The sequence below is a fragment of the Prionailurus bengalensis genome, chromosome C1 (genome assembly GCF_016509475.1).
Source record: "Prionailurus bengalensis isolate Pbe53 chromosome C1, Fcat_Pben_1.1_paternal_pri, whole genome shotgun sequence".
Taxonomy (NCBI): Eukaryota; Metazoa; Chordata; class Mammalia; order Carnivora; family Felidae; genus Prionailurus; species Prionailurus bengalensis.
In genome coordinates, this window is record NC_057345.1 from 221,684,775 (window position 1) to 221,819,735 (window position 134,961).

A 134,961-nucleotide genomic window follows, 5' to 3' on the forward strand; every position below is an offset into this window, starting at 1 on the left:
CGAGAGGGAGAGCAGGCAGCCGAGCAGGAACGCACCGAGCTCGCGGGGCTCCGGCGCCCAAGGGGGCTGCGCACGCGTTTCCGCGCACTGGGCCCTGGGAGCGCTTGGTCCCGACATGTCAGACTGCGCCTGGTGCCCTGTGTCTGGGCTTCCCCTTCCTCCAGGAGCCGGGCCAAGGAGCCAGAGAGAGCAAGGCAGCCCAGGGAAAACCACTCCCGGCCCCAGGCCAGAGCTGAGTGTGTGGGCCCCGTCCTCCAGCTGGGTGTGTGCTCAGACCTGGGAAAGCGCCCCCAGCAGCATCTCCTGGAGGTGCGGCCCGCAGCCCCGAGTGGGTGACCGAGCCTCGCACGGCTGCCCCGCCCCTGGCCTCGGATAAGAGAGGCATGCCCAGACCTCTGGCTGATCAAAGGGCTTGCTGAGCCGAGCACACTGCCAAGGAGCTTCTCCTTGAAGTCCACTGCCCCCAGCAGGGGTTTGGGGAGAGGCAGGGCTGGGCACGGCTGGGACCACCTTTGCAGAATAATGGCACCCACGTTTTCTGTGTCCTGCGAACTCCACCCGGCTCCGGCCCCGAGGGGCAGCCTGCCAGGCGTGGGAGCAAGGGCACCCTGTAGCTGAGACTCAGAGCCCAGCTGCTCTGGATTGGGAACCAGGCCTAGGCTGGTGGGGGGGAAGCTTCCAGAATCCCACTGAGCGTGCCGCAGAGCCAGACTGAGGTTGCGTTTCAGACACTCCATACTAGAGCAATCCCCGGGGGTGGTCTTGGGCCCAGGTTCTTTGTAGGACGAGAGAACAAACAGCTTATTGAGCTGACGTGAGAGACTCAAAGCGACTTCCCCAAGTGTCACCATCAAGAGGCGGGGAGCCATTGTAAGTGGGTGCATCCTCAAGGCAGCAAAGGTCAGAGGGCAGCTCCCTTCCTGTCTCCATGGTTCTGCACAGCCACTCAGAGTCCACCAGCCGAGCTGCTGTCCATTGGAGACCCCGACTGCCGCTGAAGAGAGCCCAGCCTCGCTAAGCCCCTGCCTGGCCCGTGTCACACCCTCTCCGTCAGCCACACCCTGTGGTGCCCACTTCCTCCACCAGGCTGCTGCCCAGGGGTCCCTAGTGCCCTCTGCTCTGCCCAGGGGTCCCTAGCACCCTCTGCTCTCCCCGGGGCATCGTGACACTTCCCAGGGTCCCAGTAGGTCAGGGTGTCACAGCCCAGCCATCCCCGCCCAGTGGTCTCTGACTGCCAGCAGGACTGAGCCCTTATCGGGGGACACAGCTGGCGGTGACATTCTGAGCAGGCACACGTGAATGGAAGTGACTTTAATTGTTCAGTCTACTTGGAAACTCGCTTTTGGGGGTTGTCAAAAGTCATCACGAGATCCAACAGAAAAAGACCCCCGTTGCTCCCCGGTAGTCGGGGAGCTTCCATCTCTCCAGAGGAAGTGCAGGCCAGCAGCCCGTGGCCCTGAGTCCGAGGTCTGTCCTCTTCTGGGCCATCAGGGCCCCACATGCCGGGACTCCTCCTGGCCAGGGGCGGGAGGCAGGGGGGCAGTGGGAGCCCGAGAAGCAGTGCCCTCCAGGACTCAGGTCTCTCTTCAAGAAGAGGAAATGGGGGGGGGGGGCCCACACACTCCCCCCCAGCTGACTCTAAATGGTCCCTTTCTTCCCAGCTCCTCACTTGGTGCCCGGTGACTGTCACACACCACTGGCTCAGGACCATTTCCCTTCCCACGAGCGCATGAACACCTTCTTCACTCCTGCCTTCCTTCCTGCCGTCATGTTTGTGGTCGGGCCAGCTCCCCAAGTCAGGAGGGGCCGGTCCCATCCCAGGGGCTGGGACAAGGGGCACAAACGGAGGACTCTGTCAGCCCCACACCCTCACCCCCGGAGCGCCCTGCGATGACCCCACCCAGCCCCCCTGCTGCTCCCACGCGACCGATGGCTGTCCCACGCGTGGGTGACAGCACGTAGGGGCGCGCAGGGTGAGGCTGGCCTGGCAGGCTCACGTGGTCCTCCCCAGCGTAACCCGGCCCTGCTCCTGCCCCTCCAGGCTGCTGGTGCCACGCTGTGCCCTGTCCTGGCCAACCGGCGTCCCTCATCCTGGGCTGTCCAGGCCCACGGCGGGAAGCAGGGCGGGCTCAGCAGAGGCAGCCTGTGTCTCAGGAGCAGGAGGTCTCGGCCGGCACCTGGAGCAGCTGCTCTGGGGCCTATGGCCCGGGTCGGAGTGCTCGTCCGCACCCAGTACCCGTGTACACAGCCTGTAAAACGTAAGCACGCCCCGTGGCTGGGGGAGCAAGGAAGGCCCCGGGAACCAGACGACGCGAGAGAGAAGACGGAAAGGGAGGTGCAGCTGGCCCCCACATCTGGCAGCCTTCAGCAGAGCCACCTCCAGCGGCCACCATCTAGCCGTCCCAGGTCTGCTGCTGCCTCGCCAGCTGCCCTCTGCACGTGCCCTCCCGGCCCCTCGTCATCAAGGCTCTCCGGCAGGTACAGCCCCATCCAGAGGCACGAGGACCATCCCACTTGCTGACCCCCCGCCCTTGGCCATGTGCCGACCCCAAGGAGGGGCCCTCATCACAGCTCTTCTTGCCCCTGCGGGATGCTGGGGTGATTCGTTGACCTTGCAGGTGGTGGGACTGACCTTGCAGGTGGTGGGAAGGATTTCCCTATGGGATGGAGGAGCCAGGGCAGGGCGGCCCTGGAGACCTGAGCTGTGCGCGCGGTGCGCGGACATTCCGGCCACACTGTTGTCTGAAGGCCCGGAAATGCACTGGACACTGACCCCACCCTGAGGAATTTCCCAGCGGTCGGATTAAGAGGTGGCAACAGCGATCACCATAACAACAAGACAGAGAGAGAGCCTCGGCGAGTTTAGGCCCGGGTCCAGGCTCTTGCCTGACCTGGAGGCCAGAGGTGAGCTCCTACAGTGCCCAGTGCCCGGGCCGGTGTTCCTAACCCTATCGGGGGCTGCCTGCCAAGCCGGGCGGGCATGTGGTGTGGAGGGGGAGGGGTCCGGGCAGCTGTGCCAGGGGGAGACAAGAAGGAACAGGCCCGTGTGTCTGTGTGTGCCGTGCGGGGGTCCGTGAGTCACCGACATGATGAGGCAGCAGGTGCGTGGGGAGGGCAGGAGGTCTGCACCCTCGGGTTGGGTCCCCGAAGCCTCCCTCTGGTACGATGACTCAGTGTCTCCGGGTGAAGGGAGCAGCCTTCTCTGGGAGGCAGGGCAGGAGACCCCAGGCCCCTTCTGGGGCTGCAGAGCCAACTGCTCCCGAGAGTCCCAAGGGAGGGAGGGCCCCCCACCCCCGCTCACAGCCCACACGGCTGACACCCTGCACACGCGGGCTTCCGTTCCCTGCAGTGACGGGAGGCCACAGCCCTGAGGCTCTTGTTGCCACGTGGCAGTTACCTCGGGGCCTCTGCCAAGGTCGCCGTCCTCCCACTTCGGCCAGTTAGGTAGGTGGGTTCATGGCCTGGGGGCCGGGGGCCTTGGTGGTCTTTGAGGCCTTTGCCCCAGGGCAGCGGGGAGAGTGGAGGCCAGGGGAGGGGCGCAGCAGCTGGGTCGGAAAGGAAGCGGAAGGCCTCCAGATACCAGCGCCCTCAGCTTCCTACCTCCCCTAACACTGACCCTCATCCCCACTCCCCTCTGCAGCTAGGGGCACTGCCGGCCCACCCGCTCTGACCACCTCGCGTGCTGCCCCACCGGCCTCTCCCATCAAGCTCTCTGGCCTGCACGGCCCTGCTCACCCCCCAGCTACCCGACCTGTCGTTGGCCCCGAACTCATCCCTGCTCCGAGGTTACCCGCCACCGCCCAGTGACCCCAGCCTACAGAGACGTTCTGCTTGGGTCACATTGGATTCTCCAGGACCCACGCGGAGGAGACCAAAACCCGGCTGAGCATGTCCAATAACTAAGTCGTTGGCTGCCTCTCTACAGGGCTGGGAAAGGGTGGGGTCGGGCGTCCCAGCTAGTTTCCGGCGTACAGCCCCCCGCCCCGCCCCTCCCCACCAAACTCTCAGGTGCGAGCCGGAGCCGTGGGACAGGCCACTGAGGTGGACGTGGGGGGCGAGGGGCCGGGACGGCGGTGCAGGCCAGGAGGGGGACGGCGCGCAGAGGGGAAGGCGGCGCTGCGGGAGCGGACACGCGGGCGCGCCGCCAGGGTGCAGGGAGGCAGGGCGGGAGCGAGGGAGGCGAAGGTGGGAGGGATGCCGATTTCGGCTGGGGGGCGGGGAAGCCCCTGATAGGCGCACGGGAGGCGTGACGTCACGTCCGGCGGGGGAAGCCCTGCCTCAGCACCCCCGCCCCCGCCCCCACAGGTGGTGCCGCCGCGGCCGCCGCCGCCCCGGGCGCTGGGCGTGGGGGACCCGCCCTCGGGGACCCCGACGCGGCCCCGGCGCTCCCCGGTAGCCCCGCCCTCCCCCCCCCTCCCCCCGCGAGCGCCCCGCAGCGCGGCGCGAGCCGGCGGCCCCAGGCCTCGGGGAGCCGGAGGAGCGCCCGGTGCGCCCCGCGCCGCGCCGCTCCCCGCCCCTGCTCGCCCCGCCCGCCCCGCGCGCCCCGCCCCTGCTCGCCCCGCCCCGCCCCGCCCCGCCCCCGCCCCGGCAGCCGAGGGGCCGGGCCGCCGGCAGGGGAGGCGCCGAGCCGGGACTGCGCGCTCGCCCGCCGCGCTCTGTGCCGCCCGACCGAGCGGCCGGACCTCGCGCCCCGCGCGCCCCGCGCCGCCGGCTTTTGTTGTCGCCGCCTTCTCGGCCGCCGCTGCCTGCGGACCGCGAGCCGCACGCGCCGGGACCTTGGCTCTGCCCTTCGCGGGTGGGGGCTGCGCGGCCCAGGCCGGGATCCGAGAGAGGCGCGGGCGGGCGGCCGGGCGGGCGGCCGGGGCGCCCCGGCCCCGCCATGGAGCTGCGGGCCCGAGGCTGGTGGCTGCTTTGCGCGGCCGCCGCGCTGGCCGCCTGCGCCCGCGGGGACCCTGCCAGCAAGAGCCGGAGCTGCAGCGAAGTCCGCCAGATCTACGGGGCCAAGGGCTTCAGCCTCAGCGACGTGCCCCAGGCGGAGATCTCGGGTAAGTGAGGGCGCGGCACCCGGGGCCCCGGACCCCGGCGCGCCCGGGTCCCTACTGCGCGCTCCTGCTCTCCCCTGCGTGCCCTGAGCCCGGAGCCGGCCGCCTGCGCCCCCGCCCGTCTGCACCCCCTCGGGCCCTCGCCCCCGAGTGCCGCCCGGGTCTCGTGCGCTCCTCTCGGCCGCCCCCCAGCCGCGAGCACGCACGCCGGCCCCTTCCCCGCGGAGCTGTGCTCGTGGGGCTGTGGCCCGGGCCGTCCCCGGCGGGGAGTCCTGCAGGGCCAGAGCTAGGGCTGGGCGTCTTCGGCCATCGGCTCGGCCCAGCGCGGTGGCGGGGCGGGGGGTCCGAGCCCGGGGGCGCGCAGGGCTGACTGCGGGGCCGGCTGTCGGGGCGCAGCTGACGGCCGCCGCCGGCAAGGGACTCCCATTTGTCTGGTCGGGCCTCTCCGGGAGGCGCCGCGGGTCGGGCCTGGGGATTCCTTTGGGGTCCCCAGCAGCGGCAGCCTGGGTGGGTTCAATTACAAGTCCCCCATTCTTGGCGGGAGTGGGCCCCCGCGAGGTAGGGAGTCAGCCGTGCGCCTGGGGTGGGGGCGAGGCGCTGACCTCTGCCACCTGGAGCCCGAAGCAAGGGCTCCTGCCTGGCGAACTTGGACTCGTGGCTCGCCGGCCTGGCACTCGGGGCCGCCTCTGGCGGGGAGTCGAGCTGCAGGTGGTCGGCGCTTTGGATCCCGCCCAGGGGCCGTTTCTTTTCTTTGTAAGAGCATCGACCCTCCCAGGCATCCTCAGCCCTGCAGCTGCCTGCAGTCCTGCCCACCCCCTCCCTGCCGGCCTCTGAGGAGCTTTGGAGGGTGGGGGGTGGAGTACAATGTCCTAAGAACCACCCAGACCCCCAGGCTCTTCACACTGCAACTGTGTGGGGAACCACACTAGGTCTGTGCAGGGCGCCTGGGACGCGGTGGGCAAGCTCAGAGCGGACTAGTTTCTTTTAGGGAAGGGATTTCTCCCAAACTAGGCGGAGAGCTGTTTGTAAGGGTTCTGCTCAGACGGTGACATGGGGGACAGGGAATGACCACAAATACAGAAATTCTGAGTGACAGAGGAGCGTATCCGTGTGCAGTCCATGGCCCTGCCTTGCTGGGGACTGGGAGGGAGGCAGCCGGGTTCTGGCCCCCTGGGCCCCGGGACGGTCAGACACACACAGGGCTGCCTTGAGAGACCCTTGGACGTACCTGCCCACCCGGCCACCAAGGCTCTGGAGAGGCCCCCTCTCAATACCCCAGAGCGGGCCTTCTGGCATCTCCCTCGGCTGAGAGTTCCTGTCTGTGTCAGGCCTGCCTCTCCGGCGGGCCGGGTTGGCCGGGCTCCCTGGCTACACAGGGCCCTCTGCAGTTGGGCTCACCCTCTGCTCCACCACTGCCCCTCCTCCCACACAAACAGGAGAACTTTGGCCTGGGTGTCCCCAGCCTTCCCTCTGGATCCCACCCCAGACGCCCCCACTCAGCCCCCCGATGTCGGCTGGAAGCCTGTGCCTGTGCCTCTTCTCCGTGTACCCACTCCCACTCGGCCACTGTGTCCTTAGGGGCCATCCTAAACTTGCTCAAACCCACAGGCCTCTGTCTTGGTGAGGCCAAGAGGCCAGGAGGCCGAGTTTGGGCAGTTGCCAAGGGGTGGGAGAGAATGGGGCAAACTGGGGAAGCTGGGGAAGGGCGGAGGCTGGGCTGGGGCCCAGCTCCTGTTCCCCTCGGGTTGGGGGAGGCAGTCGATCAGGGGCCCCGGACGATCAAAGTGCATTGCAGTCTCTGTGTGTGATGGGTGGAGACGGGGTGCTGGCTGTCCGGCTGGGGGACAGTGGCTACCCAGCAGCTGTCCCAGCGTCGTGCTGGCCAGGGCTTGGGTGCCGCCCTCCTCCGGGCCTGGAATGCCAGGGGCCGCGCTCTCTGCCGGCGCCCCCTCTGCGGGCGCCCCTCAGCTCCTCCGTCCTAGCGCGAGGGCTTCTTCAGAGGGGCCACCTCCCTTCAGCCTGTGGCTGAAGCCCCCATGAGCGCTGGGACGTCGGAGGGCCCTGCAGGGCCCAGGCGCCCAGACGGTGCCAGCGCCACGTGGAGCAGAGGATACAGGGTGACCTCCCAGGGCAGCGGCGGGCCCGTCCCCTCCTGTTGCCGCGGGGCCTGGCCTCCGTGGACCAGGCGCCCCCTGGCGGCCTCACACGGCACGCGCCTCTGGGGAAACCCTGTCTGCTCTCCTGCAGGCCTGGCGGCCAGACTTCTCTAGCGTGGGGACCTGGGGTCCCCGCCTGTGGAGAGCCTCCCCCCCCCCCCCCTCAGCCGGCCCTGACTGGGTGGAGTGGTTGGAAAGCAGGGAGGTGTTTACGGCCTCTGCCCAAGGGACCTTAGAAATGACGGTGAGCTCGTGAGAGTGGGGAGCGTCAGGCCACATGAGGTTCCGGTTCGTGACTTCGTGTGATTCTTTTGGATGGCCGTGCCCGGCAGTTGGTGATGACTGTTGTCATTTTACAGGTGAGGAAGCGGGCCTGGGGAGGCAGCAGCCGGGTAAGGCCGTGGGGGCCACAAAGCCCAGGGAACCCTCCCGAAGGCCAGAAGGCCAGAGAAAGTGAGGGATCCCTCTGCCGGGAGCCAGTGCCGGGACGTGCAGTGCCCCGTGCTGAATCACACATGCCCGCTGGAGCCCGCAGGCTTTCTGCCTCTGCCTGTGAGGTCGCTCCTGGCCCCCAGCTGTCTTCCCAGCACCTGCCTGGCTTCCTGGCACTCCAGTGACATGCCTTGTACTGCTCTGACCCTTTGCTGGGGTGCTGGGGACAGGGGCCACTCCTGTCACATCCGTGTTGTAGCCACAGAAGCTGGCCCCGTTCCCGGCACCAAGTAGGTCCTCGGTCCTCATTGCTGGGGACGCACCTGTGTCCTGCTCCGTGCCAGGCCATGGAGGGTGGGCAGGGAGAGACGAAGGGCCTGGGCAGAGGAGGAGGGGTCTAGAGGTCCAGCGCTGGGGGTTGGAGGTCAGAGGGGGCCGTCAGTGCGGTGAGAACCGGTTGATGTCCCCTCTGGCCTGGGGTTGAGCCTACCTGCCGGCAAGGGGGGGGCCAGCGTACCCTGGAGCTCACACCAAGGACCACCCCCCGGGCCCATCGGCAGAAACCGTTGCTTCCGTGTGCCAGCTCTGACCCCCGACGCCTGTTGGGTGGTGAGAGACTCTGGGGGAGGGTCCTCAGAAGCCCGCATCCCAGAAAGGGCTGTCCTGGCTGGACCCAGTATCTGTCCGTCACCTGTGGCCTATAGGGCTCTCACAGGCCACAGGGCACACGGCCTGGCCCCAGACCACGGGGTTCTGTGTACCCTGCCCTGTTCAGAAGGCCAAAACACCCCGTGTGCCTGGCCCGGGTCCCCAAGTGGTCCTCAGCCCCTGGTTGTGCTGCGGCTCCGTCCCTCTGCCATTTGAGGACCTAGGGTTTCATCATCCCCAGCCTGAGACGACGGGGGGGAGGCGTGTGACGGGGAGGCCCGAGGGAGCCAGGACTCAACCGGGCCACCTGCATGATGCAACGGCCTGAGCCCCCTGCTGGACACGCTGAGGTGTTCCTGCGAGAGGAGCAACATCCTCCCTGGGCCTTACTTCAAATGTCAGTCCTGCTGCGCAAGCCTCCCGCGCCACGCGGCCCCTGGTTTTCACACACAACACTGGGAATGGTCACGACTGCCCCTGAAGGTGCCCGGGAAGGGATGTGCTGGCACCGTGACCGTGTGGCCGGCCCCGGCCCACGTTCTCCCCCTGCCCCTGCCCTGGGGTCTTTGCAGGCCCACGCAGACCCCTCGGGCAGTAGCGCCTTGAGAGCCCTTAACGTGACCCCGACTCGGTGCACATCTTTTCACGTTACTGTCTGTTTGATGCCTCGGGTGAGGAAGGGTTTTTGTAGACCTGCTTCACAGATGAGTAAACCGAGGCCCAGGGGAGCCACGTAACTTTGCCCAGCACGCGTAGCCCACGTGCAGCTCAAGCCGTGGACCCCAAAGCCTATGGCATTCGCTGCTGCCCAGTCCTGGGCTCCGAGTTTTCTGGAAGGCTTGGAGCCATCGCGGCCTGGAGGCCTGAGATAGGAACCCGAGGCCCAGGCCCTGGTGGTCCCCCCCCCCCCCACCTCCGCCGCCTTCTCCTGTGGGCTCTCCTGCGCCTGGCTTCCTTTCTAGGCCGGCTTAGAACATCTCTTAATTGGAACTCTTCCCGAGCCTTTGACCTGGCCTCCCTCCCTCCGTTGGGACAGGGCCGTGTATACACTGGCCTTCCTCATAGCTGGGCCTTGCCCTCTGCCTGCCCGCCCCCCCCCCCCATACCTATCTGGTGGCGGCCAGCTCTTCCACAGGCCTTGAGGGCTGTTGCTCCTGCCCGAGGAGGGCTGTTCCCAGGCACCAGGGGCATGAATCAGATGAGCCCCGGGTGTACGCAGGATGGCCTGGCTGTGTGTTCCTGGCCATTGCAAGAAACCCCCGGCGTGTCCCCAGCACCGTGCTGGGCCAAGTCCCCCAGGACTCACGGACAAATGGTCCTCCAGGGGTGAGAGCCTAGGGGACGAGGCAGGTCGGCCTGGCTCTGTGCAGGCACTAATTAAGTCTGAGGTTGACAGACGGTGGCCCAGCCTCTTGGGAGAGGGACTGGGGACACATCGGCCAGGCAGCAGGCTGGGTTCGGAACCAGGAGGAGAGCCCAGTTGTGTGGGGGTGCCCATGCTCGTGTCAGGCCATCCACACCCACAGGCACGGGTGTCAGCCTGGCTGGCCCTGGACAGGAGAGGGCCTGCCCCGAGGCCGTTGGGAGTCGGGTCGGGCGTGGGACCGGCCTCTGCCGTGCCCAGGCCTGGACGTGCCCAGGCAGCAGGAGCACCTCCCTTGTAAGCCAGACTCTTCTTTCCAAGACCTGCTTAGTTCAGGGTGATTTCAGACCAAGGCTCAGGGCCCCTGTCAGGCGCCTGGAGGACACTGGGCCCCGCTGTCCAGTGCAGCCCCTGCCTATCCAGCGTCTCTGCTGGGGGCCATCCCCGATCACATCTGACCATTAGCAGAGCCCTGTGGGCCCAGGTCACTGCCCACACTGGGGAGAAGACGAGAAGACTCCAGAGCGTGAGGCCTCCAGCCGGAGGCCACCCACCCCGGAGCCCGACTCCTCACTGCTAGGGCGGCTGGCAGTCTTTCTTGCTGGCGTTTGTCTAGGAACAGGCCCGGGCAGGTGCCCCTCGCTGCTGGAAGTCTCCTGGGGGCGGGGGTGGCACGGATGGGGATGCTTCCTCCCGCCCCAGGCCTCTCCCCACCTTCCCAGGTCGGGGCACATGGCGGCCAGGTGTGAGGTGAGGGCAGGCGTGGCCTCCCTGCTGGGGGGCAGGACCCAGGCCAAGCCTCCTCGACTGGCTTCAGACACTGACTTCAGACGGGCTGTGGATGCCGGGGAGGCTCTGGGTGGGGGGAGTGCAGGGGGAGTGCACACCTGCTCTCCCAGCAGGAGCCCTAGAATCCTGGGTGGGTTTAGGAGCCGCTGGGGGGGGGGGGGGGGCGGGCAGGCCGGCCTCGTCCCGTGCCCTCCTCTGCCTGTGGCCTCAGCGTCCTCTCCCGCCAGCTCCTAGCCGGGTCGTCTTTTGGTACACACACCCCCTCCTGCCAGGTGGGTCCTCCCCGTGCCCGCCCCTGGCACACGGCTGGCACCGGCCTGGCCGGGCGTCCCCCAAGCACCCACGCTCTGGGGCTTGCCCTGCTTCCCAGGGTTCTCCCCAAGTCTGGGCGGGCCTCGGCAGTAAATACTCCAAGCACCTCCCGTGTGCCAGGCCTGGGCCGGGTGCCGGGGGCGTGTCAGACGCACCCGCTGGGCAGCTTATGCAACAGAAGGTTACCCTGTGGCAGTTCTAAGGCCGAAAGTTCGGGATCAAGGTGTGCGGGGCTGGCTCCCTTGGGATCTGGGGGGCAGGACCCGTTCCAGGCCCTGCCGGCTTCCGGCAGCCGCTGGGGGTCCTTGGCCTTTTGGGCCTGAATGTCTCTGGCTTCATGTGGGTTGTCCACATGGGCTCATCTGCCTCCAGGTTTCACCTTAAAAAAGTAAGGACACCTATCAGATTAGGGGCCACCCAACTCCCGTGTGACCTCACCTTCACAGACCCCCTTCTCCAGTAAGGGCACCTCTGACCTCCTGGGGCCAGGACTGCAGCGTATGAATCAGGTGGCCCAGCCCATCTGCTCCCTGAGATGCTTTCCGTCTGGCCGCGGTGGTCCCGAGCCCTGCTGTTTCGCGACCGTGGCTCCTCGGGACAGGGTCATGCCTCCGCGTGTCCGCCACAGGCTCAGGAGCCCGGCACAGATGCGTACCGAGGCCCTGGTGACAGTGTGGAGGGGTCAGGCCCCTTCCCACCCACAAGCTTCTCCGGGCACGGCCCTGGTGTGGGTGGGCTCAGAGGTCGAGGCCCTGACCCCCGCCGGGTCCTTGAGTAGTCTCCAGGCCCCGGTGAGCCTCAACTTCCCCATCCCTGTCAGGGTGGGAGGGTCAGGGGCCACTCCTTCAGCGTTCGGGGCCTGCTGACTGCTGACCCGCCAACACATCCGGCTTGTGTCACGTCCCAGAAGCGGGGCGGGCGGTGAGGCGGCCTTAAGTCCTTCGTGGGGTTGGGGGGCACCTGGCTGGGATGGTACTCAGTGACACCAGTGTTCTTTCGACAGGCTCAAGGTCCCCACCTGAGGGGAGGGGGCCCAGCATTCGGGGCAGGTGCTGGAATATGCCTGGGGGAGGGAGGGGGGCCCAGAGGCCAGGAGGGGGCACGTGGTTTGGAGACGGGGAGGCAGAAGGTGGCAGACGGGCCACCGTGTGGCAGCTGTCCCCTGGTACGGTGGCCCAGCTGAGGAAGCTTGCTGCTCACTTGTGCTAAGTGCTCCCTGGGTCCTGGAGGCTTGGCTGGGTGACAGGGCAGCCCCGAGGGGCTCCATCAATCCCGCTCCCTTGCCATCTGTCCTGACCTCAGCCCCCGGAGGCCCAGGGCCCCGCCCACCGCCCCTGCTGCGTCTCACAGGGGAGACTGGCCGGTCCGAGCTGGGGACTGGCCCTGTCGGGTGGTGCTGGGTGAGGGCCAGCAGAGCACAGCACGGGGGCCTGCGCCGTGAGCCCCAGGGCCCCGCAGTGGACGCGAGGACCAGAAGAGAGGAGGAGAGCTGGCCGGCAGGGGGGCCTGCGGGAACCCCGCTCTGGGCCTCTCCCCGCCCCCCACTAGCACCTGCTGGGGACCGAGGCCCTGCTTCCTTTAGCCCCTCGCCCCGGCTGCCTCCAGTCTCTGGCTTGGAGGTGCTTCCATGGGTGTCTGCAGGGTGGGTCCGGCCACGTAGCGTGTGGATGAGGAAGCCGGGTCCCAGAAAGGGGTCCCCCGTGCTCAGAGGCCTGTCCCTTGAGGGGTTTCTCCAAATTGCCTCATTGCCTCGGTGTCCGGTGTGGGTACTGGGTAACAGTGCCCACCCTGGGAGGGGGCACTAGGGGGACGTTGTGTGTCCCTGTCCCATAGGCGCTGGGCATGTGGTCCAGAGTGCAAGGGGGAGGTCGGCGGCAGGACGGAGAGCTGGGGCTCGAGGCCCCGGAGCACCCACAGGCACGAGGAGAGCGGGGCCCGGGAAGGGGCCAGGAAACTCTCAGGCCCATGTGAGGCCCAGTTGAGGCCCTCGTGACACTCGACTGCAGGAGCGCCTGGCCAGCCGCCCCCGGGAGGGCCTCCTGAGGTCAGAGCCGGTGCTCCTGACGGCAGCAGATGTCCGAGCCCCACCGCCCTGCCCCTTGTGATGAGGAAGGGCTGGCCAGGCCGGGGCGAGGGTCTCCACCTCTCATCCACTGTGTGCTCACCCTCTGCCAGTTTCTGGAACACAGAGGTGAAAAGCCACGGTCTCCGTCTCCCAGAAGATCAAGGTCTAGTGAGGAACTCCCTTGGGGCCTTCAGACCGTCCTGGACTCAGCGGGCCAGAGCCTGCCTACACTGACTGTCCAAGCCTCGTCTGCACCCCAGCTGGTCGGTCCTAGGACGGTGGCAGTGCCACCAACACCTGGAGGGTGGACAGCCAGGCCCTGGACAGGTGCACCTGTCCTCTCTGGGGCTCCCTCCCCATCGGCACTGGAATCAGGGGGTTGGTGGCCCGTGCATACCTTCAGACAGTATCCCCAACACCGAGGACCCACTTTCTGAGCCTGCGAGTCCCATCCAGGCCCATCCCTGTGTCTAACGGCATCCTGCGTGCCTGGTGCCACATCGAACCATGTGGGCCCCCGTGGTGAGCCACGGGTGACAGCTGAGTGTGTCCTTAGGCTCCGGGGCCCCCGACTGCCTGTCCCTGGCTCTGGGGGCCAAGGGAGTATATCCCACCCACCTGTGACCATCTCCAGGCCCTGGGGACAGAGATGATGCCACCCACTGCCTGGGTTGGCTCATGATCACTCACATCTCGTTGTCATGGAGTGTGGGACACAGTGGACCGACAGAGTTATTTTAAAAGGATGAGGCTCTTAATTCCGCTCCGCCGTCCTGACCTCCTCCCCCGGCGTGGCACGGGCTGCCCGCACCACGGAGAGTCCTGGCATCTTGGCATCCTGCCCTCAAGTGACCCAGGGACTGGCACGTCCCCATCACTGCACATTTGGGGGGTTGGGGGACAGGTCAGACACACACAGCTAAAGCCCCATCCCCAGGGTCCGGTGTGGTTCCCAAGTAGGAGCTGTGCGCTGGGGGCATTTTCGGTCAGGGCCAGGGACCCTGTGAAGTGCTGGGCACTCTTGAACAGCCAGGAGGTGGCTTCCAGAAATGCCGGTAGCGCCTCATGCGAAGCACCTTGAACCAAAGCTCTGGGCGGGGTGGGACCAGCGGCTGGGAGCACGGGGGAGGGGCCCCCTTCTGCGTTGGGGCCAGGATGGCCTCGCAGGGGTGGGTGGCGGAGTCGTCTCTGGAGGAGGGCGAACTGTGGCGGACCGACAGGTGTGAAGGCAGGGCGCGGGAGGCCGGGGTCCTCAGCTGGGGTGCATGGCGAGGCCCGGGGAAGGAATTCGGGCAATTGGCGAGCACGGCCGAGGAAGAAATCGCGTTTCTGTTTTTGCTAACCTCTAAGCGGACTTGAGCGTCTCCTGTTACTACGAACGAGGCAGCGGTGGCGTATCTGGGGCGTGGTTGCCGTGGACGCCGCCGGTGCACTCTGTCCCCTTTCGTTTGCAGTGGGTGGCCGGCAATCCCTCTCACACTCTCCACGACCTTGACGTCTGGGCTGGTTCTAGACCTGCCGTCAGCTCACGCAGAGCGCGCTCCTAGGAGAGCGGGTGAGGCACCACGTCGCGCGTTCGCTGTGTGGGTTTCTGAGGACCGTTGCGCCTCGCCTGGCGTCCTTCGTGGTCCTCCGCGTGATTCCTCGACTCGTCAGCGCCCCGGGAAGGGGTCAGCGGGCCTCAGCAGACGGTCCAGTGGGGCCAGTGCTCCGGCCAGTGTGTGCACCCAGGAGGGCCTGCAGGGGCTGGGGGTGGGGCCGGGCCGCGGAGCAGGGGTGTCTACGGGCACCCGGAGGTGACGGGGACATTCAGAGGTGACAGTCTCTCCGCATCACTCAGTGGGTGTTACCTGAGCTCCTCCCGCCTGCTGGGGCTGTTCTCACGCTGAAACGCAGCCACCAGCAGAGCCAGTGGCACGAGGACAGGACGAGCGTCGGTCGTGTCCTGTGAGCTGTGGCTCTGCTGGCCACGGTGACCACGTGTTATGTAGGAAGTCGGAAGTAAAGAGAGCTAACACGTGAATCCAGACATGCGCGTGTTGAGGTGACGTTTGCAGTCACACCGCCGCCCCCCCCCCCCCCCCCGCCAGGGCTGTAGAGCAAAGACCCTTCCCGACTGGGGTTCAAGTGCCAGCTCCACATTCACTCGCTGTGTGACCTTGGGCCAATTACTGAACCTCTCTGAGCCTCAGAGGGCTGTTCCATTAAATGGGGTGGTAGCAGTGCCTGCTGCATGGAGTGTCCGTGGTCATCAGTGGGCCCGCGTGCACAGCCAGAGTCCATGCCGCGGGGCCTGCTGGGGACACGGGCCCTCCGTCTCCAGGTCCTGCCTTCCGGAGGCGCCGTGGGGGAGGGCCCCTGGTGGGAGGCCGAGCAGCCACACGGCCGGGGGTCAGAGATCTAGGCTGGAGGGGAGGATTCTCCCCTTGGTCAGTCACCCACTTCTGCTTACCGGCCAGTGCTGGGTGTGGCCTCCATGCTCCCGCCCGCTGGCCCTGGTCTCTGGTAGTTGAGCACTGCGGGAAGAGCTGGTCCTGGAGGACAGCCCTCGGTGAGGGAGCACGGCCCCAGCCCTGCGGGAACAGCTGGTCCGGGAGGACAGCCCTGAAGAGGGAGCACACCCCCAGCGCTGCGGAAAGAGCTGGTCCTGGAGGACAGCCCTCGGTGAGGGAGCACGGCCCCAGCCCTGCGGGAAGAGCTGGTCCTGGAGGACAGCCCTCGGTGAGGGAGCACTCCCCCAGCGCTGCGGGAAGAGCTGGTCCTGGAGGACAGCCCTCGGTGAGGGAGCACTCCCCCAGCGCTGCGGGAAGAGATGGCTTAGACCTGTCCTCGAGGACAGCCCTCGATGAGGGAGCACTGCCCCAGCGCTGCGGGAAGAGCTGGTCCGGGAGGACAGCCCTGAAGAGGGAGCACTCCCCCAGCGCTGTGGGAAGAGCTGGTCCTGGAGGACAGCCCATGACGAGGGAGCACTCCCGCAGCGCTGCGGAAAGAGCTGGCTTAGACCTGTCCTGGAGGACAGCCCTCGGTGAGGGAGCACTACCCAAACACTGCAGGAAGAGCTGGTCCTGGAGGACAGCCCATGATGAGGGAGCACTCCCCTAGCACTGCGGGAAGAGCTGGCTTAGACCTGTCCTGGAGGACAGCCCTCAGTGAGGGAGCACTCCCCCAGCCCTGCGGGAAGAGCTGGTCCTGGAGGACAGCCCTCAGTGAGGGAGCACTCCCCCAGCGCTGCGGGATGAGCTGGTCCTGGAGGACAGCCCTCGTTGAGGGAGCACTCCCCCAGCGCTGCGGGAAGAGCTGGTCCTGGAGGACAGCCCTCGGTGAGGGAGCACTCCCCCAGCGCTGCGGGAAGAGCTGGTCCTGGAGGACAGCCCTCGGTGAGGGAGCACTCCCCCAGCGCTGCGGGAAGAGCTGGTCCTGGAGGACAGCCCTCGGTGAGGGAGCACTCCCCCAGTGCTGCGGGAAGAGCTGATCCTGGAGGACAGCCCTCAGTGAGGGAGCACTCCCCCAGCGCTGCGGGAAGAGCTGATCCTGGAGGACAGCTCTCAGTGAGGGAGCACTGCCCCAGCATAGGGCCATGCCCACACCTAGGAAGGACTCCATGTGGCCTTGGAGGGTGGCAGCTGGTGTTTACAAGACAGCCACAGATGGAGGCACCAGGAGTAACCACAGATCCCGTGTAGAGGTTGGAGGGGGACAGGAGATGGTGCCGGAAGGACCCCCACACACCCTCAATCCGTAGCCGGGCCTGGGGTCTGGCAGCCTGCATCGGGGGGGGGGGGGGGCCTCTCCTCGCCCGGGTCACGTGGGGCCTTATCAGCGTCCCCGTGGCCCCTCTCTGGGGACGGGGCTGGTTCCGTCCCCTTGACCATCTGCTCCAGGATTTCCCTGAGCGGGACCATGCCACCCCCCATCCAGAGCTGTGTGCCTGTGTGCCCTTCTGCCTGCTGGGCATGGCTGGACAAGGCCGGGGTTGAGACACTGGGTGCCTAGGGGAGCGGAATTCCCCACCTCCTGAGGGGCCTGGCCCTTCCCTGACCTGCTCCAGCTTCACCGGACCCTGAGAAACTGATCTGGAGAAGCCAGGGAATAGGATGGTCCCCAACATCCCCACCTGCTCCGCGAACCCAAACAAGATCAGGGCTCCACCTCTGGGGAGCCGGGCAGGCGGGCAGACGCTGAGCTCACGTGACCCTCTGTGTGCCCAGCGGGGCCTGGTGGGCGCTGCCTCCGGTGGAGGGGTGGCTGCTGGCAGGAGCGTCTAGGCAGGTGTCCCACCCCCCAGGTGGAGGTGGCCTGCTGGCCCTGGGGCTCCTGGCCACGGAGAGGAAGGCGCAGGCCAACGCAAGTGGCCAGGCCTGGCTCAGCTTCCAGGAGAGGGGTCTCCTCTCCATACGCGGGGCTTCCAAGCGGCTGGTGGGCCCCAGGTGCCACTGTGCTCTTATTTCCTCCCCTTCAGCGAAGACAGGGAGGCACACAAGCCAGTGGCGTTGGGCAGCAGACCCGAGACATTGAGCGAGTCACGGAACGTCTCCCAGCCTCAGTCTGCCCGTCCGTAAGATGGGCACGATTCTATGTTCCTGTTACTCAGCCTGCTCTGAGGGGGTTGGGGCTGTGGGTCTGAGGACCTCAGCTGGGGTTGTGCCTCAGTGTTGCAGGGAGGGAGCCTGTGTGACTTCATTCGGGCTTCTGTCCACACCCCACGAAGGGCTGGAAATAAAACCGCAGTGTATCTTCTTAAATTGGTAATCCAGATGGCGAAAAAGTTTGCAGTTTAGGTATGTCCTGAATATTTTAATTTAAAGTAAACCGGTGTAAGTTTTTGGTGAAAGTACGTGCTAGATGTTTAGCGTACGTACGTAGCAGATAGTGGGGGGCGGGGGGTCTTGCTTTTTTGGTGATAAAATACACATAAAAAGATTTAGCATTTTAGCCATTTTTGTGTACAGGTCAGGGTCATTAAGCACATACGCACCGTCCACACCATCCGTCTCCAGAATTTTCTCATCTTCCCCCACTGGACCTCTCTCCGCAGCGGACACGGACTCCCCAGCCCCGCCCTGGCCCCGGCGCCCACCTTCCGCTCTGTCACTGTGACTCTGACGACCGTGGGGGCCTCCGCGTACAGGGAGTCACACGGTATTTGTTGCCTCAAGTCTGGTTTCTTTCACTCCGCACGGCGTTGGCAAGGTCGGGTGCCTCCGCGTCGTAGCAGGTGTCACACTTCGTTACTGGTTGAGGCTGCATAATATTCCGTCCTGTGGCTCTGCCACGTTTTGTGACCCACTTCTCGGTGGACGGACACGGGTGGTTTTCACCTTCGGCTGTTGTGAGGCAGCCGCTGTGCACAGGGGCGTGCGAGATTCTGTTCCAGTCCTTGCTTCCATTTCAGTTCCTTTGGGCCGGATACTCTTACGCTGAGAAATAATGCCGTTTTGCGGTCACTCACGGTGAGCTGTGTCCCGTCCAGATCTGCAGCCCCCTCCCCAGCTGTGCCTGCCAGCTGGGCTGGTGAGCCGGGTGGAGGTGCCTGGGCGGTAGGCGGCCCCTGAGTCAGCCGGTGGGGGGCGGGGGGCGGGGGGGGGGGCCGGCCGTCTGCAGCTTGCTGGGCGGCCGGGCGTGCCTGCCCCTGCCCTTGCTTCCGCGTCCCCGTCCTGCTCAGGACGCCCCCACCCCCACCCCGGGGCTGCCGTGGGGGGAGGTCTCGCAGTGGGAGAGGCGGGGGGAGTGGGAGGCCAGCACTGCTCAGCCACTTCCCGCCGAGTGACCGCGGGCGTTCATGTCAGCGCCTGCACCGCCCGCCGCGGTGAGGGAAAGAGGGGCTGCTGTGCAGGTCGCGTCTAACACCTTGCACAGCGAGCAGCGAGTACTCCCATCTCCCGCGGAGGCCGCCGGGCCTCTGTGAGAACAAGGGCGCCCTTGTGGGGCGCAGACTCGCCCCGAAAACCCCCTCGTGGACGCTGCCCGCTGTCCTGCTGCCTGTGGGAGGGGTCGGGTCAGGAAGGTCTGAGGCCGCCACTCTGGGGCCGTGATGGCACGAAGCTGCGTTTCCTTGAATGCCGACACCAGACAAAGAGTCTCTCTGTGCGGTGTCTTCAGGCATATTTGTCTACTGACCCGGGTCCGGCTTGGGTGCTGGGCAGGGAGACAAGAGAAGGGAAGTGGAGTCCCCACCAGCAGGCAGAGTGGCCTTCCTGCTGCCAGGGAGGGTGGGCTGCCTGTGCTGAGTGGGTGTTGTGCCCCCGGGGGGGCCTGGGAACGCTTCCTGGAGGGAGGCCTGAGTTGGCCTTGAAAGAGGGTGGGGCCAGGGGGAAGGGCGCTGGGACCCAGAGTTACTGCAAGTGGCAGGCCACAAGCTGGAGGGGGACTGAGGAGCTGGGATGCCAGGCCGATGGCGCCCGTGACTTTGGACATGGCTACCAGGCGTGGCGGGAAGTGGCTGGGTCAGGGGGGCATCAGCCGAGCCCTCTGCCCCTTCCCATTCTGTCTTTTCAGCCCCAGGATTTATGGGGCCTGAGCTGAGACTGGGCCCGGGTCACCGTGAGCCCCCGTGGGCTCCCTCAGTTGGAGGGTCCTGCCCGATGTTCCAGCCCAGCTAGGAGTTGGTGCCCCCTTTGCCTGTGGGGGGGTCCCAGGGGGGAGGATGGGCAGACCTGAGGCGTGTCTTTGCGGGGAACACAGCAGAGAGGGTCCCTGAGCTGTACCCCCTCCTGCTGTTCCAGGTCGTTCCCTGTGGACACTGGAGAGGCCCCCTCAGCTGCCCCAGGCCCCAGGGGAGGGTGGATGGGAGGGCTGTGCAGAGCCTCAGGCATTCACGCCCCACCGATGCCCAGCCGGCTGGCATGCGGATGAGCCCAAGGGGGTGCTCTCCTCAGCTCAGCTTGGGCCAAGCTCGGCCTGATGGGAGAGATTCTGGGGAGCACTTACCCCTGGGCCCCAAGAGAGTGCTCCCTGCCCTGCAGCCGAGACCTGAGGTCTCAGGTGCAGCAGGCACAAACCCAGGGTCCTCTTTATCCCTGACTTGTTCTGAGGTCATGGAGTGAGCTGTGAACCCTGAAGCAACCCAGGGGAGGCCCGTTGGAGAGGGCTCGGTCTCTTGGCCGGAGCTGTGGCCAGACTGATGAGGCCAGGCCCACTGCCTCACCGAGGCGCCCCCAAACCTGGTGCTCACTGGCAGGGTGGCCTGCCCAGGGGGTCCCGAACAGGAACAGGGCGGCACAGAGAGCAGCCTTGTGGTTACCTGGTGAAACCCCCTTCTTCAGGAGTCTTAGGTGTTGTGGCCTTGGTGAGGGGTCTTTGATCAAGCGCTGCCTGCCAGGTAGGTCTCTCCAAGTGCAGGCTGGCCGCGAGGAGGGTGGCCTGAGTGGGTGGTTTTCTCCTGTGGGGTGGCAGCCAGGTGAGGCCAGGGCCAGGGCTCCAGGGAGTACAAGGTATTGGTGAGGGCTGTCCCGGTGTCCTGGGAGGGAAGGGAGAGACACCAGTGTGGGAGGGTGCCTGGGGAGCCTGTGGCCAGGTGGGGTTGGCTGATTCCCAGGGGAAGGAGATCAGCAGTTGGCACGCAGGCCCAGGTCGCCTAGCTGAGAGGCTGGAGGCCTGGAGGGGACAGGTAGCGGCTGTGGTGGCTTTGAGGGCCCCAGACAGCAGTGGGGGTCTGGTCGTGGTCAGCAGGAGAGGGGGTTCCCAGGTGGGGAGCTGCCATTCTCCGTCCCCAAGAGAAACCCGACACCCCTATCCCCTCCCTGCCACCCCCGCCCCCCCAGCCTCAGGTCAGCATCCGGGATGGGCCCCCGCCCCCGGCTCCCGGCTCCCGAGCGCGCTCCGGGCCTGCGCCTCGGGGCTGTGCTGCGGGGGGAGAGCGGAGGAGGGCCTGGGTCCCCGCCGGGAGAGGGGCCGGGCCGGAGGGGGCGCGGGGAGGCCGCCCGCGGGTTCCTGGGAGACGGGGCGGTGCCAGCGCGGCGGGGCGGGGGCTGCGGGAGGAGGCGCGTCCCCGCTGCCGGGAGCCGCGCCCTCGCCGTGCGCGCCAGTGCGGCCGCGGGGCTGCCGGGGCGGCGGTGGCCGCTGCTCCTCCCCGGCTCCTGGCCGCCTGCGCCGCCTCCGAGCCCTCCGGCCCCGTCCTGCTCCTCCGCCGGCCCCCGGCCGGGTCCCCAGGCGCCCCCCCTCCCACGCGCCCGCAGCCGGAGTCGCGCGCCACCCGGAGCGTCACCGCCACCGCAGCCTGGGACGCCGCCGCTGGAGCCGCCGCCGCCGCCGCCGCCGCGCAGGGTTCTCGGGGCCACGGCGCGGGTGGCGTCTGCGGGGCCGGGATCCAAGCTGGGCGACCCCGCCTGGGATCCAGCCAGCCGTCCACCCCAAGCCATCTCCATCTCCCCGGTCCCCCAGCGCCCCCGTCCCCAGGCTTGCCACCCCTCCCTTCACTCCCTCCGCCTCGCCTCCTCATCCCCACCCCTGTCCCCCCGTCACCTCCGCCTCGGCCCCATGTTCTGTCCGCCCTGCCCTGCGCTGCCCTCGCCCCCCACAGGCGCATCTTCGCTCCGCTTCTGCACCGCTTCGCAGCAGGTGCCCCAGCGTCCACCCCGTGGATCGTGGGTCCCCGTTCCCGCCGCACCCCATCGCCACCCCACCCCGTCCCCTCCTGCCGTTCCCCACCTCTCCCCTTCCCCGGGCCCCTCTCCGCCGGCAATCCCGCAGCGTCCAGCCACCCTCCCCACCCCCCACCCCCACCCCCTTCAGTGCCTCCCACCGCCTGCCGCAGCCCCCTTCCTGCAGCGAGCCCCCCTTCCTCTTCCGTCAGACCCGTCCCCTCCCCTTCGCCTGCCGCAGCCCCCGCGAGTCCCCGCTGCTGCCACCCCCTCCCCATGCCTGCCGCGCCCACTGCGGCAAGCCCCTTCCCCGCCAATCGCGTGGCCCTCCTCCCCCACGCCCGCCCCGCCTGCCGCAGCCCCCCGCGCGGCCCCCCTGCTCGCCGCCTCCCCGCCCGCCTGCCGCAGCCCCCGCAGCCCCTGGGCGCCCGCCGCGCCCACTGCACCAGCGCCCGGTCCCCTCCGCGCCAGGAGCACCGCCGCCGCATCTCCAGACCGCGCGCTGGCTCCCCGGCTCCCGCCCCGCGGCGCGCGTCCTGGCCCGCAGCGACTGGCGAGGGCACCGGGGCGCCCAGCCTTTGTTCCGCGGCCCCGGCGACGCAGCCCCTCACAGGCCTGGGGGGCCCACCCCTCCCACCCACCGAGCGAGGAGTTGTCCGCACCGATGCCCCTCGGTTTCGGGTCCCAGTGCCCGGCGGAGGCTCTGCGGCAGCACTGGCAGAGGGCCGCTTGGTGACGCTGTCATTTGCCTGAAACGGTGGGGGTGGGGTGGGAGGGGGCTTTGGGTGGTCGGTGAGGGGTAGGGAAGCAGGTTGGGTCGGAGGCAGGAGGGGTTATGGGTGGTGTTGGTGTGTACGGGGGAGTAGGAGGTCGTGGTTGAAATGTCCTTTGCAAGGTGCATCCGAGGCCACCCTTCCGGACGGACTCTAGGTGATCAAGTGTGACCCTCCAACAGGGGCTAGTCAGGGGCAGATGCTTCTGGGGGATGGGGGGCTGTTGAGAAAGGAAGGTCTGGAGCTCCGCTGTGGCCAGTGGCCAGGGAAGCTCCCTCTGTTGGCTCTGTGTCTCCCACCCCCAGTCGGCTGGTAGACTGGAGCTACAGAGGGTCCAGGAGCAGGAGTGGGTGGGGGCACTTGTCCAGGGGAAGGCCTTGGACAGCCGCTCACCCCCAGTCTGCCGGCAAAGCCCCGGGTGGGGTCCAGAATTGAGTAAAGGAGAGGGGTGGGGAAGCCGCCCCCTTCCTGCCCTTCCAGACCCGGGCCTCTCCCTTGCTGGGTTTTGGTGCCTGGAGCTGGGCACACGGCCCCGCTTCAGCCCATCCAGGGAGGCTAGCGCAGGCTGATTGTCGACAGTGACTTAGAGTGATCTAGGGGTCGCTGGGCCAGGTGGTGCAGAGCATCGGGGCTGTGGCTTTAAAGACAGGTCAGGCAGATAGTCTGCATACTCCCGTGTGAGCACTAGAAGCTTCTGGAGACGTGGGCTTGGCATGGCGCCATCTTCCCTCTGCAGTCTCCTTGGGAGGGCTCTAGCGCCACCAGACACAGGTGGCTGCTGGGCTGGGCCTGGACACATGAGGTCCGTGTCCGGCATTGGAGCCGGTGACCACTGTTGGGAAGGGGGTCTTGGGCTAAAGCAGCAGGGTGATAGTGCTGGTGGGGGTGGCTGCTGGGTGGGGAACACCATCCGGAGGCTGCTAAGACGGGACAGCTGGGACCAGCGCTCAGCAGGTGGCAAAAGGGTGTGAGCCTTAAAGATGTTGAAGTCCTAGACTGGTACGGGCTCAGTGAAGAGAAACCGGGGGTCTGGGGTGACCCGAGAGATCTGAATCTGGAGGGAAAAGGTGGACCTCTGGTCTGCCACCCAGAAAGAGAAGCAGCTGCTGATGGGGTGAGGGGAGTGGGTGCAGTACTTTAACCTGAGGAGCAGGAAGGGAGGGAATCTGGGAATTCGGGGGCGGGGCCTAAGGGAAGGAGCCGCAGGGATGCAGGATGGGCGTACATCCCACCGTGAATCGGTGAACCGGACCTCCCTCCCGTTTCCCCAGAACCCCCGGGGATCACCACAGGGAGGAAGTGTCCCACAGGCCAAGGGAAGTCCTGGATGTGGCCGGCCCGCTGTTGCAAAAACCGCAAAGGGACCGAGGGAGGAAGGAGGGACGGTCACCAGCCGGCCGGTGGAAGCGTCCTTGGGAAGAGGGGCCGGCGCCTGCCGGCGCGGGCGAGTCTTCGTTTCTCGGCAGGTGTTGAGGGGTGGGGGGGGTTCAGGGCCGGAGAGGTTCGAAGCGACAGGGTGCGATTCCATCAGTCTGACGTGCACACTGCCCGGGGTGGGGGGTCCCCTTCTCTCCCGCAGACCCCCGCCCGGCGCTTTGGCTCCGACCGGGAGGGGCAGGCCCGCTCTCCCGGAGGCGCGGGGGTGCGCTGCTGAGCCCGCCTCCGGCCGGCCGGCGTCCAGGGCCGTCGGACGATGTGCGGACCGGGCCGGGCCGGGCCAGGGTGGGCGGAGGGCGAGCGCCAGGCGCTGCAGCCCCTGCGTCTGCCCCGCGGCCGACTCGCGGCTGCCTCGGCCCAGCCTGCCCGGGGCCTCAGGCCGGCGCCCGGGCTCTGGCTCCGTGTCTTCACTCCCGTGTGTCCGCGGAGGGAGGGAGGGCCGGGGGCTGTGCCGGGGCAGCCGGAACAGCGCAGGCCACCGGGCGGCTGGACGAGGTGGCCAGGCAGGGCTGGGGAGGCTGTGGGGACAGTGCCAGGGAGCCCACGCAGCAGCTGCCCACGGCGGAGCTCCCTGCATCTCTCGGCATCCCCCTCCTCTGCCCAGCCTCTCTGCTGTCTGCGTGAATGGCAGGCTCGGGGAGGGGGTCTGGGCCACCGGGAGACCGGGAGGGTTCAGGAGGGAGGGCAGCCGGCCAGGGATGCCGTCCACCCCCACAGCCTGCAGATACTCAGGATTGGGCGGCCCCAGGCCCACCTGAAGCCCGGCTGGCACCTGCCCCCTGCCCCAGGCCACACCCCCGGTTCGCCCTCCCCACCCCCACCCCCCAGCACCACTGGGACCCCGGTGTGCAGAGGGCGCTTTCCGGGCCCCCACTGAGGAGGGGAACTCAGGTTTCTCCTGGTTGGGGCCCGGGGACCCCATGGAGAGGACCCTCATGTTGCTCAGCGTCCTGCCTCCTGCTGGCAAAGGCACCCGAGAGGGAAGCATGGTAGCTGTTGTCTGGCCCAGCCCTCCCTGCCTGGAGGCACCTGGGCATGCCACCCCTCAGGAGAAGGGGCACAGGGATGTTGGCGGGTGCCCCTCCCCCCCCCAGGCCCGGGCTCCGACACTCAGCCCCAGCTGGTCCCCACAAGGCCCGGAAAGGTCTGGCTCACCCAGAGGGTCAGGCCTCAGGTCCCCAACGGCCACACACCCCCGCAGACCTGGGGCTCGCCTGGGGGTGGTCACAAGTGGTCCCCAGATCCAGTCTGTTACCCCGAGGTCAGCCCTGCCCCAAGATGGGGGCCCCAGCCCCCCTCAGACGGACATGCTAGCATCACCTCCAGGCCCTGGGAGAAGGGGCGGCGGTCCTCCAGGCATGCAGCCCCTGGGGGGAGCAGGTGTCTGAGACCAGACACTGTGTCTGAGTGCCCCCCCCCAGGCACCTGCGGCCCCTCCCACCGCACCTGCAGGCCTCGGCGGCGCCTGTCCCGCCAATGGGCACGGAGGCCAGACACAGCAGCAGATAAACACAGTCCAACGTGGTGTGACCCGGTGGTCCCCGGAGGCAATTCGGGGCAATTCAGCCTCAGGATAATAACTTCTCTCTCCCCTCCACCCGAGGCCTCTACTAGAGGCTGCCTGCACCCAGGGCTGCTGATTCTCCCCCGCGGGTCACCTTGGAGCCACCCCCCAGCCCTCGGGACCCAGAGAACTCTGCCCAGGCCGCCGCACCCCCACCCCACAACTGTGCACAGGATGACCCCGCCCCCACACAGCCCCACACAGCCCCTGCCCCCCTCCCCCGTCAGACCCTTGCTGCCCAGGGGGCCCCAGGAGGGACCGCTCCCACAGCTTAGAGGCACGAGGTATGGCCTGCAGGGTGGGGTAGGGACGGGTGGGGAGGGCGGGGAGGTGGCCCGGTGGGCGTGGAGGCCTGAAAGTGGGTAGCCTTGGCTTCTCACTGTGCAGCATGGACTGGACGGGAAACTAGTCTCTTTGAGCTCGGTGTCTCTGGTCTGTAAGGTGGGGTCACGGCACCCACCTCCGAACTGCTGTGATCGTAATACTGGGACCTGCGGCCGGCGCAGCATGCACAGCGGTATAACCACAGGGCTGTGTGACTTAGCACCTGTCCTTGACCCCAAGGTGGGAACACGGATAGTGGTGCTGCCCTGGAGCCAAGGGCCAAGGCCGTGGCGTGAGGAGTGATGGGGGCTTTGGGGACGCAGCGGAAGGGACATCCGGAGACACCCGTGTGTCCTCTTGCCCCGCCCGCCCCCGGCAGATCTGTGTCCAGGCCGTGTCCTGGCTGGGTTAGGCTGCCCCCCACGTGCTCTGGCATGGTGCGGGGGGGGGGGGGGCGGGGGGGTAAGGAGGCTCTGGTTGTCGGGTCCTGCCCGTCAGCGACCCCTTCCTCCCTGCCCCTTCTCAGCCAGAGCCCAGGCAGGGGGCACCATGCAGGCCTGGAGGCTTACCCTGGGGAGCCTTGAGTCTGGGAGCCCACCCCTCCGCGCATACACAGGGCCCTGAGGCAGTTCCTTGCTGGGTCACATTTGTGACCTGAGCTGCTCCAGAGCCCCTGGGATGGCCCTCCTCACCTGCATGGTGGCAGCAGGGGGACTGAGGGGCCGGGGGGACCTCCGACATCCCTGCACCCTCACTTTATGACCAGCCCGGCTGCGTTTGTCCCAGACGGCCTGGAGGGTGGCCTGCAGAGGAAGCCCTGCTCCTGTGTCCCACGCTGGGGACTGCACCGCCTACCCCGGGACCCCCACTGGAGCTGTGCCCCTCCCAGGGTCCGCTGTTCATGCCCACCCTGCCCAGGAGACTCCGCCAAGCCCCAGGGCCAGTTCTCCTGGTCCCCAAAGCTGTGCCTGCCCCCGGACCCATGCCCCAGCAGCCTCCCCGCCCCTCCTCCCCTCACGCCGGCCCCTCCCCACAGGTGAGCACCTGCGGATCTGCCCCCAGGGCTACACCTGCTGCACCAGCCACATGGAGGAGAACCTGGCCAACCGCAGCCGGGCTGAACTGGAGACAGCCCTCCTGGACAGCGGCCGCGCCCTGCAGGCCACACTCACCACCCAGCTGCAGAACTTTGATGGTGAGCAGGCCACTGGGGTTTGGGGACCACCAGACGCTGACACGGTGGGGAGCTGGGCACGAGGGCACCTCTGCTGGTGAGGCAGGGTCACAGGATGGGTGGGGTTATTAGCGCTCTGAGGCTGGGAGCTGAGATTTGGGGTGTCCCGGTAGCAGAAAGCTGCCCACATGCAGGGGCCCAAGCAGGGGACCCGTGAGCGTGGGGTGGTCTGCAGGCGACTTTGTCCACCCCGTGGTGTGCACGGCAATACACGTGCACGTTTGGGGAGATCAGGCCCATCCCTCTGTCGGCCCTTCAGAGGGTCCCTCTTGCTCTCAAGGTGGCTCCTTATCACTAGAGGCAGGAACAGGCCTTGCACTGGCCACCAGGTGGCCCGGAGCCAGGAACCGCAGCGTGAGGGCCGAGCTCGGGGCGGGGCACTGAGGATGGGGCTTCGGAGGGCCGGGTCTGCGCTGCTGCGGGGGCAGGAGGAGTTTGGGGCCCCGGGTGTGGCCCTCACATCTCCGGGGCAGCTGCTGTGTGTGGCATTCATGGGTCTCACACCGGGAGTCTCACGCCGTGTCTGGGCAGAGAGCGAACGGCCTGGACAGTGAAGAGTGGGCTGGCGTGACGTCGTCCACGGTGGCCACCCCAGGGGGACGGTGTGGGCGCTGGGGTGGGGGGCCCCCAGGAAGTGACCTCTGAGCTGAGATTGAAGCCTGAGGTCTGACTGGAGGGAGGAGGTGCCCCGGCAGAGCCCGAGCTGAGACAGGAGGGAGAGTGTGAGCCTGCAGCTGGCAGACAGCCCTGAGTGGCTTTGGGGCCCAGCCTGGAAACACCTGCAGCAGTGGCTGTCCTTGGGGGCCTGTGACCTCAGCCCCCCGCCTCCTTCCCACCATCCGACAGCCTGGCCAGGAGCTGCCCGGCTCCCACCTGGGGTGCTGCACAGGGTGTCCTGAGCTCTACAGCCCAGGGCCTTGGGTGGGGTAGATGTGGAGGAGTCTGAAAACCCCTGGGGGCCCAGGGTCCAGGGGCCTGTGCGGGGAGGGTGGCCACGGCTCTGGGGGCCGAGTCCGAGTGCAGGGGCCGTGTGGTTACAGACTGCACTCTTGCTGCTAAAGGGGGTGGGTGCTGTCCGGGACCCCGTTCTGGGCATACGGGGTGCAGGGTATCTCCCCCGAACCACGCCCACGCCCTGCCTCCCGGAAGGCTGCAGCACATCTGTCTGGGGCTCTGGGCAGGTCCCAAGGGCTACAGGAGATCCAACCCGGACCCTCAGGCAGGCCAGCTTCTGGCAGGCATGAGAGGGAGGGCCGGACATGGGGCTGGGGGGTGGGGGGGGGGGTGGGGGCAACCAGGGAGGAAAGAGCAGGAAGGAGGCGGCCCCACCTCCTGACTCAGAGGACCCTCCTGCCCCCCTTGCAGGTGATCCCAATGAGTCCCTGAGGGCACCCTGAGCCTGCCCCCAGCTCAGAAGTGTCCATTGGAGGCCCTGAGACCCGAGAGGGGACCCCCACCCAGGCTTTTGCACCCCAGGCCACGGGGGTGGGGGGGGAGGTCTTAGAAGTCCTAGGGGCATCGGGGGTCTGGGCCAGAGCCCCCTGAATCCCGGCCTGGCCTCCACAGCGAAGGGGGTGTGCGGGGGTGGGGTGGGGACAGGAGGCCCCGGGAGGCCTCACCACCCCCCCACCCCCAGGAGGCCTCACCGCACCCCCCCCCTCCCCCCACTGGCCCAGATCACTTCCAGCACCTGCTGAACGAGTCGGAGCGGGCGCTGCAGGACACCTTCCCCGGCGCCTTCGGGGAGCTGTACACGCAGAGCGCCAGGGCCTTCCGGGACCTGTACTCGGAGCTGCGCCTCTACTACCGCGGCGCAAACCTGCACCTGGAGGAGACGCTGGCCGAGTTCTGGGCCCGCCTGCTGGAGCGCCTCTTCAGGCAGCTGCACCCGCAGCTGCTGCTGCCCGACGACTACCTGGACTGTCTGGGCAAGCAGGCCGAGGCGCTGCGGCCCTTCGGGGAGGCCCCGCGCGAGCTGCGCCTGCGCGCCACCCGCGCCTTCGTGGCAGCTCGCGCCTTCGTGCAGGGCCTGGGCGTGGCCAGTGACGTGATCCGGAAGGTGGCCCAGGTGCGCTTGGCGGCCCACCCCCCCCCACCCTTCGGCCCCGCCCCCCGCTGCTTTGCATCTCGGCCCCGCCCCGTGCCCCCGGGGTCTCCTGGCCCGGCTCCCTGCCCCGCCTACAGCACGTCCCAATGTCCCGCGACTGAGATCCTGAGCTCCGGTGGGGGCAGCCGGGCGGTCCCATCCTCAGCCAGCCTGGGTCCCATGCGGGACCAGAAGGGAGAAGGTGTGGGGCTAGATGCCGAGTCGACGGCGGGGTCAGGGGCCGGGAGTCGAAAGGGCAACTGGCTCGGAGGCCAGAGCAGGCCGGGGCCTGAGGCCTCGAGGGCCAGCAGGCCCGTCCCCAAAGAGGCAGCTGGAGTCAGACCCCCTGGTGGCAAACCGGGGAGGGGGAGGGCATCGGCCTCCGAGCCACACAGCCCTGGGTGTGAGCCGCCTCTCTGCCTCCAGCTGGCGTCCTTTAGCGGGTCCTCCTCCCAGCCCTGAGCCTCAGTCCCCTCGTGCGCGTGGCACACAGACCTATTCACGCTCCCCCGTGAGGCTTGGTGACGGCAGTGTTCCAGGGAGTCGCTCACTAGGACGGTAGCAGTCATTAGGATGAGTGGTCCCACGACCCGTGGCCTGCTTGATCATCTGAGAAGAGAGGGGCTCCCCAAGAAGGGCCGGGGCCAGGCGGAGGTCCCACTGTGGGTGGGGCAGAACTGAGGCCTCCTGACTTCTGTCCAGAGCCTTCCAGCCCGGGGCCCCTTGGGGGGCTGGGCACGCCCAGCTGCGGGGCTGGGCTCAGGCTGCCTTGGCTCCGCAGGTGCCCCTGGGCCCGGAGTGCTCGAGGGCCGTCATGAAGCTGGTCTACTGCGCGCACTGCCTGGGGGTCCCCGGCGCCCGGCCCTGCCCTGATTACTGCCGCAATGTGCTCAAAGGCTGCCTGGCCAACCAGGCCGACCTCGACGCCGAGTGGAGGAACCTTCTGGGTGAGCCCTCGCTGCCACCACGCGCCAGAGCAGAGCAGGGACAAAGCCAGTCCTGTCCTCGGGAGTGCCTGGCCAGAGGCCCTGGGAGGAGGGTGACCCGGGGTCAAGAGACAGGGAGGCCATTCTGAGTGCAGGCTGCTGCCTGGGATGGAGCCCTGCGGGGTCCTAGTTCCTCGCCCTTCCCCGCTGAGCAAGGGCCCCCTCACGCATACGTGCCCACATGAACGTGACCTAAGGCGGGCCACCGCATGCGGTGGGCCAGCCGGCCTGTGCACGTGCCGACACGTGGGGGGCCCACACGCATCCACATCAATACATGTGAGCTGACGCTGCTGACGTCAGGTGGGCCAGCGTGCCCGCGCTCCGGCACCGGTAAGTCCTAACTGTGCTGACCCCGCAGGCTGACCCGTGTACACGCTCACATGTGCTGATGCGTGAGACTCACCCACACGTGTGAACTAGCACCCGCCCACGGTGGGCCAGTTCAGTATGTGCCAGCACACGTGAGCTTCCACACGCGTGTGCCCAACACGCGTGCATGCCGACACACAGGAACTAACACGTTCACCCACGGACCCCTGGCCGGCCGGCACGCGTGCGTATCAGCACACGCGTGAGCTCACGTGTGGACACGGCCTGGCTGGCGTGCATACTTACCAAATGCCCTCTGTGCGTGTGCCCACGCCTGTCCCAGACTCCATGGTGCTCATCACCGACAAGTTCTGGGGCCCGTCGGGTGCGGAAAGCGTCATCGGCAGTGTGCATTTGTGGCTCGCAGAAGCCATCAACGCCCTCCAGGACAACAGGGATACGCTCACAGCCAAGGTGCGGGCAGGAGGGTGCGGTGGGCGTGGAGTGGCATCCCGGATGTGGCCTCGTGCCCCCGCAGGACCCCTACGGTCTTCCCCCAGGTCATCCAGGGCTGTGGGAACCCCAAGGTGAACCCCCAGAGCTCTGGGCCTGAGCAGAAGCAGCGCCGGGGCAAGCTGGTGCTACAGGAGAGGCCCCCCACGGGCTCACTGGAGAAGCTGGTGAGCGGTCCTCAGCCCGCCGGGCCCTGGGTGGACAGGGGAGGGGAGGGGAGGGCAGGCCGAGCAGGGCGCCCCGTGGTCTGACTCCCGCCCTGCAGGTCTCCGAGGCCAAGGCACAGCTCCGAGATGCCCAGGACTTCTGGATCAGCCTCCCGGGGATGCTGTGCAGCGAGAAGATGGCCATGAGCACCGCCAGTGACGACCGCTGCTGGAACGGCATGGCCAAGGGCCGGTAGGTGCTGCCGCCTGGCTGGCCACAGGCCGGCCCCCCTTCGCGCCCTCACCTGGGCCTGTGTGGCCTGCGGCACCAAGTGCTGTGTGCGCAGGGCCGTGCCCGACCCCAGACACGCAGTAGGACACAGGAAACCCTCACCCGGGCCAGCTCCCGGCAGCGTGTACCGTGCTCTGTGTGCCCGCGCCCCGCGACTGTGGGCTCCCATCGGCCCCTGAGAGGCCACTGGGGGTCTCGAGCTTGCCAGCACCTGGACAGGAGAAGAGGGGTGTGGGAGGGCGTGCCAGGGTATTGCCCCTTGGCAGGGACCAGGCCGTGACCCAGGGCCTGCCCTTGGCCCGCAGGTACCTCCCGGAAGTGATGGGTGATGGCCTGGCCAATCAGATCAACAACCCTGAGGTGGAGGTGGACATCACCAAGCCCGACATGACGGTCCGCCAACAGATCATGCAGCTGAAGGTCATGACCAACCGGCTTCGCAGCGCCTACAACGGCAACGACGTGGACTTCCAGGACGCCAGTGCGGGCGGGGCCCTGGGGGCGGGGCTGGGGACGGGGGCGGGGCCCTGGGGGCGGGGCGGGGGGGCGGGGGCGGGGCCGGGCCAGGGTGCCCTGGAGAGACCCTTCCAGCCCCCAGGCCCCCACGGTGGCAGGGAGATGCTGCTGCTGTCTGGACACAGACACCAAGCAGGCCCCACCCGTGTGTCCCCAAGCACAGCTGGGCCTGGCCAGGATGTCCATACGGACCCGGCAGGCCCCGGGCAGGTCGGGGAGCTCAGGGCCGAGCTGGCACTGGCACAGCCGACCGCGGGAGGCCCGTGTGGACGGTTGCTGTGCCCGGGGTCCCCTCACGGTGGGGCGGGCCTGCTGGAGCCTCCTCTCCTCCCCAGGTGACGACAGCAGTGGCTCGGGCAGCGGGGATAGCTGCCCCGACGACCTCTGTGGCCGGAGAGTCAGCAAGAAAAGCTCCAGCCCACGGACGACCCTGACCCACGCCCTCCCGGGCCTGTCAGAGCGGGAGGGCCAGAAGACCTCCGCCTCCGGCTGCCCCCGGCCCTGCGTGTCCCTAATGCTGCTCCTCTCCCTGGTCCTCTCGGCCGCCAGGCCCACGTGGCGGTAACCGCCGCAGGCCCCAGGGACCGAGGCCAAGAACTGACTTTGCCAAAACGCAAAACAGACGATATTTAATTCTGCTGGGCCTAGAGGCCCGGGGGCAGGACAGGGAGGGACAGTGAGGGGCCCCGGCTCTGGGACTGTGCTGGGGTGGGGCAGGGGGCCCTGGTCCTGCCGGCCACCCTGGCTTTTAATTTTGTATGAGGGCCTCAGGTCAGCCGGGAACAATGTCCCCAAAAGCCATGTATTTCAGGGACCTGGGGGATGCCGGTGGCCACCTCCCGCCTGCCTGCCCGCACCTCTCCCCCAGCTCCCCGAGCAGCGTCCCGCTGGAGAGTGCGAGCCTGTGCCTTCCTCTCCTGCCTCCTCCTGCCCAGAACTTCCGGGCTCCGTGTGTCAGAAAGCAAAGCCCACCCCTGGATGCCTAAGAATCCCTGGGAGGGCATCAGGGTTTCTGCCATCCGGGGTCTAGCAGGGGCTTTGAGATTATGCATGAACCCTTCTGACTCAGCCAGGCCCCCGTGATGCCGTGCCCCCCCCCCCCCAACCCCGCCTCCCGAGGCCCTCAGCGTCAGGGCGACTTCTGACTGGGAAGGCACCCTTGCCGATGAGTCTGTCTGGACAAGGACTGGCTACGAGGGTCTGGGGCACACAGGTGGGCCTTATGGGCACGGCCTCGCCACTTCCAGGCCCCGCCCTTGGTTGACCTTCACGTGAGGCTGGGGGTGCCGGTCCTGGCCATCCCGGGAGAGCAGGCTGGGTGCCCCCTTCAAACACGGGCCCCACGCCTGCACGGGGACTTGTGGCCGCCTGCAGGAGCTGCCTGCCCGTGCTCTGCCTCTCACCGCCCCCAGGCCTGCGGCCCCCAGCTCGAGGTGGGGCAGGCAGGGCTGGAGGGGACACATGGCCACAGGATGCAGGGAGGCCAGTGAAACTTGAGCCCGGCCAGGAGGCCTGGCCCTTCCTGAGCCCACCAGCTGCAGGGGGCCCGGGAGGGGGCTTTGACAGTTAAGGGCTTTTCCAAACTTACATACATTCACAGACGCTTTCCACCTGTTCACTCAGAGCTGCTTTTCAGCTACTCCCAGAGCTTGGAGGCACCTGGGCTTCCCGGACCTGGGTGCACCCCTGCTCACTCAGGCTGTCCGGCCCCGGCCCCGGCCCCTGCCATCCTCCCTCCCTCCTGGGCCCTAGCTGCTGTGGGTCCTGGGGAGGGGGCTGGACCCTGCCAGAGAGGGGCTCAGGCAAGGGGACCCTCACGGGTCTGTCGGATGCTGAGCCCCGTGGCCGGGCACAGCAGTCCTAGCCAGCACCGGGACCCGACAAGGCCATTTCGAGCTGCTTTGCCTTGCGTCCTGCGCTGGTCAGGGCCCCCAGCCTGTGCCCCGCCGGGCAGCGCTCCCCCACGGGCACCCCCACCTCGTGATAACTCTGCTCCTGCCACCCCAGAGGGCTGGGCTTGGGGCCTCCTTCCCAGCAGGCAAAGGCCAGCTGGACTCTCGGGGGCTCTGGGGCAGCGGCCGCCCACGTGCCCGTATGGCAGCCTTGGCCGCGCGTGGGCGTCCCCACCCTGTGTGCCTCTCTGGAGGGGGCGGCCCCAGCACAGTTGCTGGCCGGGCCGTAGCCAGGCCTGCTGTGTCCCCCTGCACGGTGTCACCTGGCGTCACATGCTCTTGAGTCCTTGTACGAATAAAAGGTTGGAGAGCTCGTGTGGCTGTGGTGGCCCCATCCTGCCCAGCTCGGGGGTGAGCATGTGTCCGTGGGCTGTGCACAGCAGACGTGACTCGGGGCGGCGTCTTGGGGGGTGGGGGAGGGCTTGGACACAGACCGCGCCAGGCGGCATAGCCCCCGGGCTGCAGGGTCCGCGTCTCGGAGGCCCGCCCTGTGCCCGCTCAGTGCCAGCCAGACGGAAGAGGCCTGGACCCACCTGCTGTCTGCTCCTTCCCTGCCCTGGACACGCATCCTGATGCGTGTCCCAGGAAGGTTCCAGCTCCCGCCAAGTGGGGACCAGCTCTGTGAGGCCGGGCCTGGCTGGACATCCTGACGGTCCAGTCTGTTGCCACCTCACCAGACCGCACCAAGCGGAGTCCTGCATCATCGCTGGAGCACAGCTGCCGGGCCCCATCACCACCCCCACGGGGTGCCCTGCGACCCGGTACCACAGGCAGCGCGGGACCTCGTGACCAGCTCCTCGGCCAGAGCCTGGAGGCCAACACGGAAGCTGGAGCTGCCTTAAAGGGCCACTTTATTTGGGAACTGCGGCCACACTGGTGGGCCTGGCAGGCATTCAGCACAGCCTCTCTGTCCCCACGGGCCTGGAGTGCTGAGGAACCAGCGGCCCCCCCGGCCCAGGACTCTTAGCCGGGCAGTGCGTCCTGGGAGGGAAGACGCGGCCCCGGCGCGGAGTGGGGGGGGGGGGGGCCTCTCCAGGGCCTGCGGCTCCTCCATGGCCCCTGGGCCATACGCCGGCCTCCCCTACAGAGCAGAGGCTGTGGGCTCAGTCGCCGGCCTCCCAGGGTTCCCGGGGTGGCCCCTGGTCTAGCTCCTCCCAGGAGGTGAGGGTGGGGGCGAAGGCCTCCCTCCCTGAGGGGGCAGATGGGTCTCTCTAGACAGTCATTCGTGGCTGTACGTGGAATAGAAGCCTTTTAACTGGCGTGGTGGCTTCGGAGCCTCCGGCTTCTGGCTCGCCTCCTTGCCCAGATGCTTCGAGGTCTTCTGGAAGTTGGGTGTGCGCCCAGCCGGATGCGTTTTCCTTGCTGGGGAGAGAGGACCCAAGTGAGGTGGACGTCAGCACAGGACAGCTGACGGCGGGGGGGGCAGGTGGGGAGGGTCCACCCCGCCCACAGCCGGCCAGGTGATGGTCGAGGAGAGCCCCCTCCCTGGCTCTTGGTCCCAATTCATTCCTCCGGGGAATCCAGGAAGCCACCGGCATCCAGACCACCCCCCACCCCCACCGCTGGCAGAGAGCGGCCAGCTGCTGCGTAGCCCCTCGTGGCGGCCCAGGCAGGCCAGAGTGGGGCTCTGCAGGGGACACACGGGGCACACGCTCTGCTCCCGTCCAGGTGACACCAGCCTTCCTTCACCTGGAGACAGAAGTCACATTTATAATCAAAGTGCTAGCTCTCTCGTTCAGAATAGAGAACAGATTCTCTCACCCCATACCCTAGTGAAAGTGGAAAGACAAACCAGGGGCTAGGTTCCTTCTGGAAACAAGCCAGGTGGCAAGTCACAAGTCGGAGCCGTCGAGGGTGCGGGCCGAGGCCGGGGCAGGTGCCGCGGCCTGTGAAGGGCGGCAGTGGTGGCTCTAAGCACATCCCTCCACCCCTCACGCGGCCCTGAGGCTGGGAGACATTTCTAGCTTGCGCGCACTGCAGGGCCCCACCTGGGAAAGCAGAGAAACCAGCCAGCCAGGACCCTCTCGGGAACCTCAAAATACACAGCCACGTCGACCACTGTCCCAAGCGGGAGAAAATACTGGGAAATGTCTGGCGTTGAAATGTCACAGCCGCACGGTGGCTCGACTGCAATGACCCCCCCACCCCCACCCCCCACTCCGCAGACACCTCAGGATGCGGGACGAGTCAAGGACATTTACAGAGTCAGGAGCCGTCTGAGGTCACCTGAGTGAGGGTCCCTGTAGGCCACGCGGAGTGTGGGGGTGGGGCAGACACAAATGCCCCTGGGGGGTGGGGGGGGGTGCTGGAGCCAACCCAGGGCAGCCTGGACACAGGAGCAGCAGCTCTCTGCTGGCCAGACGGGCTGAGAGAGCTGTGTTGCCAGGGCTCCGCCCAGAAACGGGGCTCCCTCTGATCACGGGAGAGGGAGCGACAAATGCCCCGTGATGGGAACTCAAATGAAAACCTGCAACATGCCAAGAACACCCAGCGCCCAGAGCCATAGCCTGAGAACACGGGTAAGAGGACAACCAGTCTACAAATTCGGTGTTGTGTGGCATCCCAGAGAAAGAGATGGAAATCGTCAGGTTAGAACGCGTCCGTTGTTTAAAAGAAAACAAAAGACGGGAAAGCACCAACAGAAGCTGAGGTGGGGACCCCCCACAGCAGGCAGGACCCCACAGGAGGCTAGGGACCCCCCACAGGACCCCTGCGAAAGCAGGGAACCACCCACAAGAGGTAGGGACGCCCACAGGAGGTGAGGACCCCCTCCCCCAGAAGGCAAGACTCTACAGGAGGCTAGGAACCCCCTACAGGAGGTAGAGACCTCCCCACAGGAGGCGGGCACCCCCCAGGAGGCGGGTTGGCAGTAATTCCAGGCCTCGGGGGGGGGGGGGGGGGGGGGCTGAGCCCCCCCCCACCATAGAGATAAAGCCCCACTGCACCGGCCCCCTGGCTGTCAGCCTGAATGCAGCCCCCAGGCTACGGAAGACCTTGCGGTTTGAGTCCCTCAGGATGAAATTGTGGAAAAGGCGAGTCTGTAGGGAGGGAGCACACGAGCAGCTGCCAGGGGCTGGGGGAGAAGAGGGCACGAAATAAATGGTGCTGGGCCACGGACCAGCCACAAGGGGAAAGAGAAAACAGGGCCCCTACGTCACACTGGCAACAACAAATCTATCGGGAAGGAACACGGACAAAAATGTGGAAAGCGACGCTTCGGAACACGGGCAAGACAACAGGACAGCGTGAGCTAAGGGTGAAGCGACCTTTCCCAGACACGCAAAGATGAGGTGGCCGGCCGCGGCCGGGTCAGCCTTCGGTCCTGCGCCAGAAAGACCAGACGCGGAAATGCAGGCCGTGGAATATGTAAGAAGCTTCTACCATCAAGGGAAAAGGCAATCGCGTAGAAAACGGTGGGCAAAGACACACACACACACACACACACACAGAGCTAAATCACAGACAGGGGACTCCAAATGGCCAATAAATAATAATTGATAAATTGATAATAATAATAAATAAATAAAATAAAATAATTCAATAAATAAAAATTGAATACATGTGAAAAGTCTCACAGTGGAAAGCAATCCCATGAGTCTGTTAGGGACAGGAATGAAAAGAGAACCTCACGAGGGAGGAGACGGAAGGCCTCACTGCACCTCGGTTCCCTTCTGGAAAAACCAGCCATCAGAGGAGCAGAGCTCCGTGTGGACGTCTGGGCCGGGGGGGGGGTGTGTGTGTGTGTGTCAGGGGCTCCTCTTGTTATTTTGTTGATTTTTTAAGATGTGCAGTGTTGAGCCAGGTCAGAGCCAGGTTTTGCAGAGCCTTGACACTTTGGGAAGGAGGGGCGGCTCTTTAAAATAAAAGGGCCCAAACCACAAACAAAACGAAGCTGGCCACCCTGGCCTGTGGTCAGTCTGTGGACACGGCCAGAGGAAGGGGACAGGGGCAGGTGCTGGCTCGCCAGGCTCCAAGGGACGGGGGGAGCGGTGCCTCCGCTCTGTGGCTGGGAAGGAACCCAGGCTCCCGGCCCTGGGTTTTCGGTGTCCTTCCCAGGATGCACCTGGCCACCCCAACACCATCTCTGCAGCAGTCACAGAACGCTGGGTTCCGGGCGGAACCCTGACAAACACGGGTTCCAGGCCTTCTGTGTCCATCGCCAACATTCCGGACCGACCGTCCCTCTCCGTCCCAAGCTCATCTCTGGCCGCTCCCCTCTCAGGCTCCCCGAACCACCCCCGTTCCCGGCTTCCTGGGGGTCTCCTCCCAAGGCTCCCTTGACCTTACCCGGCCGCCCCTCGGGGCTCTGCCCGCTCTCCCAAGAGCCCAGGTATGGAAGGCCTGGGGAGGGGGCGGTGGCGACGGGGCTGGTCCCTCCACCTCCCCAGCACTGGCCCTCCCACTGCACCTCTGCCCCTCCCCGCACCCTGAAGACCATCATCTTTGCCCGGCTCCATCGGCTCCCTTGATAAGTGAGGCCCAGCACCCCCCTGCACCCGTCCCCTGGTGCAGGGTCCCCTCCTGGACCCTACCTCCCCCAGAGCGCACCTGCTGCAGCCACCGTTCGCCCCCCGTCCTGCTGGCCAGCTCCCCAGCCTGAGCCTCCCTCCCTCACCCACTGTCCTCCTGACCGTCTCTTAAACCTGCTCTGGGCTCTGCCACAGCCCAACTCCGTCTAGAGCCACAGGCGCCTCCAAGCTCGCCCTGAGGCCGCCATCTGGTCACCCTGTGACAACCCGCACCTCTGCTGTCCTGCCCCCACCTGCCCCACCTCGACTCCCAGTGCGGCCCGCCGGGGCTGGGGCAGGCCACCTGTTTCCCAGCCTGCGAGAGGACCCCAAGGGCCCAGGGGGGTGGCTGAGTAGAGCCTGGAGGGGCGGGAAGACGGGAGCAAGGGGCGGGACGGGTGAGCACACACAAGCTGGAGGACCGGAGGGCGGGGCAGGTGGGCTAGCCCCGGACCGCTCTCAGCAAACTGGCCCCTCGAGAGCTGCCTGAGTCAGCTGCCTGTCAAGTCCAGCACTCTGCCTACTCAGCAAGCAGCCGTCTACGCACATCCACGCACAGAGACACGCACCCTCCATGGTCCAGCAGGGCAGGAGAAAGTCCCACGCTCCGGGCTCCCCCTCCCCAGTCCTGGGGGCAAGCCCTCTTCCCACGGCAGAGCCCTGAGACCACTCCCCGCCCCCAGCGCAAGCTCGTGTCCCGGTCATCGTCCATCACGGGCCACGTCCACCCCAAGGGCTCTGCCACATCTCCCGTGAGCCACCGTGGGCACTCTCTGTGGCCCGGTTCCCGCGGGTGCCCCCCACGTGCCGGGCATTTCTGTGCCGAGCTCTGCCCGTCCCACCAGGCCCTTCCCCTGAGCACCCGTCCCTCCCACGCCCACCGCCCGCTGGCCTCCACTCCTGCCCTCACGGCCCTGACGCTCAGCGGAGCCCCCAGACGGACTCCAGCCGGGCCTTCCAAGGCCGCCTCCTCCACGGTGTCTAGGTCCTCGCGAGTCACCAGGCCCCGCACGCTGTCCCCGCTGACCGCACACCCCCACCACGTTCCTCCCACGCCCAGCAGCGCCCTGAAGCACAGAAGACCTGAGTGTTCCTCCCCTGTGTGACTTGGGCACGTGCACCTCTTCTCCGCCTTGAGCATGTGACTGACAGTCCCAGGGGTGCCAGACCCCCAATGACAAGAGGAGCCCACAAAGCAGGGGCCTCAAAGGTCCTCGGGCGCAGGCCAGCAGGGAGACAGGTGGTGGCTCAGCACAGGGCCTGGCCTGGGTACAGGCCTCCTCCTCCTCCTGGGACGTGCACGCTGCAGCAGGGCCTGAGTGACCAGAACTCCCACGTTCGCAGAGAGCCAAAGGGCGTGCACACTGCAGCCAGAGGAGAGGGGAGGCGGGTCCACCCACGGCAGCTGGGCCTCCGGGGCACCTCGTGCTCAGAGGGAAGCAGGTAGAGGGGCTCAGCGACATCACAGAACCTTCTGAGGAGGGAGCTGAACTCTGCAGGACCCTCCAGGACAGGCAACCAGGGGGGCCCCCTCCTCGCTCCACACTCTGGCAGTGTCCAGCTTCTACTTGAGGTGGAGCAGAAACAGCTCGGCCGATAGTGGGGAAAGCCGACCGCAGGGACAGCGAAGGTCCGAGCTGTCCCTGAGAGTCAGAAGACCAGCCCGGCGGCCCCCGGCACTCAGGACGTGACGGGCGGCTGCTGGCTGGGACGCACCTGCTCTGGGAGGGGTCAGAGGACGCACTGCATGTCCACCGGGGCCAGTGTCTCCACAGCCCCCACACGGAACTGGTACAGAGCCGGGGCTGAGCAGGCATGCCCCCGCCCCGCCCTGCCCCGCCCATGCCTCGGTGCCCAGCAAAGAAGGGCGAGGTGAGAGGCGGCTGCTTCAGCATTTTCTGAAGACGGAAGGCACCGGATTCCTGATGAGCAGGATGTCTGGGTGACAGAGGCAGGCCTGAGCGTCGCCGGCGGTGGGGAGACCGGGCGAGGCGGGGGCGCCTCACACATACGTGAAAACACACGCAGGCAGCACGGGGACTGGACAGACAGATGAATGGGTTAAGTGACGTCCGGAGGCAAAGACTCAAGCTGGAGTAACTAACTTCGGTGTACCTTTCCGTAAGACGCATCTCCATCCTTTTAAGAAACTGGTGGTGGCAAACCTTTCCCGTCGACACAAGGCCGCCACGCTGCCAGCTCACGTGGGCCCCGGAGGGGATAAAGAGCGAGCCGCGGACACGAGAAAGGAACGAGATCCCCCGCTGGACCCTCCATTGGCACCCGCAGACCCTGCCACCAGCCCAGAGGCTGTTCCCGACAGGACGGGAAGCGGGAAAGCCCCAGTGCCAAGGGAGGTGGGCCTGTGCAGCGGCCGGCTGGGCCCGCCATCAGTGCGGCCGGGGTCCCCACCGGCTGGTGGCCTCACAGCGGCTGAGGTTCTCCCGGGAACACCGTTCCTGTCCCGGGGTCTGGCAGACACGGCGTATCTCCCACACGAGAGCTCTCCCTTCTAGAACAGACTCCCGGGGGCCAGGGATCCGGTTATCTTGTCCCCTACTATATTGAGGTGCCCATGGCCATCAGAGAGGAAGTGCTCAAGGCACAAGTCGACCCAGAAGCAGAGAGGACTCCACTGGGCAGCTGTCTGAGAACGGGAAAGGAGGAGCCACAGGGATGCTTGAAAGAGGGCAGGGCACTGGCAGGGGCGGGGAGGGGTCTCCGGAGCAGACGTAAGGGGGACTGTGAGCGACGGGCGCAGGGAGCAAGCCAAGCAAAGGACTCTGACAGACGCCAAGTGGATGCGGGAGCAACGCGGGGGGCCCTGTGGCTGCGCGGAGCCTCGGTGGCTGCAGGGACAGAGAGGAGGGAAGGGTCAGTGGGGGCAGGAGGTTCCGGAAGTGGCCTGATTGGGGCCAACTTTGAAGGCAGAGCTGAGCAGACTTGCCACAGGAGTGGGTGGGGAGAGAAAGGTCCGAGAGCAGCCGGGGTGACTCCTCTGCACAGGAAACTATGAAGCTGGGCCCGGAGGGCACATCCCCGCCTGGAGGCCCCCCCAGCACAGACGCCGCGCCCTCCCAGTCACACCGGACCGCCAGAACAGTTACACGAGGACAACAAGGCGCCTTCTGACCCGGCAGACCCCGTCTGCGTGCAGTTACGGCCGGCACCCGTCACAGGTAAACAGAAATGCCGCAGGGGCCTCAGCCTGGACAGTCCGGGACTCAGCACCCTGGGCACGCATGGCTGGCAAGCGAAGGGTTCCCGGGGTCCCGTCATCACTCGGCCTCCGGGACAGTTCTTGCCGGGCGGCTCGCAGATCTTACACGACAATTCACTCTCGGCTGACTGGAAAATTACAGGTGAAACAGTAACGCGTGAAGATCGCTTGTCAAATCTGGGCCCTGTAACCTCTCCATGTGGGGACGGCTTCCTAGACCTGCCACCAAACCCGACCCGGAAGGACCGGATTTGATGACAGAGTGAGAAACCCCGTGCAGCTAAACTCGAACTGGGAGAAGGTCGTCCGCACAAGAGGCCTCTCCCGAGGCAGGAAGGGCGAGCATCTCCAGTAACACGAGGAAAAGCCCAAACACAGGATCACGTGTGCAGAGGACTTCCCCGCGTACACGCGCTCCCTGGGAGGTGGGACATCGAACTTACTGCCGACGCTTGCCAGGCACCGGGCGACCGGGCGTAGACTCGCTCACCAGCCTCAAAGCAGGCTAAGAGGAGGAGGCGGAAGACGAGAGCGCTCCGAAAACCCGAAAACACCACCTCTGTGAACCGAGGCGGAGGGTGTGCGCGCAGCACTGCGCCACCGCTGAGCCCTGAAGCCACCGGGCGCCACAACTGCCTCCGCTCCCTCGCCGAAATGGTGCGACGCGCCTGGCGCATCAGAAAGGCAGGTCGAGGTCACAAAATGGGCCGTTTAATTAAAAACAAATGGAAGGACGCGTGAAAAAACCCGTGTGCGCACACGCGCAATGACAGATTAGAACCTGCTATGTGCAGGGTATCCCCGAGTAGTAAGACCAGGACGATTTCCAACGGTTTATTTTACTGTCGTTTCACGTTTGTTTTGTATTTGCTCCCTAAGGGGCAGAGAGAGAGGGAGACCGAATCCGAAGCAGGCTCCGGGCTCAAGCCGTCAGCACAGAGCCCCACGCGGGGCTCAAACTCAGGAGCCGTGAGATCAAGACCTGAGCGGAAGTCGGAAGCTTAACCGACTGAGCCCCCCAAGCGCCCCTGTTGCGTTCTTTTTTAAACAATAGGTGTATAAACACATGTATCATCACAATAAAAATCATCTTCATTTGGGGAAAATTATGTTGCAGAAAAACTTTTAATAGCTTAGAAAGATGTCTGTGGCTACGTTTAGAACCTATCGACCGAGCCCCCACTTTCAGATACGTGGGGGGGGGGGTCGTGTGCCTCTCCGGCCCTTTCTCCTCCTGCCCAGGCGCCTTCCTCACCCCCTTACGGGAGCATCGCCTGGGAGCCCCCCGGCCAGCTTGCCACCAAGGAGCCCCAGCTCTGACAAGAGACCAAGGAAATCAGGCAAAACAACAGCCCCAGGCAGGGCTGCCTTGACCAGCCAAAAGCCGGCCTTGTTGGGGCCCCCACGCGGGCTCAGTGCCCCCCCTTTCCCAACCATTCCTCCCACCTGCCCGCCCCCTGCACACGCCCACCACCTAGTGCTCTGAGCGGTCACCCCCCAGTCCTCAGACCTCACTGCCCCTTTCCCCCCACCCCTCCAGGAAGGCAGACCCACCACCCACGGCCCAGCATCGCTGCAACCACGCCGACGACCCACAGGCGCCCCCACGGTCACCTCCATCTCAGTCACAGGTGAATTCCGCATGCACCGTGCCCTCTAGAGCGTGCCTGACCCACACAGACACTCAGCAAATGCACATGGAAGAAATGAACGCCCCAGACACCAGTAGGGAGCAGGGAGCCTGGAGTCTCTGAGCGGGAACCGAACCGATGGAGACCCAGGGCTGGGAGCCCCTGGAAAGGGGCCCCAAACATCCCCCCGGGCGCAGGAGCGACCTCCCCACAGTCATGTCTGGACTGCGCTCCAGCCGTGACCCTCATCCACCCAGCGTGCCCGTCTCCTGACAGACGCCGGGCAGGAACGGCCAGGGAGACCCTAGGGTAGGGGCGGAGCAAGGCAGAAGGGGTTAAAAACATCCCCAGTGGGGCCACTTTATTGCGAGGCCAGGAGGGACACATTGCCACGCACAGCCCCATGGGTGCAGACCGCCTGCCCCCCCCCCACCCCCCCGCCAGCCGCCGCACAGGGCCCTCCCGGGCCTTGGGCATCACGCCATTACTGAGATTCTTCCAGCAGGTGCGTTTCCTCCAGGTGGGCCTCTGGACCGGGAACTGGCAGGGAGCACGGAGGTGAGGGCCCGGGCCGCCCCCGGGAGGCAGGGGCGCAGAAGGGCCACCCCCGGTGGGCCCTGCCAGCTGGCTATACCACCTGCGACACGGCGCTCCCCGCCGCACACGGGGTGACGAGAGCCCCCCCACCCCACCGTGCCACGCCTGGCTTCACGCTCACACACGTGTGGCACGCGTGGCAAGGACTGAGCGTGAGCCGTGATAGCTCTTCAGAGGGGGGCTTCCCAGCCCGGAGTCTGCACGCCTTGCCCAATCCAGGCGCACTCCACGGGAGCCCACCAGTAAAATCCCCACTCTACCGCGGGTGAACGTGGAGGACGGAGAGTCAGAGCTCAGAGAGCCACGGACCCAAGGGCGGGGATCAGCCCGGCCTCTCTGTCCGACCACACCAAAGACAGGCTCCGAGAAAGGGCAGCCAACACCTGGCCCTCCCTCCGCCTGGTCAAGTGCCAGGGGACAACTCTGCACACAGCCGTGCTCGGCACTGGCACCCTCGGGGCCGTGGAGCCCCGGTGTGGCGTCGCCACCCACGAGCCCGTAGCTCCTCCTCAGGTCATCCCAAAGGAGGGGAGGCGGGGAGGGTGGGCTAGCAGGAAGCTTCCAGAAGCAGCGCCAAGGCCAAGTGCCCTGTGATCCAGGGAAACCAGTGCCCACCAGGGCCCCCACGTGTCCAGTGGAGCCCCCGTGTGGCCGGCAGAGCCCCCCGTGTGTCCAGAAGGATCCCCCGCCGTCCACAAGAGCCCTCACGTGTCCAGCGGAGCCCCCACGTGCCCAGCAGAGCCCCACGCGTCCAGCAACGCCCCTCACGTGTCCCATGGAGCCCCCGGATCACGTGCCAGTTCTGTGGCGCCCAGGCCACGCCCACCTCCGGGGAGCCACGGTCACATGACGCCCGGAGAAGGACCAGGTAGGCTCAATGTGTACACAACAGGCCCGTCTGGGAATTGTGGGAAGTGGCTCGAATCTGAGAGATTTCAGGGAATGACCGACCCCCTCGCTCGGCCACCCCACGGGCCGGTGCCCGTGTCCTCACACACGGCTGGCCCCACGCAGCCTGCCCGGCGGCCGGACTCACCGATGGCCAACAGGCTGCCACAGTCCCTCTTGTGGAAGTCACCCCAGGCCCTGGTCTTACAGGCCTTGCTACAGGTCAGGATCCCGTAGCAGCGGGTGCAGGGCACGAGGCGCACCCCGACGGAGCGGCCGCACTGGTGGCAAAACTTGAAGAAGGGGATCCTGCAAAGGAGCCACACGGGCAGTGGGGCAGGGCCCGCCGTCCGCGCCCGCCCGAGCCCGAGCCCGAGCCCCGGGACCTTCCCAGCCGTCCCCGCCGGAGCTGCCGTCCCCCTCACGGGATGGCCGCTCACATGCGGTCGGAAGACCCAAAGTCCCCGTCCAGGGATGGGGCCTGTCAGAGCGGGAAACACACCCTGCCGCCGGAAAGCCCGCCTCCAGGGCCCGGAGGAGACGATGCCGTGGCGTCAGAGACCCTGACGCGCCACAGCACGAGGGAAGCACACTCCCGCGGGCACCCCGTGCGACTGTGAGTGAGCCTGGCTCCCCCACGCCGTCTGCCTCGGGAGCAAGGCCAGCCCCGGGGTGGACGCACCCCCGGCCTGTCCCCGCTCCTCATCCCCACCTCACCCAGCAGGCTTCACTGGGCAGGCACCTTCCAGGACGCCCACAGGGGTACGTCTATAAAGAGACCGTTCTGGAAAGGCCGGGTGGTTGCAGAGCCATGACCTCGAGGAGGAGCGGGTGGGGGAGGGGCTGGGAGGGACGCAGGGGCGCAGGGCAGCACCAGCAGAGATGTCTCTGAGAAGCGGAGCCCAGGCTCAGACCCCCCACCGGGCCGCTCCAGGAGGGCACCCGTGACTCCAGCCACGGCCCGTGTTGCCCAGGGCTCAGACGCAGCAACGCCGTCCTGGGCAGGGGGTCAGGCCGGTCACACCGTCCGGCCCACCGCCACCCTCGGCCACTTACGGCTCCTGCTCCTCCAACTGGAGCTCCTTGGACAGGCTGGTGCTTTTCTGCTTCAGCCTGCGGTAGGGGGTCAGCTCCGCTGCACGGACAGAGAACCGTGTCAGTCCCCGCGGGCCCGCCTAGTCACGCCGTGGTGCCCTCGGGTGTGAGGAGCTCTGAGCTGCCCACCTCAACCACCCTCCTGCCGGGAGACCACGCCCGGCACTGCAGGGAACTGGGTGGGGGACCCCAAGCCTTTCACAGCCCAAGGCAAGTCTGAGGAGACGGCGGAGCCTGGGGCCGTTGAGGAGTCCACGACCTCTGGGGAGGGGGGCTTCACCCCTCGGCCCCCCTCTGCTCCTGCATCCTTGGCCTCGCACCTGCAGCCTCCTGGCCACCCTGCCCCTCTGCCACCAGGCTCCTTTGCCCTTGGCCAGCCCACGATACTCTCCGGAGCGGACACTCCTGGCTCTGCCGTCTGGCAGCTGGCAACGGGACGCACCTGAGCCGGGGGGCCAGAGGCCGGTGATCCCCCCTAGTTACTACCGGGGGTCCGCTGCACCTCTCCGCCTTCCTCCCCTTACACGGCACATCAGTCCTCCCCAGGAAGGCCGCCTGACCTCTAATTAGGCAGGAACCCCACAGACACCTGCCGGCCACGAGAACAGAGAAGGTGGGGGCCCCCCTTCCTCCCCTGTCCCTCCCGCGCCCACCGGCAGCCAGGGCTGCACCCCAGCCACTACGGGGGCTAGAGCGTGGGCCCGGGGAGCCAGCTCCGTGACCGTGCACACAGAGTCAAAGCCACTGTGGTGAACACCACGCGGCACCAGGAGAGGTGACGGCAAAGCCGAGCTGGACGCGGGATCTCGTGGTGCCGCAGCATCACGGCCACTCGTTTCAAAGGACACGGGCAGAGAAAAGAGAGCATCTCTTTGGTAGAGTGCTGGGGCTCTTTAACGGCTTCGGGGACATGCCCTCCACATTCCATCCAATTCACGCGTTCAAGTGCACGGTTTAATGGCCCTTAGCACATCCACAAGTGCGCAGCCATCGCCGTGACCAACTGTCCAACGTGCTCATCACTCCAAACTGGAGCCCTGCCCGATAACCACCACGCCGTGATTCTCCGGCCGTCCAGTCCCCGGCAGCCGCCGATCCACTCCGTCTCTGAGCACCTGCCCAGTTTGGACGTTTCACGTGGATGAGCTCATACAGTGTGTGTGTGTGTGGGGGGGGTCTCTGGGGACCAGATTCTTCCGCTGAAAATAACGTTTTTGAGGCGCATACACGTTGCAGCACGTAGCAGCACTTCACTCCTTTTTCCGGGTGAGTCACGTTCCATCATGTGGATGTGCCACAATTTGCTCATCCATCCGTCAGTTGACAGATATTGGGGTCCTTTCCATCCTCTGACTTGGGTAAATGCTGCTGCTGTAGACAGCGGAGCACAAGTTTTGGGTGGACTCATGTTCTCCTTTCTCTCGCCTTTCTTCCTGGGAGTGGAGTCGCTGGGTCATACGGCGACTCCACGACTAACATTGGAGGGAAGCTGGACTGCTCTCCCAAGAGGCTACACCGTGGTACGTTCCCACGAGCCCCGAACGAGGGCTTCCTCCACATCCTCGCCAACACGCGTTGCCTTTTGATTACAGTCCTCCCGGTGGGTGCGAAGGGATTCTCTCCGTGCAGTTTGATTTGTCCGTCACCAATGACTAATGACGTTGAGCATCTTTTCATGTGCCTCATGCCCATTTGTGTATCTTTCTTTGGAGAAATTTCTATTCATACTCTTTGTCCATTTAAAAAAAATTTTTTTTAATATTTACTTTTGAGAGAGAGACAGAGGACAAGTGGGGGAGGACAGAGAGAGAGGGAGACACAGAATCCGGAGCAGGCTCCAGGCTCTGCGCTGTCCGCACAAAGCCCGACCCAGGGCTCGAACCCATGAACCACGAGATCATGACCTGAGCCAAAGTCGGATGCTTAACCGACTGAGCCACTCAGGCGCCCCATCCACTTCTTAATTCAGTTGTCTTTATTACGGAGATCTAAAATGTTTAAATTTACCCTACATACAAGTATATCTCCCACATTGTTGGTTGTCTTTTCATTTCCTTGATAGTGTCCTTTGAAACACAAAAGTTTTTAATTTTGATGAAATCCAATTTATCCATTTTTTTCTTTCATCACTTATGCTTTTGGTGTCATACCTAGGAATTCATTGCCAAGTCTGAGGATAGGTAGATTTGTCCCTGTGCTTTCTCTCTCTCTTTTTTTAAGTGTTTATTTTTGAGACACAGAGAGACAGAGCACGAGCAGGGGAGGGGCAGAGAGTGAGGAGACACAGAATCTGAAGCAGGCTCCAGGCTCCGGGCTGTCGGCACAGAGCCCGACGCGGGGTTCAAACTCACGAACCATGAGATCGTGACCTGAGCCGAAGTCGGACGCTTCACCGCCTGAGCCACCCAGGTGCCCCTGTCCCTATGTTTTCTTTGATGAGACTTGCAGTCTAAGCTGTCACATGTAGGTCTTCGATGCAAATTGAATTAAATTTGGTATATGGTGTGAGGTAGGGTCAAACTTCATTCTCTTGTGTCTGGATAACCAGCGGTCCCAGTACTATTTATTAAAAAGTCTGTTCTTACCCTCACTAAAAAGCCTTGGCACCCTTGCTGAAAATTAACGGACATACGCGTGGGCTTCCTTCCGGGATCTGTATCCCATCCATTGTTCCGTGTGTGCCTTTGTGCACACTGTTTGTATTGTTTTGCAGTAAGTTTGTCATTTTGAATTTAGGAAGCGTGAGTCCTTCACCTTTGTTCTTTTCTTTCGAGATTGCTATAGCTATTCTGGGACCTTTGGAATTCCGTGTGAGTTTTTAAATTAGCTTCTCGGTTTGTACAAAGTAGACAATGGGATTCTGATAACGGAGATGTCTTTCCATTTATCGAGGCCTCCTTTAATTTCAGTAATGTAGTGTTCAGAGTATAAGTTTTGCACTGCTTTTGTTAAGTGTATTAATAAGTATTTTATTCTTACTGATGTCGTAAATGAAACTGTTTTTTAAATCTCAGGCTGCAGGGGTCAGGCAGCCTGCGCACAGAGGTTGGGTGACTGGGACACAGGAGTCAATCTGTGTTGGGCCACAGAGGACAGGCCTTTCTGGGGCACAGAGATCAGGCCTTTCTGGGGCACAGAGGTCAGGCCTTTCTGGGGCACAGAGGTCAGGCCGTGCTGGGGCACAGAGGACAGGCCTTTCTGGGGCACAGAGGTCAGGCCTTTCTGGGGCACAGAGGTCAGGCCTTTCTGGGGCACAGAGGTCAGGCCGTGCTGGGGCACAGAGGTCAGGCCTTTCTGGGGCACAGAGGTCAGGCCGTGCTGGGGCACAGAGGACAGGCCTTTCTGGGGCACAGAGGTCAGGCCTTTCTGGGGCACAGAGGTCAGGCCGTGCTGGGGCACAGAGGACAGGCCTTTCTGGGGCACAGAGGTCAGGCCTTTCTGGGGCACAGAGGTCAGGCCTTTCTGGGGCACAGAGGTCAGGCCGTGCTGGGGCACAGAGGACAGGCCTTTCTGGGGCACAGAGGACAGGCCTTTCTGGGGCACAGAGGTCAGGCCGTGCTGGGGCACAGAGGACAGGCCTTTCTGGGGCACAGAGGACAGGCCTTTCTGAGGCACAGAGGACAGGCCTTTCTGGGGCACAGAGGTCAGGCCTTTCTGGGGCACAGAGGACAGGCCGTGCTGGGCACAGAGGTCAGGCCTTTCTGGGGCACAGAGGTCAGGCCGTGCTGGGGCACAGAGGTCAGGCCTTTCTGAGGCACAGAGTACAGGCCGTGCTGGGGCACAGAGGTCAGGCCGTGCTGGGGCACAGAGGTCAGGCTGTGCTGGGGCACAGAGGTCAGGCCGTGCTGGGCACAGAGGCCTGGTGGCCAGGGCAGCATATGGCCAGCAGCAGCTGCCATCCAGAGGGGAGCATCTCCTACCCAACTGCGGCCAGAGCAGCGACCTGTGCTGCTCCTGGCGGGTCACGACCCCAGACCCTCGGTGACACGGGTACAAAGGCCACCATCCCGGGTATGTGACTCTATCCTTTCTGGGGACGCTCCGTCGCGCAGAGGAGACGTGGCTGGCCGGCCGGTGAGCTGAGGGGCCGGCCCCGCACTGCTCCCCACGCTCCGGGGAAGCAGGCTCGGCTCTCAGCTGATGGTTCTGCGCCCGCGCGGCCGTGCCCGCCGACACCCACCTCTTTTGCTCAGGTACAACACCTTCGGGTCCCACTGGCTCTCCTTGGCGAAGACGGCGCGGCGCAGCTGGAAGCCCATGTGTTCCAGGATCTGCTTCCGGGCCAGGAGGACCTCCCGGTCCACCGGCGTCAGCGCGTAGAAAGGAGAGTGGGCGATCTTCCGGTCCTGCAGCCCAGCGCCAGGTTACCGCCCCCCTACCGCAGGGCCCCAGCCCCCGCCCTGGCCGGCCACCACAGGAGGGGACACCCGCGGGGCCCCAGCCCCCGCCCTGGCCGGCCACCACGGGGGGGACACTGGCAGAGAGCACACGTCCTAACGGTGGGGGCAAAGCGGAACAGCGCTCAGAACGCTGGCGCACAGGCAGCCACACCAGCGGCCACGCCAGCAGGATGCACTGGGGGAGCCCACGTCTTCCCTTCCGGAAGGCCAGGGGTGGGCTTCCGTCAGGCATGAGGGGCCTGTGGCCCAGCCTTGCCCGAGAGCCTTCGACGGCCCCAGCTCCTCTACCCCTATCGCCAACAGGCGCGTAAAGCCGTACCTGATAGAATCTGAAGTACCCGTAATCGACAGCCGTGCCCACAGCCACCTTGTCCCCCTGTGTGAGCGTCACAGGGTTCAGGATGTCAGCCCCGTGATCAATGAGCCGGTCAATCTGTGGAGAACAGAGCCTGTGTCACACGGGCACGGACGCCCCAGCCAGCAGAAAGCAGGATTCGGAACCAGGGTGCCCGGTGCTGTGACCCAGGTCACCTGAGGCTTCCGAGGCTCACTCGCTGGACGGCGGGAGGGTGGCCCCGAGGACAGGGTCCCAAGCAGGAGAGCAGGTGCCACCAGCAAGGAGGACTGTCGCTCACATTACCCAGGGGCCACCCTCCCGGGCGTGTGGAGAGTCAGCAGACGGACCGGAGAGACCTGCCGACCTCACGGCTAGGAAGTCAGCGCGGAGCACAGGCTGGGCCACCCCTCGGGGAGCCCCCCGGACACCCCATGTGGAGCCGCCGCAGGTCTGTAACTTGAGTCTGTTACCGTCCCGGTCCCCAGACTGGAAGCGACGGGAGAGCGAACGCCAGGCCGGTGCCGCTCACCACCCCATCCCGACGCGGCCCGGGCGCGCAGTGACTGTGGGCGCGTGGGCGCACCCGTGCGAACGCAGTGCGTCCGTTCGTAGGCGTGCGTGAGGGACCTCTGGCGCCCACCACAGCAAGGTCTCAGGCTGGGGGACAGGCCTCCACGTTCCATTCATAGCGAATGGCACCCAACAGAGGTGCCCCCGCTCACGCCGAGGAGGGAGGGCGCGAGTTCTGTGAAGAGGTCTCGTGGCGTTACAGTTTCGGCGCGGCATCTTAACAAAACCGCGAAACCACCGGGCCCAGTGCAGCCCAGTATGACCCGATGCGAACCGGGCCGTCATCGGCCGGCACCGCCCGTACCGCATATGGTCCACTTCCTAGCCCAGTGGGGCCGCCGGTCGGAGATGCGCAGCGGTCCCCAAACAGCCAGCAGAGCACAGTGCCGGCGGGTGGGAGGCCCCAAGCCTGCCCTCAAATGTGCTGACCGCGTTCGCAGCCAGAACCAGAGGCACCAAAGGACTCTCTTGTTCCAGAGCCCTGACAGCCCCACGTCCCCCCACTGACGCATGCATTTAGCTGCGGACGCTGGGACCGGGGCGTGCCTTTCACTGGGGAAGCACAGAGAGGAAGCCACCCCTCTGCGTCTTCCCTGCTGCACCCGGGCTTTTCACACCTCACAGACACACCTTGTGGTCGCAAGGGCAAGAAGCTGGCTTAAAGGACTTGCTCAGGGGTCGAGGAGGAGGAAAGCCGGCTGCAGGCTCGGGTCAGGGCAGGAGAAGGTGAAGGATGCAGTTGCAACGTGGGCTGACCCAGAGGGGAAGGAAGGCCTGCCGATGGCAGTATTAAGTGAATAAATTTTAAGTAATTAAGTCATTGAAAAACCAACTGAGTTGGCTGATTTGGGGCCAGGGGCAAGAACCCACAGGGGTGTTGGGTCCCCTTGAGGCACCAGAGAGCAAGGCAGACATCAGAGGCTGAGGGGACCAGGGGAAGGCTCCGAGGTCAAAGCGGAGACAATTCAAGGGTGAAGAGAGAGAGTCCTTCCACCCGCCAAACAATCACGGAAGCAGATAGCACAGTTGGGGCCAAGCGGAAATACCCAGCCCCGAATCCGGGACGCAGCACGGAGAGGCCCCAGAAGCATATCTGCAGGCATTTCCAGGTGCTCAGAGGACAATCTCGGGACAAAATAGGGTCCTCAAAATGGGATCTGGAAATAGGATCTCAAGAAAAGGAGTCTTACTTTTCCAAAGAAGACAGAGGGCCGACACAAGATGCCCCGCATCACTCATCGTCGGGGAAATACAAATCCAAACACCGGTCAGAGTGGCTAAAAGTAACAACCCAAGAAACAACGGGTGTCGGTAAGGATGCGGAGAGAGGGGAACCTCTTGTACTGTTGGTGGGAATGCAAACTGGTGCAGCCGCTCTGGAGAACGGTGAGGAGGGTCCTCAAGAAACTACCCAGCAACTGCACTAGTAGGTATTTACCCAAAGGATACAAAAATACTGATTCAAAGGGGTACATGCACCCCAGTGTGTACAGCGGCCCTATCAACAAGAGCCAAGCCAGGGAAAGAGCCCAAGTGTCCTTCAGCTAAATGAACAGATAAAGAGGGTGTGGTCGTATGCAACGGAACATTATTACTCGGCCATCAAGAAGGAAATCTTGCCTTTTGCAACAACGTAGACGGAACTGGAGGGTGTTACGCTAAACGAAATAAGTCAGAGAAAAATAAACGTATGATTTCACTGATCTGTGGAATTTAAGCAGAATGGCGGGGCATATGGGAAGGGGGGAGAGAGGGAGAAAAACCACCAGAGACTCTCAAGGATAGAGAACGTGGGGTGGGGGCGGGGCCAGATGGGCGAGGGGCGTTGAGGAGGGCGCCTGTTGGAATGAGCCCTGGGCGTCGTATGCAAGGGATGAATCACCGAATTCCCCTCCCCAAGCCAATCTCATGCTGTACGTTAACTAGAATTCAAACGAAAATGTTTGAAAAGAAAGGAGAGGAGTCTTGGTTCTTTTTACATAAAGTTATGCCTCTGTCAAGTGCGACGGCCTCCAGAAAGTCAGGGTCTCGTATTCCGCCTCCGGCTTCCCCCTCTGGCACTCACAGCTCGCAGGGAACCACGCTGCCACCCTCGGTGGAGCCGGGGCAGGGAGGAGCCCACCGAGAGCCGCGCCACGAGGCTGTGGGGAGGGACTTCTCTGGGAAGGGCCGTGGAAGGCCCAGGGAGGGGAGGGGGGAGGCAGCAGGGGACGTGCCTCGGTGCCCGGCAGAACCAGCTGGCAAGGCAGGAAGGGACTCGGAGGGAACAGCGGGGCTTCCGGGACCTACAAAGCACAGAGTGCCTCCTGGTCACACTGAGCCCACCTAGAAGAACAGGGCCGACACCAACGAGCCATGTCCACGGCCCGGACACAGCACCCCGGGTCCCCGCCCAGGACACGGCCCCCCAGATGCCTTTCCGGCAGGTCCCTGACCAGGACCCCCGGCCGGTGCCCGCTCTGCATAGAAGGTCTACGATCCCGCAGCCCAGCCAGAGTGATGGCCCGCGACTTTCTTGAGTTAAGCCAGAGGACTTCTGTCTGGCCTGCTGAGCGGGTTTGTACTTCACATTTTTTAGGACGAGAGAACACAAAAGGCAAGAACTCTGTACTGTTTCTCAAGGATCTGAACATCACAGAGGAATGAAGGCTAGACCGAGGGTTCTGACACAGCCCCCCGACCCTACACCCTAGGGCCTGCCACCCTCCTCGGCCACCCCTACACCATCACGCCTCGCCCCTCACTCCTCACCAGGGCCAGCTTGCTGTCCATGCTCCTCTGGTGCTCATAGGTGAGGTCACAGGCGACACACAAGGCGTTGCCCAAGCCTCTGGTCAGCAGCAGGTTGGGGTCAGCTCCATGGGACAGAAGCTCCTTCAAGATCTAGACACAGACAGGCTCGTGAGCCCCCGCCAGGTCCCCTCCCTCACATGTGGAGATCGTCCCGGAGTAAGGCTCCCACAGTTCTGAGCACAGAGACGGCCACACCTGGGCCTCACGGGGGCCCCGCCTGGGCACTTGCTGGGCCTCTCACTGCTGCCCGGCTCAGAGCGCAACGCTAGGGCATGGAGAGGGCATGCGGGGGCCCCAGGAAGGGCTGCAACGCACACCGGGGCAGCCCAGGCCTGGCACTTTCTCTGCACGCTGTCCGCTTGCTCCAAAGTGCTCCTGGCTCGTGTCCTGCTCTCCGGCCCAGGGGCCAGTGTGGCGCCTGGTGCACCTCCCGGAAGCCCTCGTCCCTGAAACCCGTGTGCCTTTGCCCTCCGGGCACCTGAGCCACTGTGCTCACCTGACCAGACGCAGAGTGGGGCACATCTCACTCGCTCCCTGCCGGGTCCCCAGCCACTGGCCCGAGTGCCACCAGGAAGCCAGGAGTGAGAGCGGCTTGGCTGGACGTGACACACACCGTGGGGCTCTCTCAAGAGCTTCCTTGCCCCAGAGGGCAGCTCTCTACGCTTCCGTGCCCCGCCTACCCACCCTGGCACAGAGCAGGTGCACCAGCCCTCATCAACAACGCCTTCGTCTCCTCCGGGCCTCTGCTGACAGGTCACCTCCCCAGGGAAACCCTTCATCATTCTCTATCCCTTATCCAGCTGTTACTGTCTTCGTAGCATTCATCACTGCCTGAAATGCTGTGACACACCGGATTGTGGTCTGTCTCCTACAACTAGAATACAGGATCCTTGAGAGCAAAGACCTTGTCATATTTGACACCTGATGCCTAGAATGGTGCCCGCCTGGCACACAGTGGATGCTCTAAAATAACAGTGAAGTGAAAGGATGAACGGATGGATGGATGGATTATAGATCAAAGGAAGGGAGGGAAGGAAGGAAGGAAAGGAAGGGAGGGAGGGAGGCAAGATGGATGATGGATGGTTGGCGGATGGATGAGTGGGAGAGGGTGAGTAGATGGAGAGATGTGTAGACCAATGGGTGGGGGTAGGTGAATGGACGGACCGACAGGTGGATGGATTAATGGCGAACAGACACATTCTCGGCAGCAGCAGGAGATGGGCATTGGCCAAGGTGCCCTTCCCGGTGCACTGAGGAGTCAATGCCTGGGACACTCGGTCACCTTCCTTCCTATACCCTTCTCTGAGGAGCTCCATCCACTGGAGAGGGGATCCCCCACGCCCCTTACCCCGTGCCGTCTCCAAGCCACCACGACAACAGCAAATCCCAAAGACTGACCAGGGCGGGGGCCGCTGAGCGGCACAAACGTCGCAGGTGAACCGCCAGTGGGTTTGGAACATGCTCACCAGGTCGTTGCCACTGGCGATGGACAAGGAGAGCGGGGAGTGGCCGCTCCACAGCACGTTGGGGTTCGCTCTGTGGGAGAGGAGGAGCCGGACTATGTCCCTGGCACACTGGGTGAGGAGAAAGGCAGGACGGCAGGTCAGAGGTGCCCGGACTCCCAGGAGCACCGGACGTTGAGCATGAACTCAAACGCCACAAAATCAGGTCTGCCGCTTGGTTGCTATCTCCTCCACACCAGCACCTTGCCTCTTCCAAATCTGGGACGGATGAACGGACGGGGGGTGGATCCTCGAACTGGGAAGGGGCTTTCCAAACACACATCGTTTCTGATGCAAAACTGGAAGGGCACGCGGCGCGCAAATTGCCCTGAAGCTTGTTTTCAGAGGAAGGGGAGAGTCGGGACCGCACGACCGTGGCGGCAGGGCTGGCCCGGCTCCAGGGCTCAGGGACCGCGCAGGGCAGCGCTTGAGAGGAGTGGCCCTTGCAGCTTCAACTCCCGAGTGAGCGCTCTTTAGGGCCCGACTCCCCCTGCAGGTGTGTGGACCCCGTGCACCGGCCGGGCCTCCCTCCAAGCGCACGCCCCTTCCCCCTCCCGCCCTGGCCAGGCCAAGCAGCTGCCAGCCCAAACCTGCTGAGGGGCTCTCCCTCCTCTCCTCCCCCAGAACACTGCACGGCTGGACTGGACGGCGGCAGCCCCCACCTCTCAACAGGGGCGCGAAGCTGCCATCTGCCCTTGGCCTAGCGATGACCCAATGACCCTGGACCTAATGGTGACGGTGCCTCTACTGTCTCCCGGCTTTGTTTCCCCGTAACGCTTCCAAATCTGTAATCAGTGCAAAGATGCAGGCGTGTGGGGTGGGAAGCTCTGTACTCACAGCCCAGGACTGGCGCGCGCGGCCCGGGCCCGGGTCAGCCTGCCCTCCCGGGGCCCAGCCGTCTCTGCTCCTAGCGTGGGGTGCGGGCAGCCCTGAAGGCTCTGCTCAGCCCAGTGGCCGGAGGAGCCCGAGGAGCACGGACCAGGGACGCCACGAAGCAGGGGGGGTCTGGGTGCCTCCCACCTCCGCTCCCTCGCCCCCCGCCCACCCTCACGCAGGCCCTCACTCCCTTGCAACAGGCAGCATGACTCATCACCACGCTGGGCGGGGGCAAACCACCCATGCCACAGACCCGAGAAGCCGGCTGCGATTTTCACCTTGTGGCTGCGTAAACGGAGGCTCAGTTCACTACGTGCTCCGAGGCCTAGCGGCCCGGGCTGCACTGGCCACTACAGCACAGAGTGAGGTTTGGTTCCCGGCTCCCCCCGCCCAGGTCCACCTCTCGGCCTCCTCTGAGAGGCTCCCGCGCCGGAGGGTCAAAGCCCAGGGCTCCGCAGGACAGGCCCAGCCTTGGGGTCCCGAGTCAGAGACGGTGACTGACGGGGGCCGTGGGCTCGCTGCCCTGCCCCGCCCCCACCACATACAGACACACGGGCCCGCGTCCCCGAAGCACCACAGGCAGAGCCTGCTCACGCGTGCACACGGAGACACAAGCAGACCGGCCTACGAGGACAAGCTCGCACACGGAACGCACGTGCACATGCCCACGTCCACGCACTCGCGCGTGCGCACGTTCAGATGCGCGTGCGCACACACACCACACACGCACGCCGCCCGGCCCCGTTAAGGCCCGGCTCACCTTGTAGCTGTCCTCACGCTCACAGGCCACGTGCAGGGCCGTCCTGCCCCCCTCATCCGGCACACACGTAGGCCTGCTGTGGTAGATGCCGGCCGGGCCCGCTTCATTGTTGAGCTTCAGGCTTGAAGGCAACAGGTCTAGCTGTGCAGACAGGGGGGACCAGCGCTGGCCCCGAGCCTCGCCCCCCAGGGCCCAGACACTCAGCTCCCGCCCGGCCAGGCTGGGCCGGAGACCCGGCGGGTGCAGACTCACACGTAGACGGGTTCCCACAGGCCAGCAAGAGCATCCCTCCCCAGACCGCGGGGCCCAGCACCGTCCCGCGAAACCCTCTCGAGCGCGACAGTGCATCCCCCACGCGCCCCGGAGAGGGTCGGCGGGGCGCACACGCTGGGGCGGGCCCCGCTGGCTTTGGGGCACACGGAGCAGTAGCCAACCCCGTTCAGAGTAAGGCCAATAAAGGTACCACCGTGTGCAGGGGCACCTCCTGGGTCCCGCGGCACCCCCGCCCCCCGCGGCAGGACAGGGCACCTTGCTCGGCTTGTACACGTCATCCTCGTCGGCCACCCTGGCGTCCACGTCGGTGACAGTGTGCAGGAGCAGCTCCGTTATCCTGACGCCCTCCTCTCCGGGAAGGGCGGCTGCGATGTGCAGGGGGGTCAGGGCCCCCAGCTGCAGAGGCCACACGGGCAGGGGTGAGGCCGGGCTCCCAGGTGAGCAAAACCCCCAGGCTGAGAGCCCCGTCCAGGGTGGGAGCGCGGCCGCCCGCGCCACACCTCTCGGAGACCCCACAGCACCATCCGGGCCTCATCGTGACGTTCAGGACATCGAGGCCCGCCTGCACGGGACCACGGACACGCACCCTCCAATTCCATCTACCAGCCCTGCAGACGCAGAGGGGCCCTGGGGGGCCAGCCTCACTACAGCCCGGCTGTCCCGCCCTTCCCGCGAGAAAGCCCCACCCTTCCTGCCGGGCCTCCACGGGATGGGTGCCACCGGTGGATGGTCACGCGGCTCCTGACTCCGGTCCCCGCCCAGGCCTGTCCTTCTCCGCCCACAGCAACCCTCCAGCCACTCCTGGGAGAGCCACGGGCTGCTGGGCCGTGCTTGGTCGGGGTGGCCACACAGAGGCGCACACCCCCGGACAGCCTGGAGGGAGCACAGCCGACTGCGGAAGAGAGCCCGGCCAGGAGCACGCAGCACGAGGGGGCGGAGGCACAGGGCCGTCCGTGTCCCGCAACCGGAACCCGCAAAGCAGGGTCTCGGGGAAACAGGAGGCGCCCTTGGAGAAGAGTCGGGAGGACATCAGTCCACGGCGCACAGGCGCTCTCCTGGCACAGGCACCCTCCTCCTCCTCCCCCTACCATCCACCCCAACGGTTTACTAAAGCCCAATGCCCCCGAGGGAGGACTGTGTAAGTAACAGGCGCTTGACTGGGAACGAACGAAGGCAAGAATAAGTGAACGGATTCGGAGCCATGTCGAGAGGTTACGACCTTAGTTCCCAAGGCAGAGTCCAATCGGTAAACCTGAAAGATTATCACGAGGTTCCCTGGGTCTCCACGGACATGCCACTGTCCCGCACTCACGCTCCCAGATGCTCAGAAAAGAGGGGGTGCGCGGTCCGGCCGAGGGGCTGGCCACACGAGACCTGCCTGCCCCTGAACAGGGACACCGGGCGGCGGCTGAAGCCAAAAGAACCCGCCAGCCTTGGCCGCGCCGCACCCTCTGACCGCTCGCCTCACAGGCCCCCCGCCAGCCCGGCCCTGCCCCCTGGGCCCCACCCCCAGCCCGCGGGTCCTACCTCAGCCGGGAGCTGGATGTCGGTCCTGGCCCCGTTCTCCAGCAGCAGCCTCACCCCGGCCACGTCCCCAGCCTTCACGGCAAAAAAAAGGGCCTGCATGGGCACGCGGCACAGGTTGGGGTCCGCGCCTCGGTGCAGCAGCAGCTCGATGGTCAGCCACCTGGTTCTGCGTCTGAAAGGACCAGGGTGACACAGTCACAGGCTGGGGACAGGCACGGGACAGCACCCCAGTCCCAGTCGGGACCGACGCTCCCCAGTAAAGGGGGCTCGGGAGGGCGCTGAACGTGTGGCACCTGAGCCCCAGCATTCACGGCCTCTCCCGGAACCGCCCAGGACCCTGCCTCCCCGAGGCCACTGGTCCCCGCCCTGGACCAGGGCTGCTCCCGCCGTCGCCACACCTGAGCCGGCCCCCGCCGGGCTGGAGTCCAGACGCAGCCCCGTCCCACCCCAGTGTCCGGTGCTCACTCGGCCTTGCTCAGGTCATCCGCCACACGGGGCGTGAGGTGGGGACCAGCCCTCCCTCCTGGGGTGGCTGTAAGCGGATGACACAGAGCACCCAGCACACGTAGGGCACAACACTGTACCCAGACACGCAGGCACGCACGCCCACCCACAACACGCACACTGCACAGGGACACAGGTACCACACACACAGCACACACACGTACACACACGCACGTCACACACGACGTGCACGACCACACACGTGCACACCACACACACGTGTATACATACACACGGGCACGTGCCACACAGAGAACACACGTACGCACATATACGCACACAGCACACTCGCACACACACACCCATACATGGCTACCACACGCATCCACATGCACACACGTATACACACACACTGGGCACATACGTGTGCAGGTATATAGGAGTGTACGTGGCTGTGCAGGTGCGGGTTGGGAGAGTGCGTGTCCGCGGGCGTGTGCAGGTGCATGTGAGTGTGTGCGGGTGTTCAGGTGTGTGTGGGGGGCACATGTATATGAGCACCTGCACCTTGGAAGCCACAGGGCACATCTCCTAGCCTCTCACTGCCACCGTTCCCCTAAGGTCACACCCAGGCCCCAACCCTGAGCCATGCACAGAATGCCCACGTTAAGACCCTGGAGGCAGCGCGCAGGACAGGCCCCACGCACCCCTGTAGGCTCGGGGGGCGTGGGACACACACCTCTGGAAACACCTCCTCCTGGTGGCCAGGGAGGTGATGCTGGCCCACCGAGCAGGAGATCCACCCGTAGAAGTGACCCTCGGCCCCGCCGCCCACACCCCGGCGACCTACTCCACCGCGGCCAGCGCCATCTTCCTCACGGTGCCCTTGTCGAAGCCGGTGGCACTGAAGCAGGGGGCCTTCAGCACGCTGCGGGCCTGGGCGCTCCTCTCCAGGAGGTCCCGGGACGGCCCAAAGGAGAAGTTGCGCACACAGACGGCGGACTCGAAGTCGGTCTCCTGGCTGCCCGGCGCGCACCTGTCCAGACTCCTCTCCGTGCCATCCGGCCCCTTCTCCAGGTCACTGGAACTGTCCCACGGTGACAAGTCCTGCTTCCGAGGGCTGCTCCCCAGGTCGGGGGACTCCTGGGACAGCCGGGCACCCGGGGAGAGATGGTCCTCCTCGCTGCCCCACACGATGGACATCTGCTCCTGGCTGCCTGGGGTGGGCGCCAGGTCCTTGAAACAGATGGACTCCATGGCCATTTCAGAGAATGAGAAGGCAAGGTTGGGATTCACTGGCATATTTGGAGCTTCCTTTGGAAAGTACCAAAAGAGAGAGGGACAGAGAGAGAGAGAGAGAGAGAGAGAGAGAGAGAGAAAATTAGAAGAAAGGAAAGAAATCAGAGTGACAATCCTATGTAACCAGTGAACCAGCCCTAAAGGCTGGCAGTGACCTTCAAGGCCTCTAGCTGACCATGCTAAAGCACTCTGCAAAAACCGAGAGAGGGAAGCACGCATCTCAGGGGCCTCACACAGAAACCTGAGCCACATGGCAGCCACCAGCCACACGTGGCACCCGAGCTTTCGGCGTGAGGCCCATCCCAAACCGGTGTGTGCGTGGCCAGAGAAAGAATGCAGACTGCCCTCCTGTCTTTACACTAATGACCCAATGAAACGGTAAATTGTGGAGACACCAGTGAAATATAATGCGTCAAAATTAATTCCACCTGTTCCACCTCTTTTTACTGTGGTTCCTAGAGGCATCTGCGCGACACTCACGACCAGCAGCGCGGCTCACTACGGTCCTGCCCGCGGAGGCCGCCCCGCAAGCCCGATGCACAGCCTCTGCGTCCCCGGTGTGGTCCCGGGACCAGCAGCATCCTCGTGGCCAGGGATGCAGATCCTGGGCCCCGTCCCAGAGCCGGGAGGCAGGATCCCTGGCAGTGGGGCCCTACCCCCTGCGACCCACATCGGTGAAGGGCCAGATGGCAGACGGAGGCGGCTCCGTGGGCCGGGCCCTCTGCCGGGACGGTGCGCACAGGGTGCAGGTGGCGGAGGGGCACGCTGCCCACCCGGAGGCGGCCGGTGAGGCCTGGCACGGGAAAGCCACCCGGTTCCTTGGACTCGGGAAAGGGCGGGGAGCCTGCCCTGGGCTGGAAGAGAGAAATTCTTCTCAACCACGTGCGGTGTGTGAACTTGTTTGGGTCTCGATTCATTTATCCCCAGTCTAAAAGGAAGGCTACGCGGGAACCCGGGAAAATTGCCTGGGTGGGATCCCACAGGACTTAACAAAGTTTTCAGGTGAGATGCTAGTGTCTGCGGTGTGTTGAGAGGGAGACAGAAGAATGTGTCTTCAGACGACGTCTCTGGCTGAAGCGAGCCGATGGGGAATCCACGCTAAGATGAGCGCAGCTGGCGGGGGAGGCGGGGGTGTGGACGTGGTGCGTGAGCCGCGTGCTGGCAGCTGCTTAGTCTCGGTGACGGGTCCCCGCAAGCTCCCGCACATGCCGCTGTCTTCGCTTATAATGTGTGCGTGCCATGTTTTCCAGAATAAGAAGTTTCAAAGAAGAGGAGAGGAGCGATTTTTACCAGTGTTTTAAGCGTACAAATAAAACCCTTTCTGGGGCTCTCGCTGCCTTCACCAATAATGACTGAGGCTTCCCCTGCGGCCAGGGTCCCCCCGGAGGATGCTCTGGGCTTGGAGAGGCTGTGGCGACAAAGTCAGCCCCCGTCCCCAGAAGCTCCCGGCCGAGGGGCAACACAAGGACCGACACAGTCTCCTCCCCCCGTCCCCGTTCCTATGATCACATTGAAACTGAAAGTTGGTCGTGACTCTGAGTTAACAACCTCTGACCAGGAAGGAGAGGGCACTCACAAGGCACACGTTAACACTGCTACGAAAACAAACCCTCCACCGCAGTCTTCCTGCAGGGATGTCGCCTCCCTCCTCCCAGCGACCACCCGCCCCCCCCCCGCCCCGCCTCCCGCACACAGGACCATCCAGGGCAGCAGGGCCTCCGGCGGGCTCCCGGCGTGCACCTGCTCACCACACACAATGGGGCCCCGGCCGGTGTGCCCCCACCCGCCCTGGACTCTGATGACCTGGTGCGGCCACACGTCAAGAACCACAGGCCAGGGAGAGCCGGGGCCCTGGAGAGGCAGAGGTTCAGGGAGTGTCTGGCAGCTGAGGGAGGCTGTGCACCACGGGCACAGGCCAGGGTGCAGTAAGAGCCTTTCCCCGAGGAAGAGATTCAGGAGCCCGCGATGAGGTGAGGGAAGGACCCCACCAAGGGGACACTGTCCAGTGCCGTCCCCTCACCCACCCGGGAGGGGCCCCGACCACGCTCAGAGAAAGCCCCAGCCCCTCCGAAGGCTTTCTCGGCAGCTGTCAAGGCCGGGCAGCCTCGCGGGGCTGACAGTTAGGGTCCAGGGTTTCCTGAGGGGCGGAAGCGTGCCCCCTGCAGGCACTGCCCCTCAGGCCGGTGCTCAGAAGACAGACACCAGGGTGCCCTGTGCTGTAGGGAGCCAGCCCCTGGGCATCGCCCGCCCCGGGCTGGGAGGCCCCCAGTCCGCACTGGAACCAAGCGCCAAGAGATGCCACCGTGGCGACAGAGTGGTTCCTCAGTGAATGAGACACGGGACCTCCGTGTGATCAGCCATCCTATTGCTGGGCCTACACCCAAAACCACCGGGAGCAGCTCACACCAATGCCTGCCTGGGGAAGCTCCAGGCGACATTATTCACGATGGGCAAAGGCGGGCCTCACTCCTTCCCTCACTCCCCGACCCTGTGATTCCTTCCCTGAAGCCCGCAGGAGGGGTCTCAGAGCCCCAACCACTGCGCATGGGGCTCACGTGGGACACACATCCCTAGATGTCATGCCGGCCCCGTCCCCCGCTCCGACTCCCCGCCCGCAGGCCTCAGTGTCTGCTCACCCCATCTGAACCTGACCTGTGCAAGGCAGGGGGAGGCGCACTGCTGGGTGGAGAGACGGACAGGCGGATAGTAGACGGGGCACGGTGCTGGGAGCCGCAGGGCCACGGGGCTGACGTGGGACTTGGGCGCCATCCTCTCAGCGATGTTGGGCTTAAAGGACGTGGACGGGTAGTAGAGGAGGAAGCACATGCTGAGCGGCGTGAGGCCCTCGTCCGTGTACTTGTTCACGTCGGCCCCGCTGTCCAGCAGAAGGTTGACAATGTCAGTGTGACAGTGAACCTGGAGGGAGAAGGCCAGCCTCACAAGGACGGCAGGCATCCCGGCAAGGCCCCTGCTGGAGGACGGTGGCCCCACTGAGGGGAGGCGACCCGGCACTGGGACTCACGGTGGCCGCAGCGAGCACAGTGTAGCCCTTGGCATCGGCCACATCGGCGCTGGCGAGGTCATCCCTGAGGATCCGGTAGACCCAGTCGTAGTCCCCTTCCTCGGCCCGCAGGATCATCTCCTTGGAAAGCTGCTCCTTGGGCCCATGGTGCGCAAAGCCGCTCCGGTCCCCCTCCAAGATGGCACCCATGTTCCAGCTGGTGTGGGCCTTCTTGTTCCTGGAGACACAGCGGGGACCCTGGGCATCCCTGGTTCATCAGTCTCTCCATTTGTGCTGGGGAAGGGGTTCTCAAGGGAGGGACCCCGGGCGGGAAGGAGGCCAGGGATACACATGGGTCCGGCACTCAGCACCAAGCACTCACATCCACTTCTCACTCACTCTGCTATTTGAGTAGAGAGTTTGCAAGTCCCATGGCCCATTCACCACCACGTACTTCAGCCTCCTGTGCACACATAACCTCCTTCATGGTCAAGAACTATAGATTTATGGCAGCTTCTGTACCCAACACTTATCCACAATTACTGGCTCAGTTGATGTCTGAATGATGGATGGGTGGATGGGTGGATAGATGGAGGGATGGAGGGGTGGAGAGATGGATGGATGGATGGATGGATGGGTGGGTGGGTGGGTGGACAGAGGGGTAGATGGCTGGATGGGTGGATGGGCAGGTGAGTGGATGGATGGGTGGATACAGGGATGGGTGGATGGGTGGATGGGTGGATGGGTGGATGGGTGGATGGGTGGATGGGTGAAGGGGTGGAGGGAGGGATGAATGGATGGATGGGTGGGTGGGTGGGTGGGTGGATGGGTAGATGGAGGGGTGGGTAGATGGGTAGAGGGGTGAAGGGGTGGAGGGATGGAGGAGTGGATGGGTGGATGGAGCGGTGGGTGGATGGATGGATGGGTGGGTGGGTGGATGGACAGATGGAGGGGTGGATGGGCGGGTGGGCGGGTGGATGGAGGGGCGGTACATGGATGGGTGGGTATATGAATGCATAAGTAACCACTTGTGCTTACAAAACCTGGATTCTAAAATACTCTAGTTATATCTGAGGACAAAGTTTAGTAAATGAAAACATTCTTAAAATTTTTAACTTAAAAAAATCAGTTTTCATCAGGTGGCTGCCTACTTTTCCGGGCTGGACTGGGTTGGTGCTGGGAGACCAACGGAGCACTCCACGCCTTCCCAGACGTCGGGAAGCCAGAGGCCCAGCCCGCCCCCAGCCCGCCCCCACCCGGCTCTCCCACCCTCGGCTCTCGGCTCAGACCTGCTCCCATACATCTCTTCGTGTACACCTCGTGAGCCGACATGACCCACAGAGGCTGGAGCACGGGCTCCGACCTGCACAGAGCAAACACACGCAAGGTCTCAGAGCCAGGATTTGAACTCGGCTCCATCAACCCGGCTGACCCTATTCCACAGCTCCTCCCAAGGCTCTACACTCTTCTAGGGACCGCCCTCACTCCGTGCTCCCCAGCAACCTCCTGACCGCTCCTTCTCCCGAGAGCAGGTGAGCAGGATCCCGGGCCCCTGTGCAGACATCGATGCCACAGCACCCGCCTGCACCTGCATGCTCGCAACCCGGGGCGTGTGTCCCGGCTCACCGGCCCCGCACGGCTCTCCCTCCCCCTTCGTCGTTGCACTGCCTCAAACAGGAGAAGCACCTTTACGTGAACCCAAGAAATAACCCCGCGAGTCACTCAGCCAGGGGCCAGAGGCCCCCCAGGAGCCCAGCCCCGAGCACGGGCCCGTCATGGGAGGGAAAGAAAGATGGGGCAAGTTACCTGTATTTGTAGGTTTGCTTCTGGATTTTGACCATCAGAGGGGTCTCATTTTTTATAAACCAGGGCTCTTCATCCTCAGCAGATGGAGGAATGTCATTAAGGAAGATTTGGGCGTCCAATTCTTTGCGGAAAGAGCAGGTCATGGGCAGGTGGCTGTTGTCGGTCGAGTAAATGTGCATTTCTGGAGGCAGAGTCAGGTCATCGTTCAGAAGAAACCGCTTATAGTCGTAGAAAAAGGGGTCCTGTCCCTCTGGCTGGTCCCAGTCCACCTTCTCCTCATCCGAGAGGCTGAGTCTAGCAGGAGAGTGAGTGAGGAAGCCCGAGTACTCGGGGTAGTTGTGGATGGAGAAGCTGCGGGGAACCTCCGTGCACAGCTTGATGAGGTGCTCCCGGACCCACAGCCCGACGTCCTGCCTGCCGTCCGGGTAGGTCTCCACGCCCGGCCCAAACCGTTGGTCCGCTTTGTACAGCCCCTGCGAAATGAAAGTCACCAGGGCAAGAGACGTCGTTCAGCAGGGCCCTAAGCTTTGCAACCGTTTTCTCAAAATCAAAGAAAAACAAAATTCCAGGAGAAACGTCTTCATTCAGTCAACAAATACTTACGGAGGCCGAGTATGCACCCGGCATGGTGTCCCAGAGCAAACCTGTAAATATGGAATGCATTGGGGGAGAAAGGTGCTTCGGACCCGGGGTGGTCAGCAGTGGCCTTACCGGTAAGGTGGGGACATCACCGGGGCTCTCAAGGCGGAAGCGTGTCAGGGATACCACGTGTGGGCTCATTTCAGGGAACCCCTTGTAGCAGTGACATTGTGGGCCCAGCCCAGCCACCCGGGGCAGCGGAGATGCGGGGCCCTGGGTCAGAGAGACTCCGGCAGGTGTGACCTGAGGAGACGGGCGGAGGGAGGGGGGAAAGGGAGCTAACCCCCCCGCTTCCCATGAACCCAGCAGAGTGCAGTGATTTCTGGGCCTCTCGAGGCCCTTCCGCTGGGTGGGGCGGTCTGTGCTGGGTGGGGGATGTGTGGCGAGGGGAGGGCCAAGAGGGCCTTGGATGAAAGGTAATGCTGGGCCCACAAAAAGGGACGGGAAGCTCGGAGAGGGGCCCGGCTTCCCAGGAGAGCTGGCTCTGAAGGGCATCTGGAGGTCACTGGGAGCCGCAGCGGGGCCCTCCGTGTCACTCCCTGGTGCCACGCCCTCGCCTGGGACCCTGGGACAGGGCCCCTATCTCAGAGCCCCGGGCCTGCAGACTTACTTGGGGTGTAAGTCTCTGAGCTACACAGTCCCCCACAAGAAGTTCACAGTCTAGAGCGGAGGAAAGAACATGCGAGGAACAGTAAGACACGCCAAGGAGGACTTCATTGTGCAAAGCAGCTGGGTGGGGACGGCAGAGGCACTTCCGGGAGACTCTGCCGAGTGGCAGCAGGGCACCGAGTGCCACCGCCGTCTGCGAAAGGGTCGGGGGCCGGGGGGAGGCGGTGCGCATTCATCCTGGCAGCGCTGGAGCGTCACCGAGGCGGCGGAAGCCACAGGATGGATGGGCCAAGGAAGACTGTGGACGGGGCAAGGAAAGGGGGTGCAGGGAGGCAGGCGGTCGGAAAGGCAGCTGCTGGGGGTCTGTGCGGAGACCAAAGGCGTTCATGCCCCAAGAGCTGACCCAAGAGCTCCATTTCTAGGATTCTATCATAAGGACATAATCTCCTTAACATCGTAAGGAAACGATCCTAACGTGATCAAAGCTATAGTCACACATACGTTCACAACAGTACGTCTAGCAGCAAGCTCTTAATAACGCTAACGGTTACGTTACTAGTAAAATATAATGGCAGTAACGTCGACGGTTAAAGAAAGGAGAACGTGTCTCCAGGACGCTACACGCCACAGGCTTAAAAAATTGCCTTTGATATCATTTACTTTGTGACCAAACAATCCCCCTCTAGGAACGTATCCCGAAGATCACCGACAAAAGCGTGGAACCATTAACCGGCGAGACCGTCACCACGGCGCCCCTCGGCACCACAAAGGCCGGAGGAAAGTGCGCGTGTGGTTGGCCCTTCCCGAGCAGTGAGGAGGGGGTCTGGGCTGTCGGAAGGAAGGGCAACCACAGGCGGCCCAGGGAAGCGTGCAGGGTGCACGTCCCACTGCCTACGCCGGGAGGAACGTGTGCGCACGTGTGCTCCTGGTGTGTAAATGCAAAGAGGAAGCTGTACAAACGATCCCCGGTGACGAGAGAGGTCTCCGGATAGAAACCGTGGAAGCTGGACTCCTGTGGGGGGACCCTGTTTGCTGGATTTGCCTTCAGAAAAATATCCGTTTTTTACTGAATTACCAAAGTAAATTAAAGCAAGATGGTAAAAATCAAATCCTAAACAATGAAAACAACACAAGTGAACCTAGCTCTACCTCCAGGCAGCACGGACGGACGGACAGTAGCTCACGTGACTGGATTCCACCTTCCCGGTGGGATGGGTCCCAGGGACAAAAGGCAGGAAAGGAGCCCTGAGTTGTTTCAGGAGCCACGGCGCTGGAGCTAATGCTACGCCGTCCTTCTGAAACCGTCATACGTACTTCACGGGGGGAAATAAATCGGAAATTTGCTAACGTTAGAAACAAAGATTTTGAAGACTAATTGGAAAGACGTGCAAATACGACACCATGGCTGTTGAGTAAAAAGCCCCGTATTCCCAAACTGGAGCTGGAGACGTCCGTATGAACCGACGGTGTCTTTTCTCATTTAGAGAAAAAAAAAGAACAAATCTAGATCTGCTACTGAAAAAGCCTACCAATGAAAACCAGCCAACACGATAGTCACAAGCACCCAAACGGTGGTTTCTCCACACCGCGCCCCATCTAGGCACCAGGCCAGATCAAGAGTCAATCCTGGGACCAGGGCAGGAAGTGTAGGGATGAGCTGGGGTCTCCTTGCCCCAACAAAAGGCAAGAAAACCACCAGCACCTGGTGGAGCTATGCCTACGGCAAGAACCAAACTGAAGCAAAAACCAAACTCCCCCGACCAAAGAGTGACAATTTGGGCATCCAAAAGCATAACAACCACAATGTACTGAGATACACCAAATAGACTAAAATCCGTGAGTTTCTACAGATCCGAAAAACAAACAAACAAAAAAAAACCCGAGTAAGCTCCACCGATCGCCATTGAAGAGTGTTAGGTAGTCATCCGCTTGTTACCCTGACGAGGGGCAAAAAAGGAAAAGATCAAGTGTCATTTCGCCTTCCCCATAAAACTACCTCAAAGTGACCAAACGGTTGATGAAGGCTGTCGTCGACAAAAGAACTCTAGTTAATAAATGAAGGAGGGATCGTAGATTTAGGGTGTCACCAACTTGCGCCCTCTAATGAAATGACGGTCCAGCGATCTTGTCCAAAATCGGTCCAGCGATATTGTCCAAAATCACCACAAGTAAGGTGAGGAGGCCGTCGGAACCGACGGACAAGGACTGCAGACACCGGCACCCACGGATCAGTCCCGACATCACATGAAGAGAGGCGGCCAGACACGTGTCTCCGAGTGTGGTTCTTAACAAAGGTACGAAAGCAGCAGTAGAGAAATGACAGTCTTCTCGACCGATGGCACCGGATCAGCCGGCCGCCTACAGGTGGAGGCGGGGGAGGGGAGGAGGCCCAGCCAACCGTTGTTTCACGTGCAGTGCAAACATTAACTCAGAACGGATCCCAGACCTAAATGTCAGAGCCAAAACCATGACATGCAGAAGAGAACACAGACGAAAATCTGAGGAAACTTGGATTAAGCTAAAATTGCATAACTAGGGCGTAAAAAAGCAAGAACCAGGGAAAGAAAAATCGATAAGCCTACGAGTGGCTAAAATTAATTTTTTTTTCAACGTTTTTTATTTATTTTTGGGACAGAGAGAGACAGAGCATGAATGGGGGAGGGGCAGAGAGAGAGGGAGACACAGAATCAGAAACAGGCTCCAGGCTCCGAGCCATCAGCCCAGAGCCTGACACGGGGCTCGAACTCCCGGACCGCGAGATCGTGACCTGGCTGAAGTCGGACGCTTAACCGACTGCGCCACCCAGGCGCCCCTAAAATTAATTTTTTTAATGTTTATTTATTCTTGAGAGACAGAGATACAGCATGAGCAGTGGGGCAGAAAGAGAGGGAGACAGAATCCAAATCAGGCTTCAGACTGAGCTGTCAGCACAGCCCCGATGTGGGGCTCGAACCCACAAACCAAGAGATCATGACCTGAGCTGAAGTCAGATGCTTACCTGACTGAGCTGCCCAGGCGCCCCACGAGTGGCTGAAATGAAAATAATAGACAACGCCAAGTGCTGACAAAGGTGTGGAGCAACTACTACCTTTGTATTTGGTGGCTGAAATGGAAAGCGGCACAACCACTTTGGAAAACCCTTCGGAGGTTTCTTACGAAACTTGCCATACACGTCACCTACGGCCAGCGATCCCACTCGAAGTATTTACCCAAATGAAAAGACAGGCGTGTGTGCACATGAAGACTTGGAATCAAACATTTTTAGCAGTTTTACTCATAATAACCAAAAACTTGAAAGAACTCAAACATGTAGCTATTGGCGAATCAGTAAAACACGTGTCTCGAATCCACACAACGGACTACTACCTCACCGCAAAAGAAACAAATTGCTGCCATATGCAAATACGCACAAATCTCAAAAGAATCACGCCCTAAGCCAGAGAAATCGAACATGCAGGAACACCCATTCCACTGATCTGAAACAACGGAAAAGGGGACGTTGTGATGAAAAGCGGAGCAGCGTCACCGAGAGCTGAGGGGGTGGGGCTGGAGATGGAGTCCAGCATATATTAGGGGCTCGGACGGGGTACAATGCTTGCACACGAACACGCACACAAAACACCATATGTAAATGTTTACAGCAGCTTGATTCGTAATCAACAAAAGCTGGAAACAAGCGTCTGTCAGCCGGGAATGGAGAACGGCGCCGTGCACTCGGAACAGTGCTCAGCGCTAAGGAAGGAGCTGCGGACTCACCACAAGGCAGATGAATCTTCAATACGATCGCTAAGTGAAGGGCACCAGCCTCAAAAGTCTACCTACTGTATCTCACTAGCCTGGTATTCTTGCAAAGGCAAATCATCTGCAAAGCGACTGGCCAGGGCTGGGGTGGGAGGAGAGACCGGTCCCAAAGGGGCACCGGCAGGAGCAGAGAAGGAGCCGTCCTGTACATTGACGGCAGTAGTAGTCACTCACACAACTCCACGCTCGTGAAAACCTTCACAGCTGCACACTCAAGGGGGTGGACTGTACCCTAAGTTACGCCGTCCGGAAATAAAAGGAGGGAAGGCAACTGTTTCTGCAAAACCAGGAATGTCCTCCACAAATAAAGTCAAACTTCAAGACAATCTATGTGGAATGATCCAGCTTATGTATAAAAAAGTAAATATTACGGTGCATTTGCAGTTTAATCTAAAGGATACACAACTCCCTGCTCTGGAAAACGGGGTCACGAAGCATCCTGTCTTCTCATTCTTGTTCCTTTTCTTTTCACGAACCTTATTATTGGTACTGTTAACGATCTTTAAAAATAAGGAAGTTACCACTTGCTCCACGAATAAACTTCCCCAGGAACTAAGTATCTTTCTGTCCAGTGGCCTGAGCACACAGAGCCCCGCCCGTCATCTGCATCAGGGGCGGCCCCGCCCCCTCCTCTGCACCCGGGGTGACCCTCCCCCCTCACCCCCAACTCCAGGGCGGCCTCACCTGTCACCCACATCTGGGGCAGCCTTGCCCCCTCACACCCCCACACCTCCCCCCACCAGGGGCGCCCCGCCCCCTCACCCTCCTCCACACTCACACACCCCTTGGTGGGGGGCCGCTCCTTCACCCTTCCTCACCCGCCCCCCCAGGGTCTGCCCCACCTCCTCACCCCCTGGCGGCCCCTCCCCCTCCCCTGGTGGCCCCGCCCCTCACACCCCCGTGGCCCTGCCCCCTCACCTGCACCTGGGGTAGTCCTGCCCCCTCACCCCCACCCCACAGGCGGCCCCGCCCCCTCTCCCCTGTGGCCCCGCCCCCTCACCTGGAAGAGCCTGGTCTTCAGGTACATGGTGCCGTAGCCCTCTCGGTAGCTGAGGTAAAACATGCCAGTGAAGCTGGAGCCGTCGGGCCACTGGTAGGTGCCCAGCCCGTGGCAGTGGTCCCGGTAAAACTGCCCGCAGTACGACTGTGAAGAGCACTCGGTGACAGGCTGTGTCCGAGAAGCTGCTCCTGGCCACCCCCCACCCCGGCCTTCCAGGAAGCCCCCCAGGTGGAGGCAGCCCGCCAGGCTGGCAGTGAGGCGGACCACAGGGGCACCTGGCCACGGGGCCCCTTCAAGTTCGGGGGCCGAACGAGTCTATGAGAGACGTCACCTATGTCACACAGAGCAGGTGCCAGGCGGTCGGGCCCCGGTGGCCCCCGTGTCGTCTGCCCTAGCTCCGGTAGGGGAATCTGGAGAGGTGCCGGAACGGCCACCACTGCGGAGCGACGCCTGGGTTTGGGCCGGAGCCCCGACCCGGGCTCAGCTCCACGCCTGCCTGGGTTTATAGGCAGCAGGCTGGCAAGGGCGGGGGGGTGGGGGGGGGCCACCAGCCTCGGGCTCACCCGCGCGGGCAAGCTATGGGCCTGCGCGGGAACACTGGTGCGGCTACACTGAGCCACGGACGCCGGCCTCCGCTCGTGGCCCAAGCCCCACAAATGCCGGTGGCAGGTCTGTGCCGGCCCGCCTCCCTGCTGGGGCCTCAGAGGGGTCAAACAATGTGACGCCCATTGCGAGCTCTTCCCATGCCAGCCAGCCGCAGGCCGGTCCTGCGACGCTCAGAGACGGCTCTGTAGGAACGGGACCCCAGGTGTGGCTGCTTTCGTGCCCTCCTCTGTCCTCTGGTAATGGAGAGGACTCCCCGTGGGTCTGGTGGCTGAAGGACCAGGCACCAGTGACCAGGTCTGTCCGACCAGACTCCTCCCGAACCCCGGCCCTGGCCTCAATTTGGGTTTGGCCATAGGACCCATGCCCGGGGCCAGACCAGTGTCCCCAGGGCCCTTCCTCTCCCCCAGAAGCGTCAGGCGTAGCTCCCACAGGCTCACCAGATGGCGGAAGGTTAGTCTGGGCGCCAACACAGAGACGGGGAGAGAGGGGGCCCGACAAGGTCATCAGAGTCCCCGGACCAGCCAGGCCTCGGGCTGCGGAGCCCCGCTGATGGGCTTTCCCATCGTAAGAGCCAACAAAGGCCCTTTTCAGCGCTGCCTGGGTTGAACGTGGGCTCCGCCAGCGCTTCTGAAGAGAATGTCGAGCACGGGGTCACGCGGAACAGAGGGGCACGAGGCCAGGGGCTGCCCGCTCCTGCCAACACCCGCACCACTTCGTGGGGGAAAACGGGGTCCACCCGCCTCGAAAACAACTGTCTGTGTACGAGTGTCGGTCCGTACGCGGGAGAAGGCTCTCTGCCCCCCCCACCCCAGGAGAAAGCAGCATTGGAGGGAGGCCCTTCCACAGCCACCCCATCCGTCCCCACCCCGGCACTCACAGCACGAGCTGCGTCTGACCCGCCAGGGCTGATGTGCTCGGGCCATTAACGCGTGTAGGGTCACTGCTGGTGGGTGGCACACCCTCTCGTCCCCCTGGCCTCTCCGGCCTGTGAGCTGTCTCGGCTGCACAAGCAGCTGCTCCGCCGACCCGGAGGTCCCGCCACCACACCCGTCCCCCGTGGTCTCCCTCACGGTGGAACCCGGGCTCCGCGGGACAGGCCGGCACGCCCAACCTCCCACAGCCACGAACGAGGGCACGGGACACCACGGCGTTGGGTAAAAGAAAGAAAGTAGCCGAGGACTGGTTTCAGTGCCAGTCCCGGAGCCACGGGAGTCAGCGCTTGAACCACCAGTGTCACGGTGGCTTGCACGCAACACAGGCTTCGGCCCCGGCCTCCCGGTCGCCTGAGGTCCAGAGGCTCGTCTGAGCTTGAGGTGCATTCTGGGAGAGGGATCGGCGGGGGTGCGGGGGAAGGTTCGCCCCTGCCTGCAGCTGCGCCTGCCCCCCCCGCCCCTGCCGCTCCCAGGCTCCGGCCCGAGACCCCGGTTATCAGGCCGCCCTGCTCTCCTCTGGCAAGCACGCCATCCTCCACGCACTGACACACCCAGCCCCGGCTGCTCTTCTGAGCCTGGACCCCACTGGGCCTGGATCTGAATGAAAGTACCCTACGGGGCCGTCTCCCCAGCTCGCAGTAGAACCCACGCTCTGGAAATCTCCCCACCGGACAAGCAGGCAGCCGCGGCTACAGGTGTCGGCCACGGTCATGCCACAGGCCAGGCCGCTGTGCCCTCCCCCAGGCACCTGTGGAGCTCCCACAGGTCTCCGGGAGTCTCCACTGGGGTCCTGGACGCGGCCTACTGCATGGGCTCTGGAGCCTGCTCCCATCTGATTGCTAAAAAGATCCTTCTCTTCTCTTTAACCCTAAATACGATGCAATTTCACCGACGTACATACAGCTCCATGCAGTAATTTGAAGTTTTTGAACAGTTGCCCAGAATGAGAATTTATCGTAAGTAACCCTTCCCAAGCCGCAGCCCGGGAACGCCCAGGCCAACTGCATGTGTGACCCTGGACATCTGTGAGAATGTTTCTCTCTGGAAGTTTCTGGAAGGTTTCTCTCTGGAAGGTAGAAAAGACACAAGCCCAGCACCCTTCCTGCCGGAGACGGGCAAGTCTGCCTCACACCCCTCTTAGAAGAAAAGAGACAGCCAGGCCCTGGCGGGGGACAGCCGCAGAAGCCACCTACCTCGCCCGTGGGCCAAGAGAATTCACCGTATCCCAGCTTCATGTCCAGCCCGAAGTCCCCTTGGTACACACAGCCGTCCTGCCACTCCTGCACGCCTCGGACCAGCTGGATGTAGGCCTCCTTCAGGTCCTGCTCCCTGGGGGGACCCTCGGACACCTCTTCCTCCTCCGGGGCCTCTAGGATGTCCCTAGGAAGGCAAAGCGAGGGGCGAGGAAGATCAATGCTGGAACCGGCCTGAGGGGGGGGACCACGTGCAGAGAACACACACCGTCTCGTCTCTTCCTCCAACAATCCCGAGGCAGATGCTCTTGCCACTCCCATTTTGCAGAGCGGGAAACTGAGGCACAGGCATGCAGTGACTGCCCAAGGTCACACAGGAAGTGTGCAACCCCGAGTCTCTAACATGGGTAAAGGGCTGCCGGTGTCCTGGAAGCTGATGGGTTCCAGCTCCAGCTGTTTGCGGGCCCAGCCTTGTGTCCACCAGCAGCCCAGAGCGCCGCGGCAGGGTCTTCCCCCCGGGGGCCGGCAGCCTGGCCCACAGCTGGGCAGGAGGCAGACACCTGGCAGGCACGCATGGACCAGTGGGTGGTCTGAACAAGGAGAGGGAGCTTTGGTCCAAGAGCAGCAGCCAGCTGCCCACTAAGAGAGACCACAGGGATGGGCGGGTGCACAGCAAGGGGCAGAAAATGTTCACGAGGGCGAGCTGGCTTCTTTTCTGCTCTTGCTAAGAGTACAAATCCTGACCTAAAGGGAGACCTACCCCCAGCCCCTGTCACACACACGGCCCCCCTCTCTGCCTCCCTCTCAACTTAAGAGCTCTCTGGGGATGCTGTATCTCGATGTCTCTGGTCTACAGACCTGTGCCACTGTCGGGCTGATGGTCTAGCTGGGCTGCTGAGAGCATGGAAACCCCCGGACCTTGAGCCCCCTCCACCAGCCAGCCCTCAAATGCCAGCCGTGAGTCACAGAGGCTTCACAAAGCTTTGCCCAAAGAAGGGATACAGCTGCTGTGAACACAAAAATCTCCATTTGCCACTTTGTTATGCATTTGAAGAAAGAAGCCAGGAAAAACAGATACACACAAGCAACAATGAAAAAATCTGAGGGCTGCGCTTTGGTTTGTTTCTTCTTTGGCTTACCTGTGCTTATGGGTTGAATTGTGTTTCCCCCCAGCCCCCAACACACACACGCGTGCGCACGCGCGCACACACACACACACACACACACACACACACTCCTCCGTTAGAGCCTACATCCCAGGACTTTACCTGGGACTGCATTTACAAGGTAACCAAGTTAAAGGGAGGTCATCAGTGGGGGCCTAGTCCAATGTGACTGTTGTACTATAACAAGGAAAAGAAGTTTGGACACAGAGGAACACACAGAGAGAAGATGATGTGTGGACACAGGGAGAAGACAGCCGTCTACAAGGCAAGGAGGGAGATCTGGAACAGATTCTCCCTCGCACCCTCGGAAGAAACCACCCTGCGCACACCTTGACCTTGGGCTCCAGCCTCCAGCCTGAAAGACAGTACATCTCTATTGTTTAAGGCACCCTGTGGGTGGCACTTGGTCGCAGCCCCAGCAGACTAACGTGCCACTTTTCTTGCTTTGCCACAGGGCACACACACTACATGCTTAATTTAAAAATTAAAAAAAAAAAAACCAACCTTTTTTTGAATTATTAAGAGGAAAAGGTAATGGACTATAAAAACATGAACAAATGGAAAATTTCCTCAAAAAGCCAAAGGAAATGATTTTAAAACAAAGCGAGAAAATTACCAACACAAGCAATCAGCCGTAAAGCCCGCTGTTGAGTCACCGGAAATGCCCCGCTGGCTGGCCGGGTGAGCAGGGTGGCCATGTGGTTCTGCCACCAGGCAGGCTCCCTGTGCCCCTTGGGGGCTCAGAGACCTTTCTCCTCTGTAAAACAGGGACTCTATCAGTCCGCTCAGGCTATTGCGAAGTCCCACAGGCAGGGAGCTTGAGCCACAAACATCCATTCTCACGGTTCTGGAGGGGGACACTAGACATCTAAGGGTGCCTGCAGACTCGGTTCCCAGACAAGGCCAGGCTCCTAGTTCATAGATGGCACCTGTGTCCTCAAGTGGCAGAGAAAGAAAGTGCCGGCTTCTTCCTCTTCTTAGAAGGGCACTAAGGTCATCATGGGGCCCCACAACTCTAAGCCTAATCACTCCCCAAAAGCCCCACCTCCAGGGCTGGGTGTGTCAGTGCGTGGAGGATGGTGTGCTTGCCAGAGAAGAGCAGGGCGGCCTGACAACCGGGGTCTCGGGCTGGAGCCTGGGGAGGGGCAGGGGGGACAGGGGCAGGGGGGACAGGGGCAGCTGCAGGCAGGGCAGAGCTTCTGAGCCCCCCACCCCTGAGCCAACAGACCTCACGTGACGGTGACCGGGACAGGGGCCAGGACGGCTAGGGCCCGAGCCTGCGCTGAGCCTGTGGAGGAGCACCAGTCAGCAGGACGTTGGGGGTTAGGGCTTCAACACGAATTTCGGGAGTGTGAGTGGGGGAAGGGAGGCACAGTGCAGTCCACAACAGGGACAAGTACAACGGGACTACAGGGTGGGTTTCACCAGATGCCACGGTTAGGCGGGGAGGGCAGCCTGCCCCTGGCCCAGAGTAGGCCTGGGAGGTGTGGGCTCTCGCTGTTAACACCATAGTGTGAAGCCGCCCAGCTTGGGAACCCTCGTGGCGAGGCTAGGCCAAGGCAGAGTGGCCGAGCTAGAAGGGAGTGCGGACATCTGGCCGGGGGGGGGGGGGGGGGGGGGATGAGGGGGTGCTCCAGCTACCCCGTGTTGTAATTTTCCTCAGTGGTTGCTGATACGACGCTCAGGTCTTCCTCTCTCTCCAGAGACTACTTTTCGAGGGTTAAAATAACTTTTAGGGGTTTTTAGCACCTGCCCCAACGCTGGATCCCAGCTAAGTCTGGTCCCCAGGGTGGGGCTGGGAACGCCCCCCCCCCGTAGGAGGGCCCCCACACCTTTTGGTAGAGAGCATCTCCAGGGTCCCCAGGAAGTCGGTGGCAGCAGGCTGGCCGCCCCTCCCTGCCAGCTGATTTTCAGAGATGTCATCATCTGGGACTTTATAATACAAGGCTGAGGGACACCCACTTTCCATGCCTCTCGCCTTCGAACCTGAAAGCAAAGCCAGGGACCCACATCCGCCCTCAGAGCTCCTGGCGGGCCCCGGGGACGTGCCCACAGCCCCACCCGCCTCAGAGAAACAAAGCCCCCCTCCCCTAACCCGATCGATGCCCCCATCCTGTTGGAAACTCCGCCAGCGTCCCTCCTGTGGGGGCAGGAACCACACATTAAGAGCCATCTGGGCCACCCTCCCACGACCTCCTTAGGGCCCTACGTTGGAGTCAATATTCCTCCCCGAACAGCAGGCGTCCCCTCCCCCCGGGTCTCTGATGCCAGCCCACGAGGGCGGCCGGACCAAGGGCAGGGAGAGGGCCCTCACCCGACCTCACACAAGCACGTCGGCTCCCAAGTTTCCTGCCTGTCCCAGACGCGGGAGGACAGAGGGCCGGGCCCAGGGGGCGTCGGGACCACGCGCAGAGCCCCGGGACACGCGCCTTCCCGTCTCACCGCGCTCCCGCCGGGATCCCGACTGCGCCCCTGCCGCGGGCCGCACCGAGGGTCGGAGAGCTCACACCTACTGCACCCGGCCCGCCCAGGGCGGCGGCCAGCGCAGCGCAGCCCCACTCGCAAGTCTCGTCCGGCTCCGCGCAGCGCCCGGAGCCCCAGAGCGTCGGGTTTCCCTGGAGACCTGCCCACCGCCCCAGCGCCGGGCGCTCCCTGCCTCCACCAATCCCCGCGCCCGGCCCCTCCCCAGACCACGCCCCGCCCCCGGGCGTCCTTGGCGGAACAGGGGGCGCCCCTCTGTGACCTCACAGGGCCCCCGCCTGCCCGCGGCCGCCGAGCCCCCCACGCCCCGGCGCTAGCGGGCCTTGTGCCTGAGCCCCGCGAGACGCGGGAACCCGGCCGCCTGTGTCCGCTACGGGCGCCGACCTCCACGTCCCGCAGAGGCCGGTGAGCCGGCTCTGGGCCAAGGTCTCAGGGAGAGCGTGGGGAGAGCACTGAGCCCCCTACGCTCCCCCCCGCCCCCCGCCCCCCGGGAAGAGAGCGTGGTGGGGTGTGCCCGGGAGACACCTGCGGAAACCGAGGGACAATGGGGTTAATCGTCCACAGCCGCGCGCCAGGACGCAGTACAGCCAAGATCTCCTCAGGCTCCGCCGGACTCCAAAGCCGGTTTTTGGCCGTTCCGCGCAAGTTTGTGGAAGGCACGGAGCGGGAGCTCCTGGTCTGGTTCGGGGCGAGCCGACAAAGGGGACTGAAGTCACGGAGAGAAAAAGGATTAGCTGTGGGGACCGAGGAGTCTCTAGGGAAGACTATGGAGAGAGGAGACCTGAATAGGGTTTCAGGGGATGCGCAGGAGTTCTCCAAAGAGCACAGAAAGCGCAGCCCAGGGAACTGGGCTAAATGTGCAGAGAGGCACAGTGGTGGGAACAGCACAAGGACTTTCTGCAAAGGAAGCAACTGGGGCCTCTAGGAGAGAGGGCGGGGCTCTCTGCAGGCGCAGGGCCTGGGGTTCAAAACCCAGACTGCCCCTTAGAAAGAGGGGAAAGAGACATGCAAAGAAGCCTAGCCGCCTCCCACACCCGCCCCCAGTGGCTAGATTCAGGCTAAGGCTCTGGGGTGCTTCCCCCACCCCTCTACCTCCCAATTCCCCTTCTCCCTTCATATCCACCTTGGTTCCTGGATCCCCCCCTCTTTACTTCTTGTCCTTCACCTTCAGGTCCCCTCTCTCTGCCCTGCTCCCTCCAGCTGCAGCCTGGGCATTAGAGCACAAACCAAACTGTCTTTAAAATTCCTGTTATGAAAAGAGAAAGAAGTGATCAACTTCAAAATATCCTACAAACTTATCAAACCGTACCATCTGTTGTTAAGTTGAATGACATCCCCCCAAAAGATTAAGTTTAAATCCCAACTCCGGGTACCGGTGAATGACCTTATATGGAAATAGGGTCTTTGCAAATAATCGAGAGGTCATACTGGATTAGGGTATTCGCTAAACCAGATGACTAGTGTCCTTATAAGGAGACGGAGGCTTGGAAACCGCAAACCCAGGGAAAAATAAACTTGTTTTAAGCCATCTAGTTTGTGATACTCTGCTATAGATGAACCAAAATTGTGCCATGATTAATAAAACAAACCACAATATCAATGTATGCAGGGCTGCAGGACAGCTCTTCACTGCGGGACAGCTTTTCACCGAAACGGATCCCTGAAACACATCCCTGAATGACACTGGACATCAGAAAAACCTACTGGGGGCGCCTGGGTGGCTCAGTCAGTTAAGTGTCTGACTTTGGCTCAGGTCATGATCTCGAGGCTGGTGGGATAGAGCCCCACGTCAGGCTCTGTGCTGACAGCTCAGCACCTGGAGCTGCTTCGGATTCTGCATCTCCCTCTCTCTCTGCCCCTACCTTGCTCGCACCCTGTCTCTCAAAAATAAACGTTTGAAACAATTGTTTAAAACGGGGGGAAAAAACCTACGGAAGAAGTCTTCTTACATAGTAAATGTTGGGCAATAAATGATCTTAGTTTTTCAAAGTTACAGCGATGAACCAGATGTTACTAAAAATAAAAAATAAATATGGATGCATGAAGAAATGATGAAAAGGGCAGACAGCTTTATTTCATAGGAACCATGTTTTACAATTAAAGTGAAAGTAAGATACAGAAATTACAAAGAGCAATTAGGAAGCAGGTAAAAAAGGAACATAGAGCTTTCTAAAAGGCACATCAGGCGGCAATGCAATCATGCGTAGTTACTAAGCGTACTCGGAGCCAAGCAGCCTACCAACAAAACGACCGGGAGGCTACCGGACCGGACCCCAGTCCTGCGCACTACAGCACAGCTTGAGGAGAAGCCCACCTCCCGGAGCCCTGCTGCGGCCCTCCGGCCCTGCGGCCCCGGCCCGACCGGACCCGTTCTGGGCAGGTGCCCGCGTCTGTGAACCATACCCCCACCCCTCGCAGGGACAGGCGCCGCAGCGGTCGCAGCGTCGGGCAGTGTCGCAGGCCAGCTGACCGAAAACACCGCCCGCGCGCGAAGGATCGCAGCTCCTGAACCTCCGCGCCCCCCGGGGACCGCCCATTCATCTCAGAGTCCCGGCCCCGCCCACCCCACTGCGGCCAATCCCACTCGTCCTCCCAACCACGAGGCCAGCCAATGGCCGCCATCCCCACCCGCAGCCAATCGGCCGGCCAATAGGGAGGCAGCCAAGGCCCTGCGGGCGGGCCCCCGGGAGCCCTTTAGGACCCGGGGGTGCCCGGCGGTCCGCCCGGCCGCCCAAACTAGATCCGCGGGCCGGGTGCCCGAGCGCCGGTTATGGACCCGGGAGGACCCGTCCGCTGCGGGGCCCCCGGGGCCGCCTCGCCCGCGCCGCCACCGTTCGCGCGCATCGCCCCGTCACTTTTCCTCGGGAGTGCGCGCACCGCGGCCGCGCCAGAGCTGCTGGAGCGCGCGGGCGTCAGCCTGTGCGTCAACGTCTCGCGTCAGCAGCCCGGCCCGAGCGCGCCCGGGGTGGCCGAGCTGCGCGTGCCCGTGTTCGACGACCCGGCCGAGGACCTGCTGACGCACCTGGAGCCCACCTGCGCCGCCATGGAGGCCGCGGTGCGCGCCGGCGGCGCCTGCCTAGTCTACTGCAAGAACGGCCGCAGCCGCTCGGCCGCCGTGTGCACCGCCTACCTCATGCGGCACCGCGGCCTCAGCCTGGCGCAGGCCTTCCAGGTGGGGCGGGGCTCCCAGGAGGGGCCCCGGGTGGGACGGACCTGCCGGGTGGGGCGGGCCTTCCGGGTGGGGCCTCGGGGAGGACGGACTTGCCGGGTGGGGCGGGCCTTCCAGGTGGGGCGGGGCTCCCAGGAGGGGCCCCCGGGTGGGACCGACCTGCCCGGTGGGGCGGGCCTTCCAGGTGGGCCGGGCCTTCCAGGTGCGGCGGGCCTCTGGGCGTTAGAGGTGCGGAGCACCTTTGGCGCCGCGTTCAACCTAACCTTCTTGTTCTCAGGCGGTGAAGAGCGCCCGCCCGGTGGCCGAGCCCAACCCGGGTTTCTGGGCTCAGCTTCAGAAGTACGAGGAGGTCCTGCAGTCCCTGTCCCGCCCGCCCGGGGAGCCCTCGGGACCGTGCTCCCGAACGAGAGAAGAGCTCCAGAATGAGCCCTAGTCCTACAACCCTTGGAGATGACCCGGCGCCCAAAGCAGGGCGCATGGACTTGAAGGTAGTTCAATCGCTGCCTGGAGGATGATCTTCCTCCTCCCTTCCCTTCTTCCTCGTTGTCTACAGAGTTTACATTTCACCTTAAATGCAGATCTTGTGCCCTTTGATGGTACTGCAGGAGCGTATCCACTTAGGAAGGGACTGAAGCATCCCTTCCTTAGGTTTATCAACAGGGCTTGGTCAGGAAAGTCAATACCACTTGAGGAATTTTAGGCAGGAAGGTATTTAATACAGAGAGCAAGGCCAGGGAGCCAAGGTCAGGAGATGGGAAGTACAGGAGTCCTGGAGACCCAACCCCCCACACCCGCCCTGACTGCCTGCCACCTGTTAAGGCCACAGGGGCTTTTCCCAAACCTCATGCTGGTCCCATCTTGGAATCCGGCACGGGACCCAGACTTGTAGTTTCTACCATACACAGGCCAGGATGTGAGGCTGCGTGACAGCCCAGCACGGGCACCCTTGGGGCTCTGGGCGCCTGTGCCCACCTCCTGTCTTACAGCCTAACATCCTGCGGCCACCATCATCTCAAAGACGCACTGGCCACCTGTGCATCTGAGTGTGTTGATTCCTCTTTTGGTTCAGACACCCCTCACCTGGTTCCTATGGCCTAAAGACTGTAGAAAATGAATCACCATAGGGCGCCTGCGTGACTTAGTTAAGCGTCTGACTCGTGGTTTCAGCTGAGGTCATGATCTCACAGCTTGTGAATTTGAGCCCCGTGTCAGGCTCTCTGCTGACAGTGTGGAGTCTGCTTGGGATTCTCTCTCTCCCTCTCTTTCTGCCCCTCCCCTGCTCACTCACTCTTTCTCCTCGCTCAGGATAAATAAACTTAAAAAAAATTAATCACCATCGACACTCCTTAAATAGGAAAGGGAAAGAAGAAAAAGGGGAAACTGGGTTATAACGCGAGTTACAAAGAATACAGTCCCTGGTAAATATACGCTACTGTATACATAAGGTAATTAATAAAACATCACAATCAGTTTTTAACTGATTTCCTCTTGCCGCTAGTCATTTCACGTTCCCTTTCTCCTCAGCCAGCACCTCGCTGGTCCTAGTCTTTCCCGGTGAGATGACTCACGCCTTCATTCTGAAGGGCCCTGAGTGGCCCTGCTTGTGTTACTGCTGCGGCAGCCATCACCTACCACACGAGCAGGATTACCGGACGCATCAGGAGAATGTCCTGAGCTCAGTGTCCTCCTCCCGGCAAGACAGGATCAGTGCCTCCACCCAGCAGAGCAACCCCTGATTTGCCCGCTGTGTCAGTGGCCCGGGGAGCCTGGAACAGCCAGCCGGTGTCCCAGCGCACCATCCAGGGGAACGTGCGTGTCCCTGGTGGAAACATGCCACCTGGGAACGGAACCCCTGACTCAGCAGAGCCCAAAGCTGTCCGATGGGAAGCTCACGCCGGGAGGCATGGAGATGGTTGTGAAAGGGGCTCCCTCCCCACCCCGCTTACACCTGCACCTGAGCTCTGACCCCCTGCGTTGGCCCCGGCTCAGCGCGTACACCACACCTGGTAGCTGGCGCCCAGCCCCTCTCCACGTGGCTCTGCAGCTCCCTGCAGCCAAGCCGCTTTCTACCACCTTTATAAAGGGCTTGCCTGCTGCCGTGACTCCCTCCAAGCGCCTCGCACCTCGTGTCGCCTTTCCGTCAGCCCCTTGCCGTGAGGAAGCTGTGGCCACGTCTCCGCTTGGCAGGTGAGCTGAGCAGTTCGCCAGGACCTGCGCCCGGCTTCTTAGCCACCATGTCCATGGCACTTGTGATGGGACCCCCCCCCCCACCCCACGTCCATGTACCTCTCATGGGACACCCCCTGGCGGGCTGCCCTGGCTCCAGGTACCAAAGGTGCAAGAGCTGGGCCAGACTGAAAGACCTCTGTGGGTCCCGTCAGTGTTTTATCCCACCAGCTCTGTTTGAGAACCATCTCACTACGGCTCTTGGCAGAGGTCAGCTCTCCCGAGGACCTCCGCCTGCCTGCACATCCGCCTGGCAGGAGAGGCCGGGGACCTGCTCCCCTCCCTAGCATGCCACACTTGACCGGTGGTGCCCATCCGTGAGCATTAGGCTTGGAAGGCTGGGGCACAGGCAGGGCGTCAACTGCTTCAGCCCACCCAGGCCAGCCAGGACTTGATCAGCAGAAAACTAAAGTATGAAAGTTCCTGTGGGAGAAGCCCCAGCCTCTGATGGCCCCAACTTCTACCTCCCTCTCCCTGGAGGCAGGGCAAGGAGAGAGCGGAGAGCTGCCTCCTGCTGCAGGGGAAGGGAGGGAGGACAGCAGATGGGCTACAGGGAAGGGCCGTGGGGCCGTGCTGAAGGCTCTGTCCCCTGAAGGGCAGAGACAGGGTGGAGGGTGGGGACAGTGACAGCATCCCCATCTGTGGGCCTCACGGTCAGGAGGGGAATACTACTGCATAACACATGTGTCTGCTCTAAAGCTGGCTTGTGTTGGTTCCTGACATGAATAGGGGGTAGCAGGTGCCCCCACTCTCCTCCCTCCTTACCACCTCTCCTCCCTCCACCCTGTGTGCAGAACTCACCTTGGGGAGATGCCCAGGGCCCTCCAGCAGGGAAGGGATGAGATGTAACCGCTGCTCCCCCAAGTCCAGGGGACCAGGCGGGCAAGAAGCCCCTGATGGCTTCTGAGGGCACAGATGGTTGGTCGACCCGCCTGAGGGGGGGCTGGGGCAGGCTAGTGTGGGCACCCATGTGCAGTCCTGATGATGTCCTTCCAGCCCCGACCAACTGGCCTGGGGGAAGGGGCTCTGAGAAGCTCATAAAGCTGGGAGTGCCATCTAAAACCCTCCACCCTTGGCACTTCAGGGCCACTGCCACCTGGGCGGGAACTCGGCCACCTGAACTTGGTGAGGACCAATCAGACCCCCGCTCTCCTCTCTCGAGTCTCAGACATAGGACTGACCTCCTCCTTCAGGTGGCTGTGTGAGCCCCGGGGCTCCTGGTGAGTTTGAGCCAGGTGCCCCAACAGGGAGGTTGTGTTACCCCTGCTAAGAGGACACATGGGGACCCGAGGACCCATGGGAAAATTAAAGCAACGTCTCAGTGCACATGCTCCACATCAGCGAACATGGGCCTCCTTCCCAGCCAACCATCCTTCCCCATCCCTCCCCCACCCCCAGGGAGGACGGTGGGCACCATCACATGGGTTACAGATGGGGACAGAGTCCAGAAGGGTTAAATATTACTCGGGGATGATGCCTTGGTCAGGAGCAACTTCCATCCCACACCACAACTGAGCAGAGAAAAGAAGTGTGTGAGGTTCCTGGATGTCCTCCCGGGCCAAAAAGCCCCTTCTCCCCAAAGATCTGAATTCTTACATTCAGAGGGTGGCCCCTCACATTCCAAGGCTTCAAGATCCACCTGATGTTTGCTCACTGGGCATCCGCACCTCCTCACTGGTCTGCAGCCCTCTCCTCTGGATCCAGGCCGCGGGACAGGACCCTGCAAGGTGGCACGGGGGCAGACCAGATCCCTGTTACCGCCCCAACACCACCTCCTGAACAACAAGCTCGTCTCCGGGGCCCTGCCGGCCCTCTAGGCAGCACTGTCCAACAGAACGAACATCTACTCCATCCAGTACGGTTGCCATTAGCCACACGCTACCCTACACACACTGGTTGGAGACCTTGAGCTATGGCTAGTGCCACGGAGGAATAAACTTAACACTTTGGCTAAATCTAAACAGCCACATGCGGCTACTGCTACCTTATATGACAGCACAGTCCTAAGGCCCCCAGGCTCCGCAACACAGACTACTGGCCTCACGATGGAGGGGGCGCGGGGGAGGGGTGTATACACTTCCAGGCTTTGCACAGGCAGAGACCGCACTAAGCAGCCACTACCCCTAGGAACCTGTCTCACGGCAGCCCTGAGAAGCCGCGAGAGAAGCGCACAGGGCTTGGGATGCCGCTTGGGATGCCAAGGGTACACCCAGGCCCCTGTGCGCCCCGGTCCCCCAATGCACAACACCCCCCTCCCCGGCTTGCTGGCCCGCCCCGCACCTAGTACCCATCCCCGCGCACGGTGTCCCCGGGCTCCCCGCATACAGCTCTCCCGGCTCCCCAGCCCCGCCTCGCGCACGGCGTCCCAACCCCTCACGCGTTGCCCCCCGGACCTGCACCCGGCGTCCCCGGCTCCCAGAGCCTCCGGCTCCCCGGCCCGGCCCCCGGAGGAGCGCCCCGGACCTCCGGTCCCCCTCGGCGCCCAGCTCCCTCGGCCGCCCCGCCCCGGTCCCGTGCGCACGGCGTCCCCGGCTCCCCGGGCCCGGCCCCGCGCACAGCGCCCCCGGCGGCGGCCGAGCGGAGCCCGAGCGGGGCGGTGCACGGCACGGGGCCGGGCCGGGCGGCTCCCGGCGCGACTTCCTGTTGTGCCCGCGCCCCGCCGCCACCGCCGCCGCCGCCGCCGCCTCCGCCGCCGCCGCCCGGCGCCCCTCGCCCGCTCCCGGCGGCCCGCCGCGGCCGCCGCCCATGGATTTCACCTAGCGCGGGCGGCTATGGCGGCGCAGTGCTGCTGCTGCAAGGCGCCCGGCGCCGAGGCCGCGCCCGCCCGCCCGCCGCCGGAGCCGCCGCCCGCCCTGGACGTGGCCTCGGCCTCCAGCGCGCAGCTCTTCCGCCTCCGCCACCTGCAGCTGGGCCTGGAGCTGCGGCCCGAGGCGCGCGAGCTGGCCGGCTGCCTGGTGCTCGAGCTGTGCGCGCTGCGGCCCGCGCCCCGCGCGCTCGTGCTCGACGCGCACCCGGCCCTGCGCCTGCACTCGGCCGCCTTCCGCCGCGCCCCCGCCGCCGCCGCCGCCGCCGAGCCGCCCTGCGCCTTCGCCTTCGCCGCAGCCGGGCCCGGGTCCGCGCCGCCGCCCCCGCTGCCCGCCTTCCCCGAGGCGCCCGGCGCCGAGCCCGACTGCTGCCCGCTGGCCTTCAGGGTGGACCCGTTCACCGACTACGGCTCCTCGCTCACCGTCACGCTGCCGCCCGAGCTGCAGGCGCACCAGCCCTTCCAGGTCATCCTGCGCTACACCTCGACCGACGCCCCCGCCGTGAGTCCGCCGGGGCTGTGGGCTGGTCTCAGGGCCGTCTCTGGGCGGCCTCTCCCCGCGCTGCCAGGTTAGAGGGCGTTAACCCGGGCTCTGCGCCTGGGGCACCTGCAGAGAGGGCACCTGCAGGGGTCCGTGGCCTCTGGCCTAGCACTGCTCCCCCTGGCCCTGGGGCCCCGTTCAGGTGCCCTCAGTGATTCCGAGTCTTAGGAGACTTGGGCTGAGCGAGAGTCCTGGTGCCGGCCCGGTGAGGGCAGGGGACTGCATGCCACCAAGGGAGGCCTCTCCCTTCAGTTGTGCAGAGATGGTCCCTGCTTGGGGACGAGGGCCGCCTCTGGTGGGAACAAGCCAAGCCATACATCTGCCGGAGCTTGGCACCAGGGCAGGCCAGTGGGTGGTGTCGGACGTGGAAGGGCCTCCGTGGGACCTGTGTCTTCAGAGGACTCGGGGGCACCTGATGTGTTCTCTGGAGGTGGCATGAGGGACAGGCCTGCCAGAGCGGAGACAGAGAGGGCCGGGTTGGCTCTGGTGCCCTGGGCCCCCCTGCGCGAGGATTGGTGGATGCTGCAGCCGGGTGGCCCCACAGGCACTTACGGAGGCTCTGCCGGGCTCTGGGCCCGGGACGCCCGCCGGCCCGAAGGCTCTGCCGAGAAGCCTGGGTGGCGCAGGTGGGGCGCCGTGTCTGCGGCACCCCTGCTCCGTGGTGAGGCTTCCAGGAAGGAGCAGGTCTTTCGTTCCCGCGGCACGCGGTTGGTTCCCTGGGTCCCCATGTGGACAACACACGCGTGACACCCCGCTCCCCCATGTACACCACACGCACGCGGCTCTGGGAGGCCCCGAGAGGTTCCGTCCGTCACTGCCCGCAGCTTGCAAAGGGACAGGTGGCGTAGCGGCATCAGGCCAGGAGCCACCAAGGTGACGTCAGGATGGGAAGAGCCCGGACCAGAGGCACACCTGCGGGCTTCCTGCCCGATTCCTGGGGGCCCTGAGCAGGCCCCGCCCCCACCTCCTCCCCTGAGCCCCCACCAGTGTGCTGGCCCCCCGCTGCCTGCTCAGCTAGGCTGGGGCTCTGACAGGTGGCAGACACGCTCCCAGCATGCAGTGAGAACGAAGGTGTGCTTCTCCCTGAACTTGTTCTGTGAGCTTGGAACCCTCGTGTCTGGTCCACTCAAGGCCATGAGTAGCAGAATGGTGGGGCCCGGACCCTCAGCAGGCTGCCAGCAAGAGTGGCCGTTGTCCCTGGGCTTTCTATGGGTGCTTGGAGCAGGGAGGGGCGCCATGGTCCCCACACAGACTGCGCAGCTGTGGGTGGGGTGACAGGGGCCTGGCACGTGAGCTGGATCGCTTGCAGAGCACACAGGGTTTGGCGTCTGACCTCAGGCACCCACTGTCCTGCGTGAAGGCCACGGGGCTCGGGGACCGTGCACAGAGTCCCCTTCTTTTCCTGGTTTGTTCTAGGACTCAGGCTTAAATCCCTAAACCCATCCCTGTGCCAGGTGAGGCTGTCGCTTCCTGGGAGGCCCTGTCCGTGGGTCCCCCCACCTCCAGAGTCAGTTTAGGGTGCTGCAGACTCTGGGATGTCTCTTGCGTCCCATTCCTGAATCCCACCCACCCTGTTAAGGACAGCTTTCTTCCTGCACTGTGATGTCTAGAGGCGTCACCAGCCCATCTGCAACTGTGCCTGTGCCCCTTGGACCCGGTGGCTCGCCTCTGGGGCAGGGTCCCGCCTGTCTGGGGGTCTGCCCCAGCCCCCCACTCCCAGGGAGGACTGTGGACCCCATTGGTCTCTGCTAGGCTAAGGGGAGACCAGTGTGGGGTGCGCCCTCTCTGGCTGGGCCCACGAGTGGACATGAGGAGTGGGAAATGGGGGTGGGGGTGGGGGGCTGAGCTGGGCGGAGCCTGAGGAGGACCACAGGGGAGGGAGGAGTCAGTGGAAGGGGAGGCTGTGGTGGTGGAGTAGGTGTGAGAGGGGAAAGTAAGGTTGAAGGGGGTCTGGGGGACCTTGGGAGCCGTCCCCAGCGTGGGCCAAGGGCCACCGGTCACACCGTCCACTGCAGAGTCTCCTTAATGCAGATTCCTGGGTCCTGGCCCCAGAAGGCTCTGGGGTGGGGCCTGGGAGTCTGCAGTGTTGAACAGGCTCTACAAACAGGCCTTGTGCACGTCGAGGGTCAGCAGAAAAAGAAGATGCCGCCACGGGCTGCCCATAGTGAGGGGACAGAGACAGAGCAGCCAGAGGGAAGTTTTAAAGACACCTGTGAACACTGGCCAGCGTCTGGCCGGGGCCGGGTAGGCGGCCCTGCCGGGTCTAGGGATCCACTTGGGTCTGGGGTCTGTGTGGTCTGCGGGGAAGGGAGGCCCCCCTGGATCTGGTGTCCACCGCTTCTGTGATTTCAGCATGAAACACCGTCAATGGCCGGCCAGCAGCCGCGGTGGCCCGCAGCTGTGGACTCCACCAATCCATCACTTGCAGAGGCTGTGGGGGGTTGGGGTCCTTTCGTAACCGCCCTGGGAGGACCCTTGTGCGCTTGGGCGCTGAAGCGGACGAGGAACAACCCAGTTTGCTTCAGTGATCGTGTGCTGACAGAGGGGAGCGTGTGAAGAACAGATTCAGGGGCTGCACACGTGCACCAGCGGCCCTCCTCGGGGCCACTCCTGTCCCGCCCGTCCTCTCCTGGCCCGGAGCCCATCCCCCCATGGGGTCCCTCCCGGAGAGGATAACCGCATTCCCAGGGGCGGCCCTGGGCTCAGGAGTTCCCTCCCAGTGTGTGGCTCATCGGGAAGCTCTGGTTTCCCCCCATTTGCACCTTCTTGGCTCCCTTTGCCGGCTGCCGGCCTGTGAGAATCTGGGCGTGCTTCAGACTGGGCGTCAGTTTCCCTCTGGAGGCTGGGAGGAGGAGCAGGGGCCAGGAGGCTCAATTCCCTGGGCTGGCTCCTGGACGCACGGCCTCCTACTGGCTCTGGTGACGTAGTAGAGGCCGCGCTCTGGGTCAGCTGCCCTGCCTGCCGGAGGCGCAGGCAAGCGACAGTGACCAGGAGTGGCTGTTGGCTCTGGAGGAGCCCAATGGGACCATCTCCCCCCAGCCCCCAGGCCCTCACTGTCTTCCTCTCTGGCCGCCGTCCCCAGAGGCCCAGGGCCGAGAAGCCTGAGTGGGACCACCGGTCAAGGGCCACTTCCCCGAGGCCCTGCTCTCCCCAGGAAACCTGCCCAGCTTCCCGGAAATAAGGCGTGGTTGGCAGAGGTGTCCCGGCCACCTGTCCGCGTGATGCTTTCCGCGGGACAGGGACCCTCGCGCCTCGCCGGGGAGAGGGGCCGCGGCCCACTGTGACGGGGAGGGTGGCGCTGATGCCCTGCCCGCTGCCCGCCTGCAGATCTGGTGGCTGGACCCCGAGCTGACCTACGGCAACGCCAAGCCCTTCGTCTTCACCCAGGGCCACTCGGTGTGCAACCGCTCCTTCTTCCCCTGCTTCGACACGCCCGCCGTCAAGTGCACCTACTCGGCCGTCGTCAAGGTCAGCGTCCACCAGCCTGGCCCACCTCCTCGCCACCCTCCGAGAGGGAGCCCCAGCGCAGGGCGGCGGTGGGGGGGCAGCCTGACCGGGGTGCCCAGCGTAGCGTGGAGGCTCTCTGGGAGGAGAGGTGCCCGTCGGGGGCGGGGCTCCCCACCCCGGACACGGGATTCCCTGACCCACCTTGTGGACCCGCCATTGAAGACATGGGTTACCCTGACAGGGGGCGTGGGATTTCCCATCACGGACGTGGGGCGCCCTGCGGGGGGATGCGGGGTTCCCCATCAAGGCCATGGGGTGCCCTGATGGGTGGGGCTTCCTCGCACACAGGCCCCGTCGGGGGTGCAGGTGCTGATGAGTGCCACGCAGAGCACGTACGTGGAGGAGGAGGGCGTCTACCGCTTTCACATGGAGCACCCTGTGCCCGCCTACCTCGTGGCCCTGGTGGCCGGGGACCTCCAGCCGGCAGACATCGGGCCTAGGTAGGGCCACCGCTTCCTGCAGCAGCAGCTGCTGCTGCCTGGGGCCCAGGCTGGGGGGAAATCCCGCCGTGGGCTGGACACGAGGCCCGCGTCCGTGGCTGCCCTGCCGAGGACCCCCACACCGTGGTTCCCACTGCTTCGCACTGCCAGGCTCCTCCTACCCCACCCTCCCCCGGCCCCGGCCAGAAGCCGGGGCTCTCCCCCTCCTTAGTGTCCTCCTGCTGGGGCCACACCAGAGCCCGACACACCCTCGAGCCTGGGTGGGTTATCTGTACCCAGCAACAAGGGGAAGCGAGCCACCCCCTTGGCGTGTGGCTCGGCCGCTGCCGCGGGAAGGGCCTGCGTGGCGGCCCTCCCGTGAGGTGGGGTGGCGGGCAGCAGGCTGACTGCTCTCGGAGGCGTGGGTGGTATTTGAGCCCAGAAGGAGAGGGAAGGCCTGCGGGCGAGTGGGGTGGGGGCCGCTCGGCCTCTGCCCACCCTCTCCGCCCTGTATTAGGAGCCGCGTGTGGGCCGAGCCGTGCCTCCTGCCCACGGCTACCAGCAAGCTGTCGGGCGCAGTGGAGCAGTGGCTGAGCGCAGCCGAGCGGCTCTACGGGCCGTACATGTGGGGCAGGTATGTCCCGGGGCGCCCGGGAGCCCGGCGGGCTACACGGCGGGCGGGTCAGAGGGCAAGTCCTGCCTTCCCGAGGGGTGAATGAGGGCCTACGGGGAGGGTCCCCCATCTGATGTCCGGGGGTAGAAGGCCCTCCGGGCCTCTCACGGTCACTCGCCCGCCCTCCCGCCCGGGGCAGGTACGACATTGTCTTCCTGCCGCCCTCCTTCCCCATCGTGGCCATGGAGAACCCCTGCCTCACCTTCATCATCTCCTCCATCCTGGAGAGTGACGAGTTCCTGGTCATCGACGTCATCCACGAGGTGGCCCACAGCTGGTTCGGCAACGCCGTCACCAACGCCACGTGGGAAGAGATGTGGTTGAGTGAGGGCCTGGCCACCTACGCCCAGCGCCGCATCACCACCGAGACCTACGGTACTGCCGCCGGCTGGCTGCGGGAAGGGTGGGGGGACGGTAGGAGCCCCACACGGCCAGGCCGGGGCCAGGGCCGTCCGGGGTACTGTGCAAGGGGCTGAGAGCCCAGCCCGGCCCCTGGGGTGCACGGTCCCCTGCCGCGTGCGTGTCCGGCGGGCTGGTCTTGGGTTAGCCCCACGAGGCTCAGGGCGGGGAGCGGCCTCGAACCTGCCCGGGTGCTCAGGCTGGCCCTGCCCCCTCCCACCTCCACTGCCCTCCTGTCCCCGTCCAGGGGCTGCCTTCACCTGTCTGGAGACGGCCTTCCGCCTGGATGCCCTGCACAGGCAGATGAAGCTCCTCGGAGAGGACAGCCCGGTCAGCAAGCTGCAGGTCAAGCTGGAGCCAGGTACCCACTCCCTCCAGGTACCCGCTCCCGCCAGGCCCCGCTCCCGCCAGGTAACTGCTCCCGCCAAGTACCCACTTCTGCCAGGTACCCGCTCCCGCCAGGTACTCCCGCCAGGCCCTGCCCTGGGCCCTGCGGACGTCGCCCCGAAGGGCCTCACCACCCCTTGCTTCCTCTGGCTGTGGCGTCTCTGGCTGGATCCCTGCAAAGGCCAGGCTGGTGCCCCCAGCCCTAGGAAGGCCTCCCCTAGGCTCCCTCAGCCTGCCGCCGCCTCTCACGGGCTCTGAGCGCTGGCCACCATGATGTGCGGGCCCTCGGTTTCCTCCAAGGCCCCGCGGGCAGGGCAGGCCCCATCGGCGAGCGCCCAGGGCTCTGGGGACGCGAGGGACAGGAGCTGTGAGCCCTTCCTGCTCCGCAGCGCCCGACCACCCCGGCCCCCTTTCCCGCCAGACGTAGGAGGGCCGGGACGCCGCCCAGAGCCAGGGCTCTTCCCCTTGCAGGAGTGAATCCCAGCCACCTGATGAACCTGTTTACGTACGAGAAGGGCTACTGCTTCGTGTACTACCTGTCCCAGCTGTGTGGAGACCCCCAGCGCTTTGACGACTTTCTCCGAGTGAGCAGCCCTCTCCCCGGGACAGGCCCTGCCCTCCACCCGCCCTGAGCCCCTCCCCAGCTCCCGGGGCCGCTTTCTGTCCTGGAGGGCGGCGTGGAGTCAAGGGGGGGCCTGACGGCAGCGGTGCAGGGCACCGCCTCCTCCCTCCGGCTCCTCCCGGTCTCGGCCACTCGGCAAGGTCCACGTGGCCACACGGGTGCCTCTGCGCCCACCCCTGCGTTGGTGGAGGCCGGTGCGCCCCGCCCGCAGCCTTCCTGAGCCCTGCCCCACCTGCGCAGGCCTACGTGGAGAAGTACAAGTTCACCAGCGTGGTGGCCCAGGACCTGCTGGACTCCTTCCTGAGCTTCTTCCCAGAGCTGAAGGAGCAAAGTGTGGACTGCCGGGCAGGTGAGGCCACCGCCGGCCACATGTCCGCGTCCGGCTGGCCTTCAGCCCACCAGGGGCGCAGCGGGTGTGAGCCGGGGCGGGGGAGGGGAGGCTCTGCTGCAAAGGATGCCGCTCCTGCCTGGAGAAAGGCCCCCCCTGGGGTTCGTCCGCCCCCCCGTCAGCCAACCCTGGCTGGATGGCACGGTCCTCAGGTTGGGACCCCGTGGCTGCAGAGAGGACAGTGTGTTTCCCAGCCTCGTGGGGCCCAGGAGGCTTCCCTGAGGAGGTAGCCCTTAGGTCAAGCAGGCTGAAAAGCAGGCACCTTGCGCAAAAGGCCTGGGGCATGATTGGCTGCGCAGAGGGAGGTTTGCCTCAGAGCTGCCTGAGGCCAGCTGGCCCACCTGTGCCTTACCCACAGAGGTGTCTCTGGGGCTCCGAGGGCTTGGGGCCAAAGGAGAGACTGGAGGTGTCGGACGTCTAGGGAGAGCCAAGATTTGCTAGAGAGCAATGAAGCGTGGCTGGGAGGTGTGGGCAGCGTGGCTTGGTTTCGGAAGGATTAATAAAAGCACCGAGGGCCTTTGGGGGTGGGGAACAGCAGCACGTGTGCCCCCCCCCCCCAGCTGCCCCAGGCTTTAAAGCAGGTCGCCGCCCCACCCCCTGCTCCTCCGCCCCTCCCTGAGGCCCTTCGGTGCACCCGCACCCCCCCCCCCACACCCCAGGCACTGAGGTTGGGTTTAAAGTGCCTCGCTGCTTTGTACCCATGAGAAGCACGGCGGTGTAGGGGCCCTCAGCCACCAGCTTCAGTCTTCAGGCCTCCCTGCGCTGCTTCACAGAAGCCCTTCCTGCAGCTCCAGGAGGCAGGCGCCAGAGCGGACCCCGGCCTCCCCTAACTGCCCCTGCCCTGGGGCTCCCAGGCCCCGGGACAGTCACACCCGGGGACGCTCTGAGAGTCCAGGGTCGCCGGGGCAAGCTGGCTTCGGGTGGGGACCCCAGGACGGCATCTCTCCGGCAGGGCTGGAGTTCGAGCGCTGGCTCAACGCCACGGGCCCCCCACTGGCCGAGCCGGACCTGTCCCAGGGCTCCAGCCTGACCCGGCCCGTGGAGGCCCTCTTCCAGCTGTGGACCGCGGAGCCTCTGGACCAGGCGGCCGCCTCTGCCAGTGCCATCGACATCTCCAAGTGGAGGACCTTCCAGACAGCGCTCTTCCTGGACCGGCTCCTGGATGGGTCCCCGCTGCCCCAGGGTAGGTCCTGCGGCTGCCAGGGTGGCTGGGGCGGAGTGTGCCTGCCCGGCCCTGACCTGCGTGTGGCCCGGCAGAGGTGGTGATGCGCCTGTCCAAGTGCTACTCGTCCCTGCTGGACTCCATGAACGCCGAGATCCGTATCCGCTGGCTGCAGATCGTCGTCCGCAACGACTACTACCCCGACCTCCACCGGGTCCGGCGGTTCCTCGAGAGCCAGGTATGGCCTCCCGCACCAGGCCCCGCCCCCACGGCTTCACCCAGCAGGCCGGGCATCCGGGAGGATGATGGATGGTGTCCGGGAGGAGGTGGGAGACACGCGGCGTCTGGGTTGGCACTGGGGACACACACCAGATGGGAGGGGAGGCCATGTCCTCCAGAGGTCAAAGCCGAGGGTAGGGTCTGGAGGTCTAGGCATACCGGGTTCTGCGCCCGTGGGCAGTCCAGCCCCCGGACTGTGGCCCCACGGGTATCCGAGGGTCCCGGGCTCCAGCCTCCCCGCCCCGCACACCTGTCCCCCTTCACTGCCCCTGAACCCAAGCTCCCTGGAGACGAGGCCTCTGCGGAAGGCCCGCAGCGGTGGGGGCTGAGAGGCCTCCGGCAGTGTGACCGCAGGCCGGGGTGGCTGGGCTGGCAGGCTGGGCCAGGGAAGGCCCGGGGCCACAGTGTGCCGACCTCCCCAGATGTCCCGCATGTACACCATCCCGCTGTACGAGGACCTCTGCACCGGCGCCCTCAAGTCCTTCGCCCTGGAGGTGTTCTACCAGACCCAGGGCCGGCTTCACCCCAACCTGCGCAGGACCATCCAGCAGATCCTGTCCCAGGGCCTGGGCCCTGGCGCCGAGCCCAGCGCGGAACAAGGCGGTGCCGGAGCAGACTCGGAGGTGGACCCAGAAGCACCGGCCCTGCTGCTCGGGGACGAGGCCCCCGGTGCCGCCATTTCTCTCAGGGACGTCAACGTGTCTGCCTAGCCCTGACCTCCCAGACACCACGATTGTGCCTTCTGTAGCCCCGGGCCCGCCGTGACTGTGCCTCGCCTCTGGCCGTGAGCTCCCTCCTGCGGGCTCTGCCAGGGACCTCCTCACGGCCGGCGAGGCCCGTGGACCTGGTCCCCCAGCTCTCTTGCACTGCAGGCCCGGAGAGGCCAGCACACGCCATGCCTGTCTCAACACTGACCGCCGGGCACTGCCCCCGGGGTGACAGCCCCGCAGTCCCACGGCGACTGCCACACTGTGCCTTACGTCCGCCGGGAAGCCCGGGCCGCGCCGTCCTCACGGCGGGCCTCCTGCCCACGGAGTCCCGCACCCCGCTGCTGGGGTCGGCAGCCTCAGCCGGCCCCTGGCAGAGGACAAGGACACAGACATGCCCTTAGTGTAAGGCCAGGGGACACTGAGGAGAGGGTGGACCTCCCTGGGAAGGGGTCCCCAGAAAGCCTTAGCCCCTCAGGGAACACGGGGTCCCGGGCCCCAGGACAGTCTGTCTCGCGGCTGTAACACCCCACAGGGAAGAGGGCAGGTGGTGCTGGTGCTGGTACTCTTTCCCACCGTGAGGGAGAGGCCTGGGGGCCCTGCAGCCGGGTCACCGTGATCGTCCCATTAAACCTCCACTCTGCAAACAGCCCCCCGGCCTGTTCGTCCCAGCTCGTCTTCCGCGTGCACCTGGCCACCCTGGCCTGTGCTCGGGCAGGGGGCTGCTGATGGGGCGGAAGGGGCTTCCTTTGCACTCCAGCCACTCCTGGCTCTGCCCTCAGAGGCCCCGGATCCTGCCCTGCAGCCTGGGGTTCTGAGGACCAGCAGCAGGCCAGCCCCGCCCTCCCCGCCCAGGCCCTCGAACACCAAAGCGGAGGAGCCCGCTTGTCACCACCCTCCCTCTGGGCCTTTCTCAGGGGCGGCCCCCATCCCTAGCTGGAGTAAAGGCAGGGGTGCATGGTGGGGGCAAGTTTGATCTCGGATGGCCAAGGGCCAACAGCCACCGGCACCACCGTGGCAGACGCTACAGGTGTGAGTGGGGCTCAGAGAAGAAGGAGGTCGGGGACTCCACTTGGGTGTCCGCCACGGAGGGCGACTGGCTGAGCGGTGGAAGGGGGGTGTGACGCACCCGCTGAGGCCAAGGGCTGAGCCGGGTTCTGCTTACGATCGCCCACGGGCTCAGTCTCCTGCAGAGCCTCACGCCAGGCCCAGAAAGGACACGTCACCTGGGCCACAGGCCAGCCCCGGGCACAGAGCCGCACTCTGCACAGGGGGCTGGGACTTGAGAGGACTGCAGCGTCTCGCCCAGCCGCCAGGTCACCAGTATCCCGTGGACTTTTCTGCTCTCTAGACCCCTCTGCCCCGGGGGACGGCCTGGTCCCCACGCACCCAGCATCTCGGGTGGTCTCCGTGAGCGTGGGTTTGTGCATCAGGGCTGAGTGGGGTTCCACTCAGCCCAGAAACCTGGGAACCGGAAGGCTGGTCACCCACCCTGCGGGGGACGGACAGGGAGAACACAGGAGGCGTCCGGCAGCCCCCGCCCCACAGCAATCCTGGTGCCCTGCAAGAGGCCTCGTCCTGGGCTCCGTGGCCCCTCAGGAGGATCCGTTCTCTTCCCAAACCAGGTGCCAACGAGAAGCCCTGTTGGGGCTGAGCCGCTCTCTTGGCCTCTTCCCTGCAAGAGGGGAGGTTAATTTCAAGTCTCTAGTCACACCCTTTTCAGTCCCGGGCTCTTGGTCTCATTGGCAGTTCGGCGCTCTCACGATGCCGGTCTTGCCGCGGACTTGCCCGCAGCTCCACGGCCACGGTGCCTTCCCGGATGCTGCCGGGTGCACTTTGCTCCCTGCCTGCCGCTCCACCTGCCCGCTCTCTCCTGACTTTGCAAAGCTCAGAAGCAACTCCCAGCTGTCACAGCTAGCAGGATGACGCCCATCTCCTTGATAATGTCCTTGTCACAGTCCTTGTCACAGTCCTGGCTCTGAGCGACCCTCTGGGGCGAGCCGGAGCACTCCCGGCCCCGTGAGGCCCTGCGTTCCTGGCCTTTCAACATTCCTTTCCCTCCCAGCTCGCAGCCCGGGCAACACTTTCTTGGCCCATCTCCTCCTTGTAGTCTCTTGCCCAACGCTGCCTGTGACCAACACATGCTGCCACTCTCCCACCAGGCTCTCGAGCACATCACACACCACCTGCCTTGTGAGTCACCCCGGCCGGGTGCTGACCGTGTTGTGCCAGCCACCACGGAACCCCACCTGCCAACGCTTCCACTTCCGGAGCGGCTCCACCGGCCCCACGCCCACGGCACACGTGTCCTGTGTTCTGATAGAATGGCACCCTCTTCTAGGGGCTGGTTTCTAGGCCACAAGCTAAGTCACACTCCAGCAACAAACACCTCTGAAATACCAACGTTTTCAACAAGGCGTGTTTCTCATTCAGCTACAGGCTGGCAGTTGGGTGGCCTTCCCGTCACCATCACTCCTCAGGGACCCACCCATGCTGACGAGGGAGAGGACATCTGGAGCACTCCAGGCACCTTGCCAGAGATACGGGAGAGCTGGGGAGGGGCTCACACTGGCCACTGCCACCACGTGCACGGAAGGGGGGGTGGCAAGTGGCAGTAGTGACCACACAGGGCTGGGGGCAGAACGCTGGGCAACAGCTGCATTTTTGGGACAGACAAGGGAGCAGCCAGGCTCCCCAGGTAGGAGGGTGAGGACCCGGGATGCGCAGAACAGCCAGGGCCAGAGGTGGGCTCCCCTCGGAGAACCAGCATCAACTGTGGAAATGATCATCATGCACATGACCCCTAGGGCCACTTGGGAGCAATAGGTTGGGGGGGGGGGAGGGTCCTATTAGGAGCTTGTATTATTACTTTAGAAATGTTATCTAAAACATCACCTGAAAAGAATCCATCCCTCCGTCGCAGAGAGCGCAGTGGGCAAGGTCGGCCTGGTCTGGGGTGCTGGCGGTGTCCCCACTATAGCAATGCACCCCTGGGCTGTCGCCTCCTCCCTTTGGGATGTGCGAGGACCACGCAAGCTCAACACAGAGTGTCTCAAAGGAGTTGGACCCTTCGAGCCCTTAGAGGCGGAACCCACTCCTCTTGGAGAACTGACCGCGAGCCGGGCAAGGCAGAGCGGCCCTGTTCCAGCCTGGCCTGGGAAGGTTCCTTCCGCTGGAACCTTCGGGCCGGGGAACGGGAGAGACTTGGGCTTCTAGGGGCCAACGCCCACGCCACCCTGGACGTGCTCAAAGAAGCAGCCCGTATTTGTGGCCCCCGCTGACCACCCCCACAGCCCGGGGCCGTGACCCTCACTGACCACCCCCCTTAACCCGGAACCAGCCGTGCACTTTGCGTTTCCTCACCGAATCCCCACAACCACCCCGGGCCCTCTGTACCACAGGGTTTGTGGCCAAGAGCAGCCAGGAGAATCCTTGCCCAGGTGACTCCAGAGGGGTCCAGGCTCTGGGCCCCTGGACCTGCTGGGATGGTGGCCCGGGCCCCTGCCATCCCGCAGTGTTCTGAGGGCAGTTGGCTCTGGGACAAGCACGGTGGAGGCGGCCCCTGCAGGCTGGGGGACCTCGCCCCTACGCCCGCCCTCATTTGGAGACTCCCGGAGAGAAAGACTTGCCCACAGGATCAGGACCTTAGGCCCCTCTCTGGCTGCTGGGGGTGGGAAACAGGGCCCACAGTTCTGTGGGCCAGAAACTGCCCTGCCATTCAGACCCGCCAGTGTAACTGAGAACGTGCCTGGCCCAAGTCCGCGTCAAGGCCGGTCCCTGAACAAAGACTGTTCTTTTGCTGGGAGTTCCAGGAGCTTCCTAAACCGGCAGGGCATGAAGCTAGTCCCTCCGATTCCACAGGGCCTGGGGCACCCTCCCTCTTTCTGACTCATGTGACTAGTCACCGAGCACCTTCAAAGAAACTAAATCTCCTCCATCGCTGGTTCAAACCCTGGGCCTCAGGCTCACTCTCCCACCCTAGCCTCGAGGACCTCCTCCTGAGCCCACTGCACAGGGCACGATCCCTTAAAGTGCCTGTGGACCACGCCAGGGCCCGGGCTCCCCAACTGCTCATCCGTTTCCCACGCACGCCCCACTCTCATCTCACCCCTCGCCTCGGGGGGCTTAACGCTCGTCCGCAGACTCTCTGACACTCCTTCCCTGGTGTATGGGCTGCACCGGGTGACTCGCTCCCAGCGAAAGGAGTGTTGTGGGAGCGATGGAGCAGGACACCTGAGCTGGGTCGTGAAACCCCGCAGCTTCCGCCCTCCTTTCCCTTGGGTCGCTTGCTCTGGGAGAACCCAGCCGCCATGATGTGAGGACACCCAAGTAGCTTCGTGAAGGTCCACACGAGGAACTGAGGCCTCCAGGCCCAGCCAACCTGCAGAGGACTTCGGTTCTGGCCAATATTTTGACCGCTATCTCCTCAGAGACCGTCAGCCAGAACCACCCACGGGAGCGGCTGCCGCATTCCTAATCCACAGAAACCGTGACATAATACATATCGTTTTAAGTTCCTAAGTTTTGGGGGCCATCGGACACACGGCAGTGGATAATTAACAGAGGTCTCTGCACAGGGTCAGTTATGCTTCAACAAAAGATCCGATTCAAAATTTACTCAAACAATAAAACTGCATTTACAACCTAGGACCAGAAATCCCAAAGTGGACCATTCTAGCACCAACAAGTTCAGGAGCTCAGGGACGTCACCAGGTCCTTCATCCTTCTGCTCTGGAGTCTCCGTAACGCTGGCCTTTGTCTTCCGGCTTGTCCCTTGTGGTCACCAGCTGGCCATAGCAGTTTCTGTTCCCACATTCCCACACTCGGGCATCCAAGGCGGGTTACAGGAGAACATGCCATCGTGTGCCCTTGGGAAGCTTGGAGACAGCTCCAGCGTCCCCCCACAGGGCTGTTCCCCATGTCCCGTCGCCCTGAGTTGGGGCGCACACCCCTTTCTAACTTCTGACCCTGAGCCAGGGAGGGGTCCAGGCTCCCCGGATGACTTCAACAGCAAGTGAGCTGGCCTCCTGCTGGTGAGGCAGGGTCAGCCACACGGTGGATCCTGACGGGATGTGGCGCGTTGCCAGCCCAGGGCTGCAGCCTCGGCCCAGCTGTCACCAGCTGTCCCTTCCCCTGGGACACCTTGGCCTGCCCTCCCCCGCCCTGGGTGAAGTGTGGGCAGGACACTGGTTTTCATCTCTGTGTCCACACGAGAATGCAGTGCCTGGTTGTTGCCCGCTGGCCAGAAGAGCTGCGGGGGTTCGAAGAGACAACCCCCGACCCCAGCTGCGAAGCCAGGGAACGTCCCTTGAAAAACAAGGACGGTCATCCAGGCACAAGTGTGAGCAAAGCCACGGAGCACAAACAGTCCAGAGCAGTGATAACCCGGGGAGGGTGGAGGGGAGCAGGCAGGTTTCAGGTTCCACAGAACCCGTGAACACCCACAGGCTTGGGAAAGGAAATGGCTAGACGTGCGCCGTCCACGGGCTGGGAGGTGGTCAGCGGGGAGGCTGGTCCTGCCTGACGGCTGGGGGACCTTTACCTTCATTCTCCTGTAACCTCCAAACAGCACTGTGACATAGGGTGGCATTCCCACCTGACAGTGACAACCCCGAGGCCCACACTTCAAATAACTAACTGTCTGTCGTAGGGCCTGTGGTTGTGGGAACTGGGGGTCATGAACTAGCTGCCTCCAGAACACCTTCTGGTCACACCCCTCAGGCTGCCTCCAACTCCTATTAATACTCCAGGAGCCACAGGCCCCACCCTGCACAGGGCTGCGGGTGGGCCCAAGCGGCAGAGGGGAACACGGGACACACGGGGTAACGGTGGTGTAGGAGCCGCGGCAGGCAGGCCTCAGACCATCTCGGTACTGGCCACTCACCTGTCACTCCGGGCCTGGGCTAATGCCTACCCAGCACCACCTGTCTCCGGGCCACTTCTCTGGGCACAGGCTCACCCCTGGACGATGACACATCTGTAGGAGGCCGCCTGCTCTCCAGGCCTCACGAGCCAGGGTGAGTGACACAGCAAAGGCCGCTACGTAGAGTCCACATCCTGGGCTGGCCTCGGTTCTGCCGCTAACCACCCCCATGTGTTACCTGGGGAGAGGAGTTGTCCGGCACCCTAGGGCAGGTAGGAACTCTGTCTCTTACTCCTTCAGGATCCCTACAAGAAGCAGAGCCCGGGGCCTTTACGGATTCCCTCCAGCTACGGCAGCCACCAGCCTGCCAAGGAGTCATTAGCATCTTCTGGGGGAGTTACTGCCACGGGGATGCTGAATGGTCATGCCATAGGTCCTAGCATCCCAGAGGCAGGTGTCGGGCTATGTAGTTTTCTTCTAGAACCGCAACAGGAATATCCGAGGCCCCCCCAAATAGCCTGGGGGGTAGGGCTAACACAATGTCACACTACCACCAGCAGCTGCCACTCATGCAGGCCCTTCTTGGCCTCTCAGAGGGAGTTGCTGCAGCTGTCAGAGGAACCTGGGGCAGAGGCTCCGGGACCAGGTTCGGTTTGTTGTCTGGCAGTAGGGACTTTCCAGGTCTGCAGAAGGGCTTCAATCTGACCACCGTTCATGTCCAGGGGGCTGGGTAAAAGTCTGGAATGCAAGATCTGACTAACCCTAGGAGGTGGCACAGAGCTGCCACGAGAAGGGCTCAGGCCGCCTTCTCCTCCCCTGCCCGACCCTCTGTGAAGGCGCCAGGCACAGTGAAGCAGGCTTGGAGGGGCAGGCAGACAACAAGCCTCTGGCCGCTCTCCCTCCTTCCCGGGAATGGGGAAGTACAGGCACCTGCAGCAAAGGTGAATGCTTAGGCAGGTCCCTAAATCGCGTCCTCGCCTCCCCGCAGCACCGAGCGGCCAGGAGCTATAACCGCACGTCCAGCAGGTCACTCACTGTCCAGCCCACCAGGACCAGATGCCCGGTCATCTGCCGCAGTCCCATCCCCTGTCCCGCTCAGGATCCAGCGCGTCCGATCCCAGACGGCCTCGAGACGGCCTCCTAGGCCCGGAGGACCCCCGTCCCCCCGCTCCACGGGCCGGCTCGGCCCCGGGAGCACACCACCACGGCCCACCGCTGCCTTCCCAAGCGAGCCGCGGCGCTCGCTTCCCGGATCCTTCCGCCAACAGGCGGCCCGACCTGCCGCCGAGCGCCGGGACGAGCGGCGCATTCTGGGAGGCGGTGCTGCATTCTGGGATCTGTAGTCCGTGGCCCGGGCCTCGGCCCAAGAGGCCTCTCCGGTCCCTTAAGCCCCGAACGCCCGCGAGTCCAAGCGGCCCCGACGCCCCAGCCCGAGCTGCACCGGCCAGAGGACACGAAGCCCGTCAGCCTCCCGTGAGTCTCCGCCGGGCGAGTTCGCACACACCTCCCGGGGAAAGAAAAGTGCCGCACGGCGATGGCACGGTCTCGCGAGAGTCGAGCTCGGGAGCCACGCCCCCGAGGGTGGGATACTGGGAATCCGTTTGGACTTCCGCCGCTCGAGTGCGATTGGGCCGCTGTGTCACGTGGCCCGGCGGTTACCGCGGCGACCGGACGGGCGCGCGCCGGGCCTCGCCCACCTTCCGGGCTGTCAATGGGAGCTCCGAGCGCCCAGGATGCGGGCGCCGGCCAGGGAGCTGTTCCGAGACGCCGACTTCCCCGCCTCGGACTCCTCACTGTTTTCCAGCTTCTCCACGCCGCTGGCCCAGTTCCGGGAGGACATCACGTGGAGGAGGCCCCAGGTGCGGCCCCTGGCGCCGCTCTCGAGCCGAGGGCCGGGCCCCGGGCGCTGCCTCCAGCGCCGTGCGCGGCGGGAGGGGTGGCCGCGTCTGCCGCGTCTGTCCCAGAAACGGGGAGGGTGGTCCGTCGGGAGGGAGCCCCTCGTAGCTCCGTGCCAGGCCCGTCCCGTCCCGGCTGTGCGGGAGGACCAGCGCCTGGCCCGCGCCTGTGGGAACTTGGTTCCGGAGGAGGCTCGGGGCCCGGCGACAGGGCCCACAAACCCAGCCCCGCTTCTGCCCCGACGGGCGCCTGACCGCACTTAGCTTCTGGTGTGCACGGCCCTCCTGGCCGCCAGCGGGCCTGCCCCGTTACTTGTGTTTGCTGGTATCTGCTACGCCTGTGGTCTTCTGGAAGGGCCAGACTGAGCCTACGAAGCAAAGTTGTTTAGGGCTTCGTGCACCTGCATTTTCAGATGTAAACGCTTTAAGGTGGCAATTTGCGGGGATGCTCCGGCCCGGTGCTCTGTTGATAATCCTTAGAAACAGTGTATCTGCCCAGTAAGACTTCTCAGGTACGACCCTCCCCCGTCTGCACGGACACAGCCTGCATGGCCAGCAGCCCTCAAAGCCAGAGCAGCTTGGGTCTGGCGACTGAGGCATTTGGGCAACACGGAAAGTGCCCGTTTGGTGTGGAAGGACGGGAGGGCCAAAGCATGAAGAGCCTTACAGGCCATGCCAGTGGAATTCGGGTTAAAAATGGATTCTAGGCACCTTGGAAGGCCATTGGGGTTTTTAGCAGAGGAGCGATTTGAGTGGGTTTATGTTTGAAGAAGCTCACTTTTACTGCTGGCTGGGCGGTGGATTGACCCGGCAAGCAAGCAGGTGGCCATCTGAGTAGTGATGCTCCTGGTAGCATGGCCACCCCTAGGATGGCTTCAGAGTGGGTGGGTTTGAGAAGTACTTTGGAGGGGGATTAACAGGTTTCACTGACCAACCGGAAGTGGAGGGTGAGGATGAAGCCAAGCTCAGGAATGACTTCTAGACTTCGAGACTGAGCACCTGGGTGATGTGCTAGGCGACACGGGGAGGTGGGGGAGAGCTAGGGATGGAACTCTCGGGTTGGGTTTTGCTCTCTCGGGCGCAAACAGAGCTGTCAGAGGCAGGTGGGCATGAGAGTCGGGCACGCAAGAAGTTCTGGGCTAGAGGTTCCCTCCGGGAATGGGCACTGTCCCAGGGCTCAGGGCCCTGAAGAGTGTCTCAGGAGAAAGTGGGGCTGGAGAAGAAGAGAGGGCTTGGAACTGAGCCCTGAGGGACCCTCACACTTCCGAGGGTGTCCAAGCAGGTGCCCTGGCAGGTAGCCGCGAGAAGCAGCCGGCAGTGAGGGAAAAGGACAAGCGGGGACACGTGGAACCCTGGGAGCCAAGAGGGGACTGTGGGGAAGTGCAGGGGCTCAGCCACTGTTCTGATGCCTGCAGGTGCCAGGAAAGATGAGAACAGAGAGATGCCTGCTGGATTTGACCACACAGAGGTGACCGGCTCAGAGGCTAGAGGGGCCTATGCTGAGGGAGGAGGAAGTAATGAGCAGCTGTTTCAAGAAGTCTGCCAGTGAAGGGAAGCCTCAAGGGGAGCTAATGCAGGGGGGATGGTCTGTTAGAGAGGATGGGGGTTCTCTCTCTCCGTCTTCTGCTGGTGGGATTCTGCCTGTAGGGGTGAAAGGGGGGGGGTCATGGGAGGAACCCAGGCTCCGAGGACAAGAGGGGGTCAGGTCAGGTTGCTTCTGATGAAGCTTCTGGCAAGGTCATCAGCTCAGAGGGGCGCAGGCAAGAGGGGGGCAGTGTAGAAGTGTAGAGAAGAAGGAATAAAGTAGTCTGGGGAGTGGGCAATTAAGCCTTGGAGAGAAGGGTTTCGGTTTCCAGCAGTATGGAGGACCCATTTGCGATCTGCCAGTGTGGACTTAAGTGAAACCATTTTCTAGGCCAACAGTTAGCTGTTTGGAGAAGGGGGACGTGGGATCCATCCCGAGCTGGGGTTTTGCCACTTAACAAAGGTAGACAGAGAAGAGGACCCTAGAACCTAAGCCAGATGGGATGATGTGAAGCCAGGAGGGCTGACAGATGGAGGCCGCGGAGGCCAGCTGCTTCCCCTCCCCTCTTGGGCAATGCGGATGACCAGAAAAGCTCCTCCCCAGCGCCTGTCGCCTAGATCCCGTGTTCTTCGTTTTAAAGACTAGCCTTCAGACGAGGTGAACTCTTTATTTCAGGAGATCTGTGCCACACCCCGGCTGTTTGCAGATAACCCACAGGAAGGACAGGTGAAGCAAGGGCTGCTGGGAGACTGCTGGCTCCTGTGCGCCTGTGCTGCCCTGCAGAAGAGCCGGCGCCTCCTGGACCAGGTACCTGCGTCCGAGCGTGTTTCTCTTCTGCTCTGTCTTCCTGTCTGCTGCGCACAGGAAGGAAGCGGGAGGCAAGGCAGCCGAACCTCCTGTTCTACGGGGCTCTGCTGAGGTCGCCCAGCATGGCTGGTGGAAAGGGAGGGCTCTGCTCACAGGCCCCAGGGGCTCCAAAGCACAGACACCGTGTCCCCCTCTCACCAGGGCTCCCCGGTGCTTTCTGCCCTGCTCTGCCCTCTGACACCCTTGGAGGGATGCGCAGATGAGCAGGCCAGCCCAGAGTAGGAATGCCCCGGGTTTGGAGTAAGTTTTCCTAGCTGGTTGTTGTTGTTGTTGTTTAAACAAGCTTTGAATGTAAATTGGCAAAAGGCGATTAAAATGGTTTCCGAGGCTGGGCGGCTAGCACAGGTGTAGGAGGGCTGCTCGGAGTGCTCCCCCAGGAGCACCACAGCTCTTTGTGTGGCTCGTCGCTAGAATGCTACTGATTAATGCAGCAAGGCTGACAGTGGTGACCCATCCAGAGCTCCTCCTGGGTCCCCAGGCCTTGCTAAGCACACCACAGTTGCTGGCATTTGTTCTCCGGGCCTCTCTGGCTTTGACCCCGGTTCATAAGTGAGAGCGCGAAAACCACTGCTTTCGTGTTTGTGGCCGCTGAGGGGCAGAGCCAGAACCAGACAAGTGTGTCCGGGGCAAAGCCCACACCTGTGGGGTCCCAGCACCAGAGCCAGCAGTGGACGGGCTGGCCCGGATCCCGAGGCACCAGCCTCCAGCGGGGGGGTTGCTGTGCCCACGGTGACCTGCCGTCTGCCACCGGCTGTACTGAAAATTGGGTCACTCGTGCCTGTAAAAGTCACGTTTGTTTTGGATTCAGGTCGAGTGCTTATTTGGGACAATAGGACATAATGGTTGGCTTTAAGCTTCTGGAGACACTCGGCTCCCTCAGTGTGGCCCCGAGATACGTACATTGAAAAGTCGGTTAGCTTTCCGTGGGGTGATTAGGTTTCCGCAGCCCGGCAGGGTCCCCTGGAACGGCTCTCATGAAGGTGCTTGGAGGGCGCTGCGTGCGTTGCCTCTCACGGTCTCTTTTTGCCTTTCCCTGTGCACGGTAGGTCATTCCTCCAGGACAGCCGAGCTGGCTCGACCCAACGTACCGCGGCTCCTTTACCTGTCGAGTTTGGCGGTTTGGACGCTGGGTGGAGGTGACCATAGATGACCGTCTGCCTTGTCTTGCAGGGAGACTCTGCTTCTCCCGGTGCCAGAGAGAGGATGTGTTCTGGCTTCCCTTACTGGAGAAGGTCTACGCCAAGTACGCGTGCCGGAGGCTGGAGGGTCGGGGTGGGCAGGGAGCCACAGCGGCCTGATTCCGCCCCCGGGAAGCACGCCCCCGCTCTCCCTGGGCTGCAGTGTCCTCCTCCGTTCCAGGGACCTGACAGCCAGGCCGGCGTGGGGACTGACTTGTCCAGAGACAGAAACTCTGAGACTCGGCCCGTGGTTTGCCCCATCCCCGGCCCGCTCCCCCTTTCTCCGCACTCATCTCGAAGTCGGGCATGAAGGCATCGCCTCCAGAGGGAGAGGGTGTGCGTTTCCCTCCCCTGGAAATGGTGGGAGGTGGGAGGCCACCCAGGTCGCAATGCTTGTTTAGCCTGGTCCTGCCTGAGACCACGACCCTCACCCGGGGTCTGAATCGAAGAAGCCTCCTCTTAGGATGCACATATCAGCTTGCCCAAAGAGGCTGCACCGATAGGCCTTAGCCGTAAGGGAGCGAGGAAGGCCTGCAGTGATATTGGTGCGAGTGAGTCCCTGCATCCCCTGGCCAGTGTGGGGTTTGATCTCGAGAGGCAAGGAGCGGGTGTTGACAGGCTTGCGCCCCGCACCGCCTCGTGCTGATGTCTGCCCGGGAGGCGGCAGGGCATTGCTGGGCCGCTGCGCGTTGCAGCCTTTGAGGGTCAGGTGATGCCTGGACTTGATGAGAATGAGGCAGGAGTAAAGAGAAGCAATTGAAGTGGTGGGCGAGGTGATCTGGGGGTGTTGGGTGTGGGGATGGGAGGGGCAGGGTACCCGGGCCAGAGGCTCACTGGCTGCGGCTGTCTCCCCAGGGTCTATGGGTCCTATGAGCACCTGTGGGCCGGGCAGGTGGCGGATGCCCTGGTGGACCTCACTGGTGGCCTGGCGGAAAGGTGGAGCTTGAAGGACCTGGCGAGGACCGGCGGCCGACGGGACAGGCCTGGCGGCTCAGAGCACAGGACTTGTCGGCAGCTACTCAGCCTCAAGGACCGGTGCCTGATAAGCTGCTCGGTGCTCAGTCCCAGAGCAGGTGAGACGCAAGCGGGGGGGTGGGGGTGGGGGGCAGCGCGAGAGGCCCGCACACACGTGCGTCTTCTTCTTGCGGCCCCGTCAGGGCCGAGTGGAAAGCAAGACGTCTGTCCTTGAAAGCTGGTGTCTGGTGTGTGACTGTCCCCGCCACCCGTCCTTCTCTGGAGGGAGGTGTCCCTTGCGCCCCGACTCACCGCTAGGGTGAGGCCGGAGCCCTGCGGGCGGCCGCCGTGTGGAGACTTCGTAGGAGATGGGTGGCGGCAGCATCCGGGGCCGGCTGGCGACCTGGCGGAGTCAGCACTGAGGCTTCCGCCTTGGCGGTCCTCGCCCTCGTCAGAGAAAGCTTGTTGAAAGGAAAACAACACGCAATCAGAGCTCCTTTGAGTTTTTCGCGGACTTTAGTAGGTCTTTCCCACCAACACGTGTGTGTTTTGCATTTTGCACCGTATGCCATTTTCTCAGGTGCCGTGTAGACTGTCAGTGTCAGTTCCGTTCGCAGATCTGCCGTGGTTTTGTTACTCTTTCCCTTAACGTCAGGCCTGTAAGGTCTTTTCGGTTTCTCGCGTTATAGACGGCATTACTGAACGTGTTCGTGTTTGAGAGCATCCAGGATGAACTTCGCTATGAAAATCATAACGACCCCAGAATAGGGACATTGAAATAAATGGACACGTGTGGACAATTCAGTTGCCCGGCCTGTGCGTGAGGGCTGGGTCTGCCCCCCCGTGCGGGAAACGAGGGAAGCCCGCGGAAGCCTGTGCGTGACACAGCGTTAGAACCTTCCCTGAGTCTTGGCATCAGCTGCCCCCAGGGTGGGTGGGGTCAGTTCTTGGCGCTCCAGGCTTTGCAGAAGCCCCTAGGCAAAGAGGGGGCTGCGGGAGGTCATCGGGATCCCCCCGGAGCGTCTCAGGGCTGAGGACTGAGGCAGACCCCGAGAGTGGAGGCTATAATGCCGTCGTAAATAAAGCTTTTCGAGACATTCCTGGGGTTTCTTCTCCTCTCTGGACCGCAACCCCCCTTCCCAGGTTGGAGTCCTTCACTCTTCGGGCCCTCCTTTTGCATGTCTGTTTGTCCCAAGGGCTCTGGGCAGATGGGGTGGTTTCCTCTCTGGAGCCTCCGGTCCCCCCGCCCCACACCACGTGTTTCCTCCAGCAGTACCTGCTGTGCGATGCCGCCCGAGCCAGCCTCGCCGGAAGGTCACAGACCTGCCGCTGACGGTGCTGGTGGCGGCACCAGGGGCCCTGTGCCCCTTGTCGGTCGGCCGGCCGGCCGGCCGGCCATCCTCTCTCGTCCGCCCAGGCAAGGACCGAGCCACCGAGAAGGGAATGAGCTGCCAGGCCTGTGGCCGCGGAGCCAGAGTCCAGACCCGGGTCCTTCGCCGTGGCTCTGCCGTGGCGAAGGCCGCTCCTAAGCTCGCTTGTCCACAGGGTCGGGAAAGGAGCCCCACTGGTCCGTGGGGGATCTGGGTGCTGGTGTGGCCGCAGCAGGGTGGGCTGGAGCAGCCCGCGGGGAAGGAGACAGACCCGTGGGTCTGCTCGGCTTGGGGACTCCCTGCCCACATCCCAGCTGTGTCTGTCCCAGGTGCCAGGGAGTTGGGGGAGTTTCATGCCTTCATTGTGTCGGATCTGCGAGAGCTCCGGGGGCGGACTGGCCAGGCCATCCTGCTGCTGCGCATTCGGAACCCCTGGGGCCGGCGGTGCTGGCAGGGGCCCTGGAGAGAGGGGTGAGTATGGGCGAGGCCAGAACTAGACTGCCGTCAGGCAGGCCGGGAGGGTGGGGCCCCGAGTGGCAACTCAGAGCTGTGCGTGTCACAACCGTGTGCGTCCCGGGCTCTGGTGCCACCGTGGCTCGTGGCAGACCGTTCGTAGCTGGTCAGGATGGTGCACGGTTGGTCTCCAGCAAGGCCCTCCTGGCACCACCTCTGGTCCCCTGAGTCCCCTGAGTGCTCAGCCCCAGACAACCTTAGGAGGCCGGTGTCGTGCGTGGTGCCGGGACCAAGGCAACCCTAGACCCTGGGGTCCCGTCTCGAGGGTGCCCACGGAACGGTAGGTGCCCCGTCGGGCTGCGGGTGACAGGGACATGTGAGTGCTCAGCTTTCTGACCTTCGCTGGTGCTGGGACCCTGGATTGAATGAGGGTGCTGGACCCGCTCCCCGTGGCCGGCCGTGGCCGGTCAGCAGATCCGACGCTTGCCCCCGAGCCCAGGCTGGTGGCAGCTCCACCCGAGTCGATCAAGCACATCTCTCGTTCACCTGCTCGAGGACACCGCTCTGGGGAGATGTGTCTAGAGACGGGGGCCCTCGGGGAAGGACAGAGGTGACCGCCTGCGGAAGGGCCAGCGTGGAGCCACCCGAGCTGGCAGGGCACAGGGCTCCTCGGTCAGTGTCGTCCGCTCTCGGATGAGAGGCCCCTCTGAAGTGCAGTGTCTTCCAGGGGCGAAGGGTGGAGCCGGGTGGACCCGGCGGATGAGGCTACACTGCTGTCCCAGCTGCAGGAAGGGGAGTTCTGGGTGGAAGAGGAGGAGTTCCTCCAGGAGTTTGATGAGGTCACCGTGGGCTTCCCGATCACGGAGGCTGGCCACCTACAGAGCCTCTACTCAGGTAAGGGGAGGCCCGCACGCTGGGGGAAGCCCGTACCCTGGGGGAGGCCCGCACGCTCACCCTGGGGGAGGCCTGGTGGGGTGGGGGTGGGGGGGCGGCAAGCCGCATGGGCTCTGCCTTCGGAAGTCAGGGCTGAGCGGAGCCCGCGTCCCTCTGGGGGCCCCTGGGCACCAGCCTGGCTACAGGCCCCAATCTACTTCCTTCAGTGCAGAGAGATGGTTCCACTTCCTCCTGTCCCTGGCAGCTCGAGGTGCTGGGAGACACGGGGCTCCCTCCTATAGGGTGCCGTGGCTGGTGTTGGTGAGAGGGGCAGGAAAGGCGGCGTGGGAGCCCTTTCCTGGAGCTGATGCTCGGTTCTCCGTCTAGAAAAGGAGCTGTGCCACACTCAGGAGCTACCCGGGGCCTGGGTCAAGGGGCAGTCTGCAGGAGGCTGTCGGAACAACAGCGGCTTTCCCAGCAACCCCAAATTCTGGCTGCGGGTCTCGGAACCGAGCGAGGTGTATGTTACCGTCCTGCAGAGACCCAGGGTGCGCACAGCAAACTGGGCAGGCCGGGCTCGGGCACCGTTGAGGGACGGCCGTGCCTCATGGACCCCGGCCAGCCTCCTGGGCAAGGACTACCAGGCCGTGGGCCTGCATATCTGGAAGGTAATTCTACCTTGGTCCCGGCTCCCTGCTCAGGGCCTAGGGGCGCTGGGACAAGAGTGACACCGGTGACCGCCAGGAGCCTCAGGTGTCCCCCGCCTACCCCAGGGTCATACACCAGCTGGCGCTCCCACAGACCCGGCCCCGCCTAACCCAGCCGGCATCCGTCAGACAAAGGGAAACGAAAAGAAAAGCAGCCGGGGGCGGAACCGGCCGGAGGGACCAGGGCACAGCCCTGTCTCTATCCCCCTCTGCTCTCCCCAGAGCGGGAGGGCTTGGAGGCTCACATCTGGGACAGGGCCACTGACCCCTGGGGCCGAGTGAGAGCCCTGGGTTGGTGGGCGCTTTGAGCCGTCCCCTGCCGTGCTGGGGCGGGGCCCACAGGTCCGGGCGGTTTCTTTGTGCTGGGTGAAGGCGGCAGGCCGGTCTCGGGACGTTGGCACGCGGGCCCCCTCTCTGCAGGTGGAGAAGCGGCGGGTCAGCCTGCCCAGGGTCCTGTCCACGCCCCCCGTGGCTGGCACTGTGTGCCACGCCTACGACCGGGAGGTCCACCTCCGCTGTGAACTCGGCCCCGGCTACTACCTGGCCGTCCCCAGCACCTTCCTGAAGGATGTGCCGGGGCAGTTTCTGCTCCGGGTCTTTTCCAGTGGGAGAGTCTCCCTCAGGTGAGAGGGGCAAGTGGGGTCTCCAGGCCGCGCTCCCTCGAGGGCCTCAGCGGAGGAAGGGGGAGCGGCCCGGGCAGCTTCCTGGCGGTCCGTGTGCGTCTGCGGCCCATGACAGCCGGGTCCTCCTGTGCGTCTCCCCCGGGCAGTGCCATCAAGCCGGCGACCGCGAGCCCTGCCTCCGGGGAGGCCCTGCCCGCAGGGGAGTGGGAGACCGTGCAGCTGCGGGGCTGTTGGAGAATCGGCCAGACGGCGGGGGGCAGCAGGAACTTCGCCTCCTACCCCACCAACCCTTGCTTCCCCCTCTCGGTCCCCGAGGGCGCAGGGCCCCGCTGCATCCGAATCACTCTGCGCCAACACTGCCGTGACAGCGAGTGCCACCCCATCGGCTTCCACGTCTTCCAGGCAAGCCCTTCCTGTCCCTGGGGGTAGGCGGGCACAGGGCGGCCCTCGGGGGGGCTGGTCCACACAGGCGGCCAGGCCGGACAGAGAGGCCCGGACGTGGTCACGTGGGCACAGCCAGGCTGGCTGGTCCCCTACGAGATCCGTGTCTGGGTTTCGTGAAGTCTGTAAATCACTGGGGTCATAGGTCAGCTTAGCACCCTGGCTCAGAACAAGCGTCACGAGGTCAGGTCTGCTCCCTAGAACCGTGCCTCCCGCCCAGGAGACCCGACGGCATGCCCCAGGAAAGGCGGTCCGCCAGGAGCCGCCCCGAAGCCCTGACGCAGTTCATGGCACAGGTTCGCGGGGAAGAACAGGAAAGGGAGCCCACCCGCCCACAGAGCCGGCGTGAGGGCCTGGCAGACAGATGCCCCCGATCGCAGTTGCCCAGGTGATTCTCAGAGCAGAGAGCTGTCCCCCCGCGGGAGGAGAGGAGGCTGCGTTGAGGCCGGAGTAGGGCCAGCACGTCACAGACGCCACCCCACACCTCCCTCCGCCTCAGTCTGCCCGCCCTGTGTTGTAACGCAGCCGGGACAAGCCCAGCTGACCTGTAGTTGGAGAAAGGGGGACAAGTGCGGTGCCGGAGGTCAGGGGTCGTAAGCCCAGACTCCACGGGGATGAAGTGGCTCCGGCTCACATTTGTGCCCCTGCTGGGCGCCCCGCTCCATGCTGGGTGCCGAGGAGGGCCTGGGCCAGGAGGGCAGCCGGGAGCCGTGCCCCGGGCGCCGTCGTGGGGTGGGCACACAGAACCCGGGGTGCAGATGATGTGAAGGAAGGGTGGGAATTTCTCTGGTTGAGAAGCTTCTGTACCCTTGGGAGGACACTGGGCTCCCCAAGAGCTGAGGGCTCATTCTGGAGCTTCGCTGCCCCCGGGCTGCCAGCCGGGGCACCTAGGAGCTTCGATACAAGTGCCGGTGCCAGGAGCCGGTCAGACGACCCTCAGGACAGAGGCCTGGGCAGTGGTGGTCGTGGCGGTCCCCCACGCCTGATGGGGCCGCCCGCCTGACAAGGGCGGTGGGGCCTCGGTGAGTGTGAGCCCAGCTTCTCCAGCTTGGTGGCCCTTCCTCCCTGGAAAAGGGAGTGTGACGTGGGAGACGTCACCGTGAGATCCGGGCAGACTGCACCGGGCGCCTCCCCACCCTGGACACCCCGGCCTCGGAAAGGGAGTGCGGTCCCGAGACTGGGAAGGACTTGGTGGCCGTGGCAGCCCAGCGGACAGCCCCGCCCCCCGACCCCGTCTGAGCCCACGCCTCCGCCAGGTTCCGGTGGATGGCGGGAGCCAGGGCGCGTCCCGCCTGCTGCTCCAGGACCCTCTGCTAAGCTGTGTGCCACACTGCTACGCCCAGGAAGTGAGCCGGCTCTGCCACCTGTCGGCGGGGACCTACAGGATTGTGCCCTCCACCTACCTGCCAGACACAGAAGGGGCCTTCACGGTGACCATCGCCACCAGAATAGACAGGTGGGGCTCCGGGGCTGGGGGTGGCCCTCGGTGTCTTAGTATTCACCTGCCTGTTCTCTCCCGCCTGCCCTGCTTGCCCCAGCGCTTGTCTGTCCCCGCAGAGCAGCAGCGGGCAGGGCGTGAGCCTTGGGACCCCTCCTTGCCTGGGAGTCTGGGGGGGAGCGTGGCTGCTCCCGAGCTGGGGGCCAGGAGGCCGACCGTGTCTTCTCTCCCGCAGGCGCTCCATTCACAGCCAGGAAAGGCTGGGGCAGCTTCTCCAGGAGGTACGTGTGGGGCCTAGGGCAGAGGGCCACCCCATTACTCTGCCTTGGGCCGCCTGGCGCCCTGGGGTCTGAATTACCCCAGCTTCCTCCCAGAGGCCAGGCTGCAGGCCAGGCTGTGCCCGGGGACACCGGCACACCGGTGTGTGAACATGGGGGCCACCAGGCAGAGCCCCTCAGCAACCGAGAGCCCGGGGCTGCAGTCCCAGCCCCTGGCAGTGCTGCTCGGAGGAGGGCGGCCCTGCCCAGACCTCGCCGTCTCTCGTCCTGCAGGCCTCCTTCATGGCGGTTATGAAAACCTAACTGGGTGACCCCCGTGTCGGCTCCGGTGACTGGGGGGTGAGAGGCCCCTTCCCACGGTGCCACCAGCCTCCATGCTGTGGCTCACAGCCCCGAGTCGGACGGCTGCACGTGCCCGCGGGTCCTGCAGGGAGGTGGCCGTGGGGCGAAGCAGGTGCCTCGGAAAAGCAAAAACCGCTGCATCGGGCGTCCTTGTTCCATGGCGCTGAGGCCGGAGAGCCTCCCAGAGACCCTCGGCGGCATCTGTCCCCGGCTCCGGAGAGAGGCCTCACGGGGGACAAGAGCGTGTCGGGACAAATCTTGTTTAGAACTAGTTATCACGGCAGACGTTTTGGGGAAGAAACTTTATGAATAAACGTGAGTACTGAGCGGTTTGCGGAGCCTCGTCTCGGGGAGCCGCAGGCCGAGTCCGCTCTCCCCGAGGAGCAGGGGAAGGCCCGGGCCCTGCGCTCCCTCGGGGCCCTGCTGGCCTGTGAGGCGGGCAGGCTGCTTGAGGACGCAGTGGTGGTGGGAGCCTGGAGGGTCGTGGAGGGGCCGTGGGCACCCGCCCCGTGACAGGAGCAGGAGGGAGCAGCCCAGGGCAGCACCGTGGTGCCGGCCACGTCGTCCGCCCTGTCCCTGCTGAGCCTTACCCCGCCTGGGCGTCCGGGGGGACTCTCGGCCTCGGCCTCCCTTCCGTTTGGAGGTGCCAGATGCAGTCGTTTGCTCTTGACGTGGGAGGAGGCGTCCCAGGGGCCCCGGGCCTCTGACCGGTTGGACGCAGTCAGCCCTGGTCTCGGCCGGGCCTCTCTCCCCACCCCCGCTGCTTCCCTGACTGGCCAGCGCCGTGGCGTCGCCGTCCTCACCTTCCAAAGGAGGGCTGGGGGCCGCGACACAGGCCCGAGGAAGACCTCGCTGCCCCACGCCCCTTCACGTGTGAGCAAGACCCCTCGCGGTGACCAGTTCTCTGGGGTCGAGTGGAGGACGGAGGGGCTCCGGGATCTGGAGGTGCCACGGGTGGAGAGGCAGCCTGGCAGAGGCGGCCAGACACCAGCCGGGCTTCCAGGACACGGCTGGGCCGGTGGGGCACGGGCCGTGGCCCCCGCACCAGAGGAGGCTCGCGCCCTCCTGGCCACCAGCCCCCTGGGCCTGCGCCAGCTTGTGGTTCCTTCGCGTGGTTCCTTCGTGGGAGGCAGAGCTGAAGGAGACCTCGCCCCCAGGGCATCCTCAACAGGCAGGCAGGCCCGGCTGTCCTGGGCGTGGCCACCTCCCTCTGACCGAGTGAGCTCCAGAAGTAGCTTGTGTTCTCTGGGCTTCGATGTCCTTGCTGAACACGTGTCCGAGCCCTGGCCATACTCAGTGTGCCCCCATGTCTGCCCTGGAGTCCTTGGCCTGGAAGGGCCTGTGGGGCGGGCACCAGCGGGGCTCATTCTGCTGAGGACAAGAGTGACCGAAAGAGGGCTCTTACCCGCTCCCACCCCACAGGAGGACACGATGCACGGGCGACTTCCAGTCTCCGTCAGCCACCTGACGTTGGCCCCCCACCCAGCCCGGTGTGAGCTGGGGCTGCAGACCACAGACCCCACGGGGTCCGGGCCGGTGCGCTGCTGTCTCACCCGTCCTCTGTATTGACTTGAGCCCCGCCTCGGACCCGGCCTGTGGCCCCGGGGAGCTGGGCAGCAGCAACCAGCCACGCCCTGGAGGCCCGGTTCTGTGGACGGGCCGGTGGGGGACTACTCGGGTGAAGGGCCTCCCTCCTGCGTCCGGGGGCCCTGGCAGACCCCTGACGGGCAGGTCTGGGTGTGTGCATGTGGGAACGCCACCTTTTCAGGCCTTCCCAGCAGACTTTGCCCCACACCACCTGTTTGGTTTCTCGTTTCCACTTCCTGCTTGGGGCAGGTGGACCGTGCCTTCTCCGTGGGAGCCGTGTCCTACCCAGTCCTGGCCCTGGGTCTGCTCTCGTTGTCCTCGCCTGCCCTCCTTCCCCTGGGCCTGGGTCAGCTTTGGGGGCCGCAGGGGTCCTGGGGTGAGTATCAAGATCCTGGTGTCCTCAGAGCGGTAGTCAGGGAGAGGGCCTGGCTGGGTCTGGGCTTCCGGGGCGAGAGGAAGGACAGAGCTGGAGTGAACGGGACAGGGCCAGCCAGACGGGGCCAAGGTTCTCAGATGCTCCAGCCTCTTTCCTCTCTGTCTCTCTCTCCATTAATAATCATTTTTTTCTCACTCAGTGTCCCATGTCTGCATCATTTGGTTTTACTAGATTTTTTTTTCTCCTGTAATATTTAACAGATTTAAGCTAGATATGCTGCCTTTTGAAATGAATAGAAGAGTCATTTTTTCCTAGGGACACTTGGGGGCTTTTTGGACCCCAACACTAGGCCTTGGACGTGGCTGCTCCATCAAGGAGAGGGTCGTTGCTGGTTTTGAGGATGAACTTTAAGGGGCAGGCTGGGCCTTCCAGCACCCAGGAGTACTCAACTCAGCGGCTCTGGGGCCCCGTCCCTCCCCAGGGGACCTCAGATGCAGGGCTCTGGCTGGGACCCTCTGGCTGTTCCTCTGGTTCCCAGCAAGCACAGGCTGTTTCTGCACAGACAGGACAGTCTGGCCTGGGAGCCGGCTCACTCAGCGTCCTGGGGAACTCAGACCATGGAGTTTTAGTCAGGACCGTGCTTATGCTTGGTTCCCTAAAGCACCTCCCCTCCAGGGCTGGAGCTCAGGCCATACACATCCTCAGCTGCCTGTCCCTTCACAAATCACCCAAGAGGGGAGGCTGATGGATCAGGAAACAGCTTTGGCTTGGACTGGGCTGGCTGCTCTATCAGGGGCCAGTCCTAGTCCCTTGTGGGTTCCTGGTGCCTGGGCAGGTGTGACGCTGGGGCACCATGACACGTGTGTGTGTGTGCGCGCGCGCCCGCACGCGCGTGCGATCTGACTGATGTGGTCTCATCCCTCATCCCCCAAGGCCTATTGAGAAGACCCACCAGCACCAACACATCCCTCTCCACTACCCTGATCCCCTGTCCCTTCATTCTGAAGTCCCTCTGTGAGTGTGTGTGGGGTGCTATGGATGGGGCTCAGATGCCCAGTACCCTGCCCTTGAGGACTGTCTGCACACAGATCATCTGGACGGTACTGATGATGAGGGATAGATGATGCATTGATGTGTAGGGGTGGCCCTTGATCAGCCTGGGGTCAGCAGTGCAGGGCAAGCAGGGGCTGGCAGAGGAGTTGAGCAGCCTCAGGAAATGGAAAGAAGCTCTCTGTGCCTGCAGTGTGGCAAGTAGGCTCAGCAACTGTGGCAGGAGCTAAGGCTGGAAAAGTAGGTAAGGGTCTTGAGGTCCATTTAAGGAGCTTGGGTCTTACATCTTGGGTGGTAAGGAGCCACTACACAGTTTTTAAGCAGGACCTGATAGGTGTATATGTGACTTCTCTCTCTGGTCGAAGTCTCTAGATGGGGAGGGGACCAAATAGAAGGCTGTTGCAGACATCAAGAGACAGATGATGGTGTCCTGTCCAGAAGGGAGGTAGGAGAGGCAGAGAGAAGAGGTCACTGTTGAGGTACATTTAGAAAGCAAAAGCAGCAGAACATGATGCTTGATGTGTTTAATTAGATTGATCTCCTAGAGCAACATGAAGAGAATTGATACCTTCAAACCCATGAACATGGTATACCTGCCCATTTTTTGAGGTCTTCCTTAATTTCTCTCAGCAATATTGTGTGTCCTGGAGCATAGATATTTTGCACTTATTCTTACCTACTTTGTTTTCCAACACTTGCAAATGATATTGTATGTTAGGTTTCATTTTTCTAATTTTTTTTTTTTGCTAGTATATAGGAATACATTTTTTGTACATTATTTTGTGTCCTATAGCCTTGTTAATTCACTTATTCATAGTTTGGGGGTTGGGTTGTTGTTTTTTGTTTGGTTTTGGTTTTGATTTGTGAATGTCTTAGGATTTTCTACATACAGAATTACGTCACATGTGAAAACAGAAAGCTCTGTTTCTTCCTTTCTTACCTGAATTCATTTTTTTTTCTTGCTTTATTTCTGGAGGCTCGGACCTCCAATACCACTTTGAGTAAAAGTGATGAGAGCCACTTTCCTTGTTCCTGATCACAGTAGGAAAGCACTCAGTCTTTCTCCATTAGGTATGATTTTTTTTTTTGTAGATGTTCTTTATCAGACTGAGGGAATTTCCCCGTATTCCTAGTTTTTGAGAGTTTCTATCAGAAACAGATGTTGAATTTTATCAAGTGATTTTCTTCCATTATATAGATGCAAGGAAGATCGGAGGAGATGACTATATAAATGTTCCCCTTTATTAATGTAGTCAATTACATTGGTTGGCATTGTGATGTTAAAACAAACCTTATATCCTCAGGATACTTGTGTGCAATGTATTATTTGTTTTATACATTGCTGGATTCAGTTAATATATTTTAAAGAATTTTTATATCTGTGTTCATACATGATATTGCTCTGTATTTTTGTTTTCTTGTAATATCTTTGTTCAGGTTTAGAATGAGGGTATACCTTGCTTTTGAAAATGAGTTTTAAGAAGTGTTCTCCGGGGCGCCTGGGTGGCGCAGTCGGTTAAGCGTCCGACTTCAGCCAGGTCACGATCTCGCGGTCCGTGAGTTCGAGCCCCACGTCGGGCTCTGGGCCGATGGCTCAGAACCTGGAGCCTGTTTCCAATTCTGTGTCTCCCTCTCTCTGCCCCTCCCCTGTTCATGCTCTGTCTCTCTCTGTCCCAAAAATAAATAAACGTTGAAAAAAAAATTTTTTTTTAAAAAAAGAAGTGTTCTCCTTCTTTATGTTCTGAAAGTGCTAAGGATTGATATTATTTTATTCTTAAATGTTTGGTAGAATTCACCAGTGACACCATCGGGGTTGGGGGTTTCTTTGTGGGAAAGTTTTAGATTATGAATTCAACAACTTTAATAAATATAGACTATTCAAGTTTCTATTTCTTGTACAAATTTTGACAAGCTGTGACTTTTAAGAAATTTGTGCATTTCAGAGCACCTGAGTGACTCAGTTGATTTCACCTCAGGTCATGATCTCACCGTGAGTGGGACTGAGCCCCACATCAGACTCTGCACTGACAGGAGGGAACCTGCTTAGGATTCTCTCTCTCTCCTCTCGCTGCCCCTCTCCTGCTTTCTCTCTCTCTTAAAATAAATAAATACACTTAAGAAAATAAATTTGTGCATTTCAACTGGGTTGTCAAATATATTTGCACGACATTATTAATGACGTTCTTTTATTATTCTAATGTCGGTAGGATCTGAATTGATGCTTTCTCTTTCATTTCTGATATTAGTAATTTGTGGGGTGTTTTTTACCTTGATCAGTGTAGCCCTAGGTTTATCAACTTCATTGATCTTCTCAAGAAAACCAACTTTCAGTTTATTGATTTTATCTGTTATTTTTGTATTATATTAAATTTCTACTTTTTTAATTTCCTTTCTTCTACTCACTTCATTTTAATTTGTTGTTTTTATCCTAGGTTCCCAAAGTGGAATCTTAGATCAATGATTTTAGGCCTTTTCTCTTTTCTAATGTAAGCACTCAAAGCTGCACATTTTCCTCTAAACACGGCCTTAGCTTTGTCTCACAAATATTGGTAAATTGTGTTTTCATTGCCATTTAGTTCAACATATTTCCTAGTTTCCCTTTGATTATTTATTTGGCCCTTGAGTTAATTATGTTGTTTAAGTTCCATATATTTGGGCATTCTTCAGATATCCTATATCTTTTTGTTATTTCTAATTGCATCATATTCAGAGAACATACTCTATATGACTTAATTCCTTTTAATTGTATTGAGACATAAGTTGTGGCCTAGTGTTTGGCCTATTTTAGAGAATGTTCATTGTGCACGTGAAAGGATTACATACTCCTTTTGGGCACACCGTTCTCGAAGTATCAGCTGGGACAAGCTGACTGTCGTTCAAGTCAGCTCTATCCTTATTCGTTTTCTCTCAGTTACTGAGAGAAGAGTGTCAGGATAACCCATTGCAGTTGTGGATTCTTCTATTTATCCTGCTAGTTCTGTTAATTTACTTCCCATATGTTGAACCTCCGAAATTAGGTAATACGCCTTTGGAACTGTTAGACATGCTTGATGAGTTGATCGTCTTATTGGTATGAAATGTCCCTTTTAATCTCTGGTAATATTCCCAGTATTGAAGTCAACTTTGATATTAATTTACTCATTCCAGCATTCTTGAGGTTAGCATTGGCGTTTTCTTTCTCCATTCTTTCATTTTACTTTTTTTTTTTTTAACTTTTAACCTAACTTTATATTGAAAGCGTGTGTTCTGGGCACCTGGGTGGCTCAGTCAGTTGAGTGTCTAACTCTTAATTTTGGCTTGGTTCTGATCTCACGGTTCGTGGGATCCAGCCCTGCATCAGATTCTGTGATGACAGCACTGAGTCTGCTTGGGATTCTCTCTTCTTCTCTCTCTGCCCCTCCCCTGCTCACATGTGAGCTGTCTCTCTTGAGCTCTCTCTCTCTGTCTCTTAAAAGAAATAATAATAAAGTGTCATTCAGACAGTCTATTATCATCTTTTGCTTCTTTCATCCAGTTTGAAAATCTTTACCTTTTAATTGGAACAGCAGACCAATTACATTTAATGTAAGTGTTGATACAGTTGGGTTAAATCTACCCCCTGACATTTGTGTACTATTTATCTCAGCCGTTCTTTGTACCTGTTTCCTCCTTTCTTTGGGATCAAATGTTCTGTTTTGTATTCCATTTATCTCCTCTATTGGCTAATTTATTATAACTTTTATTTTTTTCAGTGGGTGATATTAGGTTTACAGTATGCATATTTAACTTATTGATGACTGATGGGATATAGAAGGGGGGGAAGAAGGGAAGGGGAAATTGAGTATCAAGAATGGGAGTCAAATATCTGGCCTGGGAAGCAAGGGGGGGGATCATTCTCTGAGATGGGGAACTTTGAAGGAAGATAGTGTTAGAGCAGGAGGTGAGGGGGGTCCTGTCGGTTTTGAACAAGTTGCACTGGAGGTGCTTCCAGGGCATCCAAGGGAAGATGCCTGAGGGGCGGTTCCACGTGTGGTCCAGGAGTCTGGGCTGGAGCTGGCAGCTGGAGCCGGGCATTTGGTAATTGATGAACCAATGGCAGTGGGTGAATCTGCTTATGGAGAGTGCGTGATGGGGCAAGAAAAGGGTCCAGGACCAAGCCCCATGCACTCCAACTTTGGGACAGAGGCGTGAGGGGAGAGTCCGGAGAGGAAGGAGCAGAACCATCTAGCGTGCCACCTTGGAACCAAAGAAGGCGGCAGCTCCAGTTGCCCCTGGGGGGGGGCGCTGTGAGAGGGTTTCAGAGCTGGGGCAGGATGCAGGGGCGCTTGAAGGTCATTGGAAGCTCCGTTTCTTAATTTGTGAACGTGCACGTGGCTGTACATTTAAATCTATTCAATACTTTGTTAAAACACTGAACAATGAAGAACTCTGCCAAATGTCGCTGGGAGTCAAGACGGTGCCCGTGAGGTGCCTGCCGGGGTGCGGACTGCCCACGGTGGGGTCCGGACCCCAGTGTCTGAGCATCGCAGGGGTTTGAGGAGCTAGACTCTGCATGAGGACACCTCCTTCAGGAGGATCTGACCTGCGCCATCACACGGTCCTCCGGCAGGGCTTGGCAGACAGCTGGGACCACGGCGGAGGTCCGGTCTCTCATCTAGACTGCGCCTCTGGCTGCCACACGGGGTGGCTTTCCACAAGCCTGCAACGTGGCTTCCGGGAGTACAAGCCCCACCGTGGCGGGAGCTGGCCTGGAAGAGGAGGCCGGACCCCACTCAGCTCAGCACATATGTGCTGGAGGAAGTTAAAGTGGACAGGTGGGCACGGGTGGGGCTGGCAAGGAGCAGCCTGCTATGGGTGGACTTGCAGGATGGGCAGGCGGGGAGGGGAGAGCAGAGGTGGGGTGCTCCAGGTGAGGGTGAGCAGATCTGAGAGCAGGGCCCATGAAACCGTGTGCATGTGCGTGTGTGTGTGCGTGTGTGTGTGTGTGTGTGTGTGTGAGAGAGAGAGAGAGAGAGGTGCAAAATGAACAAACCTTTTGGAATCTCTAAAAGAAGAGTTTTGCTTGAACCCAAGTTAGAACAACTGCCCAGGAAACATGCCTTCGCAGGGAAGAAAGGCGTCTAGAGAATGAACGGTTTTACAGGGTTACATACTTTTCACATCTTGTAAAAGCTCCAAAGATTGGAGATCAGCTCGTAGCAGGAATCCTGAGTTTTACCATCGAGGGATGCGGGAGGTAGCAGCATCGGTCCATGTGTGAGGGACAAGATGGTTTTCCTGCAGGTACTTGTTCACAAGGCAGGTGCACAACATGGGCCACAAGCCAGGCTTTTTGGTTTGAACCAAAGCTTGATTTCTTTCTAAGAAGAAATCTAAAATGGCTTCGCTTGTATATCAGGCCTTTAAAGAGTTTGTCTCTCATCAAAACACACACATGGGGCACCTGGGTGGTGCAGGCGGTTAAGTGTCTGACTCCTGATCTCAGCCCAAGTCGTGATCTTATGGTCCGTGGGACCCACCCCATGTTGGGCTCTGTGCCGAGCATGGAGTCTGCTTGAGATTCTCTCTTGCCCTCTCTCTCGGCCCCACCCCTGCTCATGCACCCGTGCTCACCGTCTCAAAATAAATGAACATTTAAAAACAAAACAAAAAACCAACACAAAATTCTGGAAAGAGAATCTCGGACTCCAGATTTTTAGAATAAGCGAGTATCAAGTAAAAACTCAAGGCTTACTTCACGACTCCTTAATGCTTGGCTCTAACCCTGCCCTAACACAGTCCTAACCCTGACCCTGACCGCCCTCTGACCTCCCCCTCCCTCCGGCCCTAGGCCCAACCTCAACCTTGGAGGGGCCCACTCTCCTCCCTCTCCCCAGTCCCCGTCACCCTCACACCCCGACCGTGCGCCCCCTCCCCACCTCTGTGGCCCTCCCGCCCCCCACGGCCCACCCGTGTCTGAGGGTCAGCTCAGCTCCCTCGCTGCTCCTTCCCTGGCCTTCGCCCCAGGTGCGTGCTGCATCCTCAAGTCTGCGCTGGGCAAGAGCCCGGGCTGGGCGTTCCGGTTCTCTCCTCTGCTCACCCCAGCACCCTCAGGCCAGTCCCTGCCCCACCTGGGCCTCAGTTTCCCACCTGGGCGGTGCAGGTTCGGAGCCGGGGCTGCGGAGGCTGGTGCCCAGGTGGGTGATGGAGGCAGCCCAGCGCCCCTCCGGACTCCCCTCCAGACTCTTGCCTTTGATGCCCTGCCCTGCAGAGCGGCCCCAGACCGGGGTTTGCTGCTTGCACCCCTAGGGCATCACTTACTGTATCCCACGCCCTCTGTGGCTCTTGTCACAGGTGGCGAGCTCCAGGTGCTCCTTCAAGTTCAGGTGTGATGTTTGTTTTTGGCAAGCTACCCGACACATGAAGTGACAGGTCGTTTGTTTTTAAGTTTAAGTGCAAATTCATGGATTTAAGCGATTTTTTTTGAGTTCCAATTCATGGAAATGATCCTCCTATTGATATTCAGATCATCTTATCTTTGGCCAGTGGGAGCGAACTCGAGGTCACTCCTGAGTCCTCTAGACAGTGGCCAAGAGTCTGGATCTGCTTCGTTCTCTAGGGCGAAACACAATTCCAGGCTCATTTTGTACATGTTCTGACCCAGGCCTGAGAGCGTCCGCTGCCTCGGGAGCCCCTCTTTCTCCTCAGGAGAAATGATACCTACAGACCAAAATCTGGATGTTTAGGGTGCTTGCGTTTAGGTCTTGTCAACGGACAGAATTAAGATACTAACTTTTCTTTTTAAGATAGAACACAGTACAAGGATACACTGATAGCTTTCACTCCAATTCAGAGCTACATACTTAAAAACTTCTGTTAACATTTATTTATTTTTGAGAGACGGAGACAGAGCGTGAGCAGGGGAGGGGCAGAGAGAGAGAGAGGGAGACACAGAATCCGAAGCAGGCTCCAGGCCCCGAGCCGTCAGCACAGAGCCCGACGCGGGGCTCAAACTCACAAACCGCGAGATCGTGACCCGAGCCGAAGTCGGACGCTCGACTGACTAAGCCACCCAGGTGCCCCTCGAGGTCTAGCTTCTATTCCTGGCTCCCGTCTCCTCCTCCCCACCTGTTCCTCATAGGTAATGATTTAATTGTAAACAAATCTTTTGGCTTTTCCTTCCATTTGTAAAACATAAGCTGTTGGTGTGCTATAATAAACGCGCATCAACACTATTTTTCGTTCTTCAATCGACCCTGGAGAAAACCACTGGGTAATGGATAGAAATATTTCTCCTTCCTTTTTTACGACTTCCTGGTGCCCCGTGGTGTGGACGGCAAGCATCTCATGCCTCCAGGGCTTGGCGGACAGACGTCCGGGTGGTTTCCAGGCCCCGCTTCACTACAGCGCCGTGAGGGTAGACCGTCGAGTATCCTTTTCAGAACCCCACGGCTCTGTCGTGGGACAGATGCCCGGAAGTGTGGTCGCCGGGTCAAAGGGCAGGGCATCTCCAACGTTGCAGGATTGCCAGGCCCTCTCCACGGGGAAGATCAGTGGGCCGTATCTGACGATGTTCCCCGCCTTCAATCGCTGCCAAGTGCTCGGACTTAGCTCATCTGACGGGGGGAAGCAGAATTGCCGCGCACTTTGAGTTCACGTTTCTCATTTGATGAGTGCGCGGGCCCCTTTTAGATCTCCAGTGAGTCCTCTGCATCTCACATCTCCTTTTCTGTGAGTCTGTTCCTGTCTCTTGTTGGCATCTTGCCGACCTCCAAAGGCAGAGGTCCTGGGCGGAGACAAGGACAGGGGCTGACACAGAATGCTGGGCAGAGCGCTGCGGGGTGAGGGGGGGCTCCCTGCCCCGGCATCACCTGGCGCTGGTAAAGCGGGCGCTTCTTGGCCCGCCCCAGACAGACTGGCTCAGACGAGCCCAAGCCGGAGGCCATCTGCCCTTGGAGGAGGGGAGGCAGGGAAAAGCCCTCCAGACAAGCCGCTTTCAAGGGAGGTGGCCCTTCCCCGGATCGGCGGCCGGCGCTGCACCTTCACAGCTGACTCTCGGGCAGGGGTGAGCCGCTGCTCTCCGCCCATCTCAATCCTCAGCCTGGGGTCCACAGGCATGGAGCCTCCCCACCCCCCCACCTGCGCCCCGGCAGCACTGACTGAAAGAGGAGCCATGCCCGGGAGGGTGGCCGCAGGGAGTGGGGAGGACTCCCCAGGCAGGGCAGGGAGCCCAGGGCCCATGTCGGTCGGGGGGGGGAGGGTGCAGGGAGACCGCAGCCCCAGGCGTGGAACCTGGGTGGGGGGGGCAGCCACCAGCCTTGCCTTCGGAGCCGTCTGGGGCTGAGAAAGGGGAAGGTGCCTGGGAGGGCAGAGGAGCACATTGGGTCAGCACAAGCAGGAGGAGGCGGAGAGGAACCTGCAGCGTTCCACCACTCACCCCACCCCCGGGTCCCCCAGGGGCTCCTCGAGGAGCCAGCCCAGGAGGAGGGGAGCAGGAGCTGTCGGAGTGAGCAAGCTGTCCCGGGCAGCTGGAGGCCGGCACCTGCCCGGGTCCCCGCTCTCCCCCATCCCCCACGCCCCGTGCGTGCAGTGGCCGGCCTGCCGATGGGGCACTTTTGTCATCTTCGAGTGTCCAGATGTCCCGAGGCATCTTCCACCTCGGGGCAGAAGATGCAGAGGTGGTGGGAGGTGCCCCGGGTCCCTGGTCCCTGCGTGTCCAAGGGCACAGGTCGGGGGAGGCTGCCCACCGCTGCTGTTGAAGGAAGGGGTGGGGTAGGCAGGAGGACGGGCAGGGAGGGCGGCACCCACTGTGCTCCTCGCTGAGCCTGTGCATCTGTGAGGCTGTGGGGTGGGGGTGGGGGCAGGAGAGCAGCCTGCCTCGACCCCTGGGGACCCCCTGCCCATGCTGCCCAGCCAGTGACAGGCCCTAGGATGTCACCGGCGGGAGCAGCCCAGCCAAGGTCAGCAGACCTCAGGACCCCCTCAGGACCCCCCCAGGACTCTCTCAGGATCCCCCCAGGAACCCCTCAGGCCCTCAGGCCCCCCTGAGAACTCTCTCAAGATGCCCTCACATTCCCCAAGTTGCCACAGTGTCCCTTGTGCTGTGGTGCCTTCTCCTGTCTGACAAGGCCCCCTTCCCCTCCTTGCTTGGGCCAAATCTCTGTCCAGGAAGGGCTGTGGACGTGCTGTCTGAGCGCCCGACTTGGCCCTGACCCTCTGTCCCAGGGAGGCCGAGCAGAGGCGCTTCCTGGGCCCAGGGCCAAGGGTTGGGAAAGGGGCTCCAGGGGCAAATGTGGCTGAAGGCAGGGTCTGTCTGGGGCACGGAGGGTTCACAAGGGGACGCCGAGGAGAAACGCAGGGAACAAGAGCAGGAGCACCGCGCCGGGCACAGCCAGGGCTGCCCGCCCAGGGCTCCGGGGTGCGCATCCCGGAGGCGGGGCCTCTGTCCGTGGGGTGTCGGCGCGTGCCCACTGGCCATCGGCAGCGCGAGAGGCCGGAGGCCGAGTTGCGTCCTGAGCGCCGGCTGTCCGGCCCAAGGCCCGTAAGGCTGTTCTGCCCCCCCAGATGTGCCTGCGGGTCCCTGGGAACAGGGTGGCCATCCTCCGGTGCCCCCTCACAGCCTGTCCCCGCAGGCCTGGGCCTGGGGTTTTGGCCAGAGGCCGGGGGGGATGGGAGGCTCTTAACCTTGACCTTCCCAGCACCCCAGCCACTTCCTGTGGTACAGGGTGGATGCCAGAGGGAGCAGAGGGCGGGATGTCAAGGGGGCAGTGTGGCCAGGAAGGTGTCACCGCCCCCCCCCTTCCTCCCCCTGGGGAGTCGAGGCTTGTTTCTGAATGCCAAGGGAAGACCCCGGGCTGAGGACACTGGGAAAGAAGAAGCCCTCTTAATGGGAGACAGTGCCTGGGGGTGACCTAGGGACAGGCCCACGCGGTTCGAGAGTGTTAGCAAGTGACAGGGCCTCATTTTCCCAGGAGGCAGAGGGACCCTGGCTGCCAAGTGGAGGAGGGGCCCGAGGGGCCTGAGGAGGGGACAGGGCTGGAAGGGTCTGTGAAGAAGAGTGGGGGGGGGGGCCCAAGGCCGGGCCCCCCAGCTGAGGAGGGGAGGGGGACTCGGGTGCGGGGGTGCTGGGGGCAGCTGACCCCTCCCGGGACCCCTCCAGCCCCTTGGCGTCCTCATCTGGCCCTGGGCCAGACCGGGGGAGGGGGAGGAGGTTCCCAGAGACAGTTGCTGGGGACAGGGGAACAGAAAGTGTCAGCGGTGGCAACGGCTTCCGTGCCAGAGGCCCGGCTGGTTCCACCCCCAGGTGCCTGGGGTTAGGCCGGGCAGGGGTGAGGCGCTGGCCTCCGGCACAGCATCCAAGGGGCTGCCGACAACTCGGGCGTGAGGATTAACCATGCTCTGGTGCCACGTTTTCGTACTCGGAGGCTGATGCGCAAACCCACCGAGCAAAGGGTGAGCGCGGCCGGTGAAGGCAGGCTGGGGGGCCTGGCGTGCCTCGGCTTCAGGCTCCAACGTGGGGGGACCGGGAGGTCGTGAAAGACCCACCCGACCCCCAGTGTGGCTCGGAAGGCGGCCCCCTGGCCAGCTTTCGGCTCTGCTTCTTGGGGCTCCGCTCAGGCTCCCCCCGCCCCCCCCCACCCCCGGAACCAGAGGAAAGGGCCGTGGCTCCGTGCAGTCAAGCCACGCCCCTGCCCACTGTCCGCCTGAGGCTCCCTTCCTGCTCCTCCTGCAGCTTGCTCCCTCCCTGCCCCTGGCCACCTCCTCCTAGAAGCCTCCGGTCCTGCCCTCTGTGAACCCCCAGGAGTCGGAGGCGATGTGAGTGCAGGGCCCCGCTCCTGGGGCGCCTGCCTCAGCGTTGTGCCCAGCGTGGTGCCCAGGCAGGGCCCAAGCGTGGGTGCAGAGGAGGGAGACCAAGAGTAGACGGTCATTTTAGGTCAGAGTGGACGCACATTTTGGCTCAGGGAGTCGACCCTGGGCGGCCGCGTTGCCCAGTGTCCTCAGGATCCTTTGCCCTCTTCCTAGGTGAGGGTCCCGAATGCCCCCATTCTCAGCACTTGGTTTCCGCGTGACCCAGGTGGGCAGGGGCGCGCTTCCCACCCAAGGAGGGAAGCCCCCCGGAGGCAGGGGTTCAGCGTTTCCTGGGCCCGCCCCTCGGCCCCATCCAGCAGCCTCCTGCGGAGTGACTCAGACTCCTGGGCTCACTTCCCTTGGAGGCTCCCGGCTCTCAGCAGGGCAGTGACGTGTCATCTTGACATCAGCCGAGTGGCCCTTTTCCCTCCAACCCCAACCATTCGGAGGGGCGGAGGGGCGAGGGCCAGGAGGAAGGGGCAAGAAGGATCCACCACACGAGGATTGCCACGTGGGCTCTGTGCGTGCAAAGCAGGAGCGGGGACTAGGACCCCAGGCAGGGGTGGCGGCCAGGGGGTGCAGGTCCGCTGAGCCCCAGTGCCCCGGCTGGTGGAGGCTCTCGGGGGCTCCGCGGTGGGTCTCGGGGCAGCGAGCGGGGCCTCGCAAGTGCTGCTTTGCGGAGGCCCGTCGCTATGGTTCGAGGCGGCCCGGCAGCCAGAGGACGGGCCTGGTCTGGCATCTGGAGCCTGCCCTGCGAGGTCAGGCCTCTTGAACCCGCGGGGTCCAGTGGGGCTTGAGGGGGAAAGGACCCGGCCCCAGCCCCGCACAGGGAGGGAGCTTGGCAGAGGGAAGGTTCCGACGCCCCAGCCCACCCGGGGCAGACGCTTTCTGAGTCGAGGCCACTACTGTTTACAGGATGCCCATGAGAATCCGGCTTCTTCCTCGGCACACGTCGCCGGCTGGATTCTCCCTTCGAGGCCGCCGCCGACTGGTTAAAACGCTTTAGGGAGGCCTCACTCCACACCAGGCACTGACGCGGCCGACAGCAGGCGGGTCCCAGCCACAGGCAAGAACTGAGTACACGGGAGAGCCCTTCTAATTCATGAGAAATTCTATAAGGAAAACCAGACGAACGGGGCGCTAGGAAGGGGTGGGGCCCCCAGAGAGGGGCAGAGAGGCGGGGGAGGAGGGGGAGGCAGGCTGGCTCTGGAGGGCTGTGCCTGGGGCTGCTGTGGTGGGGGAGGGGGCCCTGGTCACAGGGCCAGGAGGCCCGGCCCAGCCACTGCCTTCTGGGGGCCTCGGTTGCTGCCTCCGCCAATGAGCAGGGGCGGCGGTGATGGCTCGGCGCAGAGAAGCCGCAACGACGAGGAGTCGGGTCCCTGCCACACTGTGCGCGCCGCACCGGGCTAAGTGGGAGGAAGACGGGAAGGCTCAAGGCTCCGCGTGAGCTCAGAGTGGGGAGGTCGCCCCAGGAGGCCCCTGGAGCAGGGCCGCCCCGTGCGCGCAGAGCCGCAGGAAGTCGCCTGTCTGAGGAGCCTCTGTGCCCACACACGTCGGTGGGTCGCGGCGGGTGTGCCCTGGAGGGTGCCTGCGCGTGTGGCCTTCCCGCCGGGGGATGCTGGCCCTGGGGGCGGGGGACACCGACCTGCAGCCCCGGGGGGCCCCGCCCCGGGAAAGGTCCCTCACTCTGCAGGGTGGATGGGTAGAGAGGCTGGGGTCAGAGGAGTGGTCTCGCTCTCTCTCGGGTTGTTTCTAGGACGCCCCGTCTCCGCAGACGTGTCTGGGGAGGCCATGCCACTCCCCACTTCCCTTCCCAGAAACTACCCCGGCAGCCCTGAGCCGGCACAGGTGGTGGTCCCGGCACCTGCGCTCTGTCGTCCGCCAACCCTGCCACCTGCCTGCCTTAAGGTCGGGGGACGGTCGGCCAGGGCTGCCCCCACTTTCCCATCTGGAGCCGGGAAGCTTGGAGGTGAGGGGGTGATGGGGGGGTCTCAGAGGGAGTGAGCGTATGGTGGGGGGAGTCTCAGAGGCGGTGAGGAAATAATGGGGGGGTCTCGGAAGGGGTGGGGGTGTGATGGGGGTCTCTGAGGGGGTGGGGGTGTGATGCGGGTCTCTGAGGGGGCGGGGTGTGATGGGGTCTCGGAAGGGGTGGGGTGTGATGGGGGGGTCTCAGCGGGTGTGAGGGTATGATGGTCTCAGAGGGGGTGAGGCTGTGGTGGGGTCTCGGAAGGGTGAGGGGGGGAGCTCAGGGGAGCATCCTGCCAGAGGTGCTTTGTGAGGACGATGATCTGGAAAGGAGAGCCGCCCTCCATGCGTGTGGGGGGGCATCCGGCGTGGGCAACAAATGGGAAGCAACTTGGGGTCTCCTCCAGGGCCGGGACTCCCACCTCATTCGAGACCCTGAAACCCACTTCGTGGGCTGGGACCGGCGCTTGAGAAACTAGAACAGAAAATGTTTGCGCGCCGTATTCCCGCCGCGGGGATCTTGGCTCCGCGACGCTTCGGTCACCCACGCGCGTCCGTCCTGGATCCTGGAGTATTTCTTGCACGGGGCCCCGGCTCCAGAGGCCTCTACGGTGCTCAGGCCCCAGGGTCTGCACCCCAGTCCCTTCCCCAGGTCCCGCTCAAGGCGTCTGTGGGGCCCCGGGGCCGTGGGGTGGGCCGGCCTCCCAGACCCGACCCCAGGCCCCTGTCGGGTCATTACAGAGGTGCCTCAGTGCAGAATCCAGGGCACCTTTCCACTGGCGTGAGGAGGCAGACTGATGGCACCATCAGGAAGGAAGCGGTACCCGGGAGGTGCCGCTCCCCTCCCCCCCCCACCCCCCAGCAGGAAGCTCCCAGCCCGTGTCACTCAGCGCTCTGCGCTGGCCGTGCGGCAGTGGGGCCACTAGGACACTAGGACAGCGGGGGCCCTGCCCTGGACACAGGTCCCCACGCCAGGGCCAGACACAGGCAGGACATGCGGTGCCATCGGTGGCTTCCGGACGGCCCCGTGCCGCTTGGGCTGGACCCGCGACCTGACTTCCCCGGGCTTGTACGGGAGGCGCCCCAAGGACACAGATGCGGGCCCCCCGATCTGGCCAAGTGTTCAGGACCCCACCGGGTACCTTCAAAACCGTGCCAAGCCCTGTCTGGGACGGTGAGGAGAGCTCGGGCCACACCGAGGCCAGCCTGTGAGTCATACTCCCAGACACCCAACCGCATGCAGCCCCGGGCATCTCATCCTGCCCCCCCCCCCCGCCCAAGGTCAGCCAGAAGGGCAGCGACCGTTCACCGCTGCTGGACCCGTCTCGGGTGGGGGGTCCCACGGCGGCACCGTGACTCTGTGGGGCCTTGAGGTACCTTCCCAGCAGGTTCTGAGGAATCTGGGCCGGTGGGGGGCCTTGACTGAGCCGCCGGGAAGCTCACACATGCTTGGGGGGGGGGAGCTGCGGCCGTGAGGGCGGGACAGGCAAGGAGGGAGGATCCCCGTGGTCAGTTCTGTGGGCTCGGGGCCTGTGGAGCCTGGCTGGCTTGTGGTCTGAGGGGCCTCAGAACCTGGGTGTCACTCACAGAACAGAGAGAAGAGTGAGCAGACTCCTTAAAAACAACAAAAACAGGAGAGCGCCTCGTCAGGGGCGCGGAGAGCGGAAACCATGGTGAAGGCTCATAAAGCTCTGGTTGCTGGCAGGGCCGCCCTTTGAAAATTCCGGAGACAAAATGGGATGATTTGGTGGAATATTTCCGTTCGAGCTGAAATCTGTGCTCCCGCTTCCCTAAAGGACTGTGGTCTGGAGGTTCCCAGGGGGCTGCGGCTGAGGAAGCGAGTCGCCCTCCCTCCCACCCCGCTGCAGGCACTAATGAACCTAACGGTTCTAGATATTTCTTCTCTTCCTGTGTGGGGAGGGCTCAAGGCAGTAGAGCTCGCCCAGGACCCGCCCTTCCTTACCACCCCAAGCGCAGGGAGCACCCCTCCCCCCAGGGCCTGGTGCTCCTGGGGGTGGGGAGGCCACGCCCACCCTGCCCCTCCAGGCCCTTCCAGCCGGGGGAAGTGAGGTGGGGGCTTGGTAGTGTGTTCCCTGTGCTAGGCACTGGCACACCGGTCACTCACACAAGTGCTCCATGACCCCACATGTGTGACACCAGAACCCCTTTGTGCTCGGGAGGCCAAGGCTCACCCGGCGCTCGGGTGAGTCCGGAGTCCAATCCCTACATCACAGGCCGGGCCCTGTGTGTCAGACCCGTGACCAGGTCCACCCCGGCCCTGGGGGACCGGTCCCAGCCCTCCTGGGCCCTGTCGTGGAGCTTGTCCAAGGGAGGGAGGGGACAGTATGGGTGGTGGAGGGTGAAGCCTTAACAGTGGCCTTGATGAGATGGAGCAGGGACGCCCCAGTGCCACCCGGAGGCCTGTTCTGAACCGTGCGTCTGGACCTCTGACCACAGAGGGCTCAAGGGACCCTTGCAAGTGGACCCCAGGGCACAGCACTGGGGTGGGCGGGCACTCGGAAGGTGGTGGTGCCCGGGGTGGCACGGGAGGGAGGGAGGGAGGGGGGACAAGGGTGTTCTGGGGTTTCCTGGGGGGCTGTCCTGAGCCGCAGCCCTGCTGCCTAAACGGCATGTCAGCTCCCCTGCAGCCAGAGACTGGGTGGGGGGAGGGGGAGGGGGCAGTGGACGGCCCTCAGGTCTCTCCTTGGAGCCACCTGGAGAGCGGCAAGGGCTGGGGCCAGGCTGGCTGCCCTTCGGGCTCCCTGTCCTGAGAGCTGGCACCGTGGGGGGCCCTCAGGATTTGGGCGCTGGCCAGTGGAGACTGAGCCCCTGAGCCCCTCCCACCTTCCTCGCCATCCAGGAGATCTAGTCCCAGCCCTGGCCTGGCTCGCTGTGTGACCTTGAGCGCCCCTCAGGCCTCTGAAAGCCTCGGTTCCCCACTCATCCAGCGGGCAGGGGTGTGGCCTGGAGGGTGCTTCAGAGCCCCTGATGATTTCTAGGATTTTCTTTGGGAAGGTGAGTTTTGGGCTACTGGATGTAGCGGTGCGGGGGGGGGGGGGGGGGGGGGAGGTAGGGGGGGTGGCGTGCTCACCTCCTGCATCCCTGGCCAGAGGTGGGCGGGGCCTCGCTGGCCCCAGGGGCGCCCCTCCCCCCCGCCAGCCCTCCTCATCCCTGCTTCTCTCCTGCAGCCGCAGGACCATGAACGGTACCTGTCACTCCAGTGAGCCCACCTGGCCCTCCTGGGTCAAGAACGTCGTGGACGCCTACGTGGGCCTGCTGCTGGCGCTGGGGCTGCTGCTCAACGGCCTGGCGCTGTGGGCGTTCTGCTGCCGCGTGCGGCGGTGGACGGAGACGCACATCTACGTGGCCAGCCTGGCCGTGGCCGACCTCTGCCTGCTCTGCGCCCTGCCCTTCTTCCTGCATTCCCTGAAGCAGAGAACCGAGGACACGCTGTTCTGCCAGCTCTCCCAGGGCGTCTACCCGACGAACGGGTACATGAGCATCAGCCTGGTGACGGCCGTCGCCGCGGACCGCTACGTGGCCCCGCCCTCCGCTCCCCGCGGCAGGCCGTGGCCGTGTGCGCGGCGCTCTGGGCGCTGGTGACGGGCTCGCTCGTGCTCCGGTGGGCCCTGGGGGTGCGGGAGGGCGGCTGCTGCTTCCCGGGCGTCTCCCGGCAGAGCTCCAACACCGCGGCCTTCTCCCCGCTGGGCTTCTGCCTGCCGCTGGCCGTGCTGCCCCTCTGCTCCCTGCAGGTGGTCGCTGCCCTGGGCCAGGGGCCGGCCGCCCACACGGACCAGGCAGAGGCCACCCGGAGGGCCACCCGCATGGTCTGGGCGAACCTGGTCGTGTTCGTGGCCTGCTTCCTGCCCTTACACGTGGTGCTGGCGGTGCGCGTGGCCGCGAGCCGCAGCGCCCCCACCCCGCCCTCTGCTACGCCCTCTCCGTCACCAGCAAGCTCTCAGATGCCAACTGCTGCCTGGACGCCATCTGCTACTACTTCACGGCCAAGGAGTTCCAGGAGGAGGCGTCGGCACTGGCCTCCACGCCCACTGCCAAGGCCCACAGGAGCCGGGACTCTTTCTCTGTGACCCTGGCCTAGGACGCAAGTCGCGGGCACGCGGGCCAGGTCCCGGGCTCTCCGGGAGGTGCTGCCTGCTGGGGGCGCCCCGGCTCACCGTGGATGGGGGCAGGCTCCAGGGGGCCTGGCAGAGTGGCGACGACCCAGGCACGGACCCCGCGGTGGTGACGCGCCCATCCCCGGGGTGGAAGAGGGTGGGAGGACTGAGCGAGGCCAACCCCTGGGGCCCTGAGATCGGGCCAACACCTGCAGTGCCCAGGGTCTGGTACCCCCGGGGTACTGGGGTGGATGCCTGCTCTGTGCCAGGAGGCCTCAATGGCCAGCTTTCTGCGGCCAACCTACAGCGGTTGGAATAAAGCTGTTCCCCTGACCTTGTCAGGGCTGTGTGTGCGTGTGTGTGTGCGCGCGCGCATGTGTGTGTGCCTTTGGACACGCGTGTGCTGTCCATACTCGGATGGTGGGAGGCAGGAGGGCCGGGGCGTCTTCCTAGACGGCCAGCCACTTGGGGGCTCTCCTTGGGTCCTCCCACCTGCTCCCACCCCGCAGCACGCCCAGCCATCTGGAGGGCCGGGGGCGGCGCTGCTCTCTCCCTTGCCGAGGCAGGGCCAGGGCCCCTCGACCCCTCGTAGGGGCTGCACAACCAGCCGCACCAGCCGCACTTGTGCTTCCTTCAGGGAAGCTGGTGGCCCTGCCTGGTGGCCCGGATACCCGCCCAGGCGGAAGTGTGGATGCCCAGCCTGGTGTGCGCTGTGCCCACCTCTCCTCTGCCTCCCTGCGTGGGACCCCGGGCATCCAGCCTCGAGCTGGAGCAGCCAGAGCCTTCCAGAGGCCGCCCGGGGTGCTGGTCCAGGCAGGGCTGGGCTTCAAACCCCACCCCACCTGCATGCCCGGGCACCAAACAGCCTCCCTGTCCTGTTCTTTCTTCTGCGTGTGTGATCGGAGCCAGAATGGCAGCCGTGTCCTGGCCCCAGGGGCCTGCGGACTCAGGGGGCCCTGCCTTGCGAGGTTGGTGCTCAGGGAGGCCCCCACTTGGGTGGACCCGTGCCCGGGAAGAGCCACACTCAGGGGGGCCCCGTGAAGCTTTACCACAATGCTGCCCGATCCTGCTGTCCGATCCTGGCCCCAGGGGTGCTGATCCTCCCCAGTCTACGGCTTGGAGAGGGGATGTGTGCACAACCTCTCCCTCCGGCCTCTCCTGGCTCCCAGCAAGTGGAGGCAGCTGGACTTTGCACAAAATTCCTGAAAGAACAAGAAATGGGGCAGAAGCAAAATCAGAGAGGTTAAGCATCCCCACAACTGACTTCTGAACCCTAATCACGGCCCACGCGCTCAGTATCCTACACCAGAGTCCAGCCTCTGGGCTGTGCCAGGCCAAGTGGAAGAACCTCTATCATGAATGTATGCACAGACCACCCCCAGCCCTGGCCCAGAGGGCTTAGGGGGCAGTCTGGCCATTGATGAGGATCGGGCTTGCCATTAATTAGCAAACGACCGGCATCTGAAAAAAAGCAGATTCACTCTGAGGCTGCATCATCAGG

At 63.4% G+C, this 134,961-nt stretch overlaps 7 protein-coding genes across 14 annotated transcripts; 5 read left to right on the forward strand and 2 right to left on the reverse strand.

The window, feature by feature from the left end:
• Positions 1–4,617: 4,617 nt before the first annotated feature.
• Positions 4,618–33,834, forward strand: GPC1 (glypican 1). Its single transcript, XM_043578367.1, has 9 exons — positions 4,618–5,045; positions 26,521–26,679; positions 28,395–28,786; positions 29,586–29,751; positions 30,446–30,576; positions 30,663–30,782; positions 30,881–31,014; positions 31,359–31,534; positions 31,905–33,834. Exons 1-9 carry the CDS (start codon positions 4,880–4,882, stop codon positions 32,132–32,134), a joined length of 1,674 nt encoding a protein of 557 aa, XP_043434302.1. The 5' UTR covers positions 4,618–4,879; the 3' UTR covers positions 32,135–33,834.
• On the reverse strand, positions 18,394–22,470 carry LOC122481988 (proline-rich receptor-like protein kinase PERK2). 2 transcript variants are annotated; one of them, XM_043578368.1, is made up of 3 exons: positions 22,028–22,470; positions 20,048–20,263; positions 18,394–18,942 (listed from the first exon to the last, which is right to left on the reverse strand). In XM_043578368.1, exons 1-3 carry the CDS (start codon positions 22,285–22,287, stop codon positions 18,903–18,905), a joined length of 516 nt encoding a protein of 171 aa, XP_043434303.1. In that variant the 5' UTR covers positions 22,288–22,470; the 3' UTR covers positions 18,394–18,902. The 2 variants fall into 2 exon arrangements, 1 of the variants encoding a protein (XP_043434303.1); XR_006296973.1 differs by lacking the exon at positions 22,028–22,470 and adding an exon at positions 21,454–21,529 and having other exon boundaries at positions 18,396–18,942.
• A 521-nt stretch (positions 33,835–34,355) lies between the features above and the next one.
• On the reverse strand, positions 34,356–77,654 carry ANKMY1 (ankyrin repeat and MYND domain containing 1). 6 transcript variants are annotated; one of them, XM_043578361.1, is made up of 18 exons: positions 77,434–77,653; positions 76,824–76,977; positions 73,826–74,012; positions 71,095–71,238; positions 65,046–65,518; positions 63,261–63,477; positions 62,891–63,154; positions 59,790–60,253; positions 58,499–58,670; positions 57,227–57,367; positions 56,699–56,839; positions 55,027–55,134; positions 53,519–53,650; positions 50,180–50,293; positions 49,641–49,806; positions 45,422–45,500; positions 44,514–44,674; positions 34,356–34,883 (listed from the first exon to the last, which is right to left on the reverse strand). In XM_043578361.1, exons 2-18 carry the CDS (start codon positions 76,958–76,960, stop codon positions 34,741–34,743), a joined length of 3,243 nt encoding a protein of 1,080 aa, XP_043434296.1. In that variant the 5' UTR covers positions 76,961–76,977; positions 77,434–77,653; the 3' UTR covers positions 34,356–34,740. The 6 variants fall into 6 exon arrangements, with proteins under 6 accessions (XP_043434296.1, XP_043434299.1, XP_043434300.1 ...); XM_043578364.1 differs by having other exon boundaries at positions 59,976–60,253; positions 77,434–77,652; XM_043578363.1 differs by lacking the exon at positions 34,356–34,883 and adding an exon at positions 41,205–41,377.
• Positions 77,655–80,129: 2,475 nt separating this feature from the next.
• DUSP28 (dual specificity phosphatase 28) lies at positions 80,130–82,122 on the forward strand. The gene is made up of 2 exons (XM_043578369.1): positions 80,130–80,644; positions 80,919–82,122. The coding sequence occupies exons 1-2, from the start codon at positions 80,243–80,245 to the stop codon at positions 81,072–81,074; spliced, it is 558 nt and encodes a 185-aa protein (XP_043434304.1). The 5' UTR covers positions 80,130–80,242; the 3' UTR covers positions 81,075–82,122.
• Positions 82,123–85,525: 3,403 nt separating this feature from the next.
• Positions 85,526–95,405, forward strand: RNPEPL1 (arginyl aminopeptidase like 1). 2 transcript variants are annotated; one of them, XM_043578370.1, is made up of 11 exons: positions 85,526–86,172; positions 89,539–89,679; positions 90,007–90,158; positions 90,655–90,771; positions 90,950–91,185; positions 91,457–91,570; positions 92,068–92,180; positions 92,459–92,567; positions 93,559–93,789; positions 93,864–94,006; positions 94,470–95,405. In XM_043578370.1, exons 1-11 carry the CDS (start codon positions 85,639–85,641, stop codon positions 94,755–94,757), a joined length of 2,178 nt encoding a protein of 725 aa, XP_043434305.1. In that variant the 5' UTR covers positions 85,526–85,638; the 3' UTR covers positions 94,758–95,405. The 2 variants fall into 2 exon arrangements, with proteins under 2 accessions (XP_043434305.1, XP_043434306.1); XM_043578371.1 differs by having other exon boundaries at positions 85,537–86,172; positions 90,025–90,158.
• A 6,841-nt stretch (positions 95,406–102,246) lies between these two features.
• CAPN10 (calpain 10) lies at positions 102,247–113,887 on the forward strand. Its single transcript, XM_043578372.1, has 12 exons — positions 102,247–102,476; positions 104,713–104,844; positions 105,951–106,147; positions 106,938–107,155; positions 108,736–108,877; positions 109,587–109,753; positions 110,120–110,400; positions 110,860–111,062; positions 111,209–111,464; positions 112,760–112,959; positions 113,177–113,222; positions 113,493–113,887. Exons 1-12 carry the CDS (start codon positions 102,351–102,353, stop codon positions 113,520–113,522), a joined length of 1,998 nt encoding a protein of 665 aa, XP_043434307.1. The 5' UTR covers positions 102,247–102,350; the 3' UTR covers positions 113,523–113,887.
• An 18,574-nt stretch (positions 113,888–132,461) lies between these two features.
• Positions 132,462–133,793, forward strand: GPR35 (G protein-coupled receptor 35). The gene is given in 3 exon segments (XM_043578373.1): positions 132,462–132,886; positions 132,889–133,263; positions 133,266–133,793. Coding segments are annotated over 3 exon segments (897 nt in total). The 5' UTR covers positions 132,462–132,543; the 3' UTR covers positions 133,445–133,793.
• The last annotated feature ends 1,168 nt before the right edge of the window (positions 133,794–134,961 follow it).

What these genes read in the sequence shown, in the direction of transcription:
- LOC122481988 (XM_043578368.1), bottom strand. Translation starts at nt 22,287, where the DNA reads ATGCACCTTGCAAAGGACATTTCAACCACGACCTCCTACTCCCCCGTA. An exon ending in TGCGGACAACTCCTCGCTCG is followed by an intron (nt 20,264 to 22,027) that starts GTGGGTGGGAGG and finishes CTTCCCTCCCAG; the next exon opens with GACACCGGGACAGCCCTCAC. An exon ending in GAAGAAGGGGGTTTCACCAG is followed by an intron (nt 18,943 to 20,047) that starts GTAACCACAAGG and finishes CTCCCTGCCCAG; the next exon opens with CACCCAAGCCGGACCCGGGT.
- RNPEPL1 (XM_043578370.1), top strand. Translation starts at nt 85,639, where the DNA reads ATGGCGGCGCAGTGCTGCTGCTGCAAGGCGCCCGGCGCCGAGGCCGCG. An exon ending in CCTCGACCGACGCCCCCGCC is followed by an intron (nt 86,173 to 89,538) that starts GTGAGTCCGCCG and finishes GCCCGCCTGCAG; the next exon opens with ATCTGGTGGCTGGACCCCGA. An exon ending in CCTACTCGGCCGTCGTCAAG is followed by an intron (nt 89,680 to 90,006) that starts GTCAGCGTCCAC and finishes CCTCGCACACAG; the next exon opens with GCCCCGTCGGGGGTGCAGGT.
- ANKMY1 (XM_043578361.1), bottom strand. Translation starts at nt 76,960, where the DNA reads ATGGAAAGTGGGTGTCCCTCAGCCTTGTATTATAAAGTCCCAGATGAT. An exon ending in AGCGTGAGGACAGCTACAAG is followed by an intron (nt 55,135 to 56,698) that starts GTGAGCCGGGCC and finishes CTCCTCACCCAG; the next exon opens with TGTGCCAGGGACATAGTCCG. An exon ending in TCGCCAGTGGCAACGACCTG is followed by an intron (nt 53,651 to 55,026) that starts GTGAGCATGTTC and finishes GTCTGTGTCTAG; the next exon opens with ATCTTGAAGGAGCTTCTGTC.
- CAPN10 (XM_043578372.1), top strand. Translation starts at nt 102,351, where the DNA reads ATGCGGGCGCCGGCCAGGGAGCTGTTCCGAGACGCCGACTTCCCCGCC. An exon ending in AGTGGGAGAGTCTCCCTCAG is followed by an intron (nt 111,063 to 111,208) that starts GTGAGAGGGGCA and finishes TCCCCCGGGCAG; the next exon opens with TGCCATCAAGCCGGCGACCG. An exon ending in TGGGGCAGCTTCTCCAGGAG is followed by an intron (nt 113,223 to 113,492) that starts GTACGTGTGGGG and finishes CTCGTCCTGCAG; the next exon opens with GCCTCCTTCATGGCGGTTAT.
- GPC1 (XM_043578367.1), top strand. Translation starts at nt 4,880, where the DNA reads ATGGAGCTGCGGGCCCGAGGCTGGTGGCTGCTTTGCGCGGCCGCCGCG. An exon ending in CCAGCTGCAGAACTTTGATG is followed by an intron (nt 26,680 to 28,394) that starts GTGAGCAGGCCA and finishes CCACTGGCCCAG; the next exon opens with ATCACTTCCAGCACCTGCTG. An exon ending in TGATCCGGAAGGTGGCCCAG is followed by an intron (nt 28,787 to 29,585) that starts GTGCGCTTGGCG and finishes TTGGCTCCGCAG; the next exon opens with GTGCCCCTGGGCCCGGAGTG.
- DUSP28 (XM_043578369.1), top strand. Translation starts at nt 80,243, where the DNA reads ATGGACCCGGGAGGACCCGTCCGCTGCGGGGCCCCCGGGGCCGCCTCG. An exon ending in GCCTGGCGCAGGCCTTCCAG is followed by an intron (nt 80,645 to 80,918) that starts GTGGGGCGGGGC and finishes TCTTGTTCTCAG; the next exon opens with GCGGTGAAGAGCGCCCGCCC.